The 140,000-nt window shown below is 36.4% G+C and overlaps 1 protein-coding gene across 3 annotated transcripts; it reads right to left on the reverse strand.

The window, feature by feature from the left end:
• Positions 1-1,598: 1,598 nt before the first annotated feature.
• On the reverse strand, positions 1,599-121,088 carry LOC125103132 (butyrophilin subfamily 1 member A1-like). 3 transcript variants are annotated; one of them, XM_047734959.1, is made up of 9 exons: positions 39,039-39,169; positions 36,586-36,696; positions 34,523-34,543; positions 7,905-7,925; positions 4,718-4,735; positions 3,794-3,820; positions 3,305-3,331; positions 2,726-2,752; positions 1,599-2,550 (listed from the first exon to the last, which is right to left on the reverse strand). In XM_047734959.1, exons 1-9 carry the CDS (start codon positions 39,049-39,051, stop codon positions 1,985-1,987), a joined length of 831 nt encoding a protein of 276 aa, XP_047590915.1. In that variant the 5' UTR covers positions 39,052-39,169; the 3' UTR covers positions 1,599-1,984. The 3 variants fall into 3 exon arrangements, with proteins under 3 accessions (XP_047590915.1, XP_047590918.1, XP_047590916.1); XM_047734962.1 differs by lacking the exon at positions 36,586-36,696 and having other exon boundaries at positions 39,039-39,129; XM_047734960.1 differs by lacking the exons at positions 34,523-34,543; positions 36,586-36,696; positions 39,039-39,169 and adding exons at positions 119,728-119,907; positions 120,907-121,088 and having other exon boundaries at positions 1,602-2,550.
• Positions 121,089-140,000: the final 18,912 nt, after the last annotated feature.

Here is a 140,000-nt window from a genome sequence, read left to right on the forward strand (position 1 = left end):
ATTAATAAGTCAGGAAATGACAGATTTTGGTGAAGATGAGGAGAAAGGGAAACCCTCCTACACTATTGGTGGGAATGGAAGTTGGTACAGCCACTCTAGAAGAGTATGGAGGTTCCTCAAAAAGTTGAAAATAGAGTTACCCTATGACCCAGCAATTGCACAACTGGGCATTTACCCTAAAGATACGTATGTGGTGATCCAAATGAGTGCACACACCCCAATGTTTATAGCAGCAATGTCCATAATAGCCAAACTGTGGAAAGAGCCTAGATGTCCATCAATAAATGAATGCATAAAGAAGATTTGTATATATACACAATGGAATACTATGCAGCATTCAAAAAACTGAAATCTTGCCATTTCAGCAATGTGGATGAAACCAGAGGGTATTATGGTAAGTGAAATAAGTCAATCAGAGAAAGACAATTATCATTATCATGTTAGTGATAAGTGGAGTTTAAGAGACAAAGCAGAGGATCACAAAGGAAGAGAGGGAAAAAAATGTAACAAGATGAAACCAGAGGGGGACAAAACCTGAGTCTCTTAATCATAGAAAACAAACTGAAGGTAACTGGAGGGGAGGGGAATTGAGGGATAGAATAACTGGGTATGTGTTGTAATGAGCACTGGGTATTATATAAGACTGATGAATCATAGGCCTATATCCCTGAAACAAATAATATATTATATTTTAATTAATTGAATGTAAATTTTGAAAAATTAAAAAAAAAAACAAAGTAAGAATACAGTCATACACTGAAATTAAGGGGGCACTAGACTTGGAAATTTAAAGAAGGTGGATTTTTTTTTTTTTTAATTTGGGACCATGCTTTGCATACAGCCCCACACAGGATTCAAACTCACACCCTTGAGATCAACATCTGAGCTGAAATCAAGCATCAGATACTAACTGAACCACACAGGTGTCCCAAAGAAGGTGGAATTACTAATGAAACTTACTGCAAAATAAGGAAATGCAAATGGCTGAAGAGACATGGGAGGATTATTGGAGAGTGCTGGTGTTCAAGTTCTCGTAGGTGATTATGCATGTATAGAGGAACCAATCTCCTCATATATCTGGAATGTTATAGCATATTAAGCTGCCAGTATGAGAAATGGATAATTAGATTGGTTCATATTTTGAGTTTTGGCAAGACAACATAACAGAAAGATAGTGATGTCAGGGATTTTCATTTATCAGTAAGAGAATGCTAGAAATTATTAACCATGTGACTAAATTAGGGAAGGTTAAGAAGTGAAGTCAGGAGAACTGATGCCTCAGAAAAGCTGAGGGACTTAAATGAGACTGACACACTGGAGGAGTGTGAGTACCTAAGTAATAAGCTACCGGACTTTATACTTCCTGTTCCATCTAAATAATCAGTTGTGGATGCCATCTGTTGCCATGTTTAAAGGGAGAGTGCATAAGTCGGGAATAGATTCAATCACAAATGACAAATATCCAATAAACAAATGGATTAAAGATAAAAGTTTATTTCTCACAGAAAAGAATTCTAAAGTTACATAATAGAGTAGTTCCATAAAGGTGCCCAAAAAACCCAAGTCTACTATAATTTCTCTGCCATGTATATTGTATTTCATAGTCGGAGATGTTCTTTCAGTTCCATTCACTATGACACATTCGGCCAGCAGAAAAGGTAAAGAAAAAAAATGAAGGATACAATTTCTCTTTTAGGACACATTCCAGGAATCACACAGAATAATTCAGTTTATAACACACTGGCCATCAACTAGTCACATGCAACAGGGGAAGCTAAGAAATCTAATGTTTATATGAGGCTGTCATAGGACAGGGTAATAGTATGAAAACATTATAATTAAGGAAGAAGGGAAAACTGATATGAGGAACAATCATCAGTTTTTGTCTCAGAGCATCATCTTAAGAATGACTTGTAAGAAGAAGGAAAAAATAATTTGCATCTCCTTAGGGGAGAATTATAATAATCAGTGAGGCCCAAAATAATCATTTCTCCTCTTCAGTTATGTTAATTACAGCACCATTCTCTTCTTCTATTGGACAGATGGTTAGGGAGCCTGCAGCAAAGGACCAAAGCCTGAAAAGTGGTCTTAGGGCACCATTAAATGTGTTGTTAGTAAAGGAGAAAATATGGGATCCATCTGTCATATTATAGAAAGATACATCTCCATCTTCATAATCCAGGAATATCCCCACACTATGGGGTGTTTCTCTTATAGTGAGACAGGTTTCTGGGGAGGTGAGGGCCCAGTACTCTCTATTATATAATCTGATGGCCCAGAAACCATACTGTGGAGACACATTGACCATCCCCTTCCTTGTTACATTATTGAGACAAATTCCCAGGTCCCAAGAAGGTGCATCCTTAACCTTAACCTCCCAGAAGGATCTCCCAGAGCTGATGTGCTGCTGACCCAACACGCAGGGGAGGGAGTCAAATCTCTGGGTGGAGCTGGATAGATCTTGATGACTTTTTTGCCAGGTCACTTGTCTCCTGTTTTCAGACAGGAGAAGGGAAGGATGGGCAGTGTCTTCATCCAGGGTCACATTTACTGTGGACAAGTAGACTATTATTTTTCTGGGAAGGACCAAGTAAGCTTGGACCAGAGGGTCCCCCATTCGGTGAAGGTTTCTTTTGCCCTGGGTAAATCTAACTCACCTCCACCAATCTTTCCCCAAGACTACCCCACAAGAAGCAGTGTCCCTCCTGCATCATCATAGACTTACCAGCCTGGAACTCTTCTTTCCTCCAATCTACAAGAAACAAGTGTACATGAGACCCTACCCTCTAAAATATAGCTGCCTTTCTCACCAGAATACCATGAGTATAAATTCCCTAGGATTAATTCAGGAATAATAGCAACCAAAGGAAATATTATTTTATATCCTCAAATATCTATTTATTTACCTTTTGCCAAATTGTGTTTGACTTGAAGATTTGACACATGCCGTGCTCTCTTTATATAATGTTCCCTCAGGATAAATTTCATTTAAGTATTTAGGATGTTGAGAGGAAACAGGGAATATGGTGAATCTGATCAAATTTTTGCTTTAGTTTTCTCAGATTTTTAGCAGACAATAAATGCTCTACCTATGTTCAACTGATGCTCAAAAGTAAAGAAACTACTAAAATTTAATATTTCCAACACATTATTATCTATTAAAATATTGAGTAATCTGCCAAGTTCATGGAATATATGCTTTGCAGTTGCTTTGATTTTTAGCACATTGTTTTATACACAGTAGGTATTGATTAAAAATATCTTTGATGCTAGGATTTTCTTCATCAGAGTTCATAGCACTCACCAGCATATAATTGTGCCTTCCTCCAGGCTGGAGAAAAAAAAAAAAAGGAAAACTTTTACCTGTTTTCTCTCATTGTCTTTTCCATTTCTCCCTATCTTTGTCCAATTTCTTCTGAAATTCTTGGATTTTCTGTTTTAATACTGTATTATTTTCATACTCTCTTTTTTCCCCAATATCATTTAAAAAAAAGATCACGAGTAGGGTAAGTAGAAATATAGAAGCAAGACAAAGTAGGAGACATGGAGGAGCAGGAAAGATAATATAAAATCAAGACAAGGTTGGAGGGGAGGAGGGAAAAAAATGCCAAATCACTTAAGGTTTGCTCTTCTGAGAGATTTTACTAAACCTTTTTAAATTTAAAAAGCTAATGCTACAAATATTTCTTTGCCAACCATAGACTTTTTTTTCTTCTGCATACTGTCTTACAACTTTAGGACAGGACCTGAGAGATGGTAGAATAGAGCTTTCTGAGAGACAAACATTACTCACCAGACTTGTATTGAGCTTTCCTCCTAGCTGAGAGAAAACACACAAACACTCATGTATGAGTCAGATCTTCTTAACATCATAAGGAAGATATAGTTTAAAGCATACATTTGCTAACATTTATGTCTGTTTATTGGTCAAGTAAAGCACATTTCAAAAGTAATAAAAGGAATCTCTAAAGTCCATTCCATGTAGAAATTTTACTGCAATTTGCAGAATACAGTCTCTATACGATACACTGTAGATTTAATATGAAGATTTAAATAATTCTTCCTATGTAATACTAAAAATAGCATAAGGATATCTTAGAAGATAGCCTTAGACTTTAGAGATAATAAGCTATGAAACTAATAAGCAATGAAGTTTGAGTGAAAAAAAAAGAATGTATAAAAGACCATAAAAGAAGAGCAACCTATTGAATTAATAAGTAAATGGATTTAAGTAAAAATGAAAGAGGAGTAATAACTATGGCTGGAAAGAGACAGTAAGCAGGCAAAGCATGCAAAAATACTTATATACCGTGGATCACTGGAAATTTGTCAAGAGAAGACTGTTATATATCAAGGTTACACTTGACATCAGTAGTACACAAAATGTATGAAAGGCAATCAAAAAGAGGAACTTCTGTCACTTGGCAGTTTTGGAGTCTGAGCCCATCCATTAAGAACTGGGGTAATATTATGTACAAAACGATGGGCACTTTGTCTTGGAAGATGTGTTGGAGAATTCAATTTAAAGGGCAGCTTTCTATTAAATGGAGAAGACCACTTCTCCTTAGCTTAATCCCCTCACCTCACCAAGCTTATAATGAGATTATGGCAATCATCTAGAAGATAGAACCCTGCGAATAAATCAAAGGAATGAAAAGGAATGACAAAAAATATTCCTAGGACATACATCAGTATAAAGAATGCCAGAAAAAGTTACCAATTTCCTGTTGAAATCCTGAAAAGTAAAAAGGAAAAAACTCATGTAAATGCCAGTAAACGTCAAGGAAAACCAACACAGAAAATGAAAATGAGTCAAAAACTTTCCATGCACAGAATATTGGTAAGATAAATGCAATCAGAAAACAACAACAACAACAAAACCCAAGAAATAGAAAGTGAAAAAATAGCAAGAAAGAAAATTTTTATCTTAGAAAAGTGAGAACAGAGTATGGATTTTAACAATTGAACAAAAGAAGAATGGTGAAGATGTGGAAAGAGATAATTAGAATTTCATCTACTGTATTCATCTTATAGTCAGTTTAAAGGATATAAGTAATTCAAGATTTAGACCAAAACATATATTTAATAAAATAATTTTCTAAAAGATGTTATCTTGTTAGTAGCTTATTGAGTAGATTAGTAATCTTGAAAATTTTTGTGACTATGTCAGACTAAATAAGATGTCTTTAGTGAAGACACATATGTATAAATCCTGAAATGATCTTTCTAGAAGATTTCACAGCCATTGACAAAAAAATGACACATATGAATAAATCCTGAAATGATCTTTCTAGAAGATTTCACAGCCATTAACAAAAAACTGACTCTGGGCCTGGGTATAATCATTTGCAATTCTGTTGATATCTAATTCTTTGTCTTTAATAAAATTTAATTTAGTTGTCAGTTGATAGGACTTTCCAAATTAACTTTAAAAATCTGTCCTCTTGGATTTTATCATTTACTTTAGAAGGTCAAAGAAGTAAGTGAGAAGGCTCTAACTAAAATCTTTCTATTCCTAGTAACTTACATATAAGTAGAGAATTTCTCAGAACATACATCTCTTAAAAACAAACAGAAAATAAAATTGGTATTGATTACTGACTAATGTATTTGGGTGAAATATAATTTTTATTACAATTTTTTATAAACATATAATGTATTATTAGCCCCAGGGGTACAGGTCTGTGAATCGCCAAGTTTACACACTTCACAGCACTCACCATAGCACATACCTTCCCCAATGTCCATAACCCCACCACCCTCTCCCGACCAGGAAATATAATTTTTAAAATGAGTTATGGAGGAAAACAACTGCTATGATTGTATAAGTAAAATATTAGAAGAGTGTGCTTTAAACACTCTTATCTTTTCCCTAAAATGTGGCTCTGTGCTTTTTAAAGTTTCTTAGAAAACATTCATGGAAATTTCAAAAGGTTAGCTCATTTATTAAGTTAACATTTTGTAGAAAGCAGTATTTGAGGGACACCTGTGGGGCTCTGTCAGTTAAGCGCCTGCCTTCGGCTCAGGTCATGATCTCAAGGTCCTGGGATAGTGCCCTGCATAGGGCTCCTTGCTCAGTAGGGCTATGGCTACTTTAAATGCATTTGTCAAATTGCAATATTGCAGTAGCTACGTTGTATAAATTTACCATACATACTGTACAAGGGAATACTGAAATATTGCTCACTTAAATAATGAAAGGTCAGATTTCAGGTTGCTTCTATTCATATTTTTCTTCACTGATTAATTCATAATCTTTTTTTATTTGAGTTCTATGTTAACTCATGCCTGCATGAAGATTATCTTAAATGAACAGGGTGTGAAATCCAGGACAGGGAAATGAATAGGGTTCTCGGAGAAATATTCTGTGTCTTACCAGAGTTATACTGTGCCTTCTTCCTATCTGAGATAAAATATATAGAAATGTGTATATGAGAGAGCTTTTCTTTTTCCACTTTTTATTTTATTATGTAAGTCACCATACAGTACCTCATGAGACAGGTTTTCTAAACATTAGAAAGAAGGTACAACCAAAGTCCTACACCTGCTAATGATTGTTTTTTTGATAACTGACCAAGTCATGTCCATTCCATAATTAAGGAATTACATCTCTGAAATCCATTCCATTGATATCTCATTGAATACCATGGGATATGTAGGGATGTGAAGATTTAAATAATTCTTTTGGTGAGGTAATAAAGTCAGTGTAGAAAAAACTTAGAACATAGCCTTGGACTCCAGAGAATTAGTATCAATGAGATAAATTGAATGAAAAATGTATATATGGGACATATGGGTGGTTCATCAGTTAAGTGTCCAGTTCTTGATTTTGGAAGTCACAATGTCAGGGTCCTGGGATTGAGCCCCACATCAGGCCCCATGCTCAGTGGGGGATCTGTTAGGATGCTCTCATCCTCTCCCTCTGCCCCTTGCTCCTCTCTCTCTCTGATGAATAAACAAATCTTTTAAAAAATATTGGAGGGGAGACAAACCATGAGAGATTGTGGAATCCAAGAAACAAATAGTGTTTTAGAGGGAGGAGGGTAGGTGATGGGTGCCTGGTGGTTGTTATTAAGGAGAGCACGTATTACATGGAGCACTGGGTGTTATATGTAAACAATGAATCTTGGAACACTACAACAAAAACTAATGATTTATTGTATGGCAACTAACATAACACAATTAAGAAATAATTAATAAATAAAATACTTAAAATATTTATTCAACAATTTGTTGAAATACTAATTGAATAGATAAAACTGCAAATGAAAGAAGAGTAATAAGTGTGGTTGGAAGGAGAAAATAACCAGTCATAATCATGCAAAGAATATTTATATAGGTTTGATCACTTGAGAAAATGGTCAAGGGAAGTTGAACAGCAAGGCTCAAGATTATACTTGTTCAGAGTGTTTAAGAGGCCAATAGATGAAAAAACTTAATTCAGAAACTTTGGAATCTGATTCCTTACCTTCAGATTTAAGATATTTTCCTGTTCATAGTAAAGGACACTCCTAGTCAAAGAACATGTTGGAAAACCCAAGTGAAAGGATATTTTCTGGAACATATCTTGCATGGAAACAAGCACATTCTTCCTACCTAATCCTCTGCATCTCACCAATCTTAAAATGAAACTATGAAAAGCATCTTGAAGACAGAAGATGTTGAAGAATATATGGCAAATAAAAGCAAGGAAATGAAAACCTTGAGAAGACTGAATGAGAATGGACAATGGGAGAATCTCAGGAAACAAAACAAAGTGGATAGAATAATTAGACATTCAAGAAAACAAAGGACAAAGATAGGGGTGGGTAGTGAGTTAAAGAATCAGGAAATGACAAGAACAAAATCATCTCTATGCAGTGCATCACCAAAGGAATGTGAATCTGAAAAAAAAAAAAAATTACCATTTTCTTCCTGATGGTCTTCTGAAAAAGAAATGGAGAACACTTTGTAAATTTAAAGAGAAATACCCAGTAGTGCAATTGCAGGGTCATAGGGTAGCTCTATTTTTAATTTCTTAAGGAATCCCCACACTGTTTTCCAAAGTGGCTGCACAGACTTGTATTATAAATATGGAAAAGTAAGATGAATTGAAAATTTCACGCAACGTAAATTGGTAGGATGAATATAATGAAATAAATGTAAGCAGAAAACACACAAAAATGAAAAATTGGGAAAAGAGTACATGCTTATCCTCAGAAAGGGATAAAAATGAGTTAATTTTCTCAAATGACTATATGATAAGCAAATGTTGAAGAAGTGTCAGAAAGACTACCTAGAATATCATCCCACACATATTTCCTTTTAGATGGCTTTAGGTATTTAAGGAATTCAAGGTTTGGAACAAAAAGCATATTGATAAAATAATTTTACAAAATATTTTTCTGGTAGTGGTTTTTAAAAATTATTTTCTAAATTATGCCAATTATTTTTACAAGTACATGATTAAGCAAGTTGTCTTTAAGTGAATACACAACTTGTATAAGTAGTAATCAATTTGTAAATCTTGAGAAAGTCTTTTTTGTAGAGGTTAAAATCATTGAGAAAATGAATGGATATAACGTGTGGACACAGATCTTTCTGCAAGTCTGATGGTTTCTAATTCTTTGAGTTTAAGAAATGTGCTATAACTTAATTGTCAATATATAGAGCTTTTAAAAACTAGCTTTGGTAAACACTAAGATTTTTAATGTTTAACTCAGAAGAAATTCAAAGAATTGAGTGATGTTGCTCTAACCCACTTTTCCCATTCTCACTAACATGTATATAAGGATGCACTTGCTAAGCACCTGTGTCTCTTATAAGCAAAGAAGAAAATAAGAGGATTAAAATTGATGCTGAAATTAATTGGGGGGAAAATATTTGGTAATGGTAATATAGGAATTCTATAAATATCCTGAGTGCTATAGAAGTGCACCTTCATGTATTTTTAAATTGAACGTGGTGTATATAAAATGCAACCATGAATGTTGGGAAAGGCACTCTCATGTGCATAATCCCTCAGCCTCCACTCTGTTTTTGGTGTTAATCACTCTGCCTGACTCTTTCCTCCTATTTTCTTGCATTGTTTAGATCCTCATTACACCTATTAGTCCTCATTTCTATCTCCCAAATTTTAGATATTCTTCAATTATATGCCTTCTGGTCTAATTTTCCTCCTATGAAAAATGAGGTTTTATCAGCTCTATTCATTGCTGGAAAGAGAGTTTAATTATTTCTAAACTAAATGACTTAAAAGGAAGGAAAATAAAGCATGACATGATTTGAATTAGGTTTAAAACTAATGACCTAATCCTACCTTAAGGTGGCACTTATACATCTGCCAAACAAAAATACTGCCACTCACACACACATTATTAATAAAATTTATCTGGAAGAAGTGATTAGCTTACATAAACCAAAGGACATAAAAAGTTGTGGAAATAATAATGAGGGAAGTTGAAATATAAAATAAGACTGCAAACTTCATTGGAAAGATAAAATAATGAGGCAATATCGTAGGAAAATACATGTATCTCTGTGTTGACAAAGATGATGGAGAGTTCAAGACAAATGTACAAGAAGCAGATAAAGACATAACAGAAATAGTAAGTCAATTAAATTTGCTTTTTACCTACTTATCTAAAAACGGAGGAGGAACCAACTCATGAAGAAAGACTAATATTAGGAAGGGAGGAGGGAAAAACTTGAAACACTTCTATGGCTTTCTTCTCGTGCAAACTGACTTACATTTTTGAGAACTGGAAACATTAAGCTTCAAAGGCATCTTTACCAACAATAGGTAATTTTAGTCTATTGCTTAAACTTGTGTAAAAGGTACATTTAACATTTAAGAAAAAAAAAAAAAAAGAAAACACTTAACAAAATGAGACCCAGAAAGTGGAATAAGGCTTTCTCTGAGATAGCCAATGTCAAATTATTCATCTTGCATTGGCCTTCTACCATTTTGAAAATAAAGCATAACATATATACAAGAGATAAGTTCTCCAAAAATGATAAATAAGGGTGCAGTATTGACACTCAACCACTAGTAATTGTTCCTTTAGCATTTCTCATAACATGTTTGCTACATAAATTGAAGTAATGTTTTCTTATATTCTAATCCCTGTGAGAACATAAGTAAAATTGAAAAAAAAAATCATCTAGCTAAGATGGATTATTAAACTTTATGACTATTTTAGGGTCTTACAAGAGAACTTTATAATAACATCTTGGACAATAGCTTCTGTCACTAACATTAAAAAAAATCAGATTGAGAAATATCCATGAAATTTCCTTGAGAAATAAAACCTATGTACAAATATTCAAAAAGAAGACCACTTTGCAAAATTAATCATTGGTTGAATTAAAATCTAAAGAAATAGTGTAACTACAATGGCTGGAAAAAAAAAAACACAGGCAAAATTGTCTAAAAGTACTTACATACAAAAGAACACTTGACTAATGATTAATGGCAAAAGAAGAGTGAGCCTCAGTCTCACACTTGACCAATGAATAACATTGGAACTTACAGGTTTTTTTTTCCTTTTATTTTCATTTTAATATTTTAGTCACCATGCAGTACCTCATTAGTTTTTAATGTAGTGTTCCATGATTTTTTGTTTGCATATAACACCCAGTACTCCATGCAATACATGCCCTCCTTAATACCCATCACTGGGCTTAACCATCCCCCATTCCCTTGCCCTCTCAAACCCTCAGTTTGTTTCCTGGAGTCCATAGTCTCTCATGGTTCATTTCTGCCCTTTCCCCCCCTGTCCATTAGTCCCTTCCTTCTCCTAATGCCCTCTATGCTATTCCTTATGTTCCACAAATAAGTGGAATCATATATTGTTTTTCTCTGCTTGACTCATTTCACTTAGCAAAATCTCCTCCAGTCCCATCCATGTTGGTGCAAAAGCTGGTGAATCATCCTTTCCAATGCCTGAGTAATATTCCATTGTGTATAGGGAACACATCGTTATCCATTCGTCTGTTGAAAGGTATCTCAGCTCTTTCCACATTTTGGCTATTGTGGACATTACTGCTATGAACATTGGGGTGCATATGGCCCTTCTTTTCACTACATCTGTATCTTTGGGGTAAATACCCAGTACTGTAATTGTTGGGTCATAGAGTAGCTCTACTTTTAATTTTTTGAGGAACCTCCACAATGTTTTCCAAAGTGGCTACACCAATTTTCATTCCTAGCAACAATGTAAGAGGGTTCCTTTTATCTACAACTTCTCTAAAATTTGTTGTTTCTTGCCTTGTCTGTTTTTGCCATTCTAACTGGTGTAAGGTGGTATCTCAATGTGGTTTTGATTTGAAAATCCCTGATGGCTAATGATGATGAACACTTTTTCATGTGTCTGTTAGCCATTTGTATGTCATCATTGGGGAAGTGTCTGTTCTTGTCTTCTGCTCATTTTTTGACTTGATTATCTGTTTCTAGGGTGTTGAGTTTGAGAAGTTCATTATGGATCTTAGATAATAGGCTTTTGTCTGTAGTGTCATTTGTGAATATCTTCTCCCATTCCGTGGGTTTCTCTTCGTTTTGTTGACTGTTTCCTTTGCTGTGCAGAAGCTTTTAATCTTGGTGAAGTCCCAAAAGTCCATTTTCACCTTTGTTTCCCTTGCCTTTGGAGACGTATCTTGAAAGAAGTTGCTGGAATCAATGTCAAAGAGGTTACTGCCTATGTTCTCTCCTAGGATTTTGATGGATTCCTGTTTCACATTGGGGTCTTTCATCCATTTTGAGTTTATCTTTTTGTATGGCGAAAGAGAATGGTCAAGTTTCATACTTCTATACATAGCTGTCCAATTTCCCCAGCACTGTTTATTGAAGAGACTGCCTTTTTTCCACTGGATATTTTTTTCCTGCTTTATTGAAGATTACTTGACAATAGAATTGAGGGTCCATATCTGGGCTCTCTATTCTGTTATTTTTGTCTGTGTCTGTTTTTGGCCAGTACCATGTTGTCTTGGTGATCACAGCTGTGTAATAAACATTAAATCAGGCATGTGATGCCCCCAGCTTTTTTTTCAACATTTCCTTGGCAATTCAGTGTTTTCTGGTTCCATACAAATTTTAGGATAGTTTGTTCCAGCACTTTGAAAATTACAATGGGGGGCACCTGGGTGGCTCAGTAGGTTAAAGCCTCTGTCTTCGGCTCAGGTCATGATCCCAGGGTCCTGGGATTAAGCCCTGCATCGGGCTCTCTTCTCGGTGGGGAGCCTGCTTCCTCCAATCTCTCTCTCTGCCTACTCATGATTTCTGTCTGTCAAATAAATAAATAAAAATCTTAAAAAAAAAAGAAAGAAAATGACTATGGTATTTTGATCAGGATGGCTTTGAAAGTATAGATTGCTCTGGGCAGCATAAACATTTTGACAATGTTTATTCTTCTGGTCCATGAGCATGGAATATTTCTCCATCTTCTTGTGTCTTCAATTTCTTTCATGAGTGTTCTGTAGTTCCTAGAGTATAGTTCCTTTGCCTCTTTGGTTAGGTTTATTCCAAGGTATCTTATGGTTTTTGGTGCTATTGGAAATGGAATTGATTCTCAAATTTCTCTTTCTACAGTTATATTGTTAATGTACAAGAGGGCAACAGATTTCTGTGCATTGATTTTGTATCCTGCCACATTAGTGAATTGCTGCATGAGTTCTAGTAATTTGGGGGTGGAGTCTTTGGGGTTTTCCACATAAAGTATCATGTCATCTGTGCGGACAAAGAGTTTGACTTCTTCTTTGCCAGTTTGAATACATTTTATTTCTTTTTGGTGTCTGATTGCTGTTGCTAGGAATTCTAGTAGTATGTTGAACAATAGTGGCAAGACTGGGCATCTTTGTTGTGTTCCTCATCTCAAAGGGAAAGCTGTCAGATTTTCCCCATTGAGAATGATATTCACTCTGCGTTTTTCACAGATGGATTTTATGAAGCTGAGGCATGTTCCCTCTATCCCTATGCTATGAAGAGTTTTAATCTGGAAAGGATGCTGTATTTTTGTCAAATGCTTTTTCTACATCAATTGAGAGGACCATGTGGTTCTTCTCTCTCCTCTTAAATTTTGTTCTATCACATTGATTAATTTCCCATTGTGAACCACCTTTGTATCCAGGGATAGATACACCTGGTCATGATGGATAATCTTTTTAGTGTACTATTGGATCCTCTTAGCTAGGATCTTGTTGAGAATCTTCATATCCATATTCATCAAGGATATTGATCTGAAATTCTCATTTTTATTGGGGCCTTTGCCTGGTTTTGGGATCAAGGTAATGCTGGCCTCATAGAGTGAGTCTGGAAGTAAGTGTGCACCCCCAGCGACCCTCTCAGTGGTTGACCAAGGTCCCTGCTTTTCTCTACACCCCCTTGCCACCAAAACCAAGAGTGATACTTGTCTGGGTGAACCCAGCCCTGGTGGCTGCCATTCCTGGGACTGCCGACTCAAGTCTACACTGGCTCCTCTCAGGTGTGGGCTGGTGGTGACTGTACCCATTGGGGACCATGGGCTTAGGTCCATGCCTGTGTCCCTGGTCCTAGCAATTGTCCTTTAAGCCCCTTTGTTCTGTGTTTGCTGTTATCAGTCCCTTTCTGTCTCACAGCCAAGGTACACAGGGCACTTTTGTATTGGGTATTACTTTCCAATGGCTCGCTTTTGGTGCCTCCTTCCCCCTTATGTTTATCCTCTGATATCTTCCCGCACAAGCCCAACTCTGTCTTTTGTAACTCTCAACTGATGATCCTCTGCCCCCATAGAGATCCAGGCATGTATAATTTTACATCTCAGACTGGTTTCATGGATGTTCAGAGTACTCTGGTAGGTATCCAGCTCAATTCAGGGGACCAATTGAAATAGAGTCCCCTCCTTCTCTGCCATCTCCCCCTCTTCCCAGAATTTACATCTGTTTGAAAGACAAATGATAAAGGATTAACTCAGTGACTTTGGAGTGCTCTCCCATGTCTTAAAGATTGAGATAATATCATGTATATAGTAATGGGAACCCTTCCCTGGAATACATGATATGGCACTTAAGTAAAGACTTGTCAATAAATGTAATTGAGTGGAAACCATGTGCTTGTTAACTAATTTCCTTTATTTTATCAACTTCATAATTTTACACTGGCACTGGCAAGGCATACGATGAAGAAAAGAAATATGGGAAAGATGGAAAACAGGAGTGAAGGAAACAATATGGGAAAAGTGCAGAAACCAAATAACGGGGAGGGAGAGGAGACATTCAAAAGGGAGAGCCAAGGGATGCATGCAAGTGAAGAGGCAGGAAATGTCAGTGGTGACAGGCATCATAGTGCAGAACTAAAGTGTCATCAGAATATTACAATTCCTTTTTTGAGGTTCTTCTGATAAACAAATCAAAAACATTAATGTGATATTAATGTAAATGTCAAAGTAAATATAAATGAAGAAAATTAAAATTTGTTTAAAAAATAAGAGTGTGGGGGCACCCAGGTGGCTCAGTGGGTTAAAGCCTCTGCCTTCAGCCTGGGTCATGATCTCAGAGTCCTGGGATCGAGCCCTGCATCAGGCTTTCTGCTCTGTGGGGTGCCTGCTTCCTCCTCTCTCTGCCTGTTTCTCTGCCTACTTGTGATTTCTGTCAAATAATGAATAAAATCTTAAAAAAAATAATGAGTGTGCTTGAGTGTTTGGGTGGCTCAGTTGGTTAACTGTCTGCCTTCAAAAAAAAAAAACAAAGTGTCTGCCTTCAGCTCAGGTCAGGATCCTGCAGTCCCAGGATCGAGCCTCCAAATCTGGCTCCTTGCTCAGTGGGGAGTCTGACTCTCCCTCTCCCTCTGCCCTTCCCCCCTTTCCTTCTCTCTCTGTCTCTGTCTCTCTCAAATAAATAAATGAAATATTTTTTAAAAATAAAAAACAATGTAAAGTTAAAACTAACAAGATGCTGCACACAGGCACACATGCACACGCACGTGCACGCACACACACACACACACACACACACACATTCACTCACATCCCAGTGGTAGCAGGAGAACTCATTTTGATTTACATAATGCTCTCCAGAAAATATAAAAGGAAATGGAAAGAGTGATGATTTTACTGAATTAGAGAATAAATGAGAAATGTTATTTTTGGTGGTTACATTTTATGAATATCTTCTTAAAATGTTCTCACACTTTCTTACCCTAATAGGTTCTTTAACTCTTTTTAATCTACCTCTATCTTTATATATCACACATGCACACACACATATATAGAGATGTTCTTTTTCTCTCTCTCTCCAGATGTGTGTGTGTATACACAAAAATATGTCACCAATTACATGCTTATATATATGCTATACATATATATGTAACACACAGTTTTATACACACACACACACACACACACACACACAGATACATAGCAACAAGTAGTACTCATTTGCCAACACTTTGTATGTGATTTTGGAATTCATCACAAAAAGTTAGAAAGTGAATAATTCCAATGATGCATACAATTCTTTTCTCAGCTCTGGTCATGTTCACTTTCTTACTTCAGAAAATATTGCAAGAGTATCCAATTGGTTTGTCAGTTAATTCCTCACAATTAATTATTTGATTAAAAAATCACTAAAGAATTTAAGAATTTTGAGTATTTAATTGGAAAAAAATGTTTAAAGGTAAAATATTGTCATAATTTTGTTCTTCTTTCTTCTCTTCCAAGCTTTGCCTTCATCACATGATGATGACTGCTATTATAATATTGAAGTAAAGTAGTGAGAAGAAGAAAATAAGAATGAAAGTTGAGAGGAAATAAATGAGAGTGAAGGAAGAAAAAGAAGGGAGTAAATTGAAGAAGCAGAGGTATTTGTAAAATGGGTCTGTTGTTTGCACTCTGGAAGAAGCCATCTACATTATGGAGATATAGGAAAAACAAAAGGCAGGGTGAAATAATAATGATGAGAATTTCAGTGCCCCACTTTCATCAATGAATACATCATCCAGACATAAAGTAAATAAGGAAATGCTGGATTTGAACTACATTTTATATCAAATGGACATAACAGACATATACAGATCATGCCATTCAACAGTACCAAAATGGACATTTTTCTCAGGTGCACAAAAGGTGTTCTCCAGGATAGATCATATTTTAGTTACAAATAAAGTCTTGACAAATTTATGAAAATTGGTATCATATCAAGTATATAATTTTTTTTGTCACAGTGATATGAAACTACAGGTCAGTAACTGGAGGAAAGGTGATAGAGTCACAAATACAATGAGATTAAACAAAGTGTTCTGAAAACCCAATTTGTCAAAGAAGTAAACAAAAAGGAAATAAAAAATGTCTTGAGATATATGAAAATGGAATCATAACATACAGAAACATAAGGGAAATGGCAAAACAGTTATAAGAGGGAAATTTATAGTGATCAATCCTACACTAAGAAAGAAGAAAGATCCTAAATAAACAACCTAACTTGAAACCTCAAGGCTTACTACCCCAAAGTTAATAAAGGAAAGAAATAATAAAGATTTTATAAATGTAATAAAAGCTAGAAAAACAATGGAAAAGATCAAAGAAACTAAAAGTTGAAAGTTGGAAGATAAACAAAACTGACACATCTTATTTACATTACTTTAGAAAAATTGGGGAAGATTTCAATGAAATAAATTGAAAAAGACATTACAACTGATAAAGCAAACAATCAATAGACTAAAAACTAACTTTTTCTCCACATTCTCGCCAACAGTTGTTGTCTTGTGTTGGTGGAATTATCAATTGGTACAGCCTTATTAAAAAAAAAAAAAAGTAGAGAAGATCTTCAAAAAATTTAAACTAAGAGCCAGGGAAGATGACATAGGAGGTCCCTGACCTCATCTCTTTCCATGACACACCCAGGTAACATCTATATCTATGCAACTCTGAGAATGACCCAGAAATAGGCAGAACAGATATTTCACAGCTAACTGTAGAGACAAGGCAGATCTGGAAAAGTAGCAAAGTGGTAGAGAGATCTGGTTAGGAACCAAATCCCCAGCCTGACTAACCAAAAACTAAAGGCACAACATAATCACAGAAAACTGAGATCAGACCCCACACTGGGCTCCCATGTCCCTGGGACATGCACTGGTAAGATGAGTCCCTATAACATCTGGCTTTGAAAACCAGCAGAATTTAACTCCTGGGGGTTTAAAAATCATCAGGCTTGGGGCGCCTGGGTGGCTCAGTGGGCTGGGGCCTTTGCCTTCAGCTCAAGTCATGATCCCAGAGTCCTGGGATTGAGCCCTACGTCAGGCTCTCTGCTTGGCAGGGAGCCTGGTTCCCCCTCCCTCTCTGCCTGCTTCTCTGCCTACTTGTGATCTGTCTGTCATATAAGTAAATAAAATCTTAAAAAAAATTATCAAGCTTAACCCTGGGAGAGCTGGAGGCCAATAGGAAACCAAGTTACTACCCTCAAAGAGCAAGCATACTAAATAAATCAGCAAGAAACACAGCAATTAAGATATCTGAGATATATCTGAAGGAGATTTATTGACTAAACTCATAACGTGTTCTGGAGGGATAGGGATCTCCAGAAGATTTTTCAGGAAACAAAAGGACATGTGAGGGTTATTTCTCATCCCCTTCCCCAACCTAGATAATCAAAGCACTTGTGGAAGCCCTGTTAACACTATCTGCCTTGCTAGCACCACAAGCCTCACCCTGGCATCACATGCAGACACATCCCTTCCAAATCACCCATTTGGCAGGCATCCCTCTAACGCATCTAGTGCCCGGCAACACCAAGCCAGCAGCCTCAGTGAGGACCACCTCCCCTACAAATAACTCTTGCCCTGTGGAAGAGAGGAGATAAGCTTGCACATGAGCACACCCAGTTCTTGAAGTCAAGCCTCTTAGCTGGCCATGCAGGGAGAGAGGTAAAGTGCAAATAGGTACACCCAGCTACTCCAGCCACACCCACCAACATCACACAGCAGACTAAGCAACTACTTTCAACTGTCCATGGATCAAATTCTACCCAGCGCACCCACAAAGAGGGTCATTGCAACCAGCTGGGCAATGGTTGTCAGCTGAAACAGGAGGATACATGTAGCCTACACAGGGAATAACCCTGGAATGCCTAGTTCTGGTGACCAAGAGGGGTTAGTCTTTAGGGCACCACAGGAATTTCTGTACACAAGATTACTAGTCTCAAGACCTGTAGACATACCTGTCCTTCCTAATACATCGAAACAAGCACAGAGAATTAGGCAAAATGAGGAGACAGAGGATTATGTCCCAAATCAAAGTATAAGACAAAATCACAATAAATTAGTTAAATAAAACTAAGATAAGCTATATGCCTGATAAAGAATTCAACATAATGGTCATATAAAACTCACTGGACTTGAGAAAAGAGTGGATAAACTCAGTGAGAACTTCAACAAAGATATAAAAAAGAACCAATCAAAGCTGAAGAATTCAATAACCAAATAAAAATACACTAGATAGAAGCAACAGTGGAGTAGAGGATGCGGAAGAACAGATCAGCAATCTGGAATACAAGGTAATAGAAAGCAACAAAACTGAAGGAAAAAAAGGATAAAAAAATGAGAAAAGTTTCAGGGAACTGTATGACATCATCAAGCATATCATTACATTTTTTACATTTTTATAGGGATTTCAGGAGAAAGAAAGGGGAAGAGAAGTTATCTAAAAGCATAATGGCTAAGAACTTCTTTAATCTGGGGAAGGATCAGACATCCAGGCCCAGGAAGCACAGCAGCCTCTGAGCAAGAGGAATCCAAACATGTTCACAAAAAGAAACATAACAATGAAAATGGCAGAAATATGCCTTTATAATAAGGCAGACTTTTAAAATCTGCAAAGGAAAAGAAAGCAGTTTCATACAAGGGAAACCCCATAAAGCTATAAGCTAATTAAAAAACAAAAACAAAAATAAAAACAAAACTAATAGGCCAGGACTATTGAAAGGAAAAAAAAATTCTCCCCAGGACTGCTATCATTCAGAATAGAAGGAAAGTTAAAGAGTTTCTTGGAGTTTTTGTTAACAAACAAAAGTTAAAGGATTATATAATGACTAATCAACCTTACAAGAAATGTTTAGGGGACACTTTAAGTGGAAAAGGGCATAATTAGAAGTAAACAAAAATATTTTAAAAAGAGGAGGAGTTGAAATGATGGGAGAGTAGGACTCTAAGCTTGTTTCATCCCTTGAACATAGCTATGGAAGTATCAAATCATGCTGAACACGAAATCGGTCTGAAGACTGAGAGAACAAACTGCACATCTAGAAGTAGAAAAATGGCCACACTTTGGAAGGTAGGAGCTGCAGAGGGTTGATTTGGGGGAGAAAAAAATTGCAGGTGTTGTAAGGGGAAAGGTCCCTGATCTTGGAGAGGAGAGAGAAAGACTGTGAAGGCAGTGTACAGAGCATTGCCCAAAACCATTGATTGGGAAAAGGAGAGGGACTGACTACTGTAAGTTTTTATAAGAAGTGGAGCTCCACGTCTGGAGTTTTTAAAATCTGGGCCATCATTAGGATCATTCCTGGTGGACTTACTGGTGCTCCTAACAGGAAGGCAGGCTGGGGTGCAGGAATAGGTAATATGGTCTGAAGATCCCCTAGTTAGTACAGCAAGAAACCGTTCTAATTATTCGAGTGCATTTAGGAATGGTGGCATAGCCTTTCAAGAGACAAATTGTTGGCAGGTGCCAACATGCTGCCCTGGTTGCCAGCATAAGAACTGAGACACCAGCTGTGGGTACCAAACCATAGTGTCAGCTTTCTGTTATGTTTTACCATAAAGTCTGAAAAACTGCATACTCCCTAGACTGCCTTTCTGGGACAAACCACTATCTACCACATTGCAGCAAGGCCCTCCCCCAGAGGATGATTGCAGGTCCATGTTGCACCAGGTCCCTAAAATTTGGAGTTTTGAAACTCAGCTGCACTACTGAGATAAAGCAGAGGAGTAGTGTACTGCCCACTAGGCAGACAGCCTGGACTCAGAGAGGATGAAGTCAGGGATCTAAAGGAAGCTAGTGACAAAGGAGGGGAGATGGTCTGCTCTTTGCTGAGGGCTTCCTGAAGAGTGGCAGGTGCAAAGTATCTGCTATGGGGATAAGAGACTGTAGTGATGTCATTTCCTCCCAGACCATCAGCACTGAACAATCTCAATGAGCAACACAGCATTCCCAGTGAAAGCTGGAGCTGCCTACACCAAGCCCCACCCTCCTACACCCTTCAGGTTTATCTCCACTAGTGCATGTTTGCCTGAGAATTAGCACAGCAAGCCTCTCCCACAGAAGACCAGCACAAACCCCACACATGCACCAAGTCTACTAATCATAGCCTGTGCAAGGCTTCAGCTGTAGGGGAAAGAGAATGTAGCTCCTTTTAACAAACAGAACAAAAATACCTAGTTAAAACTTGCCACACAGAGGAAAAGATCCAAACAACCCCCATGGCAGGCAAGGAGAAACTCTGCATCAGACTGAACTCAGGGAAACAGGAACCAAAACACAATACCAGAGTGTGTATTCTGAAGTACCTCCTGATGCACTAGGCTCAAGATAGTATCGCTTCTCTTAATATAGCCATTACTCTCAGGAGTAAGAATATAACTGACTTTCCTAATAATCACACACACACACACACACACACACACACACACACACACACAGCAGTAACTTACACAAAATGACATGATGGAGGAATTCATGTCAAAAGAAAGAATAGGAAGAAGTCATGGCCAGGGATATAATCAAAATTCATATATGTAAGATGCCTGAAGCAGAATTTAAAACAACAATCATAAGGATACTAGCTGGATTTGAAAAGCATAGAAGAAATTAAGAATCCCTTACTGCAGAGGTAAAAGAACTAAACACTTGTCAGGCCAAAATAAAAAATGATATAGCTCAGATGCAAAACTGACCAGATGCAACAACAAGGATAGATGACACAGGAAAATAAATCAGAGCTATAGATGATCAAAATATAGAAAATAATGAGGCTAAAATGAAGAGGGCAAGAAACTTATTGGATCATGAATGTATACTTAAGAACCTCAGTGACTCCTTAACACATAATAATAGTCATATCATAGGTATCCCAAAGAAGAGTGGGGAAAAGAGACAGAATTTTTTTTTAAATATTTTATTTATTTATTTGAGAGAGAGAGAGAGAGACAGAGAGAGAGAGCATGAGCGAGGAGAAGGTCAGAGGGAGAAGCAGACTCCCCGTGGAGCTGGGAGCCTGATGTGGGACTCAATCCCGGGACTCCAGGATCATGACCTGAGCTGAAGGCAGTCGCTTAACCAACTGAGCCACCCAGGCGCCCAAAGAGACAGAATTTTAATTTGAGTAGATTATAACTGAAAACTTCTCTAATCTGCGGAAAGAAATATACATCAAAATCCAAACAGCATGGAGAACTCCCATCAAATTCAACAAATGCTGGCCTACACCAAGACACATAGTGAAATTTACAGACACACAAGAAAATAATCCTGAAAGAAGCAAGGAGGGGAAAATGCCCTTAAGCTACAAGGTAAGATAAATCACAGTTGCAGGAGATCTGTCCACAGAAATTTGACAGGCCAGAAGAAAGTAGCATGATATATTCAAAGTGCTCAATGGGAAAAAATAAGCAACCAAGAATTCTTTATCCAGCAAGGCTGTCATTCAGATTGGAAGGAGAGACAATTTCCCAGACAAGCAAAAACTAAAGTAGTTCTTGACCACTACACAACCCAGCAAGAGATATTGAAGGGGACTCTTTGAGTGGAAATAAACAAACAAACAAACAAAAACAAAACAACGACAACAACAACAATAACAACAACAACATCAACAACAAAGGGAAAAAGACTAGAAAGGAACAGAGAACATCACCCAAAACACCAACATTAAAGATAACACAATGGCACCAAATTCATATCTACCAGTAATCAGTCTAAGTGGAAATGGACCAAATGTTCTGATCAAAAGGCATAGGATATCATAATGGATAAACACACACACACACACACACACACACACACACACACACAAGACCTGTCTATGTGCTGCCTACAAGAAACTTATTTTAAGACCAAAAGACACTGGCATATTGAAAGTGAGGGGAACAAGAACCATCAATCATGCTAATGGATGTTAAAAGAAAATTGAAGTAGCCAAACTTATATCACACAAACTGGATTTCAAACCAAAGACTGTGACATGAGATGAAGAAAGGGTCTATCAATTGAGAAGATAGACAGTTATAAATGTTTATGCCCCCAAATTGGAAGCACCCAGATATATAAATGGATTTATAACAAACATAAAGAAACACAATGATAATAATACCATAATAGTAGGAGACTTGAACACCCTACTTACAATGATGGACAGATTATATCAGCAGAAAATCAACAAGTGGCTTTGAATGACACACTGGACCAGATGGACCAAAGAGATACATTCAGAACATTTCATCCTAAAGCAGCAGAATACATGTTCTTTTGAGTGCACATGGAACATTCTCTGGGTAGATCACATACTAGGTCATCAATCAGCCCTCCATAAGTACAAAAAGACTGAGATAATACCATGCATATTTTCAGACCACAATGCTATGAAACTTGAAGTCAATCACAAGAAAAAACATGGAATGAAGACAAATATATGGAGGTCAAACAACATGTCACTAAACAATGAATGGGTCAACAGGAAATCAAAGAAGAAATTTAAAAATATATGGAAACAAGTGAAAATAATAATAATAAAATGATAGTCCCAAAACTTTGGGATATGGCAAAGGCTGTCCTAAGAGGGAAGTATATGCAATGGAGGCCTACCTCAAGAAGCAATTAAAGTCTCAAATACACAACCTAACCTTACACCAAAAGAAGCTGGAAATGCAATAGCAAATAAAATCTAAAACCAGCAGAAGAAGGGAAATAATAATGATTAGAGCAAAAATATATAGTATAGAAACAAACGAGCAAACAAAAATGATAGAACAGTTAAATGGAACTAAGAGATGGCTTTGTGAAAGAATTAGTAAAATTGACAAACCCCTGGCCAGATTTAGCAAAAAGAGAAAGGACCCAAAATGAATAAAATCATTAATGATGGAGGAGACATCACAGCCAACACCTTAGAAATACAAATAATTATCAGAATATTATGAAAAATTTAATGCCAATAAACTGGACAATTTAGAGGGAAAGAACAGATGCCTAGACACATGCAAACTACCAAAGCTGAAACAGAAGGGAATAGAGAATTTGAACAGACATAACCAGCAAAGAAAATGAGTCAAAAATCAAAAATCTCCCAACAAATAAAAGTTCAGGGCCAGATGGCTTTCCAGGGGAATTCTGTAAGACATTTAAAGAACAGTTAATAACTTTTTTTTTTCTCAAACTGTTCCAAAAAATACAAGTGGAAGGAATCTTCCAAACTCATCCTATGAGCTCAACAATACCTTTATTCCAAAAACAGAGAACAACCCCACTGAAAAGGAGAATTATAGGCCAATATCCCTGATGAATATGGATGTAAAAATTTTCAACAAGATGCTAGCAATTTGGAAAGGAATTATTCACCACGATCAAGTGAAATGTATTCCTGGGCTGGATGGGGGAGTTCAGTATTCACAAATCAATCAACAACATATACCACATTTATAATGCTGATGGCGTCATAATTCCAGACTTCACTTCATATTGCAAAGCTGTAATATCAAGGCAGTATGGTACTGTCACAACAACAGACACATAAATTAATGGAACTGAATAGAAAACCCAAAAATGGAGCCACAACTATATGTTCAACTAATCTTCAACAAAAGAAGAAAGAATATTCAATGGAAAAAAGATAGTCTCTTCAACAATTGGTATTTTGAAAACTCCATAGCTGCATGCAGAAAATAAAACTGAACCACCTTCTTACACCTTACACAAAAATAAATTCAAAATGGATGAAAGTCCTAAATACGAGACAGGAGATCATCAAAATTCTAGAGAAGCACACAGGCACCAATCACTTTGATTTTGACCTGAGAAAATTCTTATGAAACCTGCCTCTGGAGGCAAGGGAAACAAAAGCAAAAATGAACTGAGACTTCCTCAAGAGAAAAAGCTTTTGCACAGTGAAGGAAGCAGTCAACAAAACTAAAAGGCAGCCTACAGAATGGGGAAAGATATTTGCAAATGATGTATCTGATAAAGGGTTCATGTGCAAAACATAAAGACTTTTTCAATCTCAACACCACACAACACACACACACACACACACACACACACACACACACACACATCCAGTTAAGAAGTGGACAGAAGACAAGAATAGACATTTTTCCAAAGACACTCAGATGGCTAACAGACACATGAAAATATGCTCATCATCAGGGAAATATAGAGTAAAACCATGATGAGGTAACACTTCACACCCATCTGAATGGCTAAAATAACAGCACCAAAAACAATAGGTATTGGTAAAGATGCAGAAAAAGGGAATTTCTTCCACTGTTGGTGGGAATGCAAGCTGGTGCATCACTCTGGAAATCAAAAGTTACAAATAGAGATACCCTACAACAAAGCAATTACACTACTAGGTATTTACCCAAAGGATACAAACATAGTAATTTGAAGTGACACATGAACTCCAATATTTCTAGCAGCAATTTCCACAATAGCCAAAATATGGAAAGAGCCCAGATGTTCATCAGTAGATGAATGGGTAAAAAAGTGGAAAATTGGTTAAAAAAAAATATGGTAAAAAAAAAAGTGCTAAAAAAGTGATATAAAATGGAATATTACTGATCCATCAACAAGAATGAAATTGGGGGAGGAGACAAGATGGCGGAGAAGTAGCAGGCTAAGGCGATATCAGGTAGCAGGAGGTCAGCTAGATAGCTTATCTAAACATTGCAAACACCAACAAATCCAATGGGAGATTGAAGAGAAGAAGAACAGCAATTCCAGAAACAGAAAATCAATCACTTTCTGAAATGTAGGACTGGCGGAGAAGTGAATCCAAAGCAACGGGAAGATAGAGTTTGGGGGGGGGAGGGGCCGGCTCCAGGCAAGAGGTGGAGCAACAGAGCACAAAATCAGGACTTTTAAAAGTCTGTTCCGCTGAGGGACATAGCTCCAGAAGCTAAACTGGGTGAAGCCCACGTGTGGTCATCATGGGCCCAGTTCCCACAGGGTCACAGAAGGATCAGGGGTGTCTGAGTGTCGAAGATCTTGCAGGTATTAGCTCTACAAGGACAGAGCTGAGGAGTGAGCTCTCAGCTCAGGGTTACCTTGAACCAGTCGCAGCCTGGGTGAGCTGGGAGCGCAGCCAGAGGCCAGGGAGACGGGAGTTATTGGGCGCTATTCTCTGAGGGTGCACTGAGGAGTGGGGCCCCAAACTCTTCGCACCTCTGGGACGGAGACTGGGAGGCCGCCGTTTTCATTCCCATCCTCCAGAACTCTACGGAAAGCATTCAGGGAACAAGATTTCCCAAAAGCGAACCCGAACGGATTACTCAGCCAAGCTCTTGGTAAGAGCAGTGCAATTCCGCCTGGGGCAAAGACACTTGAGAATCACTACAACAGGCCCCTCCCCCAGAAGATTAACAAGAAATCCAGCCAGGACCAAATTCACCTACCAAGGAGTGCAGGTTCAATACCAAGGAAAGCAGCGGAATTCCACAGGAGGAGAAAGCACAGCACTGAACTCATGGCTTTCTCCCGATCTTGCAGTTAACTTAATTTTTTTTCTTTTATTTTTTTAAATCTTTTTTCTTCTTCAAATATTTTTTTATACTTTTACAGTTTTCTTTATTAATGTTTTTTAATTAGTTTATCTAATATATATATATATATTTTCTTTATTCGTTTTCTTTTTTTAATTGTTTCTTTTTTTTTTTCTGAACCTCTTTTTATCCCCCATCCTCCCCCCCACAAATTGGGGTCTCTTCTGATTTGGTTAAAGCATATTTTCCTGGGGTCTTTGCCACCCTTTTAGTATTTTACTTGCTCCTTCATATACTCTTATCTGGACAAAATGACAAGGCGGAAAAACTCACCACAAAAAAAAGAACAAGAGGCAGTACCAAAGGCTAGGGACCTAATCAATACAGACATTGGTAATATGTCAGATCTAGAGTTCAGAATGACAATTCTCAAGGTTCTAGCTGGGCTTGAAAAAGGCATGGAAGATATTAGAGAAACCCTTTCAGGAGATATAAAAGCCCTCGCTGGAGAAATAAAAGAACTAAAATCTAACCATTGAAATAAAAAAAAATTATTAATGAGGTGCAATCAAAATTGGAGGCTCTCACTGCTAGGATAAATGAGGCAGAAGAAAGGATTAGTGATATAGAAGACCAAATGACAGAGAATAAAGAAGCTGAGCAAAAGAGGGACAAACAGCTACTGGACCACAAGGGGAGACTTCGAGAGATACGTGACACCATAAGACGAAACAACATCAGAATAATTGGAATCCCAGAAGAAGAAAAAGAGAGGGGAGCAGAAGGTATATTGGAGAGAAATATGGGATAGAATTTCCCTAATATGGAAAAGGGAAAAAGCATCAAAATTCAGGAGGCACAGAGAACCCCCCCTCAAAATCAACAAGAATAGGTCCACACCGCGTCACCTAATAGTAAAATTTACAAGTCTTAGTGACAAAGAGAAAATCCTGAAAGCAACCCGGGAAAAGAAGTCTGTAACATACAATGGTAAAAATATTAGATTGGCAGCAGACTTATCCACAGACACCTGGCAGGCCAGAAAGAACTGGCATGATATATTCAGAAGACTAAACGAGAAAAACATGCAGCCAAGAATATTATATCCAGCTAGGCTATCATTGAAAATAGGAGATAAAAAGCTTCCAGGACAAACAAAAACTGAAAGAATTTGCAAACACCAAACCAGCTCTACATGAAATATTGAAAGGGGTCCTCTAAGCAAAGAGAGAGCCTAAAAGTAGTAGACCAGAAAGGAACAGAGACAATGTACAGTGACAGTCACCTTATAGGCAATACAATGGCACTAAATTCATATCTCTCAATACTTACCCTGAATGTTAAAGGGCTAAATGGCCCAATCAAAGACACAGGGTATCAGAATGGATAAAAAAAAAAAAAACCATCAATATGCTGCCTACAAGAAACTCATATTAGACCAAAGACACCTCCAGATTTAAAGTGAGGGTGTGGAAAAGAATTTACCATACTAATGGACATCAGAAGAAAGCAGGGGTGGCAATCCTTATATCAGATCAATTAGATTTTAAGCCAAAGACTATAATAAGAGATGAGGAAGGACACTATATCATACACAAAGGATCTGTCAAACAAGAAGATCTAACAGTTTTAAATATCTTGTCCCTAACATGGGAGCAGCCAACTATAAAAACCAATTAATAACAAAATCAAAGAAACACATCAACAATCATACAATAATAGTAGGGGACTTTAACACTCCCCTCACTGAAATGGACAGATCAGACAAGCAAAAGATCAATAAGGAGATAAAGGCCTTAAATGACACACTGGACCAGATGGACATCACAGATATATTCAGAACATTTCATCCCAAAGCAACAGAATACACATACTTCTCTGGTGCACATGGAACATTCTCCAGAAAAGATAACATCCTAGGTCCTAAATCAGGTCTCAACCGGTATCAAAAGATTGGGATCATTCCCTGAATATTTTCAGACCACAATGCTCTAAAGCTAGAACTCAATCACAAGAGGAAATTTGGAAAGAACCCAAATACATGGAGACTAAACAGCATCCTTCTAAAGAATGAACGGGTCAACCAGGAAATTAAAGAAGAATTGAAAAAATTCATGGAAACAAATGATAATGAAACACAACAGTTCAAAATCTGTGGGACACAGCAAAGGCAGTCCTGAGAGGAAAATATATAGCGGTACAAGCCTTTCTCAAGAAACAAGAAAGGTCTCAGGTACACAACCTAACCCTACACCTAAAGGAGCTGGAGAAAGAACAAGAAAGAAACCCTAAACCCAGCAGAGGAAGAGAAATAATAAAGATCAGAGCAGAAATCAATGAAATAGAAACAACAAAAAAAATAGAACAAATCAATGAAACTAGGAGTTGGTTCTTTGAAAGAATTAATAAGATTGATAGACCCCTGGCCAGACTTATCAAAAAGAAAAGAGAAAGGACCCAAATAAATAAAATCATGAATGAAAGAGGAGAGATCACAACTAACACCAAAGAAATACAGACAACTATAAGAACATACTATGACCAACTCTGTGCAAACAAATTTGACAATCTGGAAGAAATGGATGCATTCCTAGAGACATATAAACTACCACAACTGAACCAGTAAGAAATAGAAAACCTGAACAGACCCATAACCAGTAAGGAGATTGAAACAGTCATCAAAAATCTCCAAACAAACAAAAGCCCAAGGCCAGATGGCTTCCCGGGGGAATTCTACCAAACATTTAAAGAACTAATTCCTATTCTCCTGAAACTGTTCAAAAAATAGAAATGGAAGGAAAAGTTCCAGACTCATTTTATGAGGCCAGCATCACCTTGATCCCAAAACCAGACAAGGATCCCATCAAAAAAGAGAATTACAGACCAATATCCTTGATGAACACAGGCGCAAAAATTCTCACCAAAATACTAGCCAATAGGATTCAACAGTACATTAAAAGGATTATTCACCACGACCAAGTGGGATTTATTCCAGGGCTGCAAGGTTGGTTCAACATCCGCAAATCAATCAATGTGATACAACACATTAATAAAAGAAAGAACAAGAACCATATGATACTCTCCATAGATGCTGAAAAAGCATTTGACAAAGTACAGCATCCCTTCCTGATCAAAACTCTTCAAAGTGTAGGGATAGAGGGCACATACCTCAATATTATCAAAGCCATCTATGAAAAACCCACCGCAAATATCATTCTCAATGGAGAAAAACTGAAAGCTTTTCCGCTAAGGTCAGGAACACGGCAGGGATGTCCGTTATCACCACTGCTATTCAACATAGTACTAGAAGTCCTAGCCTCAGCAATCAGACAACAAAAGGAAATTAAAGGCATCCAAATCGGCAAAGAAGAAGTCAAACTATCACTCTTCGCAGATGATATGATACTATATGTGGAAAACCCAAAAGACTCCACTCCAAAACTGCTAGAACTTGTACAGGAATTCAGTAAAGTGTCAGGATATAAAATCAATGCAAAGAAATCAGTTGCATTTCTCTACACCAATAACAAGACAGAAGAAAGAGAAATTAAGGAGTCCATCCCATTTACAATTGCACCCAAAACTATATGATACCTAGGAATAAACCTAACCAAAGAGGCTAAGAATCTATACTCAGAAAACTATAAAGTACTCATGAAAGAAGTTGAGGAAGACACAAAGAAATGGAAAATGTTCCATGCTCCTGGATTGGAAGAACAACTATTGTGAAAATGTCTATGCTACCTAAAGCAATCTACATATTTAATGCAATTCCTATCAAAATTCCATCCATTTTTTTTTTCAAAAAATGGAACAAATAACCCTAAAATTTATATGGAACCAGAAAAGACCTCAAATAGCCAAAGGAATATTGAAAAAGAAAGCCAAAGTTGGTGGCATCACAATTCCGGACTTCAAGCTCTATTACAAAGCTCTCATCTTCAAGATAGCATGGTGCTGGTAAAAAAACAGACACATAGATCAATGGAACAGAATAGAGAGCCCAGAAATAGACCCTCAACTCTATGGTCAACTAATCTTCGACAAAGCAGGAAAGAATGTCCAATGGAAAAAAGACAGCCTCTTCAATAAATGGTGTTGGGAAAATTGGACAGCCACATGTAGAAAAATGAAATTGGACCATTTCCTTATACCACACACGAAAATAGACTCGAAGTGGATAAAGGACCTCAATTTGAGAAAGGAACCCTTCAAAATCCTTGAGGAGAACAGAGGCAGCAACCTCTTCGACATCAGCCGCAGCAACATCTTCCTAGGAACATCGCCAAAGGCAAGGGAAGCAAGGGCAAAAATGAACTATTGGGATTTTATCAAGATCAAAAGCTTTTGCACAGCAAAGGAAACAGTGAACAAAACCAAAAGACAACTGACAGAATGGGAGAAGATATTTGCAAACGACATATCAGATAAAGGGCTAGTGTTCAAAATCTATAAAGAACTTAGCAAACTCAACACCCAAAGAACAAAGAATCCAATCAAGAAATGGGCAGAGGACATGAACAGACATTTCTGCAAAGAAGACATCCAGATGGCCAACAGACACATGAAAAAGTGCTCCATATCACTCGGCATTAGGGAAATACAAATCAAAACCACCATGAGATATCACCTCACACCAGTCAGAATGGCTAAAATTAACAAGTCAGGAAATGACAGATGCTGGCGAGGATGCGGAGAAAGGGGAACCCTCCTACACTCTTGATGGGAATGCAAGCTGGTGCAACCACTCTGGAAAACAGCATGGAGGTTCCTCAAAATGTTGAAAATAGAACTACCCTATGACCCTGCAATTGCACTGCTGGGTATTTACCCTAAAGATACAAACGTAGTGATCCGAAGGGGCACGTGCACCCGAATGTTTATAGCAGCAATGTCTACAATAGCCAAACTATGGAAAGAACCTAGATGTCCATCAACAGAGGAATGGATAAAGAAGATGTGGTATATATACACAATGGAATACTATGCAGCCATCAAAAGAAACGAAATCTTGCCATTTGCGATGACGTGGATGGAACTAGAGGGTATCATGCTTAGCGAAATAAGTCAATTGGAGAAAGACAACTATCATATGATCTCCCTGATATGAGGGAGAGGAGATGCAACATGGGGGGTTAAGGGGGTAGGAGAAGAGTAAATGAAACAAGATGGAATTGGGAGGGAGACAAACCATAAGTGACTCTTAATCTCACAAAACAAACTGAGGGTTGATGGGGGGAGGGAGGATGGGAGGGGGGGTGGGATTATGGACATTGGGGAGGGAATGTGCTATGGTGAGTGCTGTGAAGTGTGTGGACCTGGCGATTCGCAGACCTGTACCCCTGGGGATAAAAATATATTATATGTTTATAAAAAATAAAATTAAAAAAAAAGTATTTGATAAATTACCTCATATTAGGTTGAAACTAATGGTCAGGCTCTACTTTATAATAGCATTTTCCTTTAGTAAGGAATATTGCATATCTATGCCAGAAATTATAGGATCTCATGGGAGAAACTAGAGGTGATATTTAGTTGCTCTAAAACTTGCATGATCATAAAATTTGTTGTCCAAACTCAGAAATCCTTCATAGTGAAAAGGGCACTATTAATAATTGCATAGGGCTAGCAGTGTAAACTGGGACAGTGCCTGGTAAATCAGAGCAGATGGCCCTTCAACTTACAGTGTAACTTTCTAGCCTAAGTTTCTCCATCCAGAGTATCCAGCCCTTCATGTGGTTCCCACAATTTACAGACATATGCTGTTTGAAAAACTTCGAGTCTGAGCAAATGGAGGGAATTGCTCATTAAGGTGTCCCTGAGATGACTTAGAAATTTTAGGATAGGCAATTTTCCAAATATTTGTAACAGAAAATATGGTCAGTATTAGTATAGTATGTGGTTAATACAGTCTGTGGTCCCTTGCAAAATGTACTGAACTTGATGTCTGATCTTTTCTATTCTTCAAAAGCCAAATTATGATATAAATCCATGTTACTTCATTGAGCCTCTACTCCTTGTTTATAAAGTGGTGCAGGAAAGTAATTAAAAATGAAGATGCTTAATAATATTTCCAGAACTGATTGTTTATAAGTATGAGTAGGAGTTATGATAAGCTTTCCTGTTTCCAGTAAATAATACCACAAACTAAAAAAGTCATTTGTATACAATTGATGTGAATTTTTAGATCCCTCGAATAATGATGTAAGAGGAAGGTGACAGGAACCTTCAACTCCATGTCCTCCTCCCCACCCCTCCAATTTGGTATATTTATTCATGTACCGAGTGTGCTTGGTGCCTGTTGAAAATGAGATGCTATTGAAAACTCCAGTATAAGATTTTTGGGTGAGAGTATGATGAATGTTAGTGTAGCATGTGACCCATTTATTGATCATGGAATGTAATAAGGGCACTAGTTTTTGTTTTATTGACTCCTAAAACATGATTTAAAGCATGTTGTCTCTAATAATTCTGTATTATTTACACTGAAAGAAGAATACCATTCTGGAGACAATGGAATGACTTCTGACAACAGTAATGACTACATAATTGTTCTCTCTTTGCCTATGCAGTGATGGGTATGGTTAGTGGTTAGGTTCTCTCAGTTCACTCAGTTTCTCTGGTTCTAAGATAAAAAAGTAGTATGAGCTAGGACTAAGGTTAAGCAAAGATAAATGTAAGTATTGGTATTAAGTTAGGAAACTTTGGGAAAGAAACTTTAGGAAAGAACCGATACAGTTTTAGAAGCTAACAGATCACATTTCAAATTTTGGCCCCACTGATCCCACTGATACTGGTTTTGGAACCTTAGACCCAATTACTTATCTTCTTTGAGTCCTAGTTCCCTCACATGTAAAATGGACTGTTTCTATTTCAGTCATGGAATAGTTGAGAAAATTATATAAGATAAGTAAGTAGAGCTGTTGCAGTCACTATAATGTTACAGATCTCATACCATTTCTTGCTTGAGTATCTTGAACAAATACAATCAGGCACTGCTACTTCAACCACTTTTCTTTGGATCTTGATTTTTTTTTCTTAATCTTTTTCTATAGTAGACTCTTACAAACTATCCCCATGCCCTTGCTACCCTCCCACCCCCAGGGAAATCATTAATGACACTAATTTGCCAGCTCTACTGTCAGACTAGCTGATTTATCAGCTGGTGAGAGTGACTCCTATTTTTCAGGACACCAGTGCCAAATATTTGATACTCAGTAGAGCAATTGCTTTGCATCCTAAGGAATCCAACATTATTTTTTTTATTGTTTTTCAGGGTTTCTTAGTCATTTGTAATCAAAAGAAATAAATACGTGTTTGGCCTAAGTCATGGGTAGTTTATTTGATGCAAAATGTGTTCAACTAATGAATCATTGAACATTATGTCAAAAACTAATGATGTACTATACCTTGGATAATTGAATTTAAATTTAAAAAAGATGATTTTGGGAAAGGAAAGGAAAAGGAAAGGAAAGGAAACAAAAGAAAACAAAAGAGAAAAGAAAAGAAAAGAGAAAATGACTAGGAGAAGCCCTGTAGATTTTTAGACAGTGAACCTACTCTGTATAATACTTTCACAGCAGATACATGTCATTATATACTTGTCAAAACCGAGTGCACAGCTCAGAATGAAACTGAATGTAAACTATACACCTTAGCTAATAATAAGGTATCAACATCAGCTCATCAGTTGTAACATATGTATATCACACTAATGCAAAATGTTACTAATTGGGGAAACCAGATGTGGAGGTCGGGAGATATGGACCATCTGTATTTCCTACTCATTTTTTTTTTCTGTAAACCTAAAACCACCAAAAGAAATAAAGTCTTTTTAAAACAACAACAACAACAACAACAACAACAACAACAACAAATTAAAAATAGAGCTACTCTCTGACCCAACAATTACACTACTGGGTATTTACCCCAAAGATACAGATGTAGTGAAAAGAAGGGCCATATGCACCCCAATGTTCATAGCAGCAATGTCCACAATAGCCAAAATGTGGAAATAACTGAGATAGCCTTCAACAGATGAATGGATAAAGAAGATGTGGTCCTTATATACAATGGAATATTACTCAACCATCAGAAAGGATGAATACCCAGCTTTGTATCAGCATAGCTGGAATTGAAGGAGATTATGCTGAGTGAAATAAGTCAAGCAGAAAAAGACAATTATCATACGGTTTCACTTATTTGTGGAACATAAGGATTAGCATGGCAGATATTAGGAGAGGAAAAGGACTAATGAAGGGGGGAATTTAAGAGGGGTGAGGGAAAAGATAAGAGACTATGGACCCTGGCAAACAAAATGAGGGTTTTAGAGGGGAGGGGGGTGAGGGGATGTGTTAGCCTGGTGATGGGAATTAAGGCGGGCATGTATTGCATGGAGCACTGGGTATTATATACAAACAGTGAATCATTTATCCCTACAATAAAAACTAGTGTTGTATTGTATGGTGACTAACATAACATAATAAAAAAATTACAACAAATAAAATTCAAAACATGCCAAAGATTGCCATCAAACCATGAGAAGTTAAGGAAGAGACATGGAATAGAGCATTTTCACCTCACTCAAAGGAACTGACTCTGGTGACATCTTGATCTCAGACTTACTTCCTCCAGAATTATGAGACAATATATTTATTTTATTTAGGCTACCTAGTGTTTGGCTCTCTGTTACAGCAGCTCTAGCAAATGAACACATAAATTTTTATAAATATGTTCTAATTTTATCAAAATCATATTTTCTTCTTATGCTTGTTTTAGTTGGTTATTTCCTCTTTTTTTGTTTTTTTGAAAAATTTGATGTTCCCCTTTTACCTGAATTTCCACTGAGTAAACCTGAAAGGGAAAGGAATCTTTTTATTAAGACTCATATTTATGAGGAATAAAGGACAGAGACATATTATTAAATTAATATTTTATGTTATAACAGCATGTCAAACATCAAAGTTTTCTTTTATATGATTATAAAGCTTTTTGCTAACTTGGTGAAAAAGTTATATTTTCAATCATTATCATGTATTCAAAGTTTTAAAATCCCACTGTTCCATCCTACTAATGATTCAGAAATACATTGATTGGTGGTTATATTATGTAAGGCTCAAAATAAGGGACCTGACCAAATTTTAAATGAGAGATACTATGAAACTAAGAAGGGAAAAAAAAAATCATGGGATTATCCTAGTCAAGTCTTGAAGAAATGAAGTTTGATGATAAATGAACAAATGAGATTTATAAACTCAACCAAGATTTAGTTAACCTAGAGCAGTGTACTAAGAAATTATGCATACGAACATGTAAGTTTTTATAAAAATTAAAAGAATGATTTAAAAGGTGGAAATTTTGTTAATGTATATTTCCAAAATAATAAATTAAATAAGAATAATCATTTTGATATATGCAAAAAATTAAGTGATCATCATAGATTCATTCTTGATTTATATACAACTAATGAATTGTTGAACACTACATCTAAATCTTATGATGTATTATATGCTGGCTAATGGAACATAAAAAAATTAAAAAGAGAGAAAAAAAATTTAGAAAATTAGGCATAGAAGAAAACATGATTAACCCAATAAAGAGTATCCATCAGAAACTGATAGCAAACAGTTTTCCTAAATAACAAAAAACTAAAACATAAGCTGTGCTTTTTCTCTTTTTATCAAATACATAAAATTTTTTTAAAAATCTATTTTAAATATGAAAGAAAAGCAAGGACATTCAATATAATTCAGATGTTCTAGGAAATGACATATTAAAATTTAAAAAAATGATTCGTCTCCTATCATCTATCTACAACTTTACTGTAGATAGAGGGAAATTGTCATCTTGAAATGAAATAACTATAGTACTTCAAAAACTCAAGAAGATCAATAAAATTATATTTTAAAAATAATAAGTGAACTAAACGAGGATGTCCACTTAATAAACAAAGGTTTTCTTTTTAAAAAAATCACTAGCTCCACTGCACATTAAGATGACTAAAACTTTCATTTTGCTTGAGATATTCCAAGATTATGCCTGTATTGTATTGTATTATTATCTATTACTAAATAGCAGATAACCACAAATTTAGTGGATTAAAACAACACACATTTATTATCTCACAGTTTCATTTATCATCACACAATACAGCTTCACCTGATCCTCCACCTTAGGGTTTTTCATGAAACTGCAATGATGATATTGGGCACCACTGGGATCTTGGCCAGGGAAGGATTTGTTTACAAGCTCATTTATATGGCTTCTTGACCCTCCCTGCTGGTCTAGTGGTTAGGATTCAGCGCTCTCTCATTTATGGCTGCAGACACAATTCCAACAGTTTCTAGCTGGCTGTTGACCTAAGGCTGCCATCAGATCCTTACCAAACGGTTTTCTCAACACAGTAACTTGCTTTGTTAAGGTTAGTAAGGGGAAGAGTCAGCTAACAAGACAGATATCAGAATCTTTTATAGTTAACGGGGGAACTGATATCACTTCAAACTTCAGATAAGAATAGGGTTATTCAAGAGGGAAGGAGTCCATAGGCCATGGATACTAAGAAACAGATAACTTTGGGACTGAAATGAAAATTTGAGTTTAGAATAAAATTTGCCTCAAATGCCCACATCTTATTGGTTTCTCTTTTCTCAACACTAACAATGTCAACAACAAAAATATACCTAATATACACATTCTTTTTACTTCAAAATATGACCATTAGTAGACTGATTATAAACAACTATTAATATGCTATGGAAGAAAAATTGTTATTATTTTGATCTTTGTTTTCCTAAACAGCTTAATATCTCAAAGAAAATAATTTCCCTATTCTCACCTGTCCCACTCATTCTATTGGATTTGTCAAAATTTACTATATCCCATTTTTTATATCTTACCGTTTTTATTGTCATTTTTCTTGCAATAATATTTATAAATAAATAATCCTATAAGTATCATAATGATGATTCCAAATATAGCTATAATTATATGATATTTTGTGGTGTTTTCTGAAAAACAAAACAAAAAAAATAGATGTGCAATTAGATTCAATATTCATTCTTAGTCATCTTTCACCCAAGAAAAGCCCACTTGTATTTTTTCTGCTCCCACTGTGGGAGGTCTGAGAGTTGTCTTTGTTTAAACAACAGAAACATTTTTTTGAACATCAGCTATTTTAGTGACATTACACTAGTTGCTATGAGAAATACATCAAAAGAGAAATTACCCTTCCAGTGCTAAGGAAGTTTCACTTGAGTTATACAACTGGCTCTCTAGGAATTCTTCTCCTCAAAAATCCCATTAACAATGATGCTTGGTTAATCTCAGTTAACTTTGGAGGACTGAACTAGAAAATGTACTTTGCAAAAACATTTTATGGGATGATTTTATGGGACAGAATCAAGGCTATGTAACTATCTGTGAGATGGAAAAGTCTGTCATTCTACCTCAATATTTCAACTGGAATTCTGAGAAAGACTTGTTCCACTCATACTTCTCACTCTTTTTAACTTACTACATTTTCTACCTCTTAATTTCCTACATCTCTTATCTATGCAATGCATAATTGCAGCCCAAGATGAAAATTTTCCATTTCTCTCTTATATTCTCATTTCCATTTAATTCAGATGTTATATTCTGAATTACCCTATTTCTGACAATCTCTTTTCTCGCTCTCTTCATTTTTCATGTCCATTCAATTACCACAAATTAGCATATACTATCAATCAATTTTTCAAGGGTTCTTCATTAACTACAGTGATATTGGAATTTCCTAGGATAAACACTACTTTTTCATTTCCTGTCAAGGATTGGTTAATTATTTAACCCAAATCTCTATTTCTCTGATCATAGAGGTGAGATTATCTTCCTATAGACCTTGAAGGCTGCTTTCAGGATATTATATTCATAGGCTTAATAACAAATATACTTCTTTTATATTTTTATTTTAATTTTTTAATTTCTTTTCAGCATAACAGTATTCATTGTTTTTGCACCACACCCAGTGCTCCATGCAATCCGTGCCCTCTCCAATACCCACCACCTGGTTCCCCCAACCTCCCACCCCCCCACCCCTTCAAAACCCTCAGATTGTTTTTCAGAGTCCATAGTCTCTCATGGTTCACCTCCCCTTCCAATTTCCCTCAACAACCTTCTCCTCTCCATCTCCCCTTGTCCTCCATGCTATTTGTTATGCTCCACAAATAAGTGAAACCATATGATAATTGACTCTCTCTGCTTGACTTATTTCATTCAGCATAATCTCTTCCAGTCCTGTCCATGTTGCTACAAAAGTTGGGTATTCATTCTTTCTGGTGGAGGCATAATACTCCATAGGGTATATGGACCACATCTTCCTTATCTATTCATCCATTGAAGGGCATCTTGGTTCTTTCCACAGTTTGGCAACCGTGGCCATTGCTGCTATAAACATTGGGGTACAGATGGACACTTCTTTTTTTATTTCTTTTCAGTCCTGTCTGGTAAGCCACTCAACTCTCATGTTTAGTTTGAATATATATTGACCTTCTGATCACTTTCCCAGATTTATTTCAAATTTTTTCTACTCTTTAACATTTAGGTTGAAGCCTGAACAACTTGAGAGAACTCATTGATGGTACACTTCAAAACTGCCTGTTACTCTTACTTGTACTCTTTTACATCCATAATTGATATTTCCAATGTATTTAAGCAAACTTCATAAAATTATGACATATTTTTTTCACAATCTCAATTTTCCTTTTAAAAAATCAGTTAGGACTCCTTTATTTTTAAACAAAAATTCTGTTTCTTGGTTAAATGTGTTACAGTTCCATAAAACATGTTTTTTTTTTAAATATTGTTTGGTTAAGATTACTTTATAATCTGTTCAAGATTTCTGATTTTAGTCAAGATGCATTTAATCTCCAGACTGAAATGTCATAAAAATTGAACAAAATGCCTGGAACAACAGAACCCAAGATATCGGGAATCAGATAATAGAGGAGAGTGATCTCAAAGGGATAGGAAACAAATGAGGAAAGTCCTAAATTTTCTACAGCTTATTGTCTTAAGAAGGTTTCTAGGTTGCATCAAGGAAAAAGAGGAAACAGGCTGAGCCTGGAAGAAACCCTGAGTGCAGGGACTAAGGCAGAGTATAGAAGAGAAGAAAGCTGCCCAAAGATAGAATTCAAGAGATCTGCAGAGGGTCCACTCTAATTCCTCCAGCAAGAATGGACAGCACCAGCATGTGAAGAAACTATGTAAGGATGGAAACCATCTGAAAGTAACTAAAAAAGACCGAAATAAATGGATGATCATACCATGTTTATGAATTAGAAGACTTAATATGTTAGATTAAAATTCAACATACCCTTGAAGCACATGGATGACTCAGTAGGTTGAGTGTCTGCCTTCAGCTCAGGCTGTGATCCTAGGATCCTGGGATGGAGCCCTGAATTAGGATCCCTACTCACCAGGAAACCTGTTTCTCCTTCTCTCTCTGCTGCTCTCCCTGCTTGTGTTCTCTCATGTGCTTGCTCTCTTTCTGTGAAATAAATAAATAAAATATTTTCTAAAAATCAGCATACTCTTTTTGTTGAAAATGGCATGATAATTATAAACTTCTCATGGAAATTCAAAAGAACTTGAACAGCCCAAACAAACAAAAAAAAAAAAAAAAAATACAAAGACCAAGATTGGCAGAGTCCTACTATCTAACTCCAAAATTTATTATAAATTTACTTTAATGAAGACAATTTGGTGTTGGTGTAAGGAAAAACCAAACAGATCAACTTAAGTCCAGAAGCAGATCCACACACAGCTGAACGACTGATCGCCAACAAAGGTGAAAAGACAATAGATGCATATGGTTATCCATATGAAAATAAAAGCTTTAATCCAAACCTTGAATATATAAGTGAATATATAAATGAATCATTGATGTAAATATAAAACCTAAACCTATGAAAGGTCTCAAAGAAAACACAGGGGACAATCTTTGTGATGTTGGGTTAAACATATTTTCTTAGATATGACACCAAAAATGCTACATAAAAAAGGAAACTGTGATACATTAAATCTCATTAAAGTCAACAACTTTTTTTTTTTTTTTGCAAGACACTTTTAAGATAATGAAAAGCTAATCCATGGTTTGGAAGAAAATAATTGTAACCCAAAAATCTTATAAAAGATTTCTATGCAGAATATATAAGGACTCTCAAAATGCTAATACAAATATAATACAAAATAGGCAAGAGATTTGAACAGATACTTCATTAAATAGGATATATGAAGGAAAATAGGTACATGAAAAGATATTTGGTATCATTAGTCATGAAGGATTACAAATATAAACCAAAATGAAATACCACTAACCATCTATTAGGATGTCTAAAATTAAAAAGCTTGACCATATCAAGTGTTGGCAAGGATGTAGAGGAATTGAAACTCATACACATTGCTCTTAGGAATATAAAATGATACTACTACTTCGGAAGAAAATTTGATAGTTTCTTGAAAATATAAGCTATAAATCTACCATATGATTCAGCCATTCTCTTGTGCAAAATAAAAAATAAAAATGTATGTCCATAAAGACATTTTTATATGAATATCCATGATGACTTTCCTTGTAAGTTGTAAGGACTAGAGAGAACCTAAATATTTATCAGTAGGAGAGTGAATAGAAAAAGTTATTATATGTACATAAAATGGAATAATATATAGCAATAAAAAGTAATGAACTATTGATACATGCAACACCATGGGGGAATCTTAAAATAGTTATGCTGAATGATAGAAGAAAGTACAAAGTTGTACATAGTGTTTGATTCCATTTAGAAAATTATAGAAAGTGAAAATTAATCTGTAATGTTAGAATGTGTGGAACACAATTACTGCATGGAAATAAGGAGGGCAAGGAGGGCAAGAAATAAGGAGGGCAAAAAAGGGACAGAGAGAAATATTATAAAGTCTCATGAGGGAAGTTTTAGGATTAGGAACATGTGTATTTTTTGGATTATGGTTATGGTTTCAAGAATGCATACATATTTCACAACATATCCAATGGTACATTTTTAATAAGTACACTTTATAATGTGCCAATTATATACCAATACAACTATTAATAAGAAACAAGCAATACAGCCCTTAGACTTCCTGGCCATTGGTACTGCCTCAATTTCCCAATTCACCATTTCTTTCTTGGTTTTGTTTCTTTTCTTATCGAGATGTACCCTTTTTAAAGCACTTAATAGATAGTCAACAATATTTCAAATTTATTACTAAATGTTTCTTTACTGAATTCTGTTTAAATTAATTCCCAAACTTAAACCAGCCCAACTGCTTAGTCATCTCTTCTGATTGAAAATAAAAAGCCTGTTCAGCAGATTGTTGCAATCACTCAAGAGAGAAAAATAAATATTGACGAGGACTACTGTAGTGGCTACAGATGGAAAGAAATGGAAAAATTCCAAGTGTATTTTGATTATTTACACATTGTATTTAGACAAAAGCATTATTTCCATGACACAAATATATCTTGCTAATTAATGAAAGAACCAACAATCCAATGAAAAATAAGCAAAGGGTATGAATACAGTTCACAACACAAATGAAAACGTGAGAAGAAGCTCAATATCTCATAATAAAAGAAATGCAAAAGAGGACAAGAATTCAAAATATTTAGTGGGAAAATAATTTACATCAGAGTATAATCTCAGTATTGTATAAATATATATTTAGCCCTTGAGCAATGCAGGGGTTGGAAGAGTGAACCCCTGTGCAGTCAAAATTCAAGTGTAACTTTTGACTCTCCCAAAGCTAAATTACCACTGTAGATAGCCTACTACTGATTAGAAACCCTTCCCAATAACATAAACAGCCTATTAACACATTTTGTATGTCACATGGATTATAGCCTGTCTTCTTATAATAAGCAAGCTAGAGAAAAGAAAATATTATTTTTAAAAATCAGAAGGAGGAGAAAATATAATCACAGCAGTGTAGGCATACTTATTTAAAAAAAAAATTCCGATTTAGATGGAGAGGAGAAGGGAGTTGAGGGAAATTGGAAGGGGAGGTGAACCATGAGAGACTATGGACTCTGAAAAACGATCTGAGAATTTTGAAGGGGTGGGGGGTGGGAGGTTGGGGGCACCAGGTGGTGGGTATTGTAGAGGGCACGGATTGCATGGAGCACTGGGTGTGGTGCAAAAATAATGAATACTGTTATGCTGAAAAAATAAAAAAATTAAAAATAAATAAATAAATAAAAAGATGTGTAACACCAAAAAAAAAAAAAAAAAATTCCAAATATAGGTAGGCAAACCTGGCTAGGCTGAGCTGGAAAAGGGAAGTGGTGATGGTAGGCCTGGCCCTGGATGGTGATGTCTTGCAGCTTGATTGCCTAGGCTTAGCAGAGGAAAGCTGTCAGGCAGCTCTGCAGGTGGCAATGACAGTGGCCTAGAGGCACAGTACATGCACCCAATCTGACTTATAGCTGTATCACTGGCCTGTAACTATTGGCAGCAGCAGTCACAACTGAGTGCACTGGTCCCCAGGAGAGTCTCCTGTATCTGGGGGACCTTTGTGGGAAGGTGTTTGCACGTGTCCAGGAAAAACTGGAAACCAACAACCACCCTGGCCCAGACCTCTATAGTGTAAAGAACTATGTGTATAAAGAACTGCGGGTGCCACATGGACATCAAGGGCATGAGGCTCCCAGTACAGGGCCATACCTATACTCTGGCACATTTCTCTGCTTCAGCCTGTCCTCTTGTATGCCAGGCTTGGGTGCTCTACAGACCATCCTGTGGGCACAACCATGACCTGAAACACTGCCGGGTCTTGGGACCCCTGGGGGCTACTGAAAACCTTGGTGGGCCTCCCTGGGTATTGTGAAGGCAGTAGGCACAATTTTAGCACCAGTTGCCTTTGATTTGGTCCTGGGGAGACTAGGGTGGGCAATTGTAAATGAATGCCTATGGCTTTTGCTATCAACTTAAACAAACAATTCAGTACAAGTGGACTAGTGCAGGTCAATCCATTTTGTTCAAGAGTTAACTGTACTTCCTCCAATGTTTTATTTAACTTTTTAAGCAAAACCTATATGGGTTAGGCTGATTTTTTCTATCTATATTCATCTTATTTTCTACTTATATTCAGAGATGTTTTTTAATGTTTTCATTTACCAATTTTCTGGGTTTTGTGTCATTAATTAAAGTATAATTAGCATATATTATTATATATATAATATTTATTTATTTGAGAAAGGGAGGGAAGGAATGGGGGAGGGGTTAGAAGGAGAGAGAGAATCCTCAAGTATTCTCACCCTGAACATGGGGTCCATGCTCCAGGGCTCTATCCCAGGACCCCAAGACCTGGGATAAACCAAGACCTGAGCCAAAATGAAGAGTTCAATACTCAACCAATTGAACCACCTAGGTACCCCATATGCATTGTTATATTATGTCACTTTTAAAAAGCTTATTTTCCCCTTTTTTCTGTAAGATAAACTTCAACAAAAGCATTATGAATTTTACTTTATTTTATTATTTTATTGTTTCATTTTAATTTTTCTTTTAATTCCAGCATAGTTAACATACAGTGTTATATTAGTTTCAGGTGTAGAATATAGTGATTCAACAATGTATTCCTCAGTATTTATCAAAATGAGTGCCCTATTAACACCATTTACCTATTTCATCCATTCCCCCAACCCACCTCCCCTGGTAACCCACTGTTTGTACTCTATAGTCAAGAGTCTGTTTTTTGTTTTTTGTTTTTTTTTTTTCCTCTCTGCTTTTTTCTTTGCTCTTTTATTTTGTTCCTTAAATTCCACATGTAAATGAATCTTATGTTATTGTCTTTCTCTGACTTATTTCACTTAGCATTATACTCTCTAAAGCCATCAATGTTGGTGCCAATGGAGAATTCATTCTTTTTATAGCTGAATAATATTCCATTGTATATATTTCCACTTCCTCTTTATTCATTCATCTCTTTGTATACACTTGTACTGCTTCCATATTTTGGCTATTGTAAATAATGTTGCTATAAACATAAGGATTCATACATCTTTTTGAATGAATGTTCCAAATTATCTTAGTAAATCCAGGTAATGTGATCACTGATCATAGGGTAGTTCCATCTTTCATTTCTGAGTAATCTCCAAACTGTTTTCCACGGTGGCATTCCCACCAGTAATGCACAAGTGTTTCTCTTTCTCCACATCCTTTTCAACACCGATTGTTTCTTCTGTTTTTTATTTTATCTATTCTAACAGTATGAAGTGTTATCTTACTAGGGATTTGATTTGAATTTCCCTGATGATGAATGATGTTGATGTATCTTTTGGTCATCTGGTTAAATGTATTTGGAAAAATGTCTGTTCATGTCTTCTGTCCATTCTTTTGGACATATCCATTGCATTGGATTGTTTGGAATTTTGGCATTGAGTTGCATAAGTTCTTCATATATTGTGGATACTAACTCAGATTGGACATGTCATTTCAAATTTTATTTTATTTTATTTATTTATTTTTTAATTTTTTTATTTTTTTCAGCATAAGAGTATTCATTATTTTTGCACCACACCCAGTGCTCCATGCAATCCGTGCCCTCTACAATACCCACCACCTGGTGCCCCCAACCTCCCACCCCCCACCCCTTCAAAATTCTCAGATCGTTTTTCAGAGTCCATAGTCTCTCATGGTTCACCTCCCCTTCCAATTTCCCTCAACTCCCTTCTCCTCTCCATCTCCCCTTGTCCTCCATGCTATTTGTTATGCTCCACAAATAAGTGAAACCATATGATAATTGACTCTCTCTGCTTGACTTATTTCACTCAGCATAATCTCTTCCAGTCCCGTCCATGTTGCTACAAAACTTGGGTATTCATCCTTTCTTTTTTTTTTTTTTTACAGCTTTATAAACATATATTTTTATCCCCAGGGGTACAGGTCTGCGAATCGCCAAGTTTACACACTTCACAACACTCACCATAGCACATATCCTCCCCAATATCAATAACCCCACCCCCTCTCCCAACCCCCTCCCCCCATCAACCCTCAGTTTGTTTTGTGAGATTAAGAGTCACTTATGGTTTGTCTCCCTCCCAATCCCATCTTGTTTCATTTACTCTTCTCCTACCCCCTCAACCCCCCATGTTGCATCTCCTCTCCCTCATATCAGGGAGATCATATGATAGTTGTCTTTCTCCGATTGACTTATTTCACTAAGCATGATACCCTCTAGTTCCATCCACGTCGTTGCAAATGGCAAGATTTCGTTTCTTTTGATGGCTGCATAGTATTCCATTGTGTATATATACCACATCTTCTTTATCCATTCGTCTGTAGATGGACATCTAGGTTCTTTCCATAGTTTGGCTATTGTAGACATTGCTGCTATAAACATTCGGGTGCACGTGCCCCTTCGGATCACTACGTTTGTATCTTTAGGGTAAATACCCAGCAGTGCAATTGCAGGGTCATAGGGTAGTTCTATTTTCAACATTTTGAGGAACCTCCATGCTGTTTTCGAGAGTGGTTGCACCAGCTTGCATTCCCACCAACAGTGTAGGAGGGTTCCCCTTTCTCCGCATCCTCGCCAGCATCTGTCATTTCCTGACTTGTTAATTTTAGCCATTCTGACTGGTGTGAGGTGATATCTCATGGTGGTTTTGATTTGTATTTCCCTGATGCCGAGTGATGTGGAGCACTTTTTCATGTGTCTGTTGGCCATCTGGATGTCTTCTTTGCAGAAATGTCTGTTCATGTCCTCTGCCCATTTCTTGATTGGATTCTTTGTTCTTTGGGTGTTGAGTTTGCTAAGTTCTTTATAGATTTTGGACACTAGCCCTTTATCTTATATGTCATTTGCAAATATCTTCTCCCATTCTGTCAGTTGTCTTTTGGTTTTGTTCACTGTTTCCTTTGCTGTGCAAAAGCTTTTGATCTTGATAAAATCCCAAAAGTTCATTTTTGCCCTTGCTTCCCTTGCCTTTGGTGATGTTCCTAGGAAGATGTTGCTGCGGCTGATGTCAAAGAGGTTGCTGCCTGTGTTCTCCTCGAGGATTTTGATGGATTCCTTTCTCACATTGAGATCCTTCATCCATTTTGAGTCTATTTTCGTGTGTGGTGTAAGGAAATGATCCAATTTCATCGTTCTGCATGGGGCTGTCCAATTTTCCCAACACCATTTATTGAAGAGGCTGTCTTTTTTCCATTGGACATTCTTTCCTGCTTTGTCGAAGATGAGTTGACCATAGAGTTGAGGGTCCATTTCTGGGCTCTCTATTCTGTTCCATTGATCTATGTGTCTGTTTTTGTGCCAGTACCATGCTGTCTTGATGATGACAGCTTTGTAATAGAGCTTGAAGTCCGGAATTGTGATGCCACCAACTTTGGCTTTCTTTTTCAATATTCCTTTGGCTATTCGAGGTCTTTTCTGGTTCCATATAAATTTTAGGATTATTTGTTCCATTTCTTTGAAAAAAATGGATGTTACTTTGATAGGAATTGCATTAAATGTGTAGATTGCTTTAGGTAGCATAGACATTTTCACAATATTTGTTCTTCCAATCCAGGAGCATGGAACATTTTTCCATTTCTTTGTGTCTTCCTGAATTTCTTTCATGAGTACTTTATAGTTTTCTGAGTATAGATTCTTAGCCTCTTTGGTTAGGTTTATTCCTAGGTATCTTATAGTTTTGGGTGCAATTGTAAATGGGATGGACTCCTTAATTTCTCTTTCTTCTGTCTTGTTGTTGGTGTAGAGAAATGCAACTGATTTCCGTGCATTGATTTTATATCCTGACCTTTACTGAATTCCTGTACAAGTTCTAGCAGTTTTGGAGTGGAGTCTTTTGGGTTTTCCACATATAGTATCATATCATCTGCAAAGAGTGATAGTTTGACTTCTTCTTTGCCGATTTGGATGCCTTTAATTTCCTTTTGTTGTCTGATTGCTGAGGCTAGGACTTCTAGTACTATGTTGAATAGCAGTGGTGATAACGGACATCCCTGCCGTGTTCCTGACCTTAGCAGAAAAGCTTTCAGTTTTTCTCCATTGAGAATGATATTTGCGGTGGGTTTTTCATAGATGGCTTTGATAATATTGAGGTATGTGCCGTCTATCCCTACACTTTGAAGAGTTTTGATCAGGAAGGGATGCTGTACTTTGTCAAATGCTTTTTCAGCATCTATGGAGAGTATCATATGGTTCTTGTTCTTTCTTTTATTAATGTGTTGTATCACATTGATTGATTTGCGGATGTTGAACCAACCTTGCAGCCCTGGAATAAATCCCACTTGGTCGTGGTGAATAATCCTTTTAATGTACTGTTGAATCCTATTGGCTAGTATTTTGGCGAGAATTTTTGCATCTGTGTTCATCAAGGATATTGGTCTGTAGTTCTCTTTTTTGTTGGGATCCTTGTCTGGTTTTGGGATCAAGGTGATGCTGGCCTCATAAAATGAGTTTGGAAGTTTTCCTTCTATTTCTATTTTTTGGAACAGTTTCAGGAGAATAGGAATTAGTTCTTCTTTAAATGTTTGGTAGAATTCCCCTGGGAAGCCATCTGGCCCTGGGCTTTTGTTTGTTTGGAGATTTTTGATGACTGTTTCAATCTCCTTACTGGTTATGGGTCTGTTCAGGCTTTCTATTTCTTCCTGGTTCAGTTGTGGTAGTTTATATGTCTCTAGGAATGCATCCATTTCTTCCAGATTGTCAAATTTGTTGGCGTAGAGTTGCTCATAGTATGTTCTTATAATTGTCTGTATTTCTTTGGTGTTCGTTGTGATCTCTCCTCTTTCATTCATGATTTTATTTATTTGGGTCCTTTCTCTTTTCTTTTTGAGAAGTCTGGCCAGGGGTCTATCAATCTTATTAATTCTTTCAAAGAACCAGTTCCTAGTTTTGTTGATTTGTTCTATTGTTTTTTTGGTTTCTATTTCATTGATTTCTGCTCTGATCTTTATGATTTCTCTTCTCCTGCTGGGTTTAGGGTTTCTTTCTTGTTCTTTCTCCAGCTCCTTTAGGTGTAGGGTTAGGTTGTGTACCTGAGACCTTTCTTGTTTCTTGAGAAAGGCTTGTACCGCTATATATTTTCCTCTCAGGACTGCCTTTGCTGTGTCCCACAGATTTTGAACTGTTGTGTTTCATTATCATTTGTTTCCATAAATTTTTTCAATTCTTCTTTAATTTCCTGGTTGACCCATTCATTCTTTAGAAGGATGCTGTTTAGTCTCCATGTATTTGGGTTCTTTCCAAATTTCCTCTTGTGATTGAGTTCTAGCTTTAGAGCATTGTGGTCTGAAAATATGCAGGGAATGATCCCAATCTTTTGATACCGGTTGAGACTTGATTTAGGACCAAGAATGTGATCTATTCTGGTGAATGTTCCATGTGCACTAGAGAAGAATGTGTATTCTGTTGCTTTGGGATGAAATGTTCTGAATATATCTGTGATGTCCATCTGGTCCAGTGTGTCATTTAAGGCCTTGATTTCCTTGTTGATCTTTTGCTTGGATGATCTGTCCATTTCATTGAGGGGAGTGTTAAAATCCCCTACTATTATTGTATTCTTGTCGATGTGTTTCTTTGATTTTGTTATTAATTGGTTTATATAGTTGGCTGCTCCCACGTTAGGGGCATAGATATTTAAAATTGTTAGATCTTCTTGTTGGACAGTTCCTTTGAGTATGATATAGTGTCCTTCCTCATCTCTTATTATAGTCTTTGGCTTAAAATCTAATTGATCTGATAGAAGGATTGCCACTCCTGCTTTCTTCTGATGTCCATTAGCATGGTAAATTCTTTTCCACCCCCTCACTTTAAACCTGGAGGTGTCTTCGGGTTTAAGATGAGTTTCTTGTAGGCAACATATAGATGGGTTTTGTTTTTTTATCCATTCTGATACCCTGTGTCTTTTGATTGGGGCATTTAGCCCATTAACATTCAGGGTAAGTATTGAGAGATATGAATTTAGTGCCATCGTATTGCCTGTAAGGTGACTGTTATTGTATATTGTCTCTGTTTCTTTCTGATCTACTACTTTGAGGGTCTCTCTTTGCTTAGAGGACCCCTTTCAATATTTCCTGTAGAGCTGGTTTGGTATTTGCAAATTCTTTCAGTTTTTGTTTGTCCTGGAAGCTTTTAATCTCTCCTTCTATTTTCAATGATAGCCTAGCTGGATATAGTATTCTTGGCTGCATGTTTTTCTCATTTACTACTCTGAATATATCATGCCAGCTCTTTCTGGCCTGCCAGGTCTCTGTGGATAAGTCTGCTGCCAATCTAATATTTTTACCATTGTATGTTACAGACTTCTTTTCCCGGGCTGCCTTCAGGATCTTTTCTTTGTCACTAAGACTTGTCAATTTTACTATTAGGTGACGGGGTGTGGACCTATTCTTATTGATTTTGAGGGGGGTTCTCTGAACCTCCTGAATTTTGATGCTTGTTCCCTTTGCCATATTGGGGAAATTCTCTCCAATAATTCTCTCCAATATACCCTCTGCTCCCCTCTCTGTTTCCTCTTCTTCTGGAATCCCAATTATTCTAATGTTGTTTCGTCTTATGGTGTCACTTATCTCTCGAATTCTCCCCTCGTGGTCCAGTAGCTGTTTGTCCCTCTTTTGCTCAGCTTCTTTATTCTCTGTCATTTGGTCTTCTATATCGCTAATTCTTTCTTCTGCCTCATTTATCCTAGCAGTGAGAGCCTCCATTTTTGATTGCACCTCATTAATAGCTTTTTTTATTTCAACTTGGTTAGATTTTAGTTCTTTTATTTCTCCAGAGAGGGCTTTTATATCTCCCGAGAGGGTTGCTTTAATATCTTCCATGCCTTTTTCAAGCCTGGCTAGAACCTTGAGAATCGTCATTCTGAACTCTATATCTGACATATTACCAATGTCTGTATTGATTAGGTCCCTAGCCTTTGGTACTGCCTCTTGTTCTTTTTTTTGTTGTGAATTTTTCCGCCTTGACATTTTGTCCAGATAAGAGTTTATGAAGGAGCAAGTAAAATACTAAAAGGGTGGCAACAACCCCAGGAAAATATGCTTTAGCCAAATCAGAAGAGATCCCGAATTGTGAGGGGGGAGAAAGGGGATATAAAGGGGTTCAGAAAGAAAGAAAAAAAAAGAAACTTGCAGAAAGTGGTTGATTTTCTGTTTCTGGAATTGCTGTTCTTCTTCTCTTCAATCTCCCGTTGGATTTGTAGGTGTTTGCAATCTTTAGATAAGCTCTTTAGCTGATCTCCCGCTATCCGAAGTAGTCTCAGCCTGCTACTTCTCCGCCATCTTGACTCCTCCCGGACATGTCATTTCAAATGTCTTCTCTATTCAGTAGATTTTTTGTTAGGTTTGTTGGTTGTTTCCTTTGCTGGGCAGAAGATTTTTCTTTAGATATAGTTCCAATAACTTATTTTTGGTTTTATTTCCCTTGCCTAAAAAGACATATCTAAGAAAATGTTGCTATGGCTATGGCTAATGTCAGAGAAATTACTGCCTGTGCTCCCTTGGATTTTTTGTGGTTTCAGGTCTATGTTTAGGTCTTTAATCCATTTTGAGTTTATTCTTGTGTATGGTGCAAGAGAATGGTCATGTTCCATTCTTTTGCATGTAGCTGACCAATTTTCCCAACATTATTATTGAAGAGACTGTCTTTTTCCAATTGGATATCCCTTCCTCATTTGTCAAAGATTAATTTACCATATAATGTGGGTTAGTTCTGCATTATCTATCCTGTTGCACAGATCTATGAGTCTATTTTTATTCCAGTACCATGATGTTTTGATTACTACAGCTTTGTAGTTTAAAATGAATACTGGAATAGTGATGCCTCCTGCTTTGTTTGCCTTTTTCAAGATTGCTTTGACTATTCAGGATGGTTCCATAGAATTGTTTTTCCTAATTTTGTGAAAAATGCTACAGGTGTTTTGATAGGGATTGCACTAAATGTGTAGGCTTATTTTGTTGTACGTACATTTTAATAATGGTTGTTGTCCCAATCTATGAACACGGAATATTTGTTTCCATTTGTTTGTGTCATTTTCAATTTATTTTATCAAAGTTCTATACTTTGCAGAGTACAAGTCTTCCACTTTTTTGATTGAGTTTCATCCTAAGAATCTTATTGTTTTTGGTACAGTTCTAAATAAGAATGTTTTCTTAATATCTCTTTATGCTGCTTCATCACTAGTGTATAAAAATGTGATGATGGCAGTTAAAATGGAGGTGTAGTAGGAAGAATCTAGGCTCATCTCATATCTTAAACACAACTAGATAACTCTGACATCATTCTGAATGCCCAAGAAATCAGCCTGAGGACTGACAGAACAAACTGCACAACTAGAGGGAGAGAAGAGGCCACATCAAGGAAGGTAGAAAATTTGGAGATGTTGTTTTGGGGAGAAAAGGATCATGAGCACTGTAGAGAGGAGGGTGCCCTTATTGCAAGAAAGAAAACAGAGAAGGGAACACACAAGTGAATAGGCAAGGGGAATACTACTACTAGCCATCAGCAGGAAAAATGAAAATGGCTAGATTTTTGTTTGTTTGTTTGTTTGTTTGTTTGTTTTATTTTTGAAACCTGCTGGACTTGAAGCCTGAAGTTTTGAAGGTCAGCAAGCTTGGCTGGGATAGAACCCTGAGGAGGGTTCTACCTAATCCTGGAGAGATGCCAGGCAAACAACCCAGGATCAGAGTGCACTTTTGAGGAATACCAAAGGTACACAATGAGGAGATTTCTTCTTCTTCTTGGAGTGCATCTGTGAGAGGTGGCATTCACAGAGACCCTTTTCAGGGACAACAGAGCCTAGGGACCATTTCCACTCCCCTACACAGCATAGGTGGAGAGCTGCCTGCCAAGCATGCTTGCTCCAACTCACATGACCCTGTACTCTGGCACAAATGCCCTTCTTGATCAAACCTCCCACTTGTCCTAAGCCCAGAAAGATACTCCTCTGAAGAAAAGAATAGGCTCCCACCCACATTGCATCCTAAAGTTTGGAGGTGTAAAAGTCAGCTGGCTTGGCTAAGATAGAGCCTGCAATTCACTGAACTTCTCCTGGAGAGAAGAAAGGCAAACTGTCTAAAAATAGACCATGAAAACAGACCATGCCTGGAATGCACAGGGTGAAAATTATTCCCTCTTCTTCAGAGAGTTCACCTGAGAACAGCATGTAACCCCTCTCTAGTAACAAAGGAGCTGCTTGGTACCATTTTCCTTCCCCTACCTTACTCCTGGAGAGAATGCAGGCAAATAACCCCCAGGGGCAAAGAGTGTGATTAGAGGGTCACCCAAGTCACACATTGGGGAGATTATTTACTATTTTGGGAACTTGTCCAGGAGAGGTAGCATTCACAGAGACAGTTCATTAAGGAAAAGGAGCCAGCGGGTGCCAATTCCCTCCCCCACCCTCAGCATAAATACAAAACCATCTGTTGAGGGCAGCTGGTCCCTGACACTCGCTGTCTAGCCTGCTTGCTCCAAGTGTTATGCCACTGCACTCTGGCAGAAAGCCTCTCATTGTCAAACTTGCCTCAATCTTGGTGCGGCAACAACCTCCCCCAGGAGACTAGCACAGACCCTTGCCCATACCTCTTCCCTAAAGCCTAGAGTTGCAAAAGTCATCAGACTTGGCTGGGAAAGAGTCTGGAGGACCCTGCTCTGCTCCTGGAGAGGAGGCAGGCAAAAAAGTTTGGAGGCAGAAATCATGAAAACAGCAATCTGAAAAATGCCTTAGAAACACAGGGGTGAGATTATTCACTTTTCTCAGATTGCTTCCCTGAGAACAACAAACATGGAGACCCCTTTCCAGGGAGAAAGGAGCTGGATATCACCATTTCTCTCTCTCATCCCTCAGCATAAACACTGAAACACCTTCGATAAACAGCACAGTACAGACACTGGCTGCCTAAGTTGCTTGCACCAGCTCCCACACCCATGTGCTCTGCCAGCATTGCCCTTCTTGATCCATTTTGCATCAGTCCCAGTGCGACAGCTCCCTTTCCTGGAAGACCAACAGAAATCCCATCCACACCATATCTCCCAGTGAGAAATTTCTCTAATGCTTCATTTCTAGTGGAGGTAGCTTTAGGTCTCATTTAACAAGCAGAACAGAGCATCCCCAGTTAAAACCACCAAACCCTGGCCATGGATTAACTGCCTCCTGCAGGCAAGGAGATTCTCTGTAGATTACCACCCTAAAGGATAGAGCAGCCAAAACACAGGAAGAGAATGCATATAGTACACACCAGATACATTTACTGAATTGTCAAACTTGGACACTATATGATCTCATCTTCATAAAGCCATTAATCTCAGGAACAGGAAACATAACAGGCTTTTCTAATACACAGAAGAATACAGAGACTTGGACAAAATGTAAAGGTGAAGAATTCATCCCAAATGAAACAAGATAAAGCCATGGCCAGTGATCTAAGTGAAACAGATATAAATAATTTGCCTGTTGGACAACTTAAAGCAACAGTCATAAGAATAATTGCTGGGCTTAAGAAAGAATGGAAGACTTCAGGGAAGCCCTTACTGGAGAGAGAAAAGAGGGAAGAAATAATCAGAAATAAAAAATTCAATGACTAAAATTCGAAGCACACTTAATGAAATGGCCACAAGTTTAGAAGACTCTAAGGACAAATAAGTGACACAAAAGATAAAAATAATGCAAAATAATGAAGCTGGACAAAAAAAGAAAGAATAATTATGCAACACGGTAAGAGACTTAGGGAATTCAGTCACTCCATCAAGCATAATAACATTGTCATTATAGGAGTCACACCAAAAGAAGAAAGAGAAAAGGCGACAGAAAATGTATTTGAGAAAATCATAGCAGGAAACTTCCCTAATCTGGGAAAGGAAAAAGATACCCAAATCCAGAGAGGCACAGAGAACTCCCATCAAAATCAACAAAAGCAGGCCAACACCAAGACATATTAAAGTGAATTTGCAAAGTATAGTGATAAAGAAAACATCTTAAAAACAGCAAGTAAAATGAAGTGCCCCTAACTTATAAGGGAAGACCCATAAGCTTAGTTTTAGATCTCTCTAGAGGAAAGTGGTAAGCTAGAAGAGAGGCATAATATATTCAACATGCTTAATGGGAAAAATATGCAAAAATACACTGTCCAGCAATACTATCATTCAGAACAGAATGAAAGATAAAGAGTTTCCCAGACAAAAACTAAAGGAGTTTGTGACCACTAAACCAGTCCTCCAAGAAATATTAAAGGAAAATCTTTGAGTGGAAAGTGACAAGTAAGAGAAAATCAGAGAAAATCTCCAAAATAATGACAAAGCAAGTAATAAAATGGCACTAAATACATATCTATCAATAATTACTATGAATGTAAATGGACCAGATGCTCCAATCAAAAGACTTAGGCTGTCAAAATGGATTCAAAACCCACATATATCTTGCTTACAGGAGACTTATTTTAGAACTAAAAAACAGCTATAGATTGAAAGTGAGGTGATGAAGAAACATGTGTCTTCCAAATGGATATAAAAAGAAAGCCAGAGTAGAAATACTTCTATCAGACAAACTAGATTTCAAACCAAAGACCGTAACAAGAGATGAAGAAAGGCATTATAGCACACAAGGAGGACTATCTAAAAAGAAGACTTAACAATTGTAAGTATTTATGACCCCAAAAAAGGAGCATCCAAATATATAAAACAAACACAAAGGAACTCATTGACAGTAATACAAAAATAGTAGGAGATGTTAACACCCCACTTACCTCAGTGGATAGGTCATCCCAGCAGAAAATTAACAAAGAAGAAATGGCTTTGAATGGAACACTGGGCCAGAGGGACTTAAAAGATATAGTCAGAAGATTTCATCCTAAAGCAGCAAAATACACATTCTTTTCAAGTGCACCTGGGACACCCTCAGAATAGAACACAGACTAGGTCACAAATCATTCCTCAGTGGGTACAAAAAGTTTGACACCATACCGTGAATATTTTTTGACAACAACCCTATGAAACTTGAAATCAACCACAAGATAAAAATAAAAATAATTAATAATAATTAAACTAAACAAAAAACCTAAAATCAAACAAATAAACAAACTGGAAGGACCACAAATACATGGAGGATAAACAACATGCTACTAAACAATGAGTGGAGAGGGAGCAGCAAGATGGCAGAGGAGTAGACCTAAATTCATCTGGTCCCAGGAATTCAGCTGGATAGTTATCAAACCATTCTGAATACCTACAAACTCAACAGGAGATCAAAGAAAAGAATAGCAACAATTTGATGAACAGAGAAGTGACCACTTCTGGAAGGTAGGATGTGTGGAGAAGTGAATCCAAGGTGATATATAGGAAGATAGACAGTTTGGGGAGGGAGCCTCCATCAGCCAGCTACCAGCAAGTGATAGAACACCAAAGCACAAAATCAAAATTTTTAGAAGTTCTCTCTGCAAAGGGATGTCACTCCAGTGGCTAAGCAGGGAGTGGAATCCTCACTGGAACAGTATGGTCTCAGGACCCTCGGGGCACAGAAGGACCGGGGGTGCCTGAGTGTGGCAGAGCTCCCAGGTATTGGAGCAGGGAAGCCAGGTGCAAAGATGGAGCTGAGGAGTGGGCTCTCAGCTCAGGGTTGCCATAAACTGTTATCCAAGGAAGAGTTGGGTCACTACTTTTTTTTTTAAAGATTTTATTTATTTATTTGACAGACAGAGATCACAGTAGGCGGAGAGGCAGGCAGAGAGAGAGAGCAGGAAGCAGGCTCCCCGCTGAGCAGAGAGCCTGATGCGGGGTTCGATCCCAGGACCCTGGGATCATGACCTGAGCCGAAGGCAGAGGCTTTAACCCACTGAGCCACCCAGGTGCTCCAGGTCACTACTTTTTGAGCAAGGACCCCACAAGTGACAGATCAAGAGAGACCCCATCCTTCCTTCAATGGGAGGAGAGGAGAGGAGTGTGCTGCAGGAATCTAATGGGTTTGGAGACTCCAAATGGAGCCATGTGCCAGAGATAGAAATGCTTAGTAATAGGCCAGGTAAGCACAGAGTACACTCAGAGACCAGGGAGACAGGAGTGGTTGACTGCTTTTCTCTGAAGATTCACAGAAGAGGGGGACCTCAAGCTCTTGGCTCCTTCAGGGCTGGAGATTGGAAAGCAGTCATTTTCATTCTCTAACTCCAAAGCTGTATGGAAAGCTTTCAAGGAACATAAGCCTCCAAGAGCAAACCTGAATAGATTACTTAGCCTGGGCCCTGGCAAGGGCTGTGCAGTTCTGCCTCAGTCAAAAGATTTTGAGAATAGCTACAACAGGCCCCTCCCTCAGAAGATCAGTAAGAATATCTGAACACGACCAAGTTTACCGATCACTGAGAAGTACAAAGCTCAAGCCCTAGAGGAATGTAACACTTAGAATTTATGCATTCCACACCCACCCACAATTATTCTTCAGTCTTTCAAAGTTAAATTTTTTAAATTTTCTTTTTCTATTTTTTTGTTTTTCCTGTTTTAACCATCTTATCAATACCTTCTTTAAAATATTTTTTAATTTTCATTTTTAGTCATATTCTACCCCTTCATTTTATTTAACTTTATTTTTTGTATATATACATAAATTTTTCCTTTTTTTTTTTTAATTTTGGGATACAGGGCACCTGGGTGGCTCAGTGGGTTAAGCCTCTGCCTTTGGCTCAGGTCATGATCTCAGGGTCCTTGGATTGAGCCCCACATTGGGCTCTCTGCTCAGCAGGGAGCCTGCTTCCCCTCTCTCTCTCTGCCTGCCTCTCTGCCTGCTTGTGATCTGTGTCTATCAAATAAATAAATAAAATATTAAAAAAATAAATACATAAATTTTGGGTTACAGTTTCTTCTAACATACCAAAATGTACCCTAAATCTAGTGTATGGCTTTATTCTAGTCTGCCACCTTATCATATTCTTTCCCCTTTTTAATTTTTTCCCCTTTTTTTCCAACTTCTTATCAATTCCTTTTTAAAAATATATATTTTTTTAATTCTCATCTTCCATATTCTATATGGATTATTCCATTCCTTCATCATATTGCATCCCTTCATCATACTTACCATTCTTTTTGTATATATATAAGTTTTTCTTTACTTAAAATTTTGGGAGGCAGTTTCTTCTAACAGACCAAAAACAACCAAAATCAAATATGTGGCTCTGTTCTATTCACCAGCCTAATCCTTTTTTTTTCCCCTTTATTTTTCTGGTTGAAGTTCTCTTCTGATTTGTTTACAATATATTTTCCTGGGGTCATTGTTACCCTTTTAGCATTTTGTTCTCTCATTCATCTATTCTTCTCTGGACAAAATGACAAAATGAAAATCTCACCTCAAAAAAAAAAAAAAAAAAAAAAAAAAGAAGAAGAACAAGAGTCAATACCAACTGCTAGGGACCATATCAATACAGCCATCAGTAAGTTGTCAGAACTAGAGTTCAGGATGACAATTATAAATATACTATCTAGGCTTGAAAAAAAGCATAGGAGATACTAGAGAATCCCTTTCTGTCGAAATTAAAGAAGTAAAATCTAACCAAGTTGAAATTTTTTAAAAAAGTATTAATGAGGTACAATAAAAAATGGAAGCTCTTACTGCTAGGATAAATGAGGCTAAAGAGAGAATTAGTGATATAAAAGACCAAATGATAGAGAATAAAGAAACTGAGAAAAAGACAGGTAAACAACTACTGGATCATGAGGGGAGAGTTCGAGAGATAAGTGATATCATAAAGTGAAACAATATTAGAATAATGGGTATCTCGGAAGAAAAAGAAGGGGGGGGGGGCAGAAGCTATATCAGAGCAAATTATAGTAGATAACTTCTCTAATTTGGGGAAAGAAACAGGCATCAAAATCCAGAAGGACACAGAATCCCCCCCCCAAAAAAAAATCAAGAAAAATAGGCCAACACCCTGTCCCTTAATAGCAAAACATAGTAGTCTCAGAGACAAAGAGAAAATCCTGAGAGCAGCTCAGGACAAGAGGTCTGTAACATACAATGGTAGAAATATTAGATTAGCAGCAGACCTACCCACAGACACCTGGCAGGCCACAAAGGACTGGCATGATGCATTCAGAGCATTAAACGAAAAAAATATGCAGACAAGAGTACTTTATCCAGCTAGGCTGTCATTGAAAATAGAAGGAGAAATAAAGAGCTTCCAAGCCCAACAAAAAATAAGAGAATTTGCCAACACCAAACCGCTCTTCAGGAAATATTGAAAGGGGTACTCTAAGAAAAGAGACAGCCTAAATTAGCATAGAGCAGAAAGAAACAAAGACAATATAAAGTAACAGTCACATTACAGGCAATACAATGATACTAAATTCATATCTTTCAGTAGTTAACCTGAATGTAAATGGGTGAATGACCCAATCAAAAGACACAGGGTATCAGAATAGATAAAAACAAAACAAAACAAAACAAAACAAAAAACAAAAAAAACAATACCCTTGATATGCTGTCTGCAAGAGTCTCACATTAGACCAAAGACACCTCCAGATTTAAAGTGAGGGGGTAAAAAAAAAATTTACCATGCTAGTGGACATGAAAAGAAATCTGGGGTGGCAATCCCTATAACAGACCAATTAGATTTTAAACCAAAAACTATAATAAGAGATGAGGAAGGACACCATATTATGCTTAAAGTGTCTGTCCAACAAGACGATCTAACAATTTTAAATATCTATGCCCCTAACATGGGGGCAACCAATTATGTCAACTAATTCATAACAAAATCAATGAAATGCATCAACAATAATATAACAGTAGGGAATTTTGACACATTCCTCACTGAAATGGAAAGATCATGAAGGCAAAAGATCAACAAGGAAATAAAGGCTTTAAATGATGCACTTGACAAGGTGGCTTTCACAGATACATTCAGAGCACTCTACCCCAAACAATAGAACACACATTTTTCTCTAGTGCGCACAGAACAGTCTCCAGAATAGATCATATCCTGGGTCATAAATCAGGTCTCAAATAGTACCAAAAGTTTGGAATCATCCCCTGCATATTTTCAGATCACACTGCTTTGAAACTAGAACTCAGCCACAAGAGGAAAGGTGGAATGAACCCAAAAACATGGAGGCTAAGAATCCTACTAAAGAATGAATGGGTCAACCAGGGAATGAAAGAAGAATTTTTAAAAATCATGGAAACAAATGAAAATGAAAACAGAACTGTTCAAAATATTTGGGATGCCACAAAGGCGATCCTAAGAGGAAAGTAAGGAGCTGGAGAAATAACAGCAAATAAAGCCTAAACCCAGAAGGAGAAGAAAAGTCATAAAGATCAGAGCAGAAATCAATGAAATAAAGATCCGAAGAACAGATTAATGAATCTAGAAGATGGTTCTTTGAAAGAATTAATAAGATTGATAAACCCCTGGCCAGACTTATCAAAGAGAGAAGAAAAAGGACCCAAATTAATAAAATCATGAGGGAAAGAGGGGAGATCACAACCAACAGCAAAGAAATACAATTATAAGAACATATTATGAGCAGTTATAGGCTAGCAAATTAGACAATCTGAAAGAAATGGATGCATTCATAGAGAGGTATAAACTACCAAAACTGAACCAGGAAGAAATAGAGAATCTGAACAGACATATAACCCATAAAGAAATTAAAGCAATCATAAAAAATCTCCCAGAAAACAAAAGAGCCCAGGGTCAGATGGCTTCCCAGGGGAATTCTGTGAAACATTTAAGGAAGATTTAATATGTATTCTTCTGAAAATGTTCCAAAAAATTGAAATGGAAGGAAAACTTCCAAATTCATTTCATGAGGCCAGCATTACCTTGATCCCTAAACCAAAGACCCCATCAAAAAGAGAACTAGAGACCAATTTCCCTAATGAACATGGCTGCAAAAGTTCTCACCAACATCCTAGCCAATAGGATCCAAGAGTACATTAAAATGATTACTCACCATGACCAAGTGGGCTTTATTCCTGGGCTGCAAGGTTGGTTTAACATCCGCAAATCATTCAATGTGATACAGTATATTAATGAAAGAACAAGAATCATATGGTCCTTTCAATAGATGTCAAAAAAGCATTTGATAAAGTACAGCATTCTTTCTTTTTTTTATTTTATTTTATTTTTTTTAAAGATTTTATTTATTTATTTGACAGAGAGAGATCACAAGTAGACAGAGAGGCAGGCAGAGAGAGAGAGAGAGAGAGAGGGAAGCAGGCTCCCTGCTGAGCAGAGAGCCCGATGCGGGCCTTGATCCCAGGACCCTGAGATCATGACCTGAGCCGAAGGCAGCGGCTTAACCCACTGAGCCACCCAGGCGCCCTACAGCATTCTTTCTTAATGAAAACCCTTCACAGTGTAGGGATAGAGGGTACATACCTCAATATCATCAAAGCCATCTATGAAAAACTCACAGAGAATATCATTCTCAATGGAGAAATACTGAGAGCTTTTCCCCTAAGTTCAGAAACATGGCAGGCATGTCCACTATCACCACTGCTATTCAATGTAGTACTAGAAGTCCTAGCCTCAGCAATCAGACTACAAAAAGAAACTGAGGTCATCCTAATCAGCAAAGAAGGAGTAAAACTATCATTCTTTGCAGATGATATGATACTTTATGTGGATAACCCAAAGACTCTACTCCAAAACTGCTAGAACTCATATAGGAATTCAGTAATGTGTCAGGATATAAAATCAGTACACAGAAATAAGTTGCATTTCTATAGACCAATAACACAGAAGAAAGAGAAATTAAGGAGCCAATCCCATTTATAATTACATGAATAAACATGAGATACCTAGGAATAAATCTAACCAAAGAGGCAAACAATCTGTAATCAGAAAACTATAAAATACTCATGAAAGAAATTGAGGAAGACACAAAGAAATGGAAAAATGTTCTATGCTCTTGGATTGGAAGAACAAATATTGTGAAAATGTCTATGCTACCTAAAGCAATCTACATGTTTAAGGCAATCCCTATCAAAATCCCATCCATTTTTTTCAAAGAAATGGAACAAATAATCCTAAGATTTATATGGAACCAGAAATGATCTCGAATAGCCAGAGGAACATTTGAAAAAAAAAAAAAAAAGCCAAAGTTGGTGGCATCACAATTACAGACTTCAAGCTCTATTACAAAGCTGTCATCATCTAGACAGTATGGTACTGACACAAAAACAGACACATAAATCAATGGAACAGAATAGAAAGCTCAGAAATAGACCCTCAACTCTATGGTCGATGAATCTTCGACAAAGCAGGAAAGAATGTCCAATTGAAAAAAAGTCTCTTTCAACAAATGGTGTTGGGACAATTGGACAGCCACATGCAGAATAGTGAAACTGAACCATTTCCTTACACTACTCATGAGAATAGCCTCAAAATGAATGAAATACCTCAATGTGAGAAAAGACTCCATCAAAATCCTTAAGGAGAACACATTCAGCAAATTCTTCGATCTCAGCCATAGAAACTTCTTCCTAGGAACATCACCAAAGGCAAGGGAAGCAAGGGCAAAAGTGAACTATTGGGACTTCATCAAGATCAAAAGCTTTTGCACAGCAAAGGAAATAGTCAACAAAACCAAAAGACAACTGACAAAATGGGAGAAGATATTTGCAAATGACATATCAGATCATGGGCTTGTATCCAAAATCTATAAAGAACTTATCAAATGAAACACCCAAAGAACAAATAATCCAATCAAGAAATTGATAGATAGAAGACATGAACAAACATTTCTTCAAAGAAGACATCTAAATGACCAAAAGACACAAGAAAATGTGCTCACCATCCCTCTGCATCAGGGAACTAAAAATCAAAACCACAGTGAGGTACCTTCTTACACAAGTCAGAATGGCTAAAATTAACAAGTCAGGAAATGAGAGATATTGGTGAGGATACAGAGAAAGGGGAACCCTCCTACACTGGAGACAAAGCATAAGATACTGTAAATCTCAGGAAACAAACTTATGTTTGCTGGAGGGGAGAGGGGTGAGAGGAATGGAGTATCTGGGTGATGGAGAGTATGTGTTATGGTGGGTGCTGTGAATTGTATAAGACTTACAAATCACAGACCTGTACCCCTGAAAAAATAATACATTATACATTTTTTCGAAAAAAAAATGAATGGGTCAACTAGGAAATTAAAGAAGAAATGGGAAAATGCTGGAAACAAAAGAAAATGAAAACACAAAGATTCAAATCCTTTGGGATCCAGCAAAACCGTTACTATAAGGAAATGATGTAGCAATACAGGTGTACTTAATGAAGAAAGAAAGGTCTCAAAAAGGCAACCCAAACTTGCATGTAAACAAGCTCAAAAAAGAACAAAAACCAAAACCTAATTCCAGCAGGAAAAGGAAATGGTAAACTTAGAGCAGAGATAAATGGTACAGAAACTTAAAAAATAATAGCACAGATCAATAAAACTAGGAGCTGGCTCTTTGAAAAAAATAATAAAATTGATTTTAAAATAACTGCATTTATAAAAAAGAAAAAAAAAGTTCCAAATAAATAAAATCACAAATGAGAGAGGAGAAATTTAGAACCAACATCACAGAAATACAAACAAGTGTAAAAGAATATTATGAGAAACTATATACCAACATATTTGACAATCTGGAAGAAATAGATACAATATTAGAAACATATAAACTGTCAAAACTAAAAGAAGAAGAAATAGAAAACATGAACATACCAATAAACAGAAAAAGAATTGATTCAACAATAAAAAAAATCTTCCAACAAACATAAGTACAGGGCCAGATGGCTCTACAGATGAATTCTACCAAACATTTATTTATTTTTTAAATTTTTTAAAAATTTAATTTAATTCAATTTTTTTCAGTGTTCCAAAATTCCAACCAAATCCCAACCAAAATTGGGGTGGTGTTTATGCACCACACCCAATGCTCCCTGCAGTACATGCACTCCATAATACCAACCACCAGGCTCACACAACCCCTCACCCCTAGCCCCTCTAAAACGCTCAGTTTGTTTCTCAGAGTCCACAGTCTCTCATGGTTTCTCTCCCCCTCCGATTTCCCCCAACTCACTTCTCTACCAAAAAGAGTTAATTTAAAGAAGAGTTAATACCTCTTCTTCTTAAACTGTGCCTAAAAATAGACATGGACAGAAAACTTCCACTGCACTCTACAGACCAGCCTCATTCTGATACCAAAACTAGATACTCTAATAAGATAGAGAACAACAGGCAAATATCTGTGAACATGGATGCAAAAATTTTCAATAAAACACTAGACAATCAAAATCTGATAGTACCTTAAAATGATCATTCACCATAATCAAGTGAGAATTATTCCTGTGTTGCAAGTGTGGTTCAGTGTTCACGAAACAATCAATGTCCTACACCACTTAATAAAAGAAAGGCTAGATCCAAATGATCCTTTCAATAGATGCAGAAAAAAACATTTGACAAGTTACAACATCCATTCATGATAAAACCTTCCACAAATTAGAATTAGAGGGAACACACCTGAACATAAATGTCATCTATTAAAAACCCACCTCACATAGTATCATCCTCAATGGGGAAAAACTGAGAGCTTTTCTCCATGGTCAGGAACAAAAGAGGGATGTCAACTCTCATCATCATACTTAGTATATTACTAGAAGTCCTAGCCACAGCAATCACACAATGATATAAAAGATAACAAAGAAATAGAACACATTCTAATTGTCATGGAGGAAGTCAAACTTTAGCTCCTTGCAGATGACATGATACTTTATATAGAAAACCCGAAAGACACAATCAAAATCTTGCTAGAACTGATAAATGAATTCAGTAAATTTGCAGGATATGGAATCAATGCACAGAAATCTGATGAATTTCTACACACAAATAATGAAGCAGCAGAAAGAGAAATTAAGGAAGCAATCTCATTTACAATTGCAACAACAACAAAAAAAATAAGATACCTAGGAATAAACCTAACCAAAGAGGTGAAGGACTTGTACTCTGAAAACCATAAAACATTGATGAAAGAAATAGAAGAGGACACCAAAAAATGCAAAAATTTTCCATTTCATGGATTGGAAGAACAAATATTGTTAAAATCTCTATATTACCCAAAGCAATCTACACATATAATGCAATCCAAATCAAAATACCACCAACATATTTCACAGTTAGAACAAAAAGTATTAAAATATGTATGGAAACCCAAAAGAAGCTAAATAGCCAAAGCAATTTTGTAAAATAAAAGAAAAGCTGGAGCCATTACAATTCCAGACTTCAAGTTATATTACAAAGCTGCAATGAAGAAGGCAATATGGTACTGGCACAAAAATAGACCCATAGATCAATGGAACAGAATTGGAAATCCAGAAATGAACCCACAGCCATATGGTCAATTAATCTTGGACAAACCAAGAAAGAATATCCTATGGGAAAAAGATAATCCATTCAATAAATGGTATTCTGAAACCTGGACAGCAACAGGCAAAAAAGGAAAATGGACCACATTCTTACACCATATACAAAATTAAATTCACAATGGATGAAGAACCTAAATGTGAGAAGGGAAACCATTAAAATCCTAGAGGAGATCACAGGCAATAATATCTTTGACATTAGCCATAGCAACTTCTTACTACAAATGTCTCCTTAAGTAAAGGAAACAAAAGCAAAAATAAACAATTGGGACTACACACACACACACACACACACACACACACACACACACACACACACACACACATGCAGCATAATGAAGGAAACTATCAACAAAACTGAAAGACAATCTTCAGAGAAGATATTTAGAAATGAAATATCTGTTACAAGTTTAGTATCCAAAATATATAAAGAACTTATAAAACTTATAAGAATAATTCAAGGAACAAATAACCATTTAAAAAATGGGCAGAACACATAAATATAATTTTTCCAGAGAAGATATCCAGACACATAGAAAGATGCTCAGCATCACTCACCATCAGGGAAATACAAATCAAAACTACAATGAGATATCACTTCATACCTGTTAGAAAGGCTAAAATTAACAACACAGGAGATGACAGGTGCTGGTGAGAATGTGGGAAAAGGGGAACCCTTTTACACTGTTGGTGAGAAGGCAAATGGGTGCGGCCAGTCTGGAAACATTATGGAGGTTCCTCAAAATGTTAAAGGAGAACTACCCTGAGATCCAGCTATTGTACTATTAGGTATTTACCCAAAGAATACAAAAATGAAGATTTGAAGGGTTATATAAACCTCCATGTTTACAGCAGCATTGTCAACAACAGCCAAGCTAAAGAAAGAGTACAAATGTCCATTGACTGATGAATGGATAAAGAGGTAATGGTAGAGAGTCCAAGAAGGTGGAGGAGTAGGAGCCCTTAGTTGCCTCTGGTCCAACGACTTTAGCTAGATAGTTATCAAATGATCAGAACATCTGAAAACTCAACTGGAGATTAAAGAAAAGAATAGCTACAACTCTATGAATAGAAAAGTGACCACTTTTTGCAAGGTTGGAGGTGAAAAGACATGAATCTGAGGTGATATATGGGAAGGTGGCTGGGATGGGGGAGCCTTTGTCGGCCTGCCACTGGCAGCAGGGCACAAAAATGGAACTTTTAGAAGTTGCTATGGTGATGGAAGTCATTCATGCTGCCAAGTGGGGACAGATCCCTAGCTGGGGCAGTGTGGTCTCAGAATCCCTGGGTTCACAGAAAACTGGAGGTGCCTGAATGCAGCAGAGCTCCCAGGAATTGGAGCAGGGAAGCCACTGCAATCAGTGAACCCAGGAGCTGGATGTCAGCTTGGGGTTATCATACTGTGAACCATGGCACAGTCAGGCCACTGCTTTTTAACAGGGGCCTAAAAACTCACAGAACTGGTGAGACTCTCCTACCTCCCATGAGAGGAACAGCACAGGAGCTCACCACTCTGAAGTGTTTGGAGACTTCAAATGGGGTCATGTCCCTGAGATAGAAAGGCATGGTCACAGGCCAGATGAGCATGGAGAGCAGCCAGAGACCAGGGAGGACGAAGTGATTGATGGCTTTTCTCTGAGGGCTCACTGAGAAGTGAGGCCCCTGAGCTTTTGGCCCTGAGGTCAGAAATTGGGAGGTTGCCACTTTAATTCTCATCCTCTAAAGCTTCAAAGAAAGTTTTCAGGGAACAAAAGCCACATAGAGAAAACCAGAGCAGATTACTTAGCCTGGCCCCCTGGTAGGGGCAGTACAATTCCAACTGGGACAAATACACTTGAGAATCAATGAACAGGCCCCTCCCCCTGAAGATGAGAAGAAATATCCAGTCGAGACAAAGTTTACTGATCAATGAGAACTGCAAAACTCCAACACAAAGGAAATACAGTGCATAGAACTCATGCCTTTCCCCCCATCATTCTTTAGCTTTACAACTATAATTTTTTTCTTTTTCTTTTCTTTTTTAAAAAATTTTCTTCTTTCCCTTTCAACAAATTTATTTTGTCAACTTCTTTTTAAAATCTTTTTTTAATTGTCATTTTTAGTTACATTCTATCCCTTCATTGTATTTAATGTTATTTTTGTATATATATGTTTTATTTTTTTTTTTAATTTTGTTATGCAGTTTCTTCTAACAGACCAAAATACACCAAAAATTAAGTGTAGGGTTCTATTCTAACCACTGGTCTGATCATATTCACTATTTTTTCTCTTCTTCTGTTTTGTTTGTTGTTTTGTTGTTGTTGTTGTTTTGTTTTGTTTTGTTAAAGTCTTTTTAAATTTTCATCTTTACAGTTACTTTCTATCCATTCAACATATTTAATTTTATATTTGTATGTATATATATATATATTTTTTTCTTTCTTTACAATATTGTGATATAATTTCCTCTAACAAACTGAACAAAATACACTCAGGAGGTAATATATTGTTCTGTTCTGTTCACCTATCTGTTTATATTCTTTCCTTTTTTTGATGTTATTGTTTTTCTTTCTTTTGTTTTTTTCTTGTCTTTTAATTTCCATTTTTACAGTTACAATCTATCCTTTCATTGTATTTAATCTTACCCTTGTACATATACAAGTTTTTTCTTCTTTACAATTTTGGGATCTAGTTTTCTAAAAAAACAGACCAAAATACATACAGAATCCAGAGTATTGTCCTATTCTGAATTCACTGTATTTAATTTTGTGATCACCAAACCAGGCCTACAAAACATACTAAAAGGGGTCCTCTAGGAAAAGAGAGCCCCAAAGTAACACAGAGCAGAAAGGAACAGAGACAATATAAAGTAATAGTCACTTTACAGGCAATGCAATGGCAATAAATTCATATCTTTCAATAGTTATTCTGAATGTGAACAGGCTAAATTCCCAATCAAAAGACACAGGGTATCAGGTTGAATAAAAAAGCAAGAACCATCAATATGCTGTGTACAAGAGACTGATTTTAGAACCAAACACCTCCAGATTTAAAGCAAGGGGGTAGAAAACCATTTATCATGCTAATGGACATGGAAAAAAAAAAGCTGGGGTGGCAAGCTTTATATCAGACAAATTAGATTTTTAACCAAAGACTATTAATAAGGGAGGAATAAGTATGACACTATATCATACTTAAAACATTTTATCCAACAAAAATATCTAACAATTATAAATATTTATGCCCCTAACATGGGAACAACCAATTATATAAACCTATTAATAGCAAAGTCAATGAAACACATCAATAATAACACAATAATAGTCAGGTATTTAACATCCCCCTCAGTGAAATGGACAGATCATCTAAGCAGAAAATCAACAAGGATATAAGGGCTTTGAATGAGACACTGGACCAGATGGATTTCACAGATTTATTCAAAACATTCCATCCCAAAGAAAAAGACACACATTCTTCTTGAGTGCACATGGATCTATTCTCCAGAATAGATCACATCCTGGGTCACAAATCAGGTCTCAAACAGTAACAAAACATTGGGATCATTCTCTGCATATTTTCAGACCACAATGCTTTGAATCTGGAACTCAATCACAAGAGGAAAGCTGGAAAGAACTCAAATATGTGAAGACCAAAGAGCATCCTACCAAAAAATGAATGGATCAACCAGGAAGTGAAAGATGAATTTTAAAAATTCATGGAAACAAATGAAAATGAAAACACAACTGTTCAAAGTCTTTGGGATGCAGAAAGGCAGTCCTAAGAGGGAAGTATATAGCACTGCAAGATTTTCTCAAGAAACAAGAAAGGTCTCAAATGCACAACCTAACTCTACAACTAAAGGAGTTGGAGAAAGACAGCAAAGAAAGGTTAAACCCAGCAAGAGAAGAGAAATAATAAATATTAGAGCAGAAATCAATATAGTAGAAACCAAAAGAACAGTAGAACAGATCAATAAAACTAGAAGATGGTTCTTTGAAAGAATAAGATTGATAAACCTCTGGACAGACTTATCAAAAGAAAAAGAGAAAGCCCTAAATAAATAAAATCATGAATGAAAGAGGAGAGATCACAACCAACACCAAAGAAATTATAAGAACATATTATGGGTCAACTTTTTTTTTATTTTATTTTTTTTAATTTTTTTTAAAGATTTTATTTATTTATTTGACAGACAGATCACAAGTAGGCAGAGAGATAGGCAGAGAGAGAGAGGGAAGCAGGCTCCCTCCTGAGCAGAGATCCTGATGTGGGGCTCGATCCTAGAACCCTGAGATCATGACCTGAGCTGAAGGCAGAGGCTTAACCCACTGAGCCACCCAGGTGCCCCTGGGTCAACTTTTTTGCCAACAAATTAGGCAATGGAAGAAATGGATGCATTCTTAGAGACTACCAAATCTGAAAAAGAAGAAATAGAAAACCTGAACAGACCCATAACCAGTAAGGAAATTGAATCAGTAGTTAAAAACTTCCCCAAAACACAAGAACCCAAGGCCAGATAACTTCCCAAGGGAACTCTACATTTAAAGAAGAATTGATATATATTCTTCTGAAACTGTTCCAAAAAATAGAAATGGAAAGAAAACTTCCAAACTCTCTATGAGGCCAGCGTTACCTTGATTCCAAAAGAAGGCAAAGACCCCACCAAAACGGAAAATTATAGTCCAATATCTCTGATGAACATGGATGCAAAAATTCTCCCCAAAATGCTAGTCAATAGAATCCAACAGTACATAAAAAGGATTATTCTCCATGACCAAATAGGATTTATTCCTGGACTGCAAGAGTGATTCAACAATCACAAGTCAATCAATGTGATGCACTACATTAAGAAAAGAAAGGGCAAGAATCACATGATCCTCCCAATAGATGCAGAAAAAGCATTTGAGAAAATACAACATCCTTTTTTGATTAAAATTCTTCACAGTGTAGGGAAAGAGGTATCAGGCCTCAACATCATAAAAGCCATCTAAGAAAAGCCCACAGCAAATATCATTCTCAATTAGCAAAAACAGAAGTTTTCCCCTAAGGTCAGAAACATGGCAGGAATGTCCACTATCACCACTGGTGTTCAACATAAAACTAGAAGTCCTAGCCTTAGCAATTAGACAATAAAAAGAAATAAAAGTCATCCAAATCATCAAAGAAGGAAAACTCTCACTCTTCACCACTCTATGTGGAAAACCCAAAGGACTCCACCTCAAAATTGCTAGAACTCATATAGGAATTCAGTAAAATGGCAGGACATAAAATCAATGCACAGAAATCAGTTGCATTTCTAAATACAAACAATGAGAGAAGAAAGAGTAATTAAGAGAGATTAATTTAATTAATTAAGTAAGTTAGTAAATAAGGAGAAAATAAATCCCATGTACAATTGCACCAAAACCCATAAGATATACCTAGGAATAAATCTAACCTAAGAGGTAAAGGATCTGTACTCAAAAAGCATAGAAATTATAACTAACTAACTATAACTAACATAGAAATTATAACTAATAAAAGAAATTGATAAAAATACAAAGAAATGGAAGATGTTCCACGCCCATGGATTGCAGGAACAGATATTGTTAAAATGTCTATGCTACCTAGAGCAACCTATACATTCAGTGCAATCCTTATCAAAATACCATCAATTTTTTCACAGAACTGAAACAAGTAATCCTAAAATTTATATGGAATCAGAAAAGACCCTGAATGGCTAGAGGAATGTTGAAAAAGAAAACCAAAACTGGTGACATCACAATGCTGGACTTCAAGCTCTATTACAAAGCTGTCATCATCAAGATAGTATGGTACTGGCACAAAGACAGGCACATAGATCAATGGAACAGAATAAAGAATCCAGAAACGGTCCCTCAATTTTATGGTCAACTAATCTTTGGCAAAGCAGGAAAAAATATCCAATGGAAAAAAAAGACAAGTCTCTTCAATAAATGGTTTTTTGGAAAATTGGACAACCACATGTAGAAGAATGAAATTGGATCATTTCTTTACACTCCACACAAACATAGACTCAACAATGGATGAAAGACCTCAGTGTGAGACAGGAATCCATCAAAATCCTAGAGACAGCACAAGCAGCTACCTCTTTGACCTTGGCCACACCAACTTCTTGTCAGACACATCTCAAAAGGCAAGGGAAACAAGGCAAAAAACGAACTATTTGGACTTCATCAAGATAAAAAGTTTGCACAGCAAAGGAAACAGTCAACAAAACCAAAAGACAACTGACAAAATGGGAGAAGATATTTGCAAATATAATATCAAAAAAGGGACTGGAATCCAAGATTTATAAAGAATTTGTCAAACTTAACACCCAAAGAACAAATAATCCAATCAAGAAATGGGCAAAAGACATGAACAGATATTTCTCCAAAGAAGTCATCCAGGTGGCCAGCATACACATGAAAAGTGCTCAACATCACTCGACATCAGGGAAATACAAATCAAAATTACAATGAAATATCACCTTACACCAGTCAGAATGGTTACAATTAACAAATCAGGAAACAACAGTCCTTGGCAAGGGTGCAGAGAAAGGGGAACCTTCCTATACTGTCGCTGCAAGATGGTACAGCCACTCTGGAAAACAGTGTGGAAGTTCCTCAAAGAGTTGAAAATAGAGCTACCCTGTGTCCCAGCAATTGCACTACTGGGCAAGGGGGCATCTGCACGCCAATGTTTATAGCAGTAATGTCCACAGTAAACAAACTATGGAAAGAGCCCAGATATCCAGTGACAGACGAAGATGAAGAAGATGTGGTATATATATTTTTTATATTTTTATATTCATACATATGTACTTTTATATTTATACATATAGACACACATATATGTATATGTATGTATGCACACACACACACACATACAATGGAATATGCAGTCATCAAAAAAAAATGAAAAATTGCCATTTGCAACAACATGAATGGAACTGGAGGGAAATAAGTCAGTCAGAGAAAGATAATTATCATATGATCTCACCGATATGTGGAATTTAAGAAACATAGCAGAGGATCATAGGGTAAGGGAGGAAAAAAAATGAAACAAAATGAAGCCAGGAAGAGAGAAAAACCTAAAGAGTCTCTATAGGAAACAGAGGGTTGCTGGAGGGGAAGTGGTGTCAGGGAATGGGTTAACTGGGTTATGGACATATGTTGTAATGAGCACTGGGTTTTCTGTAAGACTGATGAATCACATACCTGTATCCCTGAAACAAATAATACATTATATGTTAACAAATTCAATTGACATTTTTAAAAAAAAGAGTAATGGTATATATACATGATGGAATATTATTCAGCTATAGAAACAAATGAAATTTTACCATTTGCAATGATGTGGATAGAGCTAAAACCTTAGGGTAAGCAAAATAAGTCAGCCAAAGAAAGAAAAATACCATATGATTTCACTCATATACGGAATTTAAGAAACAAAACAAATGAACATGGGGAGTAAAAGGAAGAAAACCAAGAAACACATCTATAGCTGTTGAGGACAAACTAATGGTACCAGAGGGGAGGTGGGCAGGAAGGTGGATTAAATAGGTGATGAGGATAAAGGAAGGCACTTGTGAAGAGCACCTGATGTTTTATGTGATTGTTGAATCATTGAATTCTAAATCTAAACCTAAAATTACAGTGGATTTTAACTAACTGGAATTTAATAAAAATGAGAAAAAATAGAAATGTGATGGGTTTTGTACACTGATTTTGTATCCTATGACCTTACTGGATTCATTTATTAGTTCTAGTATTTTTTTTAAGTGAGGTCTTTATTGTTTTCTATATATAGTATCATGTCACTACCAAATAGTGAATGTTTTGCTTCTTTTTTACCAAATTGGATGTCTTTTATTCCTCTAGATTTTTTGAATGCTATGGCTAGGACTTCCAGTATAATGTTTAATAAAAGTGGTGAGAGTGGATATCCTTACTTTGTTCTTGATCTTTGATGAAAACTCTGTTTTTCCTCATTGAGGATGGTGTTAGCTATGGATTTAAATATATATGGCCTTTGTTAGGTTGAAGTATATTCCTTTTAAACCTACTTTGTTGATGTTGTTTTTTTATGAATGGTTGGTTTTGTCAAATGCTTTTCTGCATCTATTGAAATGATCACATAGCTTTTATATTTTCTCTTAATAATGCGATGTATCATTTTGTATGATTTGTGAATATTGGCCCATCTTTGCATCTTAGGAATAAATCATTCTTGATCATGGTGAATAATTTTTAATGTATTGTTGTATGTTGTCTGCTAATATTTTGTTGAGGATATTTGCATCCATGTTCATCTGAGATATTAGCATATAGTGTCCTCTCTCTCTCTCTTCTTTTTTCTTTTTTTTTTTTTTTTTTGGTAGTGCCTTTAACTGGTTTTGGTGCCAGGGTAATGCTGGCCTCACACAATGGACTTGGAAGTTTTCTTTCCTCTTCTATTTTTTGGAATAATATGAGAAGAACAGGTGTTAATTCTTCCTTCTTTCTTTCTTTCTTTCTTTAAATTCAAGTGAGTTAATACAGTGTATTATTCAAATCAGGGATAGAGTTTAGTGATTCATCAGTTGCTTATAACACCTAGTGCTCATTCCATCAAGTGCTCTTCTTAATGCCCACCAGCCAATTACCCTCCCCACACTCCTCCCCTCCAGAAACTCTCAGTTTTTTCATATAGTTAAGCATCTCTAATTTTTCTCCCTCTCTGTTTTTTTTTAAAGATTTTATTTATTTATTTGTCAGAGAGAGAGAGAGAGAGAGAGAGCACAGGCAGACAGAGTGGTAGAGGGAGAAGCAGGCTCCCTGAGGAGCAAGGAGCCTGACATGGGACTCGATCCCAGGACCCTGGGATCATGACCTGAGCCGAAGGCAGCCGCTTAACCAACTGAGCCACCCAGGCGTCCCTCCCTCTCTGTTTTTATCTTATTTTATTTTTCCCTTCCTTCCCCTATGTTCAACTGTGTTTTTTCTGAAATTCCACATATGAGGGAAATCATACAGTATTTGTCTTTTTCTGACTTATTGCACTTAACATAATACCATCTAGTTCTATCCATGTCATTGCAAATAGCAAGATTTCATTCTTTTTGGTAGCTGAGTAATATTCAAGTGTGTGTGTGCACACATGCACACACATGCATATACATACACATTTATACATATATATACACACACACACATATATACAGATGGGTTAAATATATGAATATGATGTGATATATATCACAGATTCTTAATCCATTCATCTGTTGATGGACATCTGGACTCTATAATTTGGTTACTGTGGTACTGTGAACGTTTTTACTGTAAATATTGGAAGGTATGTGCAATTGCTGGATCCTAGGTTAGCTCTATTTCGAACTTTTTGAGGAACCGCCATACTGTTTTCCAGAGTGGCTGCACCAATTTGCATTCCTACCAACAGTGTAAGAGGGTTTCACTTTATCTGTATCCTCACCAACATCTGTTGTTTCCTGATTTGTTAATTTTAGGCATTCTGACGGGTATGAGGTGTTATCTCATTGAGGTTCTGATTTGTATATCCCTGATGCTGGGTGATGTTGAGCACTTTTCCATGTCTGCTGGCCATCCGGATATCTTCTTTGAAGAAATGTCTGTTCTTGTCTGCTGCCTATTACCTGACTGGATTTTTTGGTTTTGGGTGTTATATCTGGTTAAGTTATTTTTAGATTTTGCAAACTAGCCCTTTATCTGATAAGACACTTGCAATATCTTCTCGCAATCTGCAGGTTGTCTTTTAGTTTTGCTGACTCTTTCTTTTTCCATGCAAAAGTTTTTGATCTTATGAATTCCCAATAGTTCATTTTTGCTTTTGTTTCCTTTGCCTTTGGAGACCTGACTAGCAAGAAATTTTTCTGGCGGAAGTTGAAGAGGTTGCTGCCTATGTTCTTCTACAGGATTTTAATGATTCTTGTTTCACATTTAGGTCATTCATCCATTTTGAGTTTATTTTTGTGTATGGGCTAAGGAAGTGGTCCATTTTCATTGGTCTGCATGTTACTGTCCAGTTTCCCCAACACTGTCTTTTTTTCATTAGATATCCTTTCCTGCCTTGTTTAAGATTAGTTGACCAGGGGGTCCATTTCTGGCTTCTCTGATCCACTGATCAGTGCGTTTTCTTTGGGCCAGTACCATACTGTCTTGATGATTATAGCTTTGTAATGCAGCTTGAAGTATGGAACTGTGATGACTCCAGCTTGGGTTTTCTTTTTCAACATTACTTTGGCTATTTAAGGTCTTTTCTGGTTCCATACAATTTTAGAATTGTTTGTTCCAGCTCTCTGAAAAATGCTGGTGTTATATTTATATGGATTGCATTGAATGTATAGATTGCTTTGGGTCATATATTTTTTAACATTATTTCTTCCAATCCATAAACATGGGATGTTTTCCATTTTTTGTGTCTCAATTTCTTTCATAAGTGCTTCTAGTTTTTTTTTTCTTTCTCAGCTATTTCTTTTTTTAAAATTTTTTATTTAATTTCTTTTCAGTATAACTATTTCATTTTTATGCACCACACCCAGTTCTCCATGCAACACATGCCCTCCATAATACCCACCACTAGGCTCCCCCAACCTTCCACCCACCTTCCTTTCAAAACCCTCAGATTGTTTTTCAGAGTCCATAGTCTCTCATGGTTCATCTCCCCCTCCAATTTCCCTCAACTCCCTTCTCCTCTCCCTCTTGCCATGTCCTCCGTGTTATCTCTTATGCTCCACAAATAAGTGTTTCTAGTTTTCAGAGTACAGATCTTCTACCTCTTTGGTTAGATTTATTCCCAGGTATCTTACGGGTTTTGGTGCAATTGTAAATGTGATTGAGTCTTTGCTTTCTCTTTCTGTTGGTTTATTATCATTGTATAGAAATGCAACAGAATTCTCTGCATTAATTTTAAATCGTGCAACTTTGTACATGCTTTTATTAGATATACAATTTTTTGGTGGAGTCTTTGGATGTTCTACATAGAGTATCACGTTGTCTGCAAATAGTAAAAGTTTGATTTCTTCCTTGCTGATTTGGATACTTTCTATTTATTTTTGTTGTCTAAAGGCTGAGGCTAGGATGTCCAGTTCTATGTTAAATAATAATGGTGAGAGTGGACATCTCTGTTCTGTTCCTTACAATAAAGGAAAAGCTTTCCATTTTTCCCCACTGAGGATGATATTAGCTGCGGGTCTTTCATATACAGCTTTAATGATGTTGAGTTATGTTCTATCTATCCTTACTTTGTTGAGGGTTATTTTTTTAAATTTTTAAATTAATTTTCAGTGTAACAGTATTCATTGTTTTTGCACCACACCCAGTGCTCCATGCAACCCATGCCCTCTCTAATACACACCACCTGGTTCCCCCAACCTCCCACCCCCTGCCCCTTCAAAACCCTCAGAGTGTTTTCAGAGTCCATAGTTTAATCAGGAATGGATCCTGTATTTTGTCAAATGCTTTTTCTACATCCATTGAGAGGATCATATGGTTCTTACCCTTTCTTCTCTTAATATGATGTATCTCATTGATTGATTTGCAGATATTGAACTACCTCTGCAGACCAGGAATAAATCCCACTTGATCATAATGAATAATTCCTTTCATTTATTGTTGAATTCAATTTGCAAGTATCTTGTTGAGAATTTTTGCATACATGTTCATCAGTGATATCAGCCTGGGATTCTCTTTTTCGGTAGAGTCTTTGCTGGTTTGGGAATTAAGGTAATGCTGCCTTCAGAACAAATATGGAAATTTTCTTTCCATTTGTACTTTTTTGTTACAGTTTGAAAAAAGTAAGTATTAACTCGTCCTCAAAAGTGTGGTAGAATTCCCCTGGGAAGCTATCTGCCCCAGGACTTTTGTTTGCTGGGAGATTTTTGATTAATAATTAATTTTTTGCTGGTTATTGATGTGTTAAAATTTTCTATTTCTTCCTGTTTCACCTTTGGTAGTCTGTAAGTTTCTAAGACTTTGTCCATTTTTTTGCAGATAGCCCAGCTTATTAGCATATATTTTTTCATAATATTCTCTTATGACTGTATTTCTGTGGTGTTGGTTGTGATCTCTCCTCTTTCATTTCAGATTTTATTTATTTGGGTCATTTCTCTTTTCTTTTTGATGAGTATGGCTAGGGATTTATCAATTTTATTAATTCGTTCAAAGGAAACAGCTCTTAGTTTCATTGATGTGTTCTACTGTTTGTTGTTTTCATTGTTGTTTAGTTGTTTCTATATCATTGATTTCTGCTCTAATCTTTATTATTTCCCTTCTTTTGATGGAATATATATATATATATATATATATATATATATATATATGGTTAGAGTGTGTATTTGAGAGTTTTCTTGCTTTTTGAGGTAATCTTATATTACAATATGCTTCCCTTTAAGGCTGCCTTTGCTGCATCCCAGAGGTTTTGGACTGGTGTATTTTCAGTTTCATTTGTCTTTATCTACTTTTTAATAAGATTTATTTATTTACTTTAGAGAGAGCACAGGTGGGGGGGCAGATGGAGAAGGAGAAAGAACATTAAGCAGACTCCATGCTGAGAAGGGAGCACAGCATGGGGCTCAATGTCATGACCATGAGATCATGACCTATCCTGAAACCAAGAGTCAAACATTCAACCAACTGTGCCAACCAGGAGCCCCTGTTTTCATGTACTTTTAAACTTCTTCTTTGATTTCCTGGTTAACCTATCCATTATTTAGTAGGATGTCTTACTTCCAAGTATTTGTGGTCTTTCCAATTTTTTTTTTCTTGTGGTTGACTTCAAGTTTCATAGCAATGCAGTCTGAAAATCTGCACTGTATGATATCAATCTTTTTGTACTTGTTGAGGGCTGATTTATTACCTGATATGTGATCTATTCTTAAGAATGTCCCATGTGGGGGCGCCTGGGTGGCTCAGTGGGTTAAGCCGCTGCCTTCGGCTCAGGTCATGATCCCAGGTCCTGGGTTCGAGCCCCACGTCGGGCTTTCTGCTCAGCGGGGAGCCTGCTTCCTCCTCTCTCTCTGCCTGCCTCTCTGCTTACTTGTGATTTCTCTCTGTCAAATAAATAAATAAAATCTTTAAAAAAAAAAAAAAGAATGTCCCATGTGCACTCAGAAAGAATGTGTATTCTACTGATATAGGATGAAATGCTCTGAGTGTATCTCTTAGGTCCATCTGGTCCAGTATGTCTTTGTTTCTTGATTGATTTTCTGCTTAAATGATCTGTCCATTGCTGAAAGTAGAATGTTAATTTCCACTATTATTACTGCATTACTATCAAAGAGTTTCTTTATGTTTTTATGAATTGATTAATATATTGGGGTTCTCCCATATTGGGGTCATAAACACTTATAATTGTTAGATCTTCTTGATGAATAGATCCCTTAATTGCCTTAATTGTGATACAGTGTCCTTCCTAATCTCTTGTTATGACTTTGATTTAAAATCTAGTTTGTCTGATATAAGTATGGCTACTCTGGCTTTCTTTTGACATCCATGAGCATGCTAGACTGTTCTCCATCCCTTCATTTTCAATATACAAGTATCTTTAGGTCTAAAGTGAGTCTCTTTTAGGCAGTATATAGATAAGTCATATTTTTGTGTCCATTCTATACCCTATGTCTTATGATTGGAATAGAAATCCAACCACCTTTTCTGCTGACACTACAAGAAATGGTCACTGTTGATATGAGGACCTCTGTGCCTTTACCACCCAGGAATCAGTGGACCTTCGCTATGAGACTGTGCCTTCTCACCCAGGCCAGAAGGAGCCTTCTGTGACCTACTGGCCCTTTATTTCTCTCTGGCCCTGTAATGACTACTGTGAGGCTTCCACCCACCACCCTAGGATAGTGTTTTAGCCATGCAGCTATATATCATAAAGTTAAAGGAATAGAGAGTTAAAAATAACTATAGGATCTATAAATTGCTAGACAAACACAACATAAAAAGAAGCAAATCAATAAAAAGGTGGAACCTTTGTAAGTTATCAAAGATTAGTTGCTATTAATATAAAATAAACTATTTTATGTGTAAGATGTTTTATATAAGCCCTATAGCAAGCAAAGCAAAAACCTAGAGTAGATCCAATTGACAAAAGACAAAGAGGGCAATGGAGGATATAATGATTAAAAAAAAAAAAAACCTAAACCCAAAACAACAATTTACAAAAGTAGGCAAAAACAGAGGAAAAAAGAAAAACAGAAAAACAAAACAAGCATAAAGTAAGTAATAAGATGCCTGACTTTAGTAAGTCCTTACATATCAATTATTATCCTTGATGTAAATCAACTGAATTCACCAATCAAAAGTTACAGAGTGGCTGGATGGATTGAAAAAATAAGACCCACTATATGCTACCTATAAGAGACTTACTTCAGCCTTATGGATATACATAGACTCAAAGTGAAAAAAAAAAAGAAAACATATGCCATGCTAATGGGAACCAATGTGGGAGTCACTGTAATTATATAAGACAAAACAGATTTTAAGTCAAGACTTTTAATGACACAAGAGGGTCATTATATAAAATGTAACTGTATGTCTATATGTATGTATCTATCATATCTATGTTCCAAAAAGTGGAAACAAACTAAATGCTTAAGAGCTGGTTAATCAATGAATCAATTATAGTATATCTATATAATAGAATATTATTCAGTAAAAAATAAGAGTAAACATTTTCTTCATGGTTGAATCTCAGAATAGTTGTACTGAGTGAAAGAAGCCAGAGGATAAAATAAAGACAGTATATTGTTACATATATCTAAAAACCTATATCAAACACTTTTATATAAAGTTTATAAAAAGGGAATAAAATGTTCTGCTCTAGTTTCCTCCAATTTCCTAAAAATTCCATAAAGATGTTGATGATTTCATATCTTCAGAGTACATGTTTAGTGCTCAAATTTCCTTTTTTGAGTGTATGTAACATTTAAAAAATAAATCTTTAAAGCATAAAAACTACAAAGCATCTCTACACTGTTGAAGGATACAGAAATAGATATTGTGATAGGCGAAATAATGGCCTCCTAAACATGTCCACACATTAATCTAGGAATCTGCAAGTTATTTTACATGATAAAGGGACTTTGCATCTGTGATTCAATTAAGGACCTTAAGAAGGGGGAATTATCCTTTGATTATCTGGGTGGGTCCAGTGCAATCACATATAAGTGAGTCCTTATATGTGAAAGAGGAAGGTGGGGGGAACCTGTCAGAGGAGATGTCATAATAAAAAAAGACAATGTGTAGAAATAAAAGTACATTTAAAACTTATGTAGGCTTCAATTTGAGAGACAAACTTTAATCATATCAATATGCCATAGAACATAAAGGCCAAAAGAAAAATTAAGAAATTAAAAAACTAACAGCAGGGAATAACTGAGAGGTTAAAAAAAAAGTAATGGAACTCACCTTCTCCTTCTTCTAAGGATATTTTGGACAAATTTATAAAAGAAAAATTGAACTGAGCCAGTAAATTTAGAAAGCAGGTGTTATTCAATTTGGTGTAACAGGTGCTCAAAGCATGTCAAACATGTAGTCTGACAACTACATGTGGGAACATTCAGGAATGACAACATTCTAAGGAGAAAATTATGATCTTAATCTTTGAAGAAATTAAAAGTAAAGGCTTCTTAAAGAATGCCAGTTAAGAAGAAGGGCTTTTATAAAGTAATAGCTATCAAAAAGTAATTTATCAGGCACTGATAGAATTAGCTAGACTCCTAGAAGATTTGAAAAAGTAAAATAATCACATCAAGGGAATGATAAGTTGGAAAGTATAATGGGCATCTAAAATGCTTTTCAGAAAATCCTATGAATAGCAGTTAGTTCAGTTTTTATACCCCAATATGCATCTTAACAGTGAATCTGAGAAAAATTGTGGTTGGTGAGCAGTGAAATTAAGGAGAAAAGTAGAATGGGAATAGGTGGAAGTATAAAGATAGAAGTTAGAAGAAAGAGAATAATCTCTGGATACACTTACAGAGTTATATAAAATTACTACATTCTTACAGGCATTGACAGAAAAGAGGAAATTTAAAAATACACATGTAAATGACAATGGGGGACAAAGAAGACATGAAAATATAATGAAAACTCCCCACAAAGAGAACAAGCACTAGAATAATGCTAAAGAAAAAAATGACTCTTCTTCTCTGTACTAATCACTGAAAAACAGAAAAAAAATATATTGCATTTATCTAAATGTCAAAATAATTAAGAAAATTTCTATTTGTGTTCTAGAGAGATTAATAGGATAATTTTCAATTTGTGAATCTCACAGAGTACTCAGAGATTTTATTTCTGCCTCCTATCTCTGGTGTATATACTACGATCATCCTGAAAGACTATAAGATTTATATGAACAAATTTCCATCACTCTGTTGCTATTGACATTTACTTTAGATTGTATTATTTTTCACTTCCTCCCTGAAGTAAACTTACATATTGATTCCCATTGTCAAATGATTTACCAGTGCACCTTGTTGGAGGAGTAAATATCAGTGTCAAATTGTTTTTGGCTTTGGGTAATGTTAATATTCATCTGTATAAGATGCTCTGTTTTTTTCTGTGTCTCCCTTCCTTCCTCCTTCCTTCCTTCCTTAAAGCTTCTGCACCTGGCTGTACTCTGGACATTCTGTGTTCAGGATGAAGATGGGGCCTGCAAATACAATAGGTCCTTATGTTGCTATCATGACAGAAGGCATGAATACACAAGAGCCCAAATCAGAAACTTAATCACATAAAGCTTCTTCCCAAATGTGATAGATAATATTCTGCTCTGTTGGCAAAAAAATATTACATATCCAGGCCAAAAACACTGATATTTACTCCTCCAGCAAGGTGCACTTGTAAATCATTTGACACTGCCATATTAATATTAGACAAAATTGTCTTCAGAAGAAATATTATAAGAAAAAAGGAGAGACATCTCATGGTGATAAGGGATCAATATCTGCAGAAGATATAACAATTCTAAATGTTTATATCTAATAACAAACTTTCAGAATACTAGAAGAAACTGACCAAACTAATAGGAGAATTAGACAAATCCCCAGTTATAGCTTAATAGGTCAATACTTTTCTCTCTATAATTGATGAGAAAAGTAAAAGGAAGAGTAGTAAGAATACAAAAGATCTTAGCATTATCAAAAAATTTGAGATAATGGGTATCTACAAAACACTGTATGCAAAAACAAAATAGCAGGAACAAAAAATGTACTTAGAACATGTATTAAGATGAATGATAACCATGTACAAAACAGAGTTCAAAGAAATTTTTAAAGACTGAATTAGTGTGTCCTCTGACCACACCTAATTAAATTTATGGTGGATTTTTTTTTAAATAAGTGAAAATCAAATACTACATTAAAAAAAAACCCATAACACAAAGAAGAAGTAAAAAATGACATTCAAACATAATTTTAGGAAAACCTGGGTGACTCAGTCGGTTAAGCTACCAACTCCGGAATTGGGCTCAGATCATGATCTAAGGGTCTTGAGATTAAATCCTGTGTTGGGCTCCTTGCTGGGCATGGAGTCTGCTTAAGATAGCTTCTTCACAGCAAAGGAAACAGTCAAGAAAACAAAGAGGCAACCCACGGAATGGGAGAAGATATTTGCAAATGACAGTACAGACAAAAGATTGATATCCAGGATCTATAAAGAACTCCTCAAACTCAACACACACAAAACAGATAATCATATCAAAAAATGGGCAGAAGATATGAACAGACACTTCTCCAATGAAGACATACAAATGGCTATCAGACACATGAAAAAATGTTCATCATCACTAGCCATCAGGGAGATTCAAATTAAAACCACATTGAGATACCACCTTACACCAGTTAGAATGGCCAAAATTAGCAAGACAGGAAACAACGTGTGTTGGAGGGGATGTGGAGAAAGGGGAACCCTCTTATACTGTTGGTGGGAATGCAGGTTGGTGCAGCCTCTTTGGAGAACAGTGTGGAGATTCCTTAAGAAATTAAAAATAGAACTTCCCTATGACCCTGCAATTGCACTACTGGGTATTTTCCCCAAAGATACAGATGTAGTGAAAAGAAGGGCCATCTGTACCCCAATGTTTATAGCAGCAATGGCCATGGTCGCCAAACTGTGGAAAGAACCAAGATGCCCTTCAACAGATGAATGGATAAGGAAGATGTGGTCCATATACACTATGGAGTATTATGCCTCCATCAGAAAGGCTGAATACCCAACTTTTGTAGCAACATGGACGGGACTGGAAGAGATTATGCTGAGTGAAATAAGTCAAGCAGAGAGAGTCAATTATCATATGGTTTCACTTATTTGTGGAGCATAACAAATAGCATGGAGGACATGGGGAGTTAGGAGAAGGGAGTTGGGGGAAATTGGAAGGGGAGGTGAACAATGAGAGACTATGGACTCTGAAAAACAATCTGAAGGGTTTGAAGAGGTGGGGGGGTGGGAGGTTAGGGGAACCAGGTGGTGGGTATTAGAGAGGGCATGGACTGCATGGAGCACCGGGTGTGGTACAAAAACAAGGAATACTGTTATGCTGAAAATAAATTAAAAAAATGAAAAAAATCACATAAAAGTAAATTCTAAATGTAATAAACAAATTTCATTGAAATATAGCATAAACATAAAATGTGTACAAATCATACATGTGGAAATCAAATTTTACCTAGTACATCTACATGTAGTAACCAGCTGATTCAGGAAATAAATCACCTCTAACACCCCGGAAAAAAAAAAAAAAAAGATTCTGCGTTTTTCTCCCTCACTCTCCCACTCATGCTCTCTCTCTCTCTCTCTCTCAGGGGAAAAAAAAAAAAAACAAGAACAAAAACAAAAGCAACATAACTTTAATGAATGAAAAGGAAAATTTAACATATTAATTTTGTGGTATATAACTAATGTAGTATTCAGAGGCAAAATTATAGCACTAAAATACCTATAAAAAAGGAACAGAAAGATCTCAAGTTAACGATTTTATCTTCTACATTCAAGAAACTAAAAATTAAGAGTTAAACTCTTCAAAAGTAAAAGAAAATAAATAATGAAAATCAGAGCAGAAATCAATTACATAGGAAACAGATATATAATAGGAAAAGGAACCACAGATTGCTTTTTTTACTAAATTGATATTATATCAATAGATCACTAGTTTAAAAGATCAGAAAAAAAAAAAGAATGCAAAATTACAAATACCAGGATTTTATATTCATTAATTGGTTATTTGACATCACTACAAATTCTATACATATTAAAGTCATCATAAGTGTATATTAAGAAGATATTTATGCCAATAAATAAGTTTAGGTCAGCTCCCTTCTTCCCTATTTCATTTTGTATAATTGAATCATTCATCAGTAATTCTGATTAGCAGAGATACTGTACTATTTTTCTTTCCCATAATCAGTTAATGGGGATTCTTGTTCCACATCCTTACCAGTACTTGGTATTTCCAGCTTTTAATGATTTTGTTTTAGAAATTCCAATAGGTTTGTAATGATATCTAATTCTGCTCCCCTTTTTTTCAGCTTTATTGCAGTATAATTGACAAATGTAATTGTATGTATTTAAACTGTAAAATATGTTGATTTTACATATTTATATTTTGTGAAGGAATTTTCATAATCAAGTCAAATTAATACAACCATCAGTTCACATAGTTATTGGTATGTACGTATAGTATTTCTGTATGTATTTAGATGAGAATGCTTATGCTTTGCAGTCTTTGCAAATTTCAAGTATCAATATAGTATTATTAACTGTAGTCCCTATGCTGTACATTAGGTCTTCAGAATTTATTTATTTTATATCTGAGAACTTACATCCTTTGACTCACATCCCCCCATTTCCCTTATTTCCAGCCCTGGCAACTATCATTCTGTTCTGTTTCTATAAATTCACCTTTTTTTTTTTTTTTTTCAGATTCAACATGTAAGTGACACCATATGGTATTTGTCTTTCTCCATATTGTTTATTTATTCAGTGTAATGCCCTTCAGATTCAAACATGTCATTGCAAATAGATTTTATTTTCCTTTTTTTTAGCATTTAATACTATTCCATTGTGCATGTGTACATGTGTGTATGTACATATTTACAATATTTTCTTTATCCTTTAATCCTTTAATAGAAACTTTATTTGATTCCATAACCTGGTTAAGGTGGATAATGTTGCTATGAATATGTAAATTAAGGTACTTCTTCAATATACTTACTTTATTTCCTTTGAATATATACCAAGAAGTGGGGTTGCTTAATCATATACTGATTCTATTTACCCTTTTTAAAGAAACATCTATACTGTTTTCTATAATGGCTACAAATTACATTCCTATCAACAGTGTACAAAGTTCCCTCTTCTACACACCCACTCCAACACTTATCTTTTTGATAATGGCCATTCTAACAGGTGTGAGTTATTTGATATTTTGGATATTAACTCCTTTAGATGGTTTACAAATGTTTTCCCTTACTCTGTAGGTTGTGTCTTCACTCTGTTGAAGCTTTTTAGTTTAATATATCTCCACTTGTTTATGTTTGCTTTTGTTGCCTGTGCTTTGGGAGTCATATCAAAAAAATTGTTGGCAAGACAATTGTTGAGGAGCATTTTAACTATGTTTATTTTTCCTATGAGATTTATAGTTTCAGGACTTCTATTTAATTCCTTAGCATATTTTGAGTTCATATTTATGTATTGTGTAAGATAAAGCCAATTTCATTATTTTTCATGTGACTATACATTTTTCTCAACACTGTTAAAGATTATCCTTTCCTCATTGTGCATTCTCAGCATCCTTCCTGAAAATTAATTGACCCTATATGCATGGGTTTATTTCTGGGTAATTTTGTTCTGTAGATCTATATATCTCCCTATATTCCAGTGCCATACTGTTTGGATTAATATAATTTGAAACCAATAAATATGATACCTGCAATGTTATTCTTCTCAAGGTTGCTTTAGCTATTTGGTGTCTTTTGTCGTTTCATCAGATTTTAGCATCGTTTTTCCTACTTACACAAAAATACCATTGATACTTTGATGGGGATTGCATTGCATTGGAAATTACTGTGTGTGGTAAGGCCATTTTAGCAACAATAATCCTTCCAATCCATGAACATGGTATATCTTTCTATTTATTTTTGTCTTCCTAAATTTCCTTCATCAATATTTTACAGTTTTTAGTGTATAGATGTTTCACCTCCCTGGTTAAATTTATTCCTAAGTATTTTATTCTTTTCCATGATTTTGTAAATGAGATTCCTCCCTTTATTTCCTTTTTGATATTTCATTGTTGGTGTAAAGAAATGGTACTGATTTTGGGGTTGATTTTGTATCCCACAATTTTTTTTTCTTTTTTCTTCTTCTTCTTTTTTTTTATTATGTTCTGTTAGCTACTGTATAGTACATAATTAGTTTTTGATGTAGTGTTCAATCATTCATTAGTTAAGTATATTAGTTCTAAAAGTTTTTTCACTCATATGTAGAATATAAGAAATAGTGAAGAGGATCATAGGAGAAGGTAGGGAAAACTGAATGGGAAGAAATAAGGGAGGGAGACAAACCATGAGAGACTCTTGACTCTGGGAAATAACCTGAGGGTTGCAGAAGGGAAGGGGGTGGGAGTATGGGGCAACCGGGTAATGGGCATTAAAGAGGGCATGTGATGTGATGAGAACTGTGTCTTACATGTAACTGATGAATTATTGAACACTGAATCTGAAACTAATGATGTACTATATCTTGGCCAATCATATTTAAATTAAAAAATAAATAAAAATAAAAGCTTTTGAGGGAGGCTTTTAAAAAATTGTTGCAAGTATAGCTGAGATATAATTTCAGGTACACATATGAATTTCAGGTATACAAAATAGTACAACACCACAATAAGTGTAGTTATCCTAAAGAGTTTATTACAGGGGCACCTGGGTGGCTCAGTTGGTTAAAGTCTCTGCCTTTGGCTCAGGTCATGATCCCAGGTACCTGGGATCAAGCTCCTCATTGGGTTCTCTCTTCAGCAGGGAGCCTGCTTCCTCCTCTCTCTCTGCCTGCCTCTCTGCCTACTTGTGATCTCTGTCTGTCAAATAAGTAAATAAAAATCTTTTAAAAAAAGTTATTACAATATTATTGACTGTATTCACTGTGCTTTAGTTTTTGTCTTCCCAACTTGTTTTGTAACTGAAAGTTTGTACTTCTTAATGTCTTTCATGTACTTTGCCTATCCACCCCATACCCCTTTCTTCTCTGGCAACTGTTTGTTGTCTATGAATCTGTATATTTTTGGTGCTGTTTGTTTGTTTTAGATTACATATATAATTGAAATCACATGCTGTTTTTCCTTTTCTGTCTGACTTATTTCACTTAGCATATTACCCTCCAATTCCATCCATATTGTCATGAACAAGTAGTACCCTGTAAATCTATCTGCATCCTATCTTATAATTCTACATGTGGGTATTTATCCAAATAAAAGAAAAAAACTAATTCTAATTCAAAAATATATGCACCCCTACATTTATTTCTATGTTATTTAGGACAACCAAGATATGGAAGCAACCTTAGATACAGATATAGATATAAATAGATATAGATAGCTAGATAGATATAGATAGATGCAATATATATATAGATTAATATATATGTATATATACATACATATATATACACATGTATTATATATAAAGATGTATTTTTACAGTTCCTACAGTAGGAACATGTCATCTACAGAGAAAATTTTACTTATTCCTTTCTGATCTGTGTATTACTCTTTCTAGTACTTCCATTACCCAGTCAAATATAAAGGAGAAACTGGATATGTTTGCCTTGTATTTTATCTTTAAAAAGGGGGGATTCTGTTTTTACATATTATGATGTTAGCTGTGGGGTCTTTGGATATAGCCTTTATTATGCTGAGGTATGCTCTTCTACATCTATTTTGTTTGGAGTTTTCTTTTTATCATAAATGGCTGGTGAACTTTGTCAATTTTTTTTTCTGCATCAGTCAAGATAATCATATTATTTTAAATATTTAATTTGATTACTGTTTTATATATCATGGATTGATTTGTGTATTTTGAACCAAATTCGTATGCCAATGATAAATCCCACTTCATAATGTTGAACAATGATTTTGATGTGTATTGAATTCAGTTTGCTAACATTTTTTGAGGACTTTTAAAATTTACGTTCAGGAAATAATAAATAGGATTTTATGGAACTGAACACTAAAAGAAGATGTCAAACAGTATAAAGTTACATCTCAAGAAAGTAAAAGACAAACAAACTAAGCCTAAACTTATCAGAAGGAAAAAAATAGTAAAGATTGGAGCAGAAATAAATCAAATTGATAATACAAAAGCATTAGAAAAGTGAACAAAATAATGAGTCAATTTTTTAAAAAGATAAAATATTTAAAAAACTTAGCTAGACTAGATTAAGGGGTTAAAAAGAGAAGAAGACATAAATAAATTCAGAAGTGAAAATGGAGACATATTCTATCCCTTCATCATGTTTACCCTTATTTTTGTATATACATATATATCCACAAATATATATATATACACATGTATGTATATATATATATATATATATATATATACACATTTTTTCTTTCTTTAAATTTTTGGGAGGTAGTTTCTTCTAAAAGACCAAACTACTTCCAAAATTATGTGGGTGGATTCGTTCTATTCACCAGTCTAATATCTATATATTCTTTTTTAAAAAATTTTAACTTATTTCTATCCCCTTTCTTCCCACCCCCCCATGATTGGGGTCTCTTCTGATTTGGTAAACACACATTTTTCTGGGGTCTTTGTTACACTTTTAGTATTTTATTCTTTCCTTCATATATTCTTATCTGGATAAAATGACAAGGTAGAAAAACTCGCCACAAAAAAAAAAAAAAAAAAAAAACAGGCCATAATGAAGGCTAGGGACATAATCAATACAGACATTGGAAATATGTCAGATGCAGAGTTCAGAATGACGATTCTCAAGGTACTAGCTGGGCTCAAAAAAGGCATGGAAGATATTAGAAAAGCCCTGTTTGGAGATATAAAAGCATGTTCTGGAGAAATAAAAGCACTAAAATCTAAACAAGCTGAAATCAAAAAAGCTATTAATGAAGTACAAACAAAAATGGAGGCTCTTACTGCTAGGATAAATGAGGCAGAAGAAAGGATTAGTGATATAGAAGACCAAATGACAAAGAATAAAGAAGCTGAGCAAAAGAGTGACAAACAAATACTGGACCATGAGGGGAGAATTCGAGAGATAAGTGACACCATAAGACAAAACAACATTAGAATAATTGGGATTCCAGAAGAAGAAAGAGAGAGGAGAGCAGAAGGTATATTGGAGAGAATTATTGGAGAGAATTTCCCTACTATGACAAAGGGAACAAGCATCAAAATCCAGGAGGTGCAGAGAACCCCCCTCAAAATCAGTAAGAATAGGTCCACACTGCATCACCTAATAGTAAAATTTACAAGTCTTAGTGACAAAGAGAAAATCCTGAAAGCAGCCCGGGAAAAGAAGTCTGTAACGTACAATGGGAAAAATATTAGATTGGCAGCAGACTTATCCACAGAGACCTGGCAGGCCAGAAAGAACTGGCATGATATACTCAGAGCACTAAACGAGAAAAACATGCAGCCAAGAATACTATATCCAGCTAGGCTATCATTGAAAATAGAAGGAGAGATTAAAAGCTTCCAGGACAAACAAAAACTGAAAGAATTTGCAGACACCAAACCACCTCTACAGGAAATATTGAAAGGGGTCCTCTAAGCAAAGAGAGACCCTAAAATTATTAGATCAGAAAGGAACAGACAATATACAGTAACAGTCACCTTACAGGCAATACAATGGCACTAAACTCATATCTCTCAATAGTTACCCTGAATGTTACTGGGCTAAATGCCCCAATCAAAAGACACACGATATCAGAATGGATAAAAAAAAAAAAACCCATCAATATGCTGTCTACAAGAAACTCATTTTAGACCCAAAGACACCTCCAGATTTAAAGTGAGGGAGTGGAAAACAATTTACCATGCTAATGGACATCAAAAGAAAGTTGGGGTGGCAAACCTTATATCAGATCAATTAGACTTTAAGCCAGAGACTATAATAAGACATGAGGAAGGACACTATATCATACTCAAAGGGTCTTTCCAACAGGAAAATCTAACAATTTTCAATATCTCTGCCCTAACATGGGAGCGGACGACTATATAAACCAATTAATAACAAAATCAAAGAAACACATCGACAATAATAAAATAATAGTAGGGGACTTTAACACCACCCTCACTGAAATGGACAGATCATCCAAGCAAAAGATCAACAAGGAAATAAAGGCCTTAAATGACACACTGGACCAGATGGACATCACAGATATATTCAGAACATTCCATCACAAAGCAAGAGAATACACATTCTTCTCTAGTGCACATGGGACATTCTCCAGAATAGATCACATCCTGGGTCACAAATTAGGTCTCAACTGGTATCAAAAGATTGGGATCATTCCCTGCATATTTTCAGACCACAATGATCTGAAGCTAGAACTCAATCACAAGAGGAAATTTGGAAAAAAAAAATACATGGAGGCTAAAGAGCATTCTACTAAAGAATGAATGGGTCAACCATGAAATTAATGAAGAATTGAAAAAAAAAAAAACATGGAAACAAATGATAATGAAAACACAACAGCTCAAAATCTGTGGGGCCCAGCAAAGGCAGTCCCGAGAGGAAAATATATAGTGATACAAGCCTTTCTAAAGAAACAAGAAAGGTATCAAGTGCACAACCTAACCCTAAACCTAAAGGAGCTTGAGAAAGAACAACAAAGAAAGCCTAAACCCACCAGGAGAAGAGAAATAATAAAAATCAGAGCAGAAATCAATGAAATAGAAACCAAAAACAAACAAACAAAAAACAGTAGAACAAATAACGAAACTAGAAGCTGGTTCTTTGAAAGAATTAATAAGATTAATAACCCCCCTGGCCAGACTTATCAAAAAGAAAAGAGAAAGGACCCAAATAAATAAAATCATGAATGAAAGAGGAGAGATCACAACCAACACCAAAGCAATACAAATGATTATTAGAACATACTATGAGCAATTATATGCCAGTAAATTTGACAATCTGGAAGAAATGGATGCATTCCTACAGACATATAAACTACAACAACTGAATCAGGAAGAAATAGAAAACCTGAACGGACACATAACCAATAAGGACATTGAAGCAGTCATAAAAAATCTCCCAACAAACAAGATCCCAGGGCAAGACGGCTTCCCATGGTAATTCCACCAAACACTTAAAGAAGAATTAATTCTTATTCTCCTGAAAGCGTTCCAAAAACAATAGAAATGGAAGGAAAACTTCCAAAATCAATTTATGAGGCCAGCATTACCTTGATCCCAAAACCAGACAAAGATCCCATCAAAAAAGAGAATTACAGACCAATATCCTAGATGAACACAGATGTGAGAACTCTCAACAAAATACTAGTCAATAGGATCCAACAGTATATTAAAAGGTTTATTCACCATGACCATGTGCAATGTATTCCATCGCTGCAAGGTTAGTTCAACATCTGCAAATCAATTAATGTGATACAATACATTAATAAAAGAAAGAATAAGAAACACATGATACTCTCAATAGATGTGGAAAAAACATTTGACAAAATACAGCATCCTTTTTTGATCAAAACTCTTCAAAGTGTAGGGATAGAGGGTACATACCTCAATATCATAAAAGCCATCTATGAAAACCCTACAGCAAATATCATTCTCAATGGAGAAAAACTAAGAGGTTTCCTGCTAAGGTCAGGAACATGGCAGGGATGGCCACTATCACCACTGCTATTTAACATACTACTAGAAGTCCTAGCCTCAGCAATCAGACAACAAAAATAAATTAAAGGCATCCAAATCAGAAAGAAGTCAAACTCTCACTCTTTGCAGATGATATGATACTTTATGTGGAAAACCCAAAAGACTCCACTCTAAATCTGATAGAACCTTACAGGAATTCAGTAAAGTGTCAGGATATACAAAAAAAGCACAAAAGTCAGTTAGTTGCATTTCTCTACACCAACAACAAGACAAAAGAAAGAGAAATTAAGAAGTCAATCCCGTTTACGATTGCACCCAAGGCCACAAGATACCTAGGAATAAACCTAACCAAAGAGGCAAAGAATCTGTACTCAGAAAACTATAAAGTATTCATGAAGGAAATTGAGGGATACACAAAGAAATGGAAAAATGTTCCATGATCACCTATTGGAAGAACAAATATGAAAATTTCTATGCTACCTAAAGCAATCTACACATTTAATGCAATCCCTATCATAATACCATACATTTTTTTTCAAAGAAATGGAACAAATAATCCTAAAATTTATATGGAACCAGAAAAGACCTCGAATAGCCAGAGGAAAGTTGAAAAAGAAAACCAAACTTGGTGGCATCACAATTCCAGACTTCAAGCTCTATTACAAAGCTGTCATCATCAAGACAGTGTGGTACTGGCACAAAAACAGACACATAATACAATGGAACAGAATAGAAAGCTCAGAAATAGACCCTCAACTCTATGGTAAATGAATTTTTGACAAAGCCGGAAAGAATGCCCAATGAAATAAAGACAGTCTCTTCAAAAAATGGTGTTGGGAAAATTGGACAGTCACATGCAGAAAAATGAAAATGGAACATTTCCTTACACCACACATGAAAATAGACTCAAAATGTATGAAGGAACTCCATTTGAGAAAGGAATCCATCAAAATGCTTGAGGAGAACACAGGCAGCAACCTCTTCGACCTCAGTCATAGCAACTTCTTCCTAGCAACATCACCAAAGGCAAGGGAAACAAGGGCAAAAATGAACTATTGGGATTTCATCAAGATCAAAAGCTTTTGCACAGCAAAGGACACAGTTAACAAAACCAAAGACAACTGACAGAATGGGAGAAGATATTTGCAAACAACATAGAAGATAAAAGGCTAGTATCCAAAATCTATAAAGAATTTATCAAACTCAACACCCAAAGAACCAATAATCCAATGAAGAAATGGGCAGAGGACATGAACAGACATTTCTGCAAAGAAGACATCCAGATGGCCAACAGACACATGAAAAAGTGCTCCACATCACTTGGCGACAGGGAAATACAAATCAAAACCACAATAAGATACCACCTCACACCAGTCAGAATGGCTAAAATTAACAAGACAGGAAATGACAGATGTTAGTGAGGATTCAGAGAAAGGGTAACCCTCCTACATTGGTGGTGTAAATGCAAGCTGGTGCAGCCACACTGGAAAACAGCATGGAGGTTCATCAAAAAGTTTAATACAGAGCTACCCTTTGGCCCAGCAATCGCACTACTGGGTATTTACCCTAAAGATACAAATGTAGTGATCTGAAGGGGAACGTGCACCCAAATGTTTATAGAAGCAGTATCCACAATAGCCAAACTATGGAAAGAACCTAGATGTCCATCAATGGATGAATGGATAAAGAAGATGGGGTATATGTATACAATGGAATAGTATGCAGCCATCAAAAGAAATGAAATCTTACTATTTAAGATGACGTGGATGGAACTAGAGGGTATTATGCTTAGCGAAATAAGTCAATCAGAGAAAGACAATTATTATATGATCTCCCTGATATGAGGAATTTGGGAGGCAAAGTGGGGGTCTTGGGGAATAGGGAAGGAAAAATAGCACAAGGTGGGATCAAGAGGGAGATAAACTCTAAGGGACACTTATCTCACAAAACAAACTGAGGGTTTCCAGGGGGAGGGGTTGGGAAGAGGGTGGTTGGGTTATGGACACTAGGGAGGTTATGTGCTATGATGAGTGCTGTGAAGTGTGTAAACCTGACGATTCACATATAACATATATAACATATAACATAACATTTAATAATACATTGTATGTTAATAAAAAAGTAAATTTTTTTTTAAAAACTCCCAATAAGGCTTTAGCACCAGATGGATTCATGGGTGAATTCTACTTAACTAATACCAAATATTCTTAAATTCTTCCAAAAAAATAGGAGTGGGAACTCTTCCAAATTAATTTTATAGAGTCAGCATCATCATGATACTGAAGCCAGAAAATGACATAATAAGAGAAGAAAATTGCAGGTCTATAATTTGGATGAGCATTAATACAAATGGCTAATTAGTTTGTATTGCTTTATAATATTTCATTGTATGAATGTACCATAGTCCATTTATTCATTCACCCATTGAAGCATTTGATTCCTTCCAGTGTTTGGCAATTATGTTTTAAGATGTTACAAGCATTTATGTTCAGGTTTTGTGTAGACAGCCATTTTCAACTCACGTGGGTAAATACCTAAGAGCACAATTGCCAGACTGTATGTAAAGCTATGTGAAGCTTTGCAAGAAACAGCAAAACTGTCTTCCAAAGTAAGTTATATCATTTTGCATCCCTACCACACATGCATGTACATTCCTGCTACTCCACATTACCACCAGCTTTAGGTGTTGTCAAGTCAATTCATGTTTTACAAAGGTGTCAAGGTAATTAGTATTTTGACACCTAAATAATTGAATATGTATTTTAAAGATTAACCATGTCCTTACCTCATACCATGTACAATAATTCATTCATAGGGAAAGACAACATAAAAGCAAAACAATGAAACTAAAGGGACAATACATGGAAGAACTCTGGTAATGGAGATTTTCCAGGATTAATTTTTTAATGAAAATCGTATTCTCTCCTTTTTAAAAATTATTATGTTCATTTAGCCATTTTATATACTTCATTAGTATTTGATGTAGTGTTCAATGACTCATTAGTTGCATAAAACATCCATTGTTCATCACCACACATGCCCTCCTTAATACCCATCACCCTACCAACAACCCTCACCTCTCTGAAAGCTTCAGTTTGTTTCCCAGAGTCCATGGTCTTTCATGGTTCCTCTCCCTCTCTGATTTCTCCCCCTTCAGTTTTCTCTCCCTTCCCCTATGGTCCTCCATGCTATTCCTTATGTTCCACATATGACTGAAACCATATGATAACTGTCCTTCTCTGCTTGACTTGTTTCATTTAGCATAATCCCCTCCAGTGCAGTCTTAAACTTATGGGATATTACAAAGGCGGTCCTTAAGGGGAAATACATAGCCATCCAAACCTCTCTCAGAAAAGTAGAAAAATCCCAAAGGTACAAGCTAAAGTTACACCTAAAGGAGATGGAGAAGGAACAGCAAATAAAACCTAAGCCTGGGTGGCTCAGTGGGTTAAGCCGCTGCCTTTGGCTCAGGTCATGATCTCAGGGTCCTGGGATTGAGTCCCGCATCGGGCTCTCTGCTCAGCAGGGAGCCTGCTTCCCTCTCTCTCTCTGCCTGCTTCTCTGTCTACTTGTGACCTCTCTCTGTCAAAAAGAAGAAAAAAAAAGCAAAAAACTAAACTAAGCAGGAGAGGAGAAATAGTAAAGATTAGAGCACAGATCAATGAATACGAAATCAGAAATATAGTAGAACAGATCAATGGAACTAGAAGCTGGTTCTTTGAAAGAATTAACAAGATTGATAAACATCTGGCCAGACTTATCCAAAAGAAAAGAGAAAGGATCCAAATTAATAAAATCATAAATGAAAGGGGAGAGATCACGACTAACACCAAGGAAATAGAAACAAATTATTAGAAATTATTACCAGCAACTATATGCCAACACATTAAGTAACCTGGAAAAAATGGATGCCTTTCTGGAAACTTGTAAACTACCAAGACTGAAACAGGAAGAAATAGACAATCTGAACAGACCAATAACCAGTAGGAAGTTGAAACAAACTGAGGGTTTTAGAGGGGAGGTGGGTGGGAGGTTGGGTGAGCCTGATAGTGGGTATTATGGATGACACATACTGCATGGAGCACTGGGTGTGGTGTATAAACAATGAATTCTGGAACATTGAAAAAAAAATATATATGAAATAATGGGGAAAAAATCTCCCCAAAAAATAGGAGTCCAGGGCCAGATGGCTTCCCAAGGGAATTCTACCAAACATTTAAAGAAGAATTAAAACCTATTCTATTGAAGCTGTTTCAAAAACAGAAATGGAAGGAAAACTTACAAAAACATTCCATAAAGCCAGCATTACCTTGATCCACAAACTAGGCAAAGACCAAAGACCAAGGAGAATTACAGACCAATAACTGTGATGAACGTGGATGCAAAAATACTGAACAAGATCCTACACAGTAACATCCAATAGTACATTAAGAGGATTATTCACCACGACCAAGTGGGATTTATTCCTGGGATGCAAGGGTAGTTCAACACTCACAAATAATTCAACGTGATAGAGCATATTAATAAAAGAAAAAAAAACCATGTGATCCTCTCGATGCAGAGAAAGCATTTGACAAAATACATTATCCTTTCTTAATTAAAACTCTTCAAAGTGTAGGGATAGAGGGAACATACATCAATATAAAAACCATCTAAGAAAAGCCCACACTGTATATCATTCTCATTGGGGAAAAGCTAAGAGCTTTTCCCTTAAGGCCAAGAAAAGCACTGGGATGCCCACTCTCACCACTAATGTTCAACACAGGGTTAGAAGTCCTAGCCTTAGCTATCAGACATCAAAAAGAAATAAAAGGCAAAGAAGTCAAACTCTCTTCACAGATGATGTGATACTTTAGAAAACCCAAAATACTCCACCACCAAATTACTAGAACTCATACAGCAATTTAACAACGTAACAGGATACAAAACCAATGCACAGGAATCACTTGCTTTCCTATACACTAACGATGTAACTGTAGAAGGAGAAATTAAGGAGTCTATTCCATTTACAATAGCACCAAAACCCATAAGATACCTCAGAATAAACCTAACCAAAGAGGTAAACAATCTATATGGTAGGAAATACAGAACACTTATGAACAAGATTAAGGAAGCCACAGAGATGGAAAAATATTCCATGCTCATGGACTGGAAGAATAAATATTGTGAAAATGTGTAAGGTGCCCAGAGCAATCTACACTTTCATTGCCATCCCTATAAAGAAAATCCTATTCTCAAAAATACATTGGTAAGTTAATAAAAATCTAGTATATAGATCAGGATAAAATATTTTTGAAGTTTTTGTTTAAATTCATTAATTAACATATGGTGTAATATTAGTTTCTGGGGTACAATATAGTGATTCCACACCTTCATACAACACTCAGGGCTCATCATGACAAGTACCCTCCTTAATCCCTATCAACTGTTTAAACCATTCCCTCACCCACCTGCCCTCTGGTAACTATCAGTTTGGTCTCTATGGTTAATAGTCTGGTTTTTTTATTTGTTTGTTTTTGGTTTTTTTTTTTTTTTTTTTTTTTTGCCTCTCTCTCTCTTTTCCCCTCCTTGTTTGTTTTTGTTTATTAAATTACACATATGAGTGAAATTATATGGTGTTTGTTTTTCTCTGACTGACTTATTTCACTTAGCATAATACTCTAGCACTATCCATGTCATTGCAAATGGCAAGATCTCATTTTATCTGAGCAAGTAATATATATATATAATATATATGCATATTATATAGTAGAATATTACTAATAATATATGCCACATATTCTTTATTCATTCATCAGTTGATGGACACTTGGAATGGTTCCATAATTTGGCTATTGTAGATAATGCTACTATAAACATAGGGATACATGTCTCCCTTATGTAAGTGTTTTTGTATATTGGGGGCAAGGACCCAGTAATGTGATTATTGGATCATAGGGTAGTTCTGTTTTTAACTTTTGAGGAACCTCTATATTATTTTCTACAGTGAAGACACTGCATTCTCTGAAACTCCCATTGCAGGAGAGTTCCTCTTTCTCCACATCCTTGTCAGCCATCCTGAAAGGTGTGAGATGATATCTCATTGTAGTTTTGATTTATATTTTCCTGATGATAAGTTATGTTAAGGATCTTTTCAAGTGTTTGTTGGTTTTCTGGATGTCTTCTTTGGAAAAAGTCTGTTCATGGCCTCTGCCCATTTTTAAATGAAATGAAATTAATTGCCCAAATTTAATTTAACAATTTACTTATTCATCTTTTGGTTGTTAAATTTTATAAATTCTTTATAAATTTTGAATACTAACCCTTTATCAGGTTATTTATCCCTTTATCAGGTTGTGACCTACAAAGGAGGTCATTTGCAAATATCTTCTTCCATTCTATATGTTATTTTTTGTTTTGTGTATGCTTTCCTTTGCTGCACAGAAGCTTTTTTTCTATACACCAATAATGAAGCAGCAGAAAGAGAAATTAAGAAATAATCCCATTTACAATTCCACCAAAAACAATAAGATACTTAGGACTAAACCTATCTAAAGAGGGAAAGATCCATACTCTGAAAACTATAACATCGATTAAAGAAATTGAGGATGACACAAAGAAATGGAAAGACACTCCACGCACAAGGATTGGAAGAACAAATATTGTTAAAATGTCTGCACTACCCATAACAATTTACAGATTTAATGCAACCCCTGTTAAATGTCACCAGCATTTTTCACAGAGCTAGAACAAACAATATTAAAATTTACATGGAACCACAAAGGACACCAAGCAGCCAAAACAATCTTGAAAAAGAAAAGCAAATCTGGAGGCATCACAATTCTTGACTTCAAGTTATATTAAAAAGCTCTAGTAATCAAAACAGTATGATACTGGCACAAAAATACATACATAGATCAATATAACAGAATGTAAAACCCAGAAATGAACCCACAATTATATGGTCAATTAATCTTCAACAAAGGAGGAAAAAATATCCAATGGGGGAAAAGACAGTCTCTTCAACAAATGGTGCTGGGAAAACTAGAAAGCAACATAGAAAAGAAGGAAACTGGACCACTTTCTTACACCGTAAACAAAAAGACACTCAAAATGGATTAAAGACCTGAATGTGTTAAATGAGACCATAAAAATCCTAGATGAGAACACAGGCAGTAACTTCTTTGACATTGGCTGTAGCAACCTCTTTTTAGGTACGTCTCCTGAGGCAAGGGAAACAAAAGCAAAAATGAACAATTGGTATTATACCAAATAAATTTTTTTGAATTAGTGTATTGTTTTGTTTTGTTTTGATAAATGTACAGAGTGGTATTATTTAGTTGTATGGTGGTCCTATTTTAATTTTTAAGGGGTTCCATATTGTTTTTCATACTGGCTGAGCCAATTAACATTCCCATCAATAATGTACAAATGTTTCTTTTATTCCATACCCTAACCAACACTCATTAACTATTGTGTTCTTGATGATAGCCATTCTAAAGCATGTGAGGTGATATTTCATTTTGGTTTTGATTGCACTTTCCTGATGATTAATGATATTGAATATCTTTTCTGTATCTGTAAACCACTTGGATGTCTTCTTTAGAAAAATATCTATTCAGATCAGATTCAGATCCTTTTGTTCTTGTATTGCATGAGTTCTTTATGTAATTGAATATTAGCCCCTTATCAAATATACCATTTACAAATATTTAATCTTATTCAGTAGGTTGTCTTTTCATTTTAATTTTTTTCTTTGCCATGCAGGGTCTCTTTGTCCCACTTGTTTACTTTACTTTTATGTCTTTGCTTTTGGGTAAAAATTAAACAAACAAACAAAGAGGAAGATGGATGACAGAGAGCTGACTGTCTACGTTTTTTCTAGGAGTTTTATGGTTTCAAGTCTTTATTACATTTTGAATTAATTTTTGTGTATGGCATAAGGTAGTGTTCTTGTTTCATTCTTCTGCATATGGCTGTCAGTTTTCTCAGCACAATTTTTTGAACAGACTTCTTTCCCCATAGTATATTCTTGACTCCTTTGTCTTTTTTTTTTAAGATTTTTTATTTATTTATCAGAGAGAGAGAGAGGGAGAGAGAGCGAGCACAGGCAGACAGAATAGCAGGCAGAGGGAGAAGCAGGCTCCCTGCAGAGCAAGGAGCCCGATGTGGGACTCGATCCCAGGACACCGGGATCATGACCTGAGCTGAAGGCAGCTGCTTAACCAACTGAGCCACCTAGGCGTCCCTTGACTCCTTTGTCTTAAAGTAATTTACCATATATATGGATTTATTTCTTGGTTCTCTATTCTGTTCCATTGATCTATGTGACTGTTTTTATACACATACTATACTACTTGATTGAAATCAGGGAGTGCATTGCTTCTAGCTTTCTTCTTTCTCAGTACTGCTTTGACTGTTTAAGGCCTTTTCTGATTCCATACTGATTTTAGGATTGTTTCTTTTATTTCTGAGGAAAATACAAATGGAATTTTAATAGGGATTGCATTAAACCTATAGATACTTGAGCAGCATGGATATTTTAACAATATTAATTCTTCCAGTCTATGGGCACAAAATATCTTTCCATGTATTTGTGTCTTTTTCAATTTCTTTCATCAATGTCTTATAGTTCTTTGTTTAAAGTTCTTTCAGTTCCTTGCTTAAATGTATTCCCAAGTATATGGTTTTTTATGTAATCAGAAATGGGATTGTCTTCTTAATTTCTTTCTGATAGTAAGATATTAATGTACAACAGATTTTTGTATGTTGATTTTGTATCCTACAACACTACTGAATTAGTTCATTGACCCTGGTTCTAACAGGTTTGTTGTTGTTGTTGTTTGTTTGTTTATTTTTGTAGAGTCTTTAGGGTTTTCTAGATACAGTATACAGATACAGTATAATGTTATCTGCACATAATGACAGTTTTTTTTCTTTCTTTCTTTCTTTCCAATAATTTTTATTAATTTTTCCTGCCCAGTTGTTCTGGGTAGAAATTTTAATACTCTGTTGAATAAAAGTAATGAGAATGAGCATCCTTGTCTTGTATCCGATCTTAGAGGAAAAGATTTCAGTTTTTGACCATTGAATATGATGTTAGCTATGGGCTTGTCATATATGGACTTTATTATATTAAGTTCCATTTCCTCTTCTCATTTTTTGGAAAATTTATTTTATCATAAATAGATTTTGAATTTTGTCAAATGTTCTTTCTGCATCTGTTGATATGATTATATGATTTTCTCCTTCCTCTTATTAATGTGGTGTATCATACTGATTAATTAGTGAATGCTGAGCCATCTTTGCATCCTGGGAATAAACCCCACTAGGTCATGGTGAATGATCTTTTTAATGTATTATTGAATTCTGTTTGTTAATATTTTGTTGAGGGTTTTTACATATATGCTCATCGGGGATACTGGCCTGTAATTTGGGCTATCCTTTGTCTAGTTTTTCCAGACCAGGCTGATGTTGGCCTTAAAAATGATTTTGGAAATGTTCCCTACTCTTCTACTTTTTAGAAGAGTTTGAGGAAGATTGGTATTAATTCCTCTCTGAATGTTTGCTAGAATTCATCAATAAAGTCATCTAATCCTGGGCCTTTGTTTGTTAGGAGTTTTTTCTTTTTATCTTCCTCCTCCTCCCCCTCTTCTTCCTCCACCTTCTCCTCCTCCTCCTCTTCCCTCTTCTTCTTCCTTTCTTCTCTATCTTCTTCTTCTTCTTTTTCTACTTATTCAATCTCCTTACCAGTAATAAGTTCATGTTTTCTTTCTTCATGACCCACTTGTATATTCTAGGAATTTACTTCTGGCTTGTTCAATTTATTGACATACAATTGTTGATAGTAGTTGCATATGATCCTTTATATTTCTGTGGTATCAGGTCTAACATTTCAGCCACCATTTGTGGCATTGTTTATTTGACTCCACATTTTTATTGGTGAGTTTCACTAAAGTTTGTCTATTTTGTTTATCTTTTCAAAAACAAGCTCTTAATTTCATTGCTATTTTCTATTTTCTTTTGGTCTCTATTTTATTTGCTTTTACTCTGATCATTTTCATTTCTTTCCTTCTACTAACTTTGGGCTTTGTTTGTTCTTCTTGTTCTTTGAGGTCTAAAGTTAGGTACTTTATGTGAGATTTCTGTTGGTTTTTGTGTTAGGTGTTTAGCACCATGAACTTCCTTTTTTTTTTCCCCAAGAAAGGCAGACTGCTACATGCATCAACACCTCATTTGCATGTGTCTGGAGTCTTAGAAGCTTACATTCTCCTACAAATGGACCTTGAGAACTTGTTCAGAGGTTCTTGCAGGAGTTGACAGCTACTCATACCCTTGTCCAAAGAATGGTCTTCTTCTTTCAGAGAAGGTTGTCCTCTTTAACTGAGAATGCATCTTTGGGAGGAAGGCACACTAAGTAGTGAAGGAGGAACTTAGCCAGCTAGATCTGCCAACTCAACCTTGGTGATCAATGGGGTGAGAGATATTGCAGCCAGATTGTCCTCACATCCTGAACTTCCTTCCTTTTTTTTTTTTTGTTCTCACAATAGTGATTTATTATGCTAATTGCTTTATAAGATATTGGAGATGCCATAATTGTTAAATATAACAGTTGATCAAACTGTAGTCAAGTGGTACAGTTGGCTGAGCATGTTTCATAAGAAAGGAAATGCCAAAACCCTGTTAAAGTCATTCCACTGAAGCCTAGAAAAACAAATGAGAATCGTTTCTCAGACACTTAAGTCAGGGAAATTAAACAGGTAAAGAGATTCCCCCATTTGAAGTACTCCATCAATAGAACAGTCTGATAAACAGAAACTAGTCAATATATGCATTCAAAATATTTTTAAACTTATAATGCAATGCAATAATGGAGAGGTTTATCTTCATCAGCTCCAAAGTTGGAGTGTTTTGGTCATTTTACTTTTAAATATCAAGCCCTTGGTATTCAGCTGTTGTATTTTCACCCTGAGATAAGCAGTCTTCTTCACAATATATTTTTCATTTCTTCATGACAAAGCAATTTTAATATTAGGTGCACACCCTATGCCCTTGTTGCAAACGACTTTTCTTGGCAAGTTATGAAGTAGTTCAAGGAGGTATGGTTAAGGCTCTATTACCGAATGGTGCCAGGAAATACTACACAATTTTTGTCATGTTGCAAACTTTGTGTCCAATTCAGTGACTGCAACTATAAAACCAGATAGCAACAATGACAACATTATTAGGTTTACCTTTTGAACTATGATTTAGTAGCAACTGATATTCCCAATTTTAACTCCTTGGCAACAAGACCTAAGTTTCCTCATTTACACCTTAGCACCTAAATGTCAAGAAGTTAAATAACCAGCACAAAAAATACTGTACTTCTGATTGTAGCACTTGAGAGAATTGAAAGGAAAGGAAGTTGTGCTACATGTTAAAGGAATGTGGGCAACTGGAAAGACATCAGGAGAAGATAAAATGTCACATGAAGTCTTCATGGTCTTGTACATATCCTCTATCACAACCATCATAACCTGCCAGATCATCTTTCATGGTGGACTTTAATCCCCCTCCAGGAACCCCACCTTTCTTCTTTTTGGTTTTGCTTTTCTTGCTTCTATTTTTTATGGCAAAGAAGTCAGTGAATTGGTAATTGTTTTCAAGTCATAATTCCCAATTAAATACACATATCTTGAACTTAGTCTTCCAAAAACCTGGGATAATATAGTGACTTTTCATATTGTGTAATTTTGTCTTTTATTTATTTTTTTCTATTCAATAAATATACACAAAATTCATCTTAGGGTTTTGTTTGTTTTTGTTTTGTTTCAGTTTTTGATTTAAATTCTAGCTAGTTAACATACAGTGCGATATTGGTTTCAGAAGTAGAATCAGTAATTTATCACTTACATGCAACACCCAGTGCTCATCATAACAAGTACCCTCCTTAATATCCATCACCTATCTAGCCCAACTCCCTTTCACCCCCTCCATCAACCCTCAGTTTGTTCTTTATCATTAGGAGTCTCATGGTTTCTTGCCCTCTCTTTGTCCTCATCCTGTATGTTCAGAATGGCTAAAATTAACAATTAACAACACAAGAAGCAAGAGGTATTGGCAAGTATGTACTGTTAGTGAGAAAGCAAACTGGTATAGTCACGTTGGAGAACAGTATGGTGGTTCCCCAAAAAGTTGAAAATAGAACTACCCTAAGGTCCAACAATTGTACTAGGTATTTGCCCAAAGAGTACAAAAATATAGATTCAAAGGTACATGCACCTGATGTTTATAGCATGATTATCAACAATAGCCAAACTATGCAAAGAATCTAAATGTCCATTGTCTAATGAATAAATAATGAAAATGTGGTATATATACAATGGAATACTACTTAGTCATCAGAAAGAATGAAATCAGGGTGCCTAGGTGGTTCAGTCTGTTAAATGTTTGGCTTTGGCTTGGTAATGGTTACAGGGCCCTGAGATTGAGTTCCATGTTGGGCTCTCTGCACAGTGAGGAGCCTGCTTCTCCCTCTCCCTCTGCCTGCTGCTCCCCCTGCTTGTGCATGTGTGCACACATGCTCTCACTCTCTGTTCAATAAGTAAAATCTTAAAAAAAAAAAAAAAAGAAATCTTTCCATTTGAAATAACATGGAGGGAGTTAGAGTGTATCATTTTAAGTGAAGTAAGTCAGTAAGAGAAAGACAAATGCCATATTATTTTACTTATATCTGGAATTTAATTTTATATTTTAGTAATTTTCAAACTCTCTGAAGGCATCTTTTGACGATGGGTTCATATCATCTATTCCATAAACTCTATTATTAACACAAAAATTTCTTTTGCTAAGGTCATTTGGTATAACACATAGTTTAAGATGAATGTTTTCTTATTGATTTTCTGCCTGGGTGATTTATCTATTGATTATATGTGGGGTATTCAATTTCCCTACTCTACTGTAATGCTGTTTATTTCTCCCTTTAGTTCTGTTAACATTTGTTTTAGTATACATCTGCACTCTCATGTTGGGTACCTAAGTGTTCACAAATGTTATATTGTCTTGTTGGGGTGACACCGTCATCAAGAGTCTTTGTTTAAAGTCTATTTAGTCTGATACAAGTGTACCTACCCCAGCTTTCTTTTGCTTTCCATTCACATGGACTGTATCTTTCCATCTCTCAACTTTCAGCCCAGGTCTGTCCTTATTTGCAGTGAGTCTCTTTAAGGCAACATATAGATGGGCCTTGTTATTTATCCATTCAGTAACTTGAAGTGCTTTGATTAGAGAATTTAGTCCATTTAAATTTAATGTAATTATTGATAGGTTTGTACTGACTGGCACTTAATTATTAATTTCTTCCTAGCTGTTTTATAGTTCTTTGTCTTCTATCTTGCTCACTTTCATTGTGGCTTGATGGCTTTTTTAGTGCTATGCTTAGAGTCCTTTATCATTTTTATATTCACTATAGATTTCACTTTGTGGTTATAATGAGGTTAACACATAGAATTTTATGGTAACAGTCTACTTTAAGTTGATAACAACTAAGTTTGAACATGTTCCAAAGTTCTACATTTTACTCTTTACTCTTTTTGTTTTTGATGGTGAGTTTGCATCTTTATATAATATGTATTTTAAAATTAATTATTCTAGTTATAGTTGACATTACTTTTGTCTATTAAACTTCATACTAGCATTGTAAGTGATTATTACATTACCGTTAATATATGTTTACTTTTACTAGTGAGATTTCTTTTTTGATTTATATATTAGTGATTTTTTAATCATTTTATAATTTATTTTCAGCATAACAGTATTCATTGTTTTTGTACCACACCCAGTGCTCCATGCAATCCGTGCCCTCTCTAATACCCACACCTGGTTCCCACAACCTCCCACCCCCCCACCTCTTCAAACCCTTCAGATTGTTTTTCAGAGTCCATAGTCTCTCATTGTTCACCTCCCCTTCCAATTTCCCCCAACTCCCTTCTCCTAACTCCCCATGTCCTCCATGCTATTTGTTATGCTCCACAAATAAGTGAAACCATATGATAATTGACTCTCTCTGCTTGACTTATTTCACTCAGCATAATCTCTTCCAGTCCCGTCCATGTTGCTACAAAAGTTGGATATTCACCCTTTCTGATGGAGGCATAATACTCCATAGTTGTATATGGACCACATCTTCCTTATCCATTCATCTGTTGAAGGGCATCTTGGTTCTTTCCACAGTTTGGCGACCATGGCCATTGCTGCTATAAACATTGGGGTACAGATGGCCCTTCTTTTCACTACATCTGTATCTTTGGGGAAAATACCCAGTAGTGCAATTGCAGGGTCATAGGGAAGTTCTATTTTTAATTTCTTGAGGAATCTCCACACTGTTCTCCAAAGAGGCTTCACCAACTTGCAATCCCACCAACAGTGTAAGAGGGTTCCCCTTTCTCCACATCCCCTCCAACACACAAAGAGAAATAAAAAGTATCCAAATTGGCAATGAGGAAGTCAAACTCTCTCTCTTTGCAGATGACATGATTCTTTATATGGAAAACCCAAAAGACTCCAACCCCAAATTACTAGAACTCATACAGCAATTCAGTAACATGGCAGGATACAAAGTCAATGTACAGAAATCAGTGCCTTTCTTATACACTAACAATGAAAATACAGAAAGGGAAATTAGAGAATCGATTCCATTTACTATAGCACCAAGAACCATAAGATACCTGGCAATAAACCTAACCAAAGAGATAAAGGATCTGTACTCGAGGAACTACAGAACACTCATGAAAGAAATTGAAGAAGACACAAAAACATGGAAGACCATTCCATGCTCTTGGATCGGAAGAATAAACATTGTTAAAATGTCTATACTGCCTAGAGAAATCTATACTTTTAATGCCATTCCAATCAAAATTCCACCGCTATTCTTCAAAGAGCTGGAGCAAATAATCCAAAAATTTGTATGGAACTAGAAGAGACCCCGAATCGCTAAGGAAATGTTGAAAAACAAAAATAAAACTGGAGCATCACGTTACCTGATTTCAAGCTTTACTATATTAGTGATTTTTATTAAAACAGTGTACTTTAAATAGACTCCTTATCACTTAGTTTGTAGCACTTATGTAATTTTAAAAAATGTTATTCTAGTGTAGTTAGTATATAGTGTTATATTTTCTTTAGTTATATAAGGTAGTGATTAAACAATTTTATGTATTACTCAGTGCTCATCTAGATGAGTGTACTCAATATCTTTTACCTATTTCACTCATTCCCTCCCGCCCACCTGCCCTCTCCTAAACGTCACTTTGTTCCCTATAGTTAAATATCTGTTTTTTGGTTTGCCTCTTTTCTCTTTCATTTGTTCATTTGTTTTGTTTCTTAAATTCCACATAGAAGTATTTGCATATGGCATTTGTCTTTCACCAAATAGCTTATTTTGCTTAGCATCATGTTTTCTAGACCTATCCATGTTGTTGTAAATGGCAGGATTTCATTCTCTTTTTATGGCTATTATTCCGCTGTGTATGTATACACCACTTCTTTATTGATTTGTGCTGCTTCCATATCTTAGTGTAAATAATGCATTAAAAAGGGTTCATGTATCTCTTTGAATTAATGTTTTTGTTTACTTTGAGTAAATACCTGGTAGTGCAATTACTGGATCATACGGTAATTACATTTTTATGTTTTTGAGGAATCTCCATGCCATCTTCCACAGTGGGTGCTCCAGTTTGCATTCCACCAACAGTTCACAAGAGCTCATATTAATCAACATACTCACCAACACTTGCTGTTTCTTCTGTTTTTTATTTTAGCCATTCTGACAGATGTGAGGTGATATCTCATTGTAGTTTTGGTTACATTTCCCTGGTGATGAGTGATTTTGAGCATCTTTTTATGTGTATGTTGACTATCTGGATGTCTTCAGAGAAATGTCTGTTCATGTTTCCTGTCCAGTTTTTAAACTGATTTGGTTTTTGGTTTTGAGTTGTAAAAGTTCTTTATAATTTTTTGGATACTAAGCCCTTATCAGATATGTCATTTGCAAATGTCTTCTCCCATTCTGAAGGCTGACTTTTAGTTTTGTTGATTGTTTCCTCCACTGTGCAGAGGCTTCTTATTTTAAGGTAATACTAAAGATTTATGTTTGCTTTCCTCAGCAGAGGCTAGGAAACATGTTAAATGTTGTTACAACTGATGTCAGAAAAATTATGCTCTTTTCTGGGATTTTTTTGGTTTCTGGTCTCACATTTAGGTCCTTAACCCATTCTGAACTTATTTTTGTAAAAATAGTGTGAGAAAGTAGTTCAGTTTTATTATTTTCCATGTAGCTGACCTGTGTTCCCAACATATTTTGAAGGGATTTATTTTTTCTTAGTACATATTCTTTTGTCTTTCATTGAAGATCAATTGAACATATAATTGTGGATTTAATTTAATTTTTTATTTTTAAATAAAATAAATAATTTAATTTATAAATATTAATTAAATAAAATAGTTAAATTAAATTAATTGATTTATTTAATATTAAATAATAAATTAAAAATTAAATTAATGATTTAAATTTTTAGATTTGACTTAAGTTCTGGGTTTTCTATCCTGGTGTATTGATCTTTGTGTCTATTTTTAATCCAGTACTGTTTGAATCATTATAGCTTTTAATATAACTTGAAGTCTGGAATTATGATAGCTCCAGTTTTGCTTTTCTTTGTCAAAAATATTTGGGATATTCCAGATCTTTTGTGGTTCCATACAAATTTCAAGATTGTTTGTTCTAGTTCTGTCAAAAATAGTGCTGGTATTTTGATAGAGATTGCATTAAGTTTATAGATTAAGTTTATAGATTACTTTGGGTAGTATGGACATTTTAACAATATTTGTTCTTCCAGTCCCTGAGCATGGAGTTTCTTTCCATTTGTTTGTGTCATCTTCATTTTTTTCATCAATGTTTTATAGTTTTCAAATCTTTCACCTTTTTGGTTAGGTTTATTCCTAGGTATCTTATAATTTCTGGTGCAATTGTAAATTGGATTGTTCTGTAACTTTCTCTTTCTGCTGCTTCATTATTACTGTATAGAAGTACAATGGATTTCTGTACATTGATTTTGTATTCTGCAACTTTACTGAGTTCATTTATCAGTTCTAGTAGTTTTTCAGTGGAGTCTTTAGGGTTTTGTATACATAGTATCTGTCATCTGCAAATAGTGAATGTTTTACTTCTTCCTTATTAACTTGGATGCATTTTATTTCTTTTTGTTGTCTGATTCCTGGAGCTAGGACTTCCTGTGCTATGTTGAATAAAGATGGTGAGAGTGGATATCCTTGTCTTGTCCCTGACCTTGGGGGGAAAATTCTGTTTTTTTCCCATGTTTCCCAAACTTTCCCATGTTTGCTTAGATAGGCTTCATTATGTTGAGGTATATTCCCTCTACACCTATATTGTTGAGGGTTTTTATTATTAATAAATGTTGTACTATGTCAAATACTTTTTCTGCATTTACTGAGATGATCAAATGTTTTTATATCTTTTCATAATGATGTGATGTATCACATTGATTGATGTGCAAATATCAAACCACTTTTGCATCCCAGAAATAAATCTCACTTGATCACATGATTTTTTTAATGTATTGTTGGATTTGATTTGCTGATATTTTGTTGAGAATTTTTGCATCCATGTTCATCAGAGTTATTAGCCTGTAGTTGTGTTTTGTTGTTGTTGTTGTGTGCTTCAGTGGTTTTGGTATCAATGTAATGTGGGCCTCATAGAATGAACTTGGAAGTTTTCATTCCTTTTCTATTTTTGAAATTTTTGAGAATAGGTATTTACTCTTCATAAAATGTGTGGTAGAATTCACCTGTGAAGCCAGGTGTTCCTGGACCTTTGTTACGAGTTTTTTTTTTTTTAATTACCTATTCAATTTTATTGCTAGTAATTGGTTCATTCCAATTTTGTTATTTCCTTCTGTTTCAATTATGATAGGTTGTGTGTTTCTAGGAATTTACCCACTTCTAGGTTGTCCAGTTTGGTGACACATAATTTTTTTTATAATAGTCTATTACAATCTTTGTATTTCTGTGATATAAGTTGTTATTCCTTCTCTTTAATTTCTGATTTTGTTGATTTAAGATGTCTCTCTCTCTGTGATGACTCTGACTAAACCTTTATCAATTTTATTGATCTTTTCAAAGAACCAGCTCCAGATTTCATTGATTAGTTCTATTTTTAAAATTTCTGTATCAATTATTTCTATATCATTTATTTCTGCTCTCATCTGTATTATTTTCTTCCTTTTGTTGGTTTTGGGTTTAATTTGTCCTTTTCTAACTCCTTTAGGTATAAAGTTAGATTGTTTATTTAAACACTTTCTTGCTTCTTGAGGAAGACCTCTATTGCTATAAACTTCCCTCTTACAACAACTTTCACTGCATCTCAAAGATTTTGGATTCTTCTATTTTCATTTTTGTCTCCTTGTATTTTTTTTTATTTCCTCTTTGATTTCTTGTTTAACCATTCATTGTTTAGTAACATGTTATTTAACTTCATGTATCTGTGCTCTTTCCAGATTTTTTCTTCTTGATTTCTAGTTTCATAGTGTTGTAGTAAAAAAAGATGTATTGTATAACTGGTATTTTTTAAATGTTAAAGGTTTCTTTTGTGGCCTAAAATGTGATCTATTTTGGAGAATATTCCATGTGCACTTGAAAGGGATGTGTATTCTGCCATTTTAGGATGGAATGTTCTGAATATATCTCGTAAATCCATCTGGCCCTGTGTCATTCAGAGTCACAATTTCCTTGTTTATTCTTTGTTTACATGATCTGTCCATTGATGTAAGTGGAGTATTAAAGTTCCCCAATACAATTATATTACTAGTGATTAGTTACTTCATATTTGTTATTAAGTATTCTGTGTATTTGGGTGCTCCTTTGTTGGGTGCATAAATATTTTCCTTTGTTATGTCTTCTTGTTTGATTGTCCTCTTAATGCCTATATAGTGTCCTTTGTCTCTGTTATGTTGTTTGTTTTAAAGTCAGTTTTGTATGATAAAAGTGTTACTACCCTCGTTCCTTTTTCATATTCATTTAAGTGATAACTCTTCTTCATTTTCTCACTTTCAATCTGAGTATGTCTTTAGGTCTGAAGTGAGTCTCTGGTAGACAGAATATATATGAGTCTTGTTTTTTTTTAATCCATTCCATCACCTATGCCTTTTGATTAGAGCCTTTAGTCCAATTACATTCAAAGTAATTATTGATAGGCATGAGTTTATTACCAATTTGTTATTTGTTTTGTGTTCATTTTTGTGGATGCTCTGCTCCTTACTTCCTTTGCACTCCTCTTATCTTATGTTGGCTTTCTTTGTGATATACTTGGATTTCTCCCTTCCTTCCTTTCTTTCTTTCTTTCTTTCTTTCTTTCTTTCTTTCTTTCTTTCTTTCTTCCTTTCTTTCTTTCTTTCTTCTTTCATTATTTCTTTCTTTCTTTTTTTCCCATCTCTTAATAGTTTTTGATCTGTGGTTTGTCTCTAACATCTTCTGTATATAGCAGTCTTTCTTAAGTTGATGGTCAATTATGTTAGAACCCATTCTTTACTCCTCTTCTCCCCATGTTTTATATATGGTGTCATACTTCATATCCTTTTTATTTTGTGAGTCCCTTCACTGATTTTTGTCAATATACCTATTTTTACTGCTTCTGTGGTTCCTACTTTCCTCATTCTTAGGAATAGTCTTTCTTTTCCACCCAGAGTCCCATTTAACATTTGTGATGGGCTGGTTTAATTGGTCATAAACTCCTTTAACTTTCATTTGTCTGGGAAACTCATTATCTCTCCTTTTATATTAAACGATAGCCATGCTGGATAGAGAATTCTTGATTTCAGATTTTTTTTTTCCTTTCAGCTCATTGAATAGGTCATGCCACTCCCTTCTGGGCTGCAAAGTTTCCACTTAAAATTTCATTGATAACTTATAAGGTTTCCTTTGTGTATAATTGTTTTCTTTTTCTCTTGCTGCTATTTAAATTTTGTCTTTATTGTTTTTTGCCATTAATTACTATGTGTCTTGATATGGATCTCCTTGGATTGATTTTGTTGGGGTATCTCTGTGCCTCTTGGATATGAATTTCTGTTTCCTTCCACAAATCTGGAAGTTTTCAACTATTATTTCTTCAAATAAAATTTCTTCCCCCTTTTCCCCTTTTCTCTTTTTAAGATCCTTATAATTGAAATATTATGATTGATGGAGTCAGTGAGTTCCCTAACATTATTCCCGTTTTGCATAACATTTTTCCCTTATCTGCTCAACTTGATTACTTTACATTTCTCTGTCTTCCAGGTTGCTCATTTGTTTTTCTTCTTCCTGTAGCCTGCTATTTATTCCATGTAGTGTATTTTTAATTTTAATTATTGTGTTCTTCACCTTTGATTGGTTCTTTTGTATCTCTGTGTTAAAGGTCTTGCTGATGTTCTCCATTTTTTTTTCAATGCAAGTGACTATCTATAATCATTCTTTTAAATTCTCTTTTAGGCATATTACTTGTCTCCATTTCACTTAGGTTGCTTGATGTGATTTTTCCCTGTTCTTTCAGGTGGGATATGTTCCTCTGTCTCCTCTTTTTGCCTAATTCTCTGTTTCTGTGTATTGGAAAAGTCAGGTATGTCTCTTACTTTTTAAAGTAGTGGGTGGGGCACACACTTTTATCAAGGTGGTCTTGGTCCTTTTCCACAGGGGATGCACAGTTACCCTGGAGACCAGCTTGGCGAGGGTCACATTGCAATTCATATGTGGGTGGGAGGTGCAGTCTTAAAAAGGTGTGTGTGTTGTCCACAGGAGGTAGGGAAACATAGTGTCAGCAAGGTTTGCCCCAGGATTTTAGGGGAAGGGACCTACAAGCCAGCAGATAGGCCTGACTGGAAGGAGTGGTGGGGTACAGTATGCAAGTTGGGTATTTACTAATGAGATTTATGCTTTCATATGTTTGTTGTTGTGGTTATTATTGTAGTAATTATTGTCCCCTTTTTTGGTTTGAACAAATCCCTTTAATATTTCTTTTATGTCAAGTTTAGTGATGATGATCTCCTTAAACTTTTCTTTGTCTGGAAAATTGTTTAACTCTCTTTCAATTCTGAATGATAACTTTGCTGAATAGAGTTTCTTGGTAAAAAGTTTTGTTTTGTTTTGTTTTGTTTTGTTTTCAGCATTTTGAATGTATCATGCCACTCATTTCTGGCTTTCAAGTTTCTGCTAAGAAATACTGATACTCTAATGGGAATTCTCTTATACATAGCAAGTTGGAATTTTCTTCTTGCTGCTTTTAATATTTTTTCTCTGTCTTTAGTTTTTGACACTTTAATTATAATGTGTCTTTGTGTCAGTCTCCTTGCATTCATGTTTTTTTTTCTTTTTTAGATTTATTTATTTATTTATTTTAAAGAGGAAGAGCATAAGTGGAGGGAGGGGCAGAGGGCGAGGAAGAGAAGGAATCTTCTAACAGACTCCTCACTGAGCATGGCACCCAATGCAGGGCTCGATCCCAGGACCCTGAGATCATGACCCGAGCCAAAAATCAAGAGTTGACTACTTAACCTAGGTTCCCCACTTTGATTTCATTGTATTTGGAGTTCTAGGCTTCCTGAATCTGGGTGTCTATTTTTTTTCTGGGTTAGGGAAATTTTCAGCCATTAGGTTTTCTGCATTTTATTTCCTCTCTTCTCTAGAATCCCTATAATGAGAAAGTTTTCATCTGCTTATTGTGCCATAAGTCCCTTAAACTATATCACTTATTTCATTCTTCTTACTTTCTTCTGCTCTCTTTGAGTGAGTCCCACCACCTTGTCTTGGAATTCACTGATCCTTTCTTTCTCTTCTTTTAGCCTGTTGTTCATTCCTTCTAGTGTATTTTTGCATTTAGTTATTGTATTCTTTGTCTCCAATACTTCTATTTGTGACTTTCTTATCTATATATTTTTTATCTTTGTGGATGTTTTCACTGTGTTATTTCATTCTCTCTTCAAGTTGGTGAGCATTTTGATAATCATACTTTGAACTCTTTACCAGTTAAATTACCTATCTTTGTTTCATTAAGGATTTTTTTTCCGAGTTTTATCTTGTTCATTTGTAACTTACTCCTCTGTTTTTTCATTGTGTTTGACTTTCTGTGCTGGTTTCTGTGTATTAGATGGAACATTTACCTCTCCCATTCTTGAAGGAGTGTTCTCATATAGATTATAAAAGTTTTTGTTTGACTCTGCCTTAGATCTTGTTTCTCAAACCTTTGTGATTGTCTAAAAAGTTGATTTTATCTTATTGGCTCTCAGTAGTTAAGGGGATGCCAACGCCTATCAGTGTTTCAAAAGGAAGGGTTATAGTTAACACTTAGATTTAGTCTGATTGGCATGTAGAAACTCAGGCAGCAGCTTTTTTTCTTCAACTTTTAAAGTATGAACATACATACAGTCCTGTGGACACAAACATATAGCCCACCGGAAATTAGTGCCCAGTGATCTAGAGGTGTCTGCTAGGTGGCAGTCTCAAAAATCAAGACTCCTGTCTTGGAGATATTGGTGAGCTATAGGAAGGCAAAGGGACAGTGAGAAATAATGTACACTGGTCTACATTCCCTAAAGCACAACAGAGTTTTAAATGCACATACTATCTGAAGCTGTCCTTCAGGATATATCTCCAGGAGAAGCAATTGCCCTCTTTCATAGAAAGAGTGGAAGTCTGTATCAATATGCTGTTTGTGTAATGCCCTGGATATGCAAGCCTTCTAAGAACTGTTTCTCCAATGTCTCTCGTGGGTCTCCTGTGAGACCCAGGAACCCTGACCACCAGAACTATACACTCAAGGGAAGAACCTGGATGGTAGCTGCAAAAACTGTGGCACCAGAAATAAAACCTGTGTCAACAGACATATGTGAAATATCCTTGGGGTGCCTGGGTGGTACAGTTGGCTAAGTGTCTGATGCTTGGTTTCAGCTCAGGTCATGACCTCAGGTTCATGAGATTGGGCCCTACATCAGGTTCCACATTCAGTGCAGAACCTGCTTGGAATTCTTCCTCTCCCTCTACCCCCTCCTACTTGTGCATGCTCTTTCTCTCTCTAACAATAAATAAATAAATCTTAAGAAAGAAAAAAAAAAAAACAACCTCCTTTCCAGGAGAGACTGGTCATCTGGAGTGTGGGAAAGAAAGATTGTGAAGATGATGCCCACTAGCTAGAGTGAGGAAGAGAAGAAGGGTAAGACATGCTGCCCATTGGCTAGAGTAAGGCTGAGAGAAAGAGTAGACATGTGTTCACTGGGAAAGGAATTTGAAACAAGAAATAGAGAGAAAAAAAAAACTAATATTTGAGAAAATAATGCTGCCCACTAGATGAGGAAGACATAGGGAGAGCACAAAGATGTTGCCTGGGCCAATCTCTATCTTTAGGCTGCACCACAGCAGTCACCCAATAATCAGATGCCTGCCTTTTGGGCCAATGCTCCAAAAGAAGCAAATGAACCTCTCCCTTACAAATTATGGGTACCCTTTGATTGGTTGCTTCCATGCTGTGCTCTGAGGTGGGTGAGTCAGAGTGAGTGAGTGAAACATTAAGACTTATTTCTCAGATCACTGTAGCCTTATGAGTATCATGGTTGTGAGCCCTGCTAGTGTCCAAAGACTCATCTTTCAGATGCAGATCTTAAAAGTATATGGTGCCTGATGTGGTGTTCCAACCTTTACCTCTTAGGAAAAAGCTCTAGGTTTTGAGTTCCCTTTCAACTGTGGGTTGCCATGTTGGTGGTGGGGTTTAGGGTGACATTGTTTCCCATTGTTTCTCTTCTACTTGTTTGGTAAGGATCTTCTTTGTTTGGATGCATTGTAGTCACTGAACTTGTTTTAGGTTTTTTCAGAGGAAATTTTTCCTCTGAAAAATTTAGCTTAGATTCATTTTGTGAATCTAAATAGCTTAGATCCAGTTTGTGCCTGGAGGAAGTGAGATTAGGGTTCCCTTACATCACCTACTTCAAACAGAACCCTTAAGAAACATTTAATATAACAGAAATATTATTTCACAATTTTGTGAGCAGTAACATAAGTATATATATTTTGTCAAAAGTCATTAAAGAGGACATATAAAACAGGCACATTTATCATATGTAGATTATACCTCAATAACCTTAATTTTAAAAATAAATTTAGATAGGAAACTCTATAAATATGTATAGTTATATAAGTAAATCCTCAATTTCCTCATTTCTTTATTCAATCCCATACTTCATTTTCAAAATATAAGCCTTTCTTTTCACGGGAAAATAAATTCAATATGCTTTAATTCCTTAGAGTATTACACTAATCATATTAAACTCTTTGTTATAGTTATGATGTGAATAACTACCTATACATGTTCCATTTGTTATCTCTCCAATATCCAGTGAGATAATGATTTATGATTTATTTTTTTAAAATTCTTCTTATACATACTCCTCTCCCTCTCTCTCTTTCCCTCTCATGACTGCATATCTTTCATTCAACAAATGACCTTTAAAATCTTTTTTTATATTCTTGCCTTTCTTCCTACAAATAAACATCTTTAAGATTATCATTAATTAGCATTCATTTCTCCCATATAATTTGCACTCTAAATAAATCATATTTATCACTTTAAACTCATAAAATGAGATATTTTTTCTATATGCTCTATCAAAGTTTATTTCTATATTTCACTTTTTTGGATATCTCTGCATTTGATATCATGTTTGAGGAATTTCATTTGTTACAACTCTTTCTCATTTTGGTTTCAATGATTTAAATCTGCCATAATTCAATTCTTATATTCTGATAGTTTCTGCCTCTCAATCTTTATAATTTAATTTGATCATTTGATCAAACTCTTGATAATAATTTTTTAGAAACTGTCAATATATCTTCATACTTATCAGATGTGACATTAGCAAATGAAGAAAAACTCCAGAGAAAACATGAAATATAAATTCCAGAATTGAAGAAGGCCTATGAGTTACATGTAAGCCTATGAATCACATGAAACACTTCCCCACACCTTTCATATTATATTATATATCTAGAAAATTATCTTACAATGATAAATGTCAATTAAAATGCCCATTATGAACACAATTAGATAAATATCAAGCCATTCTGAACACCCAAGAAATCAATCTGAGAACTTAGAGAACAAACTTCACATCTAGAAGGAGAAAAATGGCAACATCAATGAAGGTAGAAGCTACAGAGAGTTGATTAGGGGGATAAAAGAACTGTAGGTGCTGTGGATGAGAGGTAGCTCTGATCATGGAGAAAGGAGGGAGACAGAGAGAGAGAAAGAGAGAGTTAAAGAAACTTGCAGGAGAACGCAGATGAAAAATTATTTCCCAAAACCATTGACTGCAAAAAGGAGAGGGGCTTTCCACAACTATTTTTATAAGCAGGAGGGCTCAAAATATGAAGTTTTAGAAGGTCACACCATCACCAAGGTCATTCCTGGCATTCTTAGTGGTGTTTTTGTGGGGAAGCAGATCAGAGTCCTGGGAGGAGGCAGTGTGGTCTGATAATCCCATTGTTCATGCGACAAGAAACAGTTCCAATTATTGGAGTGACTTTGGAAGTCATGGCACAGCCGCTTCAGGGATTTAGGATCTGGTGGGCACCAACATTCTACTTTGGTCACTACTATAGAAACAAAGATACATGATGAGGGCAGCAAACCTTTGTGCTTGCTTTTTGCAGCACTATACCATAAACTTTCAACCACAGAGCAGTCCTGCAACTGCTTTTCTGGGACAAACCTGCAACAGCCAGATTGCAGTAACACCAAACCCCAGAGGATCAGTGCAGGTCATTGCTGTGCTGGTACCTAAAATTTGGAGTTTTGAAATCCAACCTAATGCCTGAGATAAAACACAAGAGTACTGTGCCACCTGGCAGGCAGACAGTTTGGACCATGACAGGGTGAAGGTGGGGACCTGCAGAAGCTGGCAGTACAAGAGGGGAGATTGCTCTTCTGAGAAGGCCTCCTGAAGAGTGGCAGGTGCAAACTGACCATACACTGCTTCAAAGCTTCACTTCCAGAGGGAATAGGATCTAGCTTACATTTTTTTTAAAGATTTTATGTATTTTCTTGAGAGAGAGAAGGCAGGAAAGCAAGCAAGCAAGGGAGCAGGGAGCAGAAGGAAAGGGAGTAGCAGGTTCCATATTGATCAGGAATCCCTATGCAAGGCTCAATCCCAGGACCTGATATCAATATCATGACCTGAGACAAAGACAGATGCTTAACTGACTGAGCCACCCAGGCATGGTAGGATCTACCTTCCTTTAATAGGAGACCCAACCACATCCAGTTCAAACTTGCTACACACTGGGAAAAGTCCAAAGAGTCCCCACAGCAGGAAAGGAGAAACTCTGCAGAAGACTGGCCTGAGGGAAAGAATAGTCAAAATACAACACCAGATTGCACACTCTGAAACACCTCCTGAAGCCCAAGAAAGTATAGGACCTTGTCTCAGTATAGCCATTACTCTCAGGAGCAGAAATATAACAGGCTTTCCTAACACACACACACACACACACACACACACACACACACACACAGTGACCTAGACAAAAATGACAAGATGGGGGAATTCAACCCAAAAGAAAAAACATAAAGGAGTAATGACCAAGGATTTAATCAAAATTGATATAAGTAACTGTCTGAAACAATATTTAAAACATCAATCATAAGCATGCTAGCTGGGTTAGCATATAAGATACCAGAGAATCTCTTACTGCAGAGATGAAAGAATGAAAAACTAGTTAAGCCAAGGTTAAAAATGATATAACTGAGATGAAAAACTGACTGAATATAATGACAACAAGGACAGATGAAGCACAGGAATGAATCAGTGATATAGATGATACAAGTATTGAAAATAATGAGGCTGAAAAGGAAAGGGAAAGAAAAGTATTAGATCATGAAGATAGACCTAAGGAACTCAGCAAATACTCAAAGTGTAATAACATGAATATCATATAAATTCCAGAAGAACAAGAGAGGGAAGAAGGGGCAGAAAGTTTATTTGAGCAAATGATTGCTGAAAAGTTCCCTAATTGTGGGGAAGGAAACAGATATCAAAATCCAAGAGGCACAGAGAACTCCCATAAAATTCCACCAAAGCCAACCCACACCAAGACTTATCATAGTCAAATTCTCAAAATACACAGACAAGGAAGGAAACCTGAAATGAGCACAGAGGAAAAAAGTCCTCAACCTGCAAGGGAGGACAAATCATGTATGTAAAAAATCTGTCCACATAGGCCAAAAGAGAATGGCCCAATGTGCTGAATGGGAAAAATTCACAGCCAAGAATACTTTATCCAGCAAGGCTTTCATTCAAAAGGAGAGATAGAGTTTCCAAGACAAACAAAAACAAAGGACTTCACGACCCCTTAACAGCCCTGCAAGAAATATTAAAAGGGATCCTTTGAGAGGGAAAGAAAGACCAAAAGCAATGAAGACTAGAAAGGAACAGAAACATCACAAGGAACACCAAATTTACAGGTAATATAATGTAACTAAATTCATATCTATCAATAATCACTCTGAATGTAAATAGAATAAATGCTCCAATCAAAAGACAAGGGGTATCAGAATGGATAAAAAAAAATCTATATGCTGCCTATAAGAGACTCTTATTTTATTTATTTTATTTTATTTTAATCTTTTAAAGATTTATTTATTTAAGAAAGAGAGAAAGAAGGGGCAGAGGTTGAGGGAGAGAAATCTTCCAGCAAACTTGCCACTGAGCATGAAGTCCAATGCATGACTCCATTCCAGAACCCTGAGATCATGATCTGAGCTGAAATCAAGAATTGGAATCTTAACTGACTGAGACACTCAGACACCCTAAGGCATTTATTTTAGACCTAAACTCACCTTCAGATTGAAAGTGAGGGGATGGAAAACCATCTCTCATGGTAATGAGTGACAAAAAGCTGGAGTACCCATTCTTATATCAAACTAGATTTTAAACCAAAGACTGTAACTAGAGATGATGAATAGCACAATATCATAATTAAGGGTTTGTCCATAAGAAGATCTAATGATTGTAAGTGTTTATGCCCCCAATGTGGAAGAATCCAAATATATAAATCAATGAATAGCAAACATAAACTCATTGCTAATAAAACAATAATAGTAGAGTACTTTAACATCCCACTTACATCAATGGACAGATCATCTAAGCAGAAAATCAACAAGAAAACAAGGACATTGAACTATGCACTGGACCAGACGGATCTATATCTATATCTATATCTATATCTATATCTATATCTATATCTATTTCTATGCCTATAGAAATATTTATAGAAATATCTATAGAAATATCTATAGAAATACATAATATCTATAGAAATAGATATAGATAGATATAGATATTCAGGACATTTTTTCCTAAAGCAGCAGAATACATATTTTTTTTTGAGTACACATAGAGCGTTCTCTAGAATAGATCACATTCTGGGTCACAAATCAGTCATCAACAAGTACAAAAAGACCGAGATGATACTATGCATGTTTTTAGACCACAAGGCTATGAAACTTGAAGTCAACCACAAGAAAAAAATTTGGAAAGAGGACAGATACATGGAGGTTAAAGGACTCCTATGAAAGAATGGAGGGGTTAACCAGGAATTCAAAGAAGAAATTAAAAACTACATAGAAGCAAATGAAAATAAAAACATGACAGTCCATGTGGTGCCTGGGTGACTCAGTAGGTTAAGCATTTGCTTTCAGTTCAGGTCATGATCCCCAAAATATCCAGATCTATAACATCAATCATTTATAAACTTACCATTTTCTCTGGTGACTTTCTCAAGGGTGACTTGATTTAAAAAAAATAGCACCATAATTAGAAGGGTAGCTAACATCATCTTGGACAATTTAGTCTTTATGATGTAAGATGTGAAATATGGAATCCCAGAGACCAAAGATGACTCCCGTATGCTTAAAAGTGTTTTTCTTTACTTCTTTCCTGCAAACAAACAGAAAAACCATTACCCAGGTAGTTTTCCTCAGGAAGCTGACCTCCACCATTTCCTAGGGATATAGGTCAAAATTACTATCCGGGGGGCGCCTGGGTGGCTCAGTGGGTTAAGCCGCTGCCTTCTGCTCAGGTCATGGTCTCGGAGCCCTGGGATCGAGCCCCGCATCGGGCTCTCTGCTCAGCAGGGAGCCTGCTTCCTCCTCTCTCTCTGCCTGCCTCTCTGCCTGCTTGTGATCTCTCTGTCAAATAAAAAAAAAAATTTAAAAAAAATTACTATCCGGGCTTAGCCTATGGTGGTAAATCGAGGACAAGGTTGGGGTTGGAAGGAGCTTCTATTCTGGATCAGATATGCACTTTGAGAAAGGGAATATCATTCATCAGCCCCAATTCAGGGGACTTCAGGAAGTCCTGCCTGATTACAAGACTTCTGTCACCCCCATTTTCCTGAAGGAGGTGTGAAAAGCTAGAAGATATAGAGAAGATCTTAATTTGCCTGAATGAATTCATGAGTGGGTTTTCAGTGAGAGATTTAGATTGGGGAGAGGACCCAGGGAAGAAAGAGATTCGGAATGTTCTAATCTGACACAAAACAAATTTTCTTCTGGAAAGGCAGTGATAGGAGAAATAAGGGATCTAAGGAAAATATAAGGACCATGGAATTATCTATCATAAACAGGATAAAGCTACATAATTTCTAAGAACCAGAGAGAGTAAGATGAACACCTAGTATCTAAGGTTGGAGAGGAGTACAGCTTTTTATTTTAGAAGAATCCTTAATATTTTTTAACTAGAGAAAGGATCTAGTTAGAACAAAGATAGACTAATCATGATGGGGAAAGACATTAAATGGAGAAACTTTCTCCTGTCCCTATTGACATTTCTCAGCCTCTTCATAAACACACACACACACACACACACACACACACACACACACACACACCCCAACTCTGACTTTTTTCCCCACCGTAAAAATTTCTTTTCACTCACCTTGCTTAATCACCAACCCCAAAATATTAGTTTCTCAGGAAACACTGGACAGCTAACTTCTCCTCTTGAACCCCCTCTGAAATACTGAAACCCATTACTTGGAAGCTTCACTCAGCATTCAGTTGTCTTCCTCTCTGTAGTGCAACAAACAGGAATGTGAGAGTGACATAAGGATATGGAATATCAGGGAGTGTACTATAACCAGTACTTTGCCCTTCTCCTTTTATATGATGGTAATAAAGACCTCACATGACCATAAAGACAATATTTAATCCAAATATTTATATGCTGTTTTGAGTGTGAATGAAGTCACACACACACACACACACACACACACACACACACACACACCTTCTGAAGAATGGCTTTTTTTTCCTGCTTTTATTGTGTATATTATTATTTTCAAAATAACAGCATATAGTAGAAATTTAAGTGAAACATTCTCACACCAACTTCCTGAATCAACATATATGCCTTGTTTAGAGTAAGGATTGGGTATATGTGCTACTTCTACAATTTTTTATAGTCTAGCGTAATTAATCTCCCAGTTTATGGAAAATCTCCCCAGGATGTTGAGAGTAGCTGATTTTTACTTTTACATCCCATTCCCCAAAACTATATATAACCTGTCTAAAAGCTACTGCCTATATTTACAATCATCATGCTTGCTTTCTCCAAGATGCTCCATGCATTAAATAAATGTCAGCCCACAGAATTATATATTATAATTATAATTATATTATAATAGTTGTTCCAGATAAGACTCAGGAACTATCCACCTTCCATGTTTTTGGATTACCTGCACTGTTTAGCCCCTTAAGACACACTAAATCCTAGGCATCATAAACTGAATTTACCAGATATTTCTTGATTTCTTGGATTTGTTCCCAGGATTGAATCAAATTGAGGGATTGAAGACCCCCAACTGGCCCTGTTGACTCTTATCTCCTCACATTGCTATCAGCATCATGGATATTTTTGGCCTTGAGGTAGTTTGTTCCATGTGTGAAAAAACCTTACATAGTCCTCCCTTTCAGGTGGAAAATTGCATGACTTAGTGAGATAAATTTCCAACCCACCTTCTCCTGTCATTTAGAGTTGAAAAAATGTGGGCACAAAACACTTGTAGGTGAGAAATGCAAAACTGTGCTATTTGGAGGCTGCTTTTTTAGATTAATGGTCTTGCATGAACAAGAAACCATCAGAAGAGCAAACTGCACAAAAAATTTTTTCTTTGCTTTGGAGAATTTCAGGGAGTTGAAGGAATTTATGGCCTTGTAACTGCACAGATATCAGGATATCCACGTACTGTTTCTCACATGTCTCAGCCTGTGAGCTTAATAATTGCTAATAACTCTCTCACTACTGGTTGACTTGTTAGCTCCATGGTCAGTGTCAAAATGTTAAACAGGAAAAATCTAAGCCATAAAGTAATACCCAAGTTCTACCACAAAAAATCCATTAAAATTGTCAGGAATTTCCACCAAGCAAACCTACTATAATTCTGAGCTGCTCAAGTAAGAGACTTTGGCCACTGTTGACTGGAGCAGGGGAGTTGGTTTCTCTATCATTAATCTTTATGAAGGCCAGGAAAAAATCAACAAGGACATTATTGGAGCTCCTTCACTTTAAATCTTGACCTTACTTGGTAAAAACAACTACTTTTTAATTGTGTATTTTTGAATTATTTTTATGTAGTTAGTCAGCATATATTACATCATTAGTTTTTGATGTAGTGTTCAACAATTCAGTGGTATTAAAGTAATTTTTTTAAGATTATTTATTTATTTGACAGACAAAGGTCACAGGTAGGCAGAGAGGCAGGCAGAGAGAGAGGAGGAAGCAAGATCCCTGCTGAGCAAAGTGCCCGATGCGGGGCTTGATCCCAGGACCCTGAGATCATGACCTGAGCTGAGGGCAGAGGCTTAACCCACTGAGCCACCCAGGTACCCCTAAAGTAATTTTTTAATTAAAATTTAATTAGCCAAGGTACAGTACATTATTAGTTTTTGATATAATGTTCAATGATTCATTAGTTGAATATAACACCCAGTGCTCATCATATCACGTACCCTTTTTAAAACCTATCACCTAGTTATTCAATTCCCCCCACCCACTTCCCTTTCTGAAGCTCTCTTTCCCAGAGTCCAGAGTTTCATATGATTTGTATCCCTCTCTGATTTCTTTCCATTCAGTTTTCCATCCCTTCCCCTGTCGGTTTCTGCGCTATTCCTTATGCTCCACATAGGAGTGAAACCACACGATAATTGGATTTCTCTGGTTGACTTATTTCACTTAACATAAATACTTCTGCTTTTTAAATTTAAGACACTGTCTGAAACAGATATACCACTTCTCTGTATAATTATTTTTGCATTTTAGTTTTTACCATTTCTATTGAGTTATGTTTTTTTTTTTTTCTTTCCACACTTTAGATTTTGTACTTGTGTTACCTTAAATGTGCACTCCATGGTTATCCTGTTGGCACCAGGTCTCCAGTTGATGCATCACACCTTCCACTGAGGCAGATCAGGAAATGCCATGGTATGCAGTTCTACAGGTACATAGCATTCTCTCAAAATTTATTTCCAACAATGGAATTAAATTATATATCAAATTAGGGGACAATAATTTGTCCCTTGTAATGGTCAGAGAACAATTTCTTTCATAACCAGCTTGTTCTCATTTTGTTGGTTTATGCTGCTTGCACCTCAAAATTATAGGAAATTGTACACTGCCCCCTCTTCTCTCCTCTTGCCTCTGCTGACCTACTGTACTGCTCCAGCACCTAGTAATTGTCATATGGAAAATGATAACCCTCATTTAAGAGTCTCCACTTTCCCATACATTTCTTTAAATCCACCTCATTGTCCAATGTGCTGTCAGAAGCAGAGTCCCTCTGCTTGGGCCAAGCCTCTTGCCAGAATCAGCAAATGTCCCTGGAAATAAAATGGTCATTGAACCACTAATCTAGTACAGCAAGTCAATATTAACTCTGCAGCTTTTTAAATTTTTCAATATAAAATTCTCATTCAATTTGCTAATTTTTCAAGTTGTTGGTAGAGAGTATTATCCTGCTGTTATCCCCACATTTTACCCATAAATGCAAGCCAGCAACTAATTATTTTTTTTGAGAGAGAGAGAAAGACCACAAGGGTGTGGGGGGAATAGAGGAAGAAGGAGAGAGAGAATCTTAAGCAGGTTGCACACCCAGAAGGGAGCTTGACATGAGGCTTGATCTCACCACCCTGAGATCATGAACGGAGCTAAAAATCAAGAGCTGGTTACATAACAAACAGAGCCACCCAAGTACCCAGTTAATTACATGTTTTTAAGGTTTTATTTATTTATTTGACAGACAGAGATCATAAGTAGGCAGAGAAACAGGCAGAGAGAGAGGAGGAAGCAGGCTCCCAGCTGAGCAGGAAGCCCAACGCAGGACTCGATCCCAGGACCCTGGGATCATGACCTGAGCCAAAGGCAGAGGCTTTAACCCACTGAGCCACCCAGGTGCCCCAATTACATTTTTAATTGGAGCAAACTTTAATGTGAATTTTCCATATTTAACTTGATTAAATTTTACATGATAGAAGACAAATTCCACCTATTATGATTATCCTTTCCATATAACATTTTAAATAAAAAGAATTAGAGAGTGTTGGGGGCAAGATGGCAGCAGAGGAGGAACCTCATTTCATCCAGCCCCTTGAATTTAGCTGGATATCTATCAAAACATTCTGAACGCACATAAATTCAACCTGAGATGTAAGAAGATTTATCTGGATTTCCACAAGCAGGAAAAAAGACCACTTTTGCAAGGTAGGAGGTGTGGAACCTTGAATCTTTGGGGGAAATATCCAAAGATAAATGGAGGGGAAACAGAACCTCCATAAGCTGGCCATTGGAAAGTGATACAATGGAGCAGAAAATCAGGACTCTTGGAAATCTCATCTAATGAGAGGGACTCCCTTCTGAAAATAGCACAGGATATGAATGAGGAAGAATTCTGGGTGGATCATTGTGGTCTCAGGATTCAAGGAGACTCAGAAAGAATGGGGGATTCTGAAATGATAGAGTGCCCAAGTGGGAAGCAGGGGTGGGGAGACTGGTTATGTTCAGCAAGCCCAGAAGGGACTCACAGCTCTGGTCGCCATAAACTGTTAGCTGAGCAGATAGGGAGCCTGCCCTCTGCCTGATGACCCTGAAAAGGACTAGAAGGTGCAGGATGTTTAACATCCTAGAGGAGCTATAAAATGGCTTGTGCTCATGACAGGTACAGCTCTCAGGGTGGTGTGACCCCTGAAAGGACATTGGGGCAGTACCCAGCATTAACTAAGAGCTGTGGAAGAGTCTACATGCATAAGCCCACAGCTGCTAGTAGTTGCAAAGTCACAAAGCACAGAAACGCTTACATGTCTCCTTGATTCCCCCCGGAAAAGCTGTAGTGTTCACGATATGCTTGAATTTGTTGAGTTTAATGCTCACAGAGTTGGAGATGGTTTGACCTGGAGGATTTGTTGAGGGAGGAGACCACGAGGTTGTGACTCTGGGCGGTGGATTCCTGCAGGGCCATGTTTGCACTGAGCCTCCAAAGAAGAGCAGAAAGATGCCAGGGAACAAAATGCCACACAGCCAACATGCTCACATTAAGCCCACCCCCCTGACAAAGTGTGGTGCAACTCCACTCCAGCACAGGCACCTGAGAAGCAGAGAAAAAGGCCTTCCTCAGACAATAGACTGGAAGAACAGGTGAATGATAAGCTTATTTCCTTTAACATATTGGCATATAACTGTTGATAATAACTTCTGATTATTGTTTCTATTTCCTTGGTGTTACTTGTGATCTCTCCCTTTCATTCATAATTTTATTAATTTGGGCCTTCTCTCTTTTCTTTTGGATTAATTTGGTCAATGGTTTATCAGTCTTATTGATTCTTTAAAAAAAAAACAGTCTCTAGTTTCATCGATGCATTCTACTGTATCTCTAGTTTCTATCTCATTGATCTCTGCTCTAATCTTGATTATTTCCCTTCTTGTGTGTGGAGTTGTCTTATTTTGTTGTTGATTCTCAAGTTCTTTAAGGTGTAGAGACAGCTGATGTATTCTGGATTTTTCAATTTTTTTGAGGGAGGCTTGGGTGGCTAGGTGTTTCCCCCTTAGGACCGCCTTTGCTGTATCCAATAGGTTTAGGACCAAAGTATCTTCATTTTCATTAGTTTCCATGAATTGTTTAAGTTCTTTGATTTCCTGGTTGATCCAAGCATTCTTAAGCAAGGTGGTCTTTAGCTTCCAGCTGTTTGAATTCCTTCCAAACTTTTCCTTGTGGTTGAGCACCAGTTTCAAAGCATTGTGATCTGAGAATATGCAGAGAATACTCTCAATCTTTTGGTATCAACTGAGCCCTGGTTTGTGACCCAGTATGTGGTCTATTCTGGAGAAGGGTCCATGTGCACTTGAGAAGAAAGAGAATTCTGTTGTTTTAGGGTGGAATGTTCTGTATATATCTATGAGGTCCATCTGACCCAATGTGCCATTCAATGCTCTTGTTTCTTTATTGATTTTCTGTTTGGATGATCTATTACTGAGAGTGGTGTGTTAAGATCTCCTACTATTAATGTATTCATATAAATATGACTCTTTATCTTGATTAACAGTTTTCTTATGTAATTGGCTGCTCCCATATTGGTGGCATAAATATTTATAATTGTTAGATCTTCTTGGTGGGTCGTCCCTTTAAGAATGATGTAGTGTCCTTCTGTATCTCTGACTACAGTCTTTAGTTTAAAATATAATTTATCTGATATGAGAATCATTACTCCAGCCTTCTTTTGAGGCCCATTGGCACGAAAGATGCTTCTCCATCCCTTCACTTTCAGTCTGGATGTATCCTTAGGTTCAAAATGGGTCTCTTGTAGACAACATATAGATGGGACCTGTCATTTTATCGGTGCATTTAGGCCATTCATGTTAAGAGTGATTATTGAGAGATGCGTTTTTATTGAGATTGTGTTACCTGTGAAGTCTTTGTTTCTATAGATTGTCTCCATATATTTCTGTTCAATGATATTATAAGGATTTTTCCTCTTTATAGAACCTCTCTTAATATTTCCTGCAGAGTCGTCTTGGTGGTCACATACTCTTTTAAAACTTGCCAGTCTTGGAAGCTCTTTATCTATCCATCAATTTTGAACATCAGTCTTGCTAGATAAAGTATTCTTGGCTGCATGTTCTTCTCATTTAGTGCCCTGAATACATCTTGCCAGCCCTTTCTGGCTTGGCAGGTTTCTGTGGACATATCTGATGTTATTCTGATGGGTTTTCCTCTGTACATAAGGAACGTCTTTGCCCTAGCTGCTTTCAAGAGCTCCTGTCTACAATTATGATTCATCATTTTCACTATCAGGTGTCTCAGGGTCTTTCTAGATTCTATGATCTTGGGGGGATGCCTTTCTGCCTCTAGTACATGAACGCTGGTTCCATTCATGAGATTGAGAAAATTTTCATGGAGAATTTGTTCAACTATATCTTCTAGTCTTCTTTCATTCTCCTCTCCTTCAGGGATTCCAATAATTCTGATGTTGGAACATTTCATGGCATCATTTATTTCCCTAATTCTGTTTTTATGGCTTCTAAGCTGTTTGTTCCAGGTTTCCTCCTAATCCTTTTACTCTATCTGTTTGTCCTCCAGATCACTAATTCTATCTTCTGCCTCAATTACCCTAGCTTTTAGAGAATTTAGATTATATTGGAACTCATTGAGAACATTGTGAACATCATCCCTGGTAACTTTCACTTCTACCCTAATCAATTCCACTTTGTCATCCAAGGCTTTCTCCAACCTAGCTACTGCCTGGATAATGTTAGCCTGAATTCCCTTTCTGACATACTGTCTATGTCCATATCCAATAGCTCTAATGCAGAAGGCCCAGTCTCTGAATTTTTCTTCTGTTGGGCATTCCTACTCCTAGTCATTTTGGTGAGAAATGGCTGAACGGATGTGTAGCTGAATGTATCAACCATGGTGTAGGCAAGGAGCATCCAGGGATGCTTTTGAACAATTGAGAGTCCCCACCAAGAAGAAAAAAAAAAAGAAAGAAAGAAAAAGAAAAAGAGAAAGAGAGAGACAGAAAGAAAAAAAAAAGAAAGAAAGATAGATCAGGAACACGACAAGGATGCCCACTCTCACCACTCTTGTTCAACATAGTATTAGAAGTCCTAGCAACAGCAATCAGACAACGAAGAGAAATAAAAGGTATCCAAATTGGCAATGAAGAAGTCAAACTCTCTCTCTTCGCAAATGACATGATACTTTATATGGAAAACCCAAAAGACTCCACCCCCAAACTACTAGAACACATACAGCAATTCAGTAATGTGGCAGGATACAAAGTCAATGTACAGAAATCAGTGGCTTTCTTATACACTAACAATGAAAACACTGAAAGGGAAATTAGAGAATCGATTCCATTTACTATAGCACCAAGAACCATAAGATACCTGGGAATAAACCTAACCAAAGTGGTAAAGGATCTGTACTCGAGGAACTACGGAACACTCGTGAAAGAAATTGAAGAAGACACAAAAAGATGGAAGACCATTTCATGCTCTTGGATCAGAAGAATTAACATTGTTAAAATGTCTATACTGCCTAGAGCAATCTATACTTTCAATGCATTCTGATCAAAATTCCACTTGATTTTTCAAAGAGCTGGAGCAAATAATCCTAAAATTTGTATGGAATCAGAAAAGACCCCGAATTGCTAAGGAAATGCTGAAAAAGAAAAGCAAAACTGGTGGCATCACGTTACCTGATTTTAAGCTTTACTACAAAGCTGTGATCACCAAGACAGCATAAAAACGGACACATAGACCAATGGAACAGAGTAGAGAGCCCAGATATGGACCCTCAAATCTATGGGCAAATAATCTTTGACAGAACAGGAAAAAATATCTAGTGGAAAAAAGACAGTCTCTTCAATAAATGGTGCTGGGAAAACAGGGCAGCTATATGTAGAAGAATGAAACTCGACCATTCTCTTAAACCATACACAAAGATAAACTAGAAATGGATAAAAGACCTCAACATGAGACAGGAATCCATCAGAATTACAGAGAACATAGGCAGTAACCTCTTTGATATCAGCCACAGCAACTTATTTCAAGATATGTCTCCAAAGGCAAAAATGAAACAAAAGCAAAAATGATCTTTTGGGACTTCATCAAGATCAAAAGCTTCTGCAGAGCAAAGGAAACAGTCAACAAAACAAAGAGGCAACCCACGGAATGGGAGAAGATATTTGCAAATGACAGTACAGACAAAAGGCTGATATCCCAATGTTTATAGCAGCAATGGTCACGGTCACCAAACTGTGGAAAGAACCAAGATGCCCTTCAACAGATGAATGGATAAGGAAGATGTGGTCCATATACACTATGGTGTATTATGCCTCCATCAGAAAAGATGAATACCCAACTTTTGTAGCAACATGGACGGGACTGGAAGAGATTATGCTGAGTGAAATAAGTCAAGCAGAGAGAGTCAATTATCATATGGTTTCACTTACTTGTGGAGCATAACAAATAACACGGAGGACATGGGAAGATGGAAAGGAGAAGGGAGTTGAGGGAAATTGGAAGGGGAGATGAACCATGAGAGACTATGGACTCTGAAAAACAATCTGAGGGTTTTGGAGGGGTGGGGGGTGGGAGGATTGGGGAGCCTGGTGGTGGGTATTACGGAGGGCACGTATTGCATGGAGCAGTGGGTGTGGTGCATAAACAATGAATTCTGTTACACTGAAAAGAAATTAAATAAAGAAAAAAAAAAGAAAGATAAAATAAAAGAGAAGACTCAGCTCAAAGGGCCCCAAGGTAAGATTTATGAAGTATACAAACAAAAACAGACAAACAAAAAGACTGACAAAAGTAGATGACAAGAGAGGAAAAAAAAAAAAAAGAGCCCATCAAAAAGAACCCCAAGTATAAGATTTATATACTACCAGGACAAAAACAAATACACAGAAACACTGACAGAAGAAAAAGATGGGAGAGTGGTTATAAATTCTCAACGTGGGCGAGGAAGGTTATTTTGATTCTTCCTGGATGTATCTTGATATCTTTGTTAAAGGCCTGAACTTTCCTAAGATAAAGGGAGATTAAAACTGGTTTACCTATAGGGGTAGCATTGATTGTGGAAAGGGGTTTACCTTGAAGCTTATCTCTATATGAAAAATAAAATAAAATAAAATAAATTTAAAAATAGAAAAGCAAAAGAAAAACACAGGCATATGTATCAAAAAGTTCAGGTTAAAAGGTTATTATGGAATTTGATGTACTGAGCATCTCATTGTGATGGTAAATAGGTTAAAAAGTTTTATATTAAAAAATAAAAAGAAGCAGAATAGTGGGAATGGATTAAAAATAAAAGTTGTATCTATGAAGTAGTGGTGGTTGTCCTCTTGCCTTTTTTTTTTTTTTTTTTTTTTTTGGTTGGCTTTCTGGGGGAGGGGCCTCCTGTGTGAGTTCTCAGGCAATGTTCCTAGAGTTAAGTCCTCCTGCCCCCATCAAGGGGGTGGGCTATGAGGAAACCAGTTTTTCAGGGTTTTGTTCTCTGGAGGGCTTTTTGTTTGTTCATTTGTTTTCTCTCCCCTTGGTGGCTTTTGACGGTTTTTGGAGGTTTAGAAGAAAGGAAACTGCACCCAGACCTCCCTCTCAAAGAGAAGCCTCAGTTTCTTCCCCTCAGGTTGCTCCAGAGCACATAAATTCCCTCTCTGCCACTGGCAGAGCACATTCCCAGTCATGGTCTCCTGGGTCACAGGAACTCCCACTTGTACCCAAAACCATGAGAAATACTAGTCATGGCTGTCTGGGCAGGTCCAGACCACCAGAGAGGTGCCAAGCAGTGATAGTGCACTGAGATTTTCAAGCTGGCCCAGGCTGGGAGTGCTCAGATTCTACAGGTCCAAGAGAGCGCCAGCTGGTACCTGCACGCACCTCTCAGAGGAGGGTGTAGGGTGTGACTTAGACTCTGGTCCCACAGCGCGCATGGAGAATGCAAAAGGCTGTGGTTCCAGCTGGCGAGGCTCCCTCACCCTCATGGGCATGCCAGACACTCTCAGGTACACCAGTGGCTCAGGAACCAACACTTGGCTCCTTCACTGCACTCTCTCTGGCTCAGCACCAGCTGTGGCTATCCTGGGTCGGTGGGCTTAAGCCCCTGTCCCTAACCACCTGATTCCCCCAATTTCCCCTATAATCCTTTGCTCTTTTTGAACGTTTTCAACCAGACTCTAAGTTAATGCTGGTCCCCAATCACAGGGCACTCTTGTATTGGGGTATTACTTTCCAACGGGTCACTTCTGATGGCTCCCTCCTCCTTTTGTTTTTCTTCCAATATCAGTCCAATGTTCCCACTCCACTTTACCTGCCCTCTTCCGTCTTCTGCCCCCATAGAGATCCAGAAGTGTATAATTCTAATTTCATGCTGATTTCATGGGTGATCAGAGTTCTTTGGTAGGTAATCAGCTCACATTACAGGACAGGTTGAAATGGCGCCTCCTCTTACTTCTCTACCATCTTGTCTCCCTCCCTTCCCTTTCCCCAACCTACATTTTTAAGTCATTTTTTCAAGTTCTATTTTCTTCATATATATGTTTTATAGATTTATGTCCCATACTAGTACGTTTTTCACTCTATCCACTTTTACCTTGATATATATATATATATACATATATATATATACATATATATACATATATATATATATATATATTCTGACTTTTTTACAATTTTGGGATATATTGTCTCCTAACACACAGACTAAAAATCAATTGGGAACAGGCAGATTGCCCTGTTTTGTCCACCCTGAGAGATTACAATCTCTCTCTCCAACTCTCCCCTCCATTTTTTTCCCCTTCTTTTTTATTATTTTGGACTATCTTGGCTTTGGTGGCATATTTGTGGTAGATTTTGACCACTTTGGATTTTTTCTAAGGTGCATTTTGCTTGGGTAGTAGTTGATATTTTGGACTCTGTCCAATTTGTTTAACCAACCCTCAAGAGAATGACCAGGAGGAGGAAATCCCAACAAAGGAAAAAAAAACAGAGACAATGTCCTTTGCCACACAACAAATGGATATGGATATAAGCAAGATGTCAGATATAGATTTCAGTATAGCAATTATGAAGTCAATAGCTAGGCTTGAAAAAAGCATTAGTGACAATATAGAACCTCTAAGGGCAGAAATGAATTCTAATCAGGCCAAATTTAAAAATGCTATGAAAGAGATGCAGTCTAAACTGGATACTTTATCAGCCAGGATAAATGAAGCAGAACGAATTAGTGATCTAGAAGATAAGCCGATAGAAAAGAAGGAAGTTGAGGAGGATAGGGAGAGGCAGCCAGTAGCACATGAAAATAGACATAGAGATCAATGACACCATGAAATGTTCTAATGTCAGAATTATTGGAAACCCTGAGGGAGTGAAATGAGAGGGAGGACTAAAAGGTATATTTGAGCAAATCATAGCTGAGAACTTCCTCAATATTGGAAAGGACACAAGTATTCCTATCTGAGGCAGGTAGGACCCTTCCCAAAATCGATAAAAACAGATCAACATCTTGACATATAATAGTGAAACTTGCAAATCTTAGAGCCAAGGGAATCAACCTGAGAGCAGCTAGGTGGAAGAGATTTCTTAGGCATGGAGGGAGGTACCTCAGAATACCATCAGACATATCCACAGAGACCTGGAAAACCAGAAAGGGTTGGCAAGACATATTCAGAATAGTAAATGAGAAGAACATGCATCCAAGAATACTTTATCCAGCAAGGCTTTCATTCAGAACAGATGAAGAGATAAAGAGCTTCCAGGACTGTCAGAAACTGAGGGAATATGTGACCACCAACCAGTCCTGCAAGAAATATTAAGGGGCGTTCTCCCACTGTCCCTGTTTGTGTCCCCTCTCTTGCTATGTCTCTCTGTGTTTCTCTGGCAAAAAAGAAAGGAAGAAAGAAAGAAAATCCAGTCAAGAAATGGACAGAAGACATGAAGAGACACTTCTCCAAAAGGACGTACAAATGGCTAACAGATACATGAAAAAATGTTCAACATCACTATCAATCAAGGAAGTACAAATCAAAACCACAATGAGATACTACCTTTCAACAGTTAGAATGGCAAAGATTACAAGGCAGGAAACAACAAATGTTGGTGAGGATATGGAGAAAGGGAACCCTCTTACACTGTTTGTGAGAATGCAAGCTGGTACAGTCCCTCTGGAAAACAGTATGGACATTCCTCAAGATTTTAAAAATAGAGCTACCCTATAACCTAGTAATTTCACTACTGGGTATTTACTCCAAAGATACAAACGTAGTGAAAAGAAGGGCCACATGCACCTCAATGTTCATAGCAGCAATATTCACAATAGCCAGACTGTGGATGGAGGTGAGATGTCCTTCAACAGATGAATAGCTAAAGAAGATGTGGTCCATGTATATATATACAACAGCATATTACTCAGGCTTTAGAAAGGATGAATAACCACGATTTGCATCAGCATGAATGGAACTGGAGGGGATTATGCTAAGTGAAATAAACAAGTAGAGAAAGATAATTATTATATGGCTTCACTCATATGGAACATAAGAAATAGCACAGAAGACCACAGGGAAAGGGAGGGAAAACTGAAGGGGGAGAACTCAGAGAGGGAAATGAACCATGAGAGACTATTGACTCTAGGAACCACATTAGCATTCCAGAGTGGAGGTGGGTGGAGGTTTGGGTAACCAGGTGATGGGTATTAAGGAGGGCATGTGTGGTGATTAGCACTGGGTGTTATATGCAACTGATGAATCATTTAACACTACCTCAAAAACTAATGGTGTATTATATTTTGGCTAATTGAACATAATAAAAAAATAATAAATCCTTTCTTGAGATCCAGGAAAAAAAAAAGATTTAGAGAAACCTTATTTTCAAAATTTATAATTTTAAATACATATATTAATGTACTATATAATAGAGAAAATTGGTTTATTTATTAAAAACAAACAAACAAAAACCTTCCTTGCTATAATTATTTTAAATTAGGAGAATCAGGATATATGAATTTTTAAGTACCTATAGTAGAAAATGTAGAAGTTAAATCCTTCAATGATTCACCTTTCTCTTTTGAGGATTTTTTTTTTTTTTGGCTTCCTGGTATTACTCCTCTGAATGTAGCTGTGCTCCCTTGAGCCTCATTTTCCTCCAAGTAACCTCTTTGTGGGCCACTTGCAAACCTTAGTGTCTTCCTTCTCCAACTTCCTTGGTACTGATCCTGATCTGTGCCTATGTCACCAACTGATTGTCTCAGAATTTATTGTTTTATTCAGTCTAAACAAAGAGGCAACCCACGGATGGGAGAAGATATTTGCAAATGACAGTACAGGCAAAAGATTGATATCCAGGAGCTATAAAGAACTCCTCAAACTCAACACACACAAAACAAACATTCATATCAAAAAATGGGCAAAAGATATGAACAGACACTTCTCCAATGAAGACATACAAATGGCTATCAGACACATGAAAAAATGTTCATCATCACTAGCCATCAGGGAGATTCAAATTAAAACCACATTGAGATATCACCTTACACCAGTTAGAATGGCCAAAATTAGCAAGACAGGAAACAACATGTGTTGGAGGGGATGTGGAGAAAGGGGAACCCTCTTACACTGTTGGTGGGATTGCAAGTTGGTGAAGCCTCTTTGGAGAACAGTGTGGAGATTCCTTAAGAAATTAAAAATAGAACTTCCCTATGACCCTGTAATTGCACTACTGGGTATTTTCCCCAAAGATACAGATGTAGTGAAAAGAAGGGCCATCTGTACCCCAATGTTTATAGCAGCAATGGCCATGGTCGCCAAACTGTGGAAAGAACCAAGATGCCCTTCAACGGATGAATGGATAAGGAAGATGTGGTCCATATACACTATGGAGTATTATGCCTCCATCAGAAAGGATGAATACCCAACTTTTGTAGCAACATGGACGGGACTGGAAGAGATTATGCTGAGTGAAATAAGTCAAGCAGAGAGAGTCAATTATCATATGGTTTCACTTATTTGTGGAGCATAACAAATAGCATGGAGGAAATGGGGAGTTAAGAGAAGGGAGTTGGGGGAAATTGGAAGGGGAGGTGAACAATGAGAGACTATGGACTCTGAAAAACAATCTGAAGGGTTTGAAGAGGTCGGGGGGTGGGAGGTTGGGGCAACCAGGTGGTGGGTATTAGAGAGGGCACGGATTGCATGGAGCACTGGGTGTGGTACAAAAACAAGGAATACTGTTATGCTGAAAATAAATTAAAAAATGATTAAAAAAATAAAATACTATAAAGTGCTGAAATGGCTACTGTTGTTTCAGTAATTAGGAATTCAGAATATTGTAGCTTTCCTCTGAAGGATATTTGTTTATCCATAATGAGTCACCCAAGAATTTAAGCCATTAGTACTGCTGTTTGGTATTGCACAAGAAATGGGAATCTTGGGGACTTTGCCAAATCACGTCCAGATGTGCCATTCTTGAGAAGTAGATCATTTCATTCAACCAGTGGCTCCAAGTTACTAGTTAACATAATAAAAGTTCTTAATATGTACCTGTGTAGGATGGTTTCCCTTGTTAGAAATGTCTGGTGTGATTTAATGAAATGAAATATTGAATTCATAACTTCATAACTAGGACACATATGTGCCTTCTGGAGTTAGTAAGTTTTAATACCTCATTAATAAGAGCTTATGCACCTAAATCTTGTAAAATTGCCTTAGATGCTGAGGTATTCCACTTGGTTGGCCTAAGCAATTTACACCCTTCTTGCAGCTTTCATTAAAAGAGTGTTTTTATTTCAGTGATATCATGTCTCATATAAATTTCAAAGAGATAAGAAAAATTCAGATAGGTGATCAGTTTTGCCACAGTAAGTTAACAAATGTCAGCCCTACCAAAGATAATATGTCAAAGAGTATTGGGAGAAATGTCTGAAACGTGATACCAGGAAACCTAATAATTAAAAATATCTTCTAGCTGGATAGGCAAAGACAATAGTAATTAGACACCAGTGAGGAGGAACAGGAAAATATTGAAGGACCTAACTGCTTGATTATGATTCATATTAGGAGGTTTGAAGGGTCTTGGTTCCAAAGGCTCCTTGTGAGCAAGGAGCAGGAATGAAGTAGAGACATACACTTCAGTTGAGAATAACATTCCCACCCCATCCTTTCCCCTGATCTTCCCTCATGGGTTCACTCCACCTCACTGTAACATGGCGCTAATTCATATTCAAACTAGCAAATCAATCTGAAAGCTTCCTTCTTCAAGTGAAGTACCTCCTTGGTTCTTAAACTTTCTTTTTTTTTTTTTTATTGTGATGTATCATATTGATTGATTTGTGAATATTGAACCACCCCTGCAGCCCAGGAATAAATCCCACTTTATTGTGGTAAATAATTATCTTAAGGCACTATTTTATTCAATTTGCTAGTATCTTGGTGAGAATTTTTGCATCCGTGTTCATCAGGGGTATGGGCTTTAATTCTCCTTTCAAGTGGGGTCTTTGGTTTTGGAACTAGGGTCATGCTGGCCTAGTTTCCCTTCCCTTTCTGTATTTTAGAACAGTTTCAGAAGAATAGGTATTAACTCTTCTTTAAATGTCTGGTAGAATTCCTCTGGGAAGCCATCAGGCCCTGGATTCTGTTGGAAGATTTTTGATTACTGATTCAATTTCTTTCCTGGTTATCGGTCTGTTCAAATTTTCTATTTATTCCTATTTCAGTTTTAGTAGTTTGGATATTTCTATGAATTTGTCAGTTTCTTCTGGATTTTCCAGTTTGTTGTCATATTATATTCCTGCTCTTGAGAGTAACAGCTATATTGAGTAAAGGTCCTATACTTGGGTCTGGTGCTTCAGGAGGTGTTTCAGAGTGTGCATTCTGGTGTTGTGTTTTGACTGCTCTTTCCCTCTGGTCAGTTTCTGAGGAATTTCTCCTTGCCTGTTGAAGAGAGTGTTTGGACCTTTTCTAGTATGTGGCAAGTCTGAACTCAGTGTTTGGTCTACTTGTTAAAGGAAGCTAGATCCTATTTCCCCCTACAGGCAAAGCTTTGCAGTGGTTTTGATCAGTTGACTTGGCACATGTGAAGGGTTTGTGCTGGTCTTCTGGTAGGTGGGCTGGCTGTTGCACTGATTCTCAGGAAGACTTTCCCTAGCAAAGATGTACCTATAGGGTACAGGGGGGCAGGGCTTGGTATAAGTAGCTCCAGCCTCCACTTGGGGGCACTGTCTTGCTCACTGAAGTGTTAATGAGTTGAGTAAAATTGTGTTGCCTCCCCTTTCTCCCCTCCCTGAAACAGAAAGTTTTCACCTGTCACTGTTCAAGAAGCCCTCACAGAAGTCCATCAGATCCCCGCCTTCATCCTGTCTGTGTCTGAGCTGTCTGCCTGTCAGGTGTCATAGTACTCTTGAGTTTTGTCTCAGTCATGTGGCTGATTTTTTAAACTCCAGAACTGTATCTCTAGTTTGCAAACATTTATAAAATAAGGAAAGTTGCTTTCAATTTTTTCAAAGAATGGGTTGTAGCCTAAATGGCATCATAGGTTGATCTAGTTATCCCATTACCGTATTCTCAACTTGCTTCTTTTCCTCTAGGCACACAGTTTTAATTTTAAACATTACTGGCAGTATTGAATAACCCCCACTGGGTGTAAGATGAGTCTTCAAACAGGGTGCAAAGGTGATTGATTACCTTCCCAAAATACAGAGTCATTTCCAATGACAATCAAAAGAAAACCAACAACCTGCATGTTCCAGACAGGAAGAAAGGCAAGCTCAATTAAACAAAGTGAGACAACTGAGAAGACAATAATTATCTCTGGGAAAGAAAAGGTAAATAACCAGTGAACAATATATAATTTTATTTTCCTTTCTTGACTGGGCACTTCAGATAGAGATTTAGAAGGAGCTGATTCTGATAAGAACTTTCGCACTTTGCTGGCTGCTAGTTTTTCCAGGCTATCTTTTGCAAGCTCAGGTATTTACCAGTCTCTCCTTGGCTATTTATGGGAAGAAAATTGTAGTTTTCCAGAATTACCCCATTTCTTCAACTCTGGGAGAGGCACAGATGGGGACCATCCTTTTGAAGGTAGACATGAAGGTGTTTAAGAGGCTATTAACTTGATGGGCTTTTCTTTATAGTTCTGTAGTCTTTTCACAGTGGAAAAACAATTCTGATAAAATTGGTGGAGTGAATACTCAAAAGAAAAAGAGAAGAACAGTAGGAGTTCCATCAGTCTTACACAAAAGTTTTCTTGTGATTGGCAAGTGATCTAATATCAATCTAACCCATTCTGTGACAAACTTATCCTGTTACAGAGTCTTCTTGAGATGGCAAGCATTTTAACAGCCTTTAAATACTCAACCTATGTCAACAAATTTTTGTGGCATTTTGGTTTCCGAGACCCCACCAATGATAGCCTTTACCCACACAAAATAAGACAACATTGTGCACCTTAATTATTGGCTGTAACTAAGAAAAATTATTGTGTCCTTTCCACAAAAAGGTCCTGTGTATACCATTGACAATTCCTGTGAACACTTGCTGAGGTTTTCCGCCTGGGCAATTGTGGTCTAAAAGGCTAGACACTTGGTTCTGTGAAGACCCTTCTGCCAGCACAGTTGGGGTTCTGGCAAAACTGCCTATTCACCTGGCTACAGGCAGAACTGCCAGCTCAGTTGTGCTCCAAGCATAATCATATTTCAGCTCAAGCTTACCTGCACTGTAAAGGAAAGATGATTAGATTGGGAACAAGAATGCAAAAAGAACATAGCTCAGAACTGAGAAGAATTTACCCACAGTCCTCAGAAACAGGAGAAAGACAGTGAACTCAGCGGGTTTGAGAATACCAAGCCTGTCTTTCTCTTTGCTTCCAAATGCTGCTGGAAGTTCATTTTGAATCCCACCACTGCTCCCAAACCTGTCAAATAACAACAACAACAAAAAAAATCAAGTAAATATTAAATCATGCAGCATCCCATCCAGCAAATAGAGGAGAGCTTCAAAAAGGGGAGCTACAGAAAAAGGAAAAGTTTTTAAAGATAGAGAGGAAGTGGAGAAAATGAAATTGCTAACAAAGTAATCCATTGTTTTAGACAAGGTCACCCCTGAAGGGAACAGTAGGATTCTAACTGTAAATTTGATAGTGCTGACCAAAAAATTCCATGTTACCTGGTTAAAGGTTACATTTCTTGGGTGTTAAAACTATAGTTAAGTTAGTTATTAAATCCTAGTGTACTGATTTGTCACCTAAGTGACAAAATTTTGGACTGTGTCTTTATTTTGAGCTGTAGGATAAACTAGAAACTAACAAAATGACTACTGATGGAGGTGGGGTGGGATCAGAGTGGAAAGAACAGTGTTTTGTGTAGATAGAATTATTGGGAGGGTGTGAACCTCCTCCTAGTATCCCTTTTATAAAGTTTTTCTTGCTTGAAAACAAATTAGTCCCTCATATATTTAACAACAAATCAACAACAACAAAAAAACCCTAAAATTCAGACACTAACAAATACAATTAGCCAAATTTCTCATGAATGATATAAGCACACTGAAAGGAAATACAATTATTCCAATTAACTCCTAAATACATTATTTTGAGTATAAATTCTCAGGCTAAAAATGGGGAGGGTATAAATATTTATTAAACCAGTTAACAGGTTTTTATTAATTGCATGGTTGAGCAATTCTGAAACTATGTATTTTTTACTATAGCATTGAACAATAACTAAACATATTCTGGTTAATCAAACCAAGTCATTTCATGAACATGTTTTTATATTTTTGGATAAATACTTTGTGGCAATATTGGTGGATCATAGGACAGGCATATATTCAATAGGCAGATATTGTCCAAACAGGTTGTATCATAAACAGTACTTTCATCAATGTATGGAAGTCCTCATTGCCTCACAGGCTTTCAACATTTGGTGCTGTCACTCTTTTTTAATTCCATCTACTGGTGGGTGTATAGTGGTATCTCATTCTGGTAGTGTATAG

Source organism: Lutra lutra, chromosome 6, assembly GCF_902655055.1.
Source record: "Lutra lutra chromosome 6, mLutLut1.2, whole genome shotgun sequence".
NCBI lineage: Eukaryota > Metazoa > Chordata > Mammalia > Carnivora > Mustelidae > Lutra > Lutra lutra.

Coding starts and splice junctions, on each gene's coding strand:
- LOC125103132 (XM_047734959.1), bottom strand. Junction 7,926..34,522: donor TTTACTCAGTGGAAATTCAG/GTAAAAGGGGAA, acceptor TTTCTTTTTCAG/AAGACCATCAGGAAGAAAAT. Junction 2,551..2,725: donor GAAAGAAGAGTTCCAGGCTG/GTAAGTCTATGA, acceptor ACTTGTCCACAG/TAAATGTGACCCTGGATGAA.